Genomic DNA, 144,179 nt, shown 5'->3' with positions numbered 1-144,179 from the left:
CTCTCCTAAAAGAGTGTTCTGGGGATAAATTAGTAAGGAAATAACAGTAAGATACATGACAAGGTGTTGTTCATCCTGTAAGCTGACAAATGGCAACAGCAGAATATCTGTCTATTATAATAAAAAAATCCAGGGATGAGACATGACTTTTTCCGAGAGATACTTTCATGTCCCACAAGACAAGACTTTGTGCCAAGAGATTTAACCACGCAGAGGGCCGGAAATAAGACAAAGAGTAGATGATAAAGTAGAACGTTTTAAAGAATTCAAAAACGTTGGTGCAATACACATGCAGAGCAGGTTAGAGATAATGAAAGTAAAGTCTCAAAAAAATGATAGTAAACATCACATTTGCAAAAACAAATGGAAATTATTACTTGGTGAAATAACGGAACATCAGATTAAAACTTTAAGTCAGAGACTTGTAGATTGTCTAATTTGTGTTGCTATCAGGGAAACGTAGTGTTTCTTCCCACTGAAGAGGCGTATTTACGAGAATTAAAAGATTTGTTGTTTGGTGAAAGTGAAATCAACATACGCGCATGCCAGAGACACGAAGTGGCTGGCACATAGCACAGGCCGAAGGGGTTGGCGAGCAAAGTGAGCAGGGGCAAAGCCCCCTAGTAACATTTTATAATGAACATTGGGCCTGACTCTGGAGACCAGAGCTACAGGGACTCTGGAGGTCATCCTACTAGAACTCCTTTAACAGCCTTCACTGTCCATCTATTACCAGTTCATTCTCAGAACTATAATGTTCCATTATTGACATTCTGTGCAGGATTTTTTAGCCGTCACCTCAGCCCTGGCCACAGTTACCTTTACAAGCAATCCTAGGCAACCCAGTAACCCATACTTACTCAAACACAACTACACTGGCACAGGCAAGCTGAAGCCACCGTTCGACTTATTGTCTGTGGTAAGAACATAAGGAGAACTTCATCAACACATTCCAGTCAAGGGTAAAACCAGGGTCCAGACATCATGCAAAGGTGCAGTCCTTTTTAATATTTATCTTCCTCCCAAAAATGTAAAAAGATCCAGTCGTGGACCTCGAGAATTTTATCATCCACTTCCTTGCCTGGTGTGTCAACCTCCGTCGGTCGCTTTCTCCTCTCCCAAACCCTGGTCATGAAAATGAAACACTCAATCAATACAGGACCCCACACTTCTTCAACAGTCGTCGCCCTATCTCAGACCTTGGCTTGTGAAAATCCTCTTTTTTTAAAATGCTGGCTACAAACTTGGGTATGGGAACTAATCATAAAGCTCCCTCTTCAGATAGTAACAATCCATTTACATCGGGTTTCCAAATCAGAGGGAAATGTATAAAAATTAAGTTCCTTGTTGTACTTTGTGGATGCTTGACATAAAGGTTCACAACAATGTTTAGCTGTAGCTATCTGTATGCTGAAACTTAAACTTCTTTTTCTCAGACATTCTCGTCACTAAACAAAAATCATAACTGCAGTATGGAAACGGATGTGATTGAGCTAGCTGAGATTTCACCAGAAGTGCGTCAGCTCTACCGTGTGCATATAGTCTACTAGCCCACCCTCACTTTATCAAACACCCCTGAGGTTCTTTATGCTGTAGCAGTGCTACTTAAATAAACTGAAATTCCCAGTAATCCCAGGAATACTATGTCATTGGACAGCTTTAGATTTGCTACAGGGGTTGCTGGGTGGAGCAAGAAAAATAAGCCATAAGATACCAGGAGTGTTTATCGCGATCATCTGATGTCTGTTTGTAATCCAGTCGAGGGCTGAAGTGTTCCAACAAATTCTTTCTCCCATTGGATTACAGTTATTTGTTTTCTTTTTTTTATGTTCTTGTCAAGTGCCTGATTGCTCTGGTGATTTTGTCTCGGCTGGAATACGTCTTCATCTGGGGTGCGCTCCCAATCACTACAAATCTTCATGGCTGCTACAAGGCATATTGGCTGAAATCTCCAACTTTGCTAATCTCACTTTTCTCCTTCTCTTTCTCTTCAGCCCTGCCTGCAGTACTGGCCAGAGCCAGGCCTGCAACAGTATGGACCCATACAGATTGAGTTCCTGTCACGCTCAGCCGATGAGGATGTCATTACACGTCTCTTCCGGATTCAGAACACTACTAGGGTAGGTTCTCATTGTCACCTTCAGACGTAGCTAATTTTTGTGATATGACAGTAGTAGTTTAGCAATAATAATTAAAAGCTGCATACACGGTATATCTTAGAGGGACTGAGGAATGGAGCTAATGGCAGATGTGCCTATATAGTGGTGTTCATGAATTGCAAACATAAAGGCAAAGAAAGCAGGTTGGAACAATAAATGACAACAGCAATTCAAAGGGTTTCTCAGCAAAATTCTGCTGTTGTATTTAGATTTGGTTTACATATTTTATGCATACTGTGTATACTTCAACAAAGTAGGGATTATAAAACAGGGAAATAAAAAGAATATACAGTCTTATTATTTTCTAAATGTCATACAAAGACACTTTAACTAATTGAAATGTACTTTGGATTATATATTCCAATCCAGAGAAGTTCACAGCACATGAACTAGGTGTCCATTATATAATTTCCTCAGACTACTAGCCATGTGCGCCCAACTACGTTGCGCGTGTTAAAGTTGTCTGTGAAGGGCTCCCTGTTTAAAACGCGGCTGCCAGTCGTGAACTGGGCTCTTCGTCGCACAGCATTATGATTTTTTATAAGAGAACTAAATTACAAAAGAAAACCCTTAGATATTGATTCAATAGGAACGGCCTACTCAGAATCACTGTCCGAATAGTAATTATGTGGTGGTGTAGGAGCATTTCTGCTTCTGTCCGTTCACAGTCCGTCTCGTTTTCATGACGCTGTCGTTTCCTCTCACGATGTCTTCTCAACCTTTCTCCAGTCTCCAGGTTGCTTTGTTGCAATCCAAAGAGTAAGGCAATATACACGGAGCAATGATTATAAAAGGGGGACACATAGGTATCCAGGCTCTTTAAAGCATAAATAGAGATCACTTCACTGACATGTGAGCAAGCCACGGTACAACTGTGAGACGCGCAGCACTCGCCGGCTACAACGTAACAATAATAATTTCCGAACGTGTTACATTGTCATTCATTTTACCCACTGTCTTTCTTTCATTCATATGTTACGTAGGCACGTACCTTTTATCTTCGGCAATCTCATTCTCTAACCAGGCCTCAGGAGCTCACCAGCGTAACACTGTCCACCACCCCTTTCGTTATTCCGGCATATTGTTGACATCCGTGAGTAACAACAACGTACTAAACTGGAAGGTGGTCTACGCATGCGTGGAATTCGCGGACAAACAAAGATCAAGATCTAAATGAAGATCTCTTCAGTTAATTTAAAGCACAACAATGTTTAGTTTGAATGTCTGTGTTTTGAGGTGTGACTGGCATACTACAGTCTTCAGTAGTATAAGCCTGGAGGAGATTCTTAATGCAATGCCTATGTTTTAGCTGTCTCTCTACTGCCATCTAGTGCTGCTTCTTCTAATTCATTCGTGGACAAACAATGATCAAGATCCAAATGAAGATTATATATAGAGATTATATGAAAAACTAGCTGTGCTACCCGTCTAAAACAGGTTGAAATCTAAGTAATCAGCATAGACTTGGGCATTAACACTTGCAGCCCACCATTTATTAGAATGTATTTTGTAATGCATGTAGTTATGCATTTTTCATTCCAATACATGCCACAACACAAACACTAGCCCTGCTTTCACAAAACCCACAACAAGTGGCAAACAACAGACACATAGCAACTGGGAAGACACACAGATACTTGTCCTTTTATCAAGGTGATTAAGACAAACTGGAAGTCATAAAAAGCAAGCAAAAAATAATCAAGCTTGGGACAACTGCAATCTACTCCTGCAATGGGACATCAAAATATCCAATAGAACCGCATTCTTTTTTCATTAGTTTTTCTGCAATCTTCATATTTATTTATATCAGGTCAGGGAGCATGCACTGGTACAGCACTTTTCCACACTCACCACACAATGAAACAACTCAGGATCCTGGTTGGCAACCTCCCAGGAAGACAGACAGTCCAGTCCCACCCTCCAGTAATGCCCATCTATCTGCCGCAGCCAAGGGTGTCCCCTTGGTCTGGTCCAGTCGCTCTGGTCCTCAACCATGAATAACACCACAGTGCCGCAACTGACACACTTCCTCACAATGCAGGTAATGTGCCTTATTTGGGACTCCATGAGCAACCGCTCATTCGACACAAAGTCCAACCAGCGGTACCCAAGGAATCTCTGGAGAGACACAGTACGGAAGGAGTCCGGTCTTCGTCTCAGGTCACTGGATAGCATCCATGTCTCACAGCCATATAGCAAGACATGAAGCACCAGGACTCTAAAGACTGGGACCTTCGTCCTTTTGCAAAGATTTTGGGAGAGTCACACACCCCTTTCCAGTGACCTCATGGCCCCCATATTCTCCCAATCCATTTATTGACTTCATAGGAAGAGTCACCAGAGACATGAATGTCATTGCCGCGGTAAGTATACCTCTCGACAAGGTCGACTCTCTCCACAGACAGACACACTGCTGATGGCTGTGCCCAAGAGGTCATTAAAGGTCTGGATCATGGTTTTGATCCAGGATACTCACAAGCCCAGATACTCTGACTTGTCACTCAGTCTCTCAAGATCCACAATATCAGAGCCTCCATTGACTTCGCAAAGGTCACAGCATTGTCACCATTGGCAAAGTCAAGATCCGTGAATCTTTCTTCACCAACAGAAGCCCCACAGCCGCTGGATCCCACGACCTTGCCCAATGCCCAGTCCATTCAATCATTGAACAGAGCAGGATCAGAACACACCCCTGATGAACCCCAGGATCAATTGGTAAAAACACAGAGGTTCTGCTTCCACTCTGCACGACACTCACAGTACCAATGCACAGGCAGACCATGATATACAGCAACTTGGGGGGATCCCACAAAGTCTCAGGATGTCTCACAGAGCAGCTCAAACAACTGAGTCAAGCGCTTTATGAAAATCAACAAAGGCTGCAAAGAAACTCTGCCGATACTCACGTGTGCACTCAATGAGAACGATCAGTGCCAGGATGCAGTCGATGGTAGACCTCTTAGGTGTAAAACCAGACTGCTCCAGTCACTGGTAGGTGAGCAAGTGATCAGAGATCCTACTGATGATGACCCTAGCAAGGATCTCACTCAGCACTGAGAGCAGTGTTACTCCCCTGTAGTTGCTACACTCCAGGCGATCACCCTTCCCTTTCCAGATAGGGACGACAAGTCCCATTTTTCAGTCAGTTGGGATGATGCCCGTCTCCCAAATGCCAGGAGTACAGGCTTACCATCAGCCTGGAGAAGTTCACCCCGGATACCACAGATCCCTGCAGCCTTCCCCACCTTTCACTGGTTCACCACCTGTGCAATCTCAGTGAGACTGGGTGGTTCACAGCTAATTGGAGGATCAGCCTCAAGAACCGTGGAGCCAGAGATATCCAACATCCTAGCCAGAGGATCAGCTTTAAACAGCTGCTCAAAGTAGCCAGCCCAGCGGGTCACAACTGCAGTGTCATCCGTAAGGATTGTTCTCTGACCTGCCCTTTGTTCATATCATCCAGTGAAATTCTATAATACTGAACAAAATCAGAGCTGAATGTCTAAGAAATTGCATACTCTGGTAGATGCAGGCCTTTTAGTTATTTTACCTAAAGAATTTCTGTATTTCTTTTCCTCCCATACCCTACAGATATGTATGATATGCCAGTCCTGCAATGGATTGGCACCTCATCCAAGGCTGGCTCCTGGCTGGCAGTGTGACTCTGACATTGATCAAGTACATCAGACTAGACACCTGGTAGACTGACACATTTTAAGACAGAGTAGTGACTTACCTGCAGCACTGTTTTACTTTTCTGATACATTTTACTTTGTGGTGCCAACATTCCTTCTCTTTCTCTAAATGGGTTAGAAGATCTAGAAATTATTAAAACTTGCTGTGGTTTACTAATAGCTGCACCTGATATCCTAAATATTAACTCCTTATTTTATTTAGGACCTTTCACATCAAGTATTATTACAAGGCATAAATCAAAAAGAAAAACTGGTGCATTGCATAAACTTAAAAATATCCTAGCATCAGACACTTTCCATTTTATTGCACATTAGAATGTCATTTTGAAATCAGAAATACCCCGTAGTATCTGTCTGTGTAATAATTCATTAATAATCATCCATCCATCTACCGATTTGTAGGACTCACCTAATCCAACTTTTAGGTTCATGTGGAGATAGAGCCAGACCACCACAAGCCTCCCTCGTTCACACCAGGCCAATTTACAGTTACCATTTAACCTACCACATTTGTGGGATGTGATTTTAAAACCATATCTCAATAAAAATCCATGTGGACAGCAGGAGAACAAGCATAGATGGTGAACAGGCTAGGACTCTTAGAGCCATGAGCCATTTAACACATTTACTACTGCACCACTGCTTGGCCTAAAATCAGAATGAAAATCTAAACTATATATGTAGAAAATAAAAAGTTCCAAGCCTAGTCATGCTATAGTGCACTACACAGATCTTTTGTATGCAAATCACCTGTAGGAGCTGTAGAAACAGTTCAATATAAATTGAGGAATGTTAATCTTAGACTATATAAGCACTAGGGAGACTATATCTGGAGTATTAGGAGTAGCTCTGGCCACCAAACCACAAGAAAGACTGAGCAGCACTTGAAGCTGTGAAGAGGAGACCAACAAAGTGCATCCCAGGACTTAAACCTTAAATCTCGAAACTGCATGGGGACCTAATCCAGGTCTTCAAATTTCTCAAAGGTATCAATAAAGTAGATCCAGCAACATCCTTTCAGCTTAAGGGTAACTTGCATACTCAAGGACACCGGTGGAAATTAAACAAGACGACCCTTTAAGACTAACGCTGGGAAGCACTTCCTTACTCAATGGGTTGTGGGAATCTGAAACAAAGTGCTGAGACATGGAGTTGAAGCAGAGACCTTGACAACCTTACAGAAGAATGTGGATGCGATTTTTGAACAGTTTAGCTATTAGCTACTGTGACCACAAGGTGGAACCAGAGAGCCCCAAACCACAGACCCAGCAATACACCACACATAAATGAATAATAAATCACCAATTATTCCTCCTTCACTCTCCTCTGCTGAGTGTTGCCTGCTGCCTCCCAACTCTGACTCGTCCATGTGTGGCAGTGGCCTCCCTTTTATGTCGGAACAGGGAGTGTTTCCGGTGCCACGTCATAGCCTCTGGGAAACACTTCCGGGCCATACAAAAATTATGGTGGTCCTGCCCCGACAACACCCTCTATCAATATGTAGAAACCTTGATAAGGCTGCACTTCTGCACTCCAATTTCCAAGAATCCCTGCAGGTATCCCGAATGGATTCCCACACGAGAACAACTCACAATTCCCGGCTATTGCTGGTCCGTCTATTATTTCCTGTCGGCTGGACACAAAGTTATTCTTCCGTTCCGTCAGCCAATATGCTTTTGTTGTTGCTCTGGCCTCCTGTACGGGTAAGGCATATTTCCCTGTCTCTTCTGGGATGCTCATTCTCCACCTACATTAAACAAACAAGCGTCATGGACTGAATGATCTTCTCTTGTTTGTCAAATTTCTTATGTTCTTAAGAAAATGTGGTTGTGGCAAATTTTCTCCTACTTAATATTTTTTCTTTTCTTACAATTCAATTAAAATCTGTTTTTTGTGATTTTGAGTAAATCTGTTTATATTTGTTCTGATCTGTCTTCTTGTCCTGCTAGTTACAAGAAGGTCAACTGGTGGTGCGGCATTTCCAGTACCTGAGATGGTCAGCCTACCGAGAAATTCCAGATTCTAAGAAGTCCTTCCTGAATCTGCTGTCACAAACGGACAAGTGGCAGAGAGAGTGCAGCAATGGAAGGACCATTGTCCACTGTCTGTAAGTAGTTTTACCCCATTTCGATGGATTTTGCCCAAATTGGTTGAACTAAAGTGGGTTGTTGTGCACACTCATTTAAAAAGATTTTCTGCTCCGTCAGTGGCCAAGCAGACAAATAACAGCTGTAGAAGGCACTTCCTGTACACTATGCGGTAGTACATGGTGTGCCTTTTCTATTTAAATGTTATGCTCTATTTAAAGTAAACACAAATGTCGGCAGAGATGAAAATTTTACATGCTGTAGTAGAGCTGGGCAGTCAGACAGAGTGATTTGACTCTTCATCCTGACAGCATAATAGCGTCAGTAGAGATACACAATAAATTAGACTTTGTACTCTGGCTCATGTACTAGTATTAGGACTGGGAAACATATTGAATTTTTGATTTGATTTGATATTTAATTAAAAAAAAATATGCAAAGGCCAATATCGGGAGATTCTGCAATTCTATGTGATTGTCCACAACTATTTGCATCTTATATGGACCTGGCCACATTGCTTGGAGGTGATGAGGGTCAGGAGAGGAAATTATTAGGACAGGTAGCATTAGGTCTACTGTTTGCAAATAGTTTGGTTTTACGTGGAGTGACGGTGCATGCAGTACAACATCTAAAGGTAAAACACATTACTGCCCAGTCCTAACTACTATTGCCCAAAAATGAAGTAAACAGCTATTCATAATTACTGTATAGTGTCCAATGTCAAAATCATTTACAATGTACCGGACCAAAATGATGAAGCCTGAATTATAACCCCCAGCAGAAAGGACTTCTTACTGAGCATCACGCAGGTTTAACATCAGACGGTGATCATAGCATCACCAAAACAGGACTATGTGGTATTTGTTGAACAAATGTTTACTAAGACATAAAATATAATAGATTTAATTTGTCATCAAAAGGCATACAACCTAGACAAGCACACTCCCTGCTTCAGAGCCAAAGGAGACAGACCCGAGTTGTCTGCACTCCATCCTGCTACTGTTTTGTCAGTTTAGCTGTTATCGGAGAAGCTTAAGACATCAGAACACAGTAACGGCAGAATCCATTACTGTGATATTCATAACTGTTTATGTTTAAAACAGCTAGGGCATAACCCGACATGAGCCACAGTGTATGTTACTTTGGTTTGATATGTTGCCGACTGTTGTTTATGTAAATTCAGCTGAAAGCCAACTTGAGGAATCACAAACACCTGTGACACTAATTCTCCGAAACATTACGGTGCCCTGAAATGGGAGGACCGTGTAGACAAAGTGTTGTCATTTCTATATGGTGTGACCGAAATATGTGCAAATCCCCTTAAATGAAAGTCTGTAATGTGCACTTCAATCACATCTGAATTGTCTGACTTGTAATTTTAATCTGTGGAGCAGAGGGGGAAAAATCAAGGGAAAATGTGCCTTTGTCCCAAACGTTATGGACATCATCTATCATTACTTGCTTTAAGTGTGCTGCTTGAGGTTACAATAATTTAACTGGCACATTTACTGTGTCTTATTAAACATAAAAGCATAAGAAGGAGTAGCAAGGCAGCACTTTCAGGTTCACCTAGAGGACCAGTGGTACGTCTAGGTCCAGGAATGAAGAACAATACTTCTAAAAGCAGGCCCTGACGCAAAATTTACACATTTACATAAGAATTTGAATCACCGTACCCTTCAAGAGGCCTAATCAGGTGACCATTACTTACATTTCCACAGTTCTTAAAGGGACGATTGTATTAATGATGGTTTCTTTATTCTGTCAGCAATGGTGGAGGACGGAGTGGGACCTTCTGCGCTTGTACTATGATACTTGAAATGATTCAGTATCAAAATATGGTGGATGTCTTCTATGCTGTGAAAACATTACGGAATTCCAAACCCAACATGGTGGAGTCACTGGTAGGTCCTGCACTTTTATTTTTCTCTTTTTTTAATTAAATTACTTTCAAAGAATGTACTATCAAGGGAGCCCTCGTATAACCTAGATTTTTAATCTAAGAAATACAAAAAAATGTATAAGTCCTTGTAACTTGATTCGTTGAGTATAAGGCGCCTCCATGTTTTTGGCATACAAGTGTAATCACAGGTAGGCCTCCACATCCTATAAGAAGGATCCGTGCAGATGAATGACACAACTGGAAAGACAGGTGGCTCATGTGGCACACTATTACGGCGCCCAAGCCAGTGTGCTTTCCTCTTGTCTTTCTTGAAGAGAACAAAATATGGATCACTAAAAACCCTATAGCCCCAAAGAAGGGACAGTTGGTCCCAAAACACGTGGGCTGTTCCACTTTGTGGTTGCCATCTTCACTAGCTCCAAACAACTTTGAAATTCCAGAAGCCTCTCTTGTCCCTACCCACTCAGGATCGAATACCTCTGGATGTACAGCGCAATGAAGTTGATGTCTCCTCTCCACCTTTGGTTCTTTTCCTGGATATTATAAACCAATACATGGAACTGTTTATAAATCAAGTACATTGAAACAACATGACTGCCTCTTTAATTGTTGGGTGATATCATTTTGAATATAACTGTTGCACTGCTGAGCATTTTTTTTGTTTTTGCTTCAGTATTAAGTACTGAACCCATCTTCTCTCTTTGGCATCATCTCTGGGGAATGTCTGCCATTCTTCTCTGCAGATCCTCTCAAGCTTTGTCAGGTTAGATGGAGACCCTCAGTGGACAGCTATTTCCAAGTCTCTCCAGAGTTATCCGAGTGGGTTCAAGTTGGGGCTCCGGCCGGGCAGCTCAAGGACAATCGCAGAGATGTCCCTTGACCACGACTGTGTTGTCTTTGCTTTGTGCTTGGGGTAAATGGTCTTGTTGGAGTGCGAACATTGAACCAGCTCTGTGGTCCATAGTGCTCTGTAGTAGGTTTTCATGAAGGTTCTCTCTGTTTTTTGCTCTGCTAAGTTTCCACCCTAACCCTGACTAGTCTCCTAGTGCCCACCATGCTTCACTGTTGGAATGATATTGCGCAGGTGATGAGTGGTGTCTGGTTTCCTCCAGATGCGAAGCACAGAGCCGAAGCTACAAACAGTTCAATCTTGGGTCATCAGACCAGATAATCTTGTTTTTCATGTTATAAGAGTCCTTTGGGTGCCTTTGTGCAAACTCCAAGTGGGCTTTCGTGTAAGTAAGTAAAGTACTCTGAATCCTGTTTTGCTTATTGGGTCATTCAATCAAGATTCGCCCAATTTTTTTAAAAAGTCATTGCTGCATAAATTTCAGAAATTGTGAAACTTTTTCTATTTATTTGTATGGTTGAATGATGACCACATTTTTTTTCTCCCCCCTACCCAATTCAAAGACGGCTGCCGTCTCCATTTGTAGCACTTGGAATCCTTTACAAGAAGTCAAGTAACCTTAACTCAATAGAGATATTTAAATCATTCAAAAAGCAAACTGACGAGGATTGTTTTCACCTACAATTTACTCTGAAGTCAATCATATATTCCTTTCTTTACTTTCCTTTTCATTTCCTTTTCTTTACATATAGATGGCGAGATATTGATTTTTAGTAACTTTGTGAGTTTAAACAGCACAGAGAAGATACACAAAGGTCTTATCTGAAAGTGAACTGGCTATCGTAGATACACCAAGAAAATGGCAGTTGATTTTCTTGCAGTTGAATAACTGTGTGTGTGTGTGTGTGTCTTTGTCTTCTTTCAGGAGCAGTATCGGTTCTGCTATGACACTGCCCTGGAGTACCTGGAGTCTCTGGATACCAGATAGCAAACGGTATGAGCTGCCAACAAAGAAACCTAAATTAGCAGCTTTGTAAATTGTGATGGACAATTTCCAACCTAATTTCAGTGTCAGACATAACTGCAATTTAAGACAAAGAGTGACTTGGTGGGAGACATCAGTGAATGCAGATTGTTTCCCATCTGGCATTCTGCTGGTCTTCACTGGCCTTACGCTTATGTCTTACAAACGTTTCCCAAAGAAGGATCAATGGATGTTCATTGTGACCGAGTCCTGTTCACAAACAACTGGAACTTTACATCAAAAGATGCGACCAGGCAAATTCATTCCAATTTCTAAGAGGTTCATTTGCTAAGTGACCCATCAGCCATATTTGCTGCAAGAGCTGCTCTTTTGCATACAGTAGCTCTTTGGTTACATTATTTAATATCTCAGCCACAGGCCTACCTGTGATTTCTAAGCCATGTTTAATGAATAGTCACTGCTGAAAGAAATACATTTGTGCCCATCTGCAGCTGAGGGGCCTGCTTGAATAACATAGCTGGAAGTGGAGACCCCACAAAGAAAACATGGCATTGCCAAAATCAGACTTAGGACCCCATGGGCTCTAAGGCAGAAGATAACAAGAGCAGAGCACCTCTATAGTCAAGAGGGTGTGAAACTCATCACATTTGTGTTCTAGACCACTGTAGCTTGAAGCTTGTGTGTATCCTCATCAGGCTTTAGAGTTTTTATTATTTAGTTGTGCCTTCCCTTAGTTGCTTGAACCCCACCATTTGAGGGATGCCAGTGTGGGCAAATTAGACATACAGAAGTCAGTCGAGTGAACGATTAAAAAGAAACAGCACAGCAAATGAACTTTCACTGCCATCTTCTGCTCTTGTCACCATTTCTGTTTTTCTCTTATGTAAATGCATTGCATGGAACTAAGCTACAGAAATAAAGACGGGTGGTCCAGATGTTATAGAGGATTAACAACACAGGAGAAACTATAGCGGAGTCCGCCTTTTACAAACCAAAGCTCTTTAAAGGTTTTGTATGAACGCATCCTTGAGTCACTGCTCAGCGATGGATGGTCCAAATGTGTGAGGCACCTGACCAAGGAGAAGACCAGAAGTGTACAAAACAAAGGAAAGTTCCAAGGTCGGCGAGAGCTGAATGGCTGGCACTTCCAAGATTGTTTGTTTTTCAGCTGTGTAATTTTTAAATAAACTACTTGTTATGTGTACTGCAAGATTCATTATTTCAAAGAAAATTCACTATAACCTTACACACAATGGCAAAGTTCATGACAGTGACTCTAGAAAAATGTTGTGCAAAACATTTATTAAAAAAAAAAAACACAAAAAAAAAAACCAAAGGGTTTTCATTTTCTGTAAGTCTTTGTTAGTGTAAGACCCCAACTAACACTTGTGCTGCAGTTTCTCCTACATGATCTCATCCATCCCAAGGACTGCTTGGCCAGTTTGGTTTTCTGCTCCTCTGATGCTGGGCTGGATATTTTTTTTGTCTGTTTTTAAACTTCTAGTTAACATCTGGGCTGCAGGGACATGACGGAGTCCAGAACATGACAGGAACTGGCACCTGCGATCACTCATTTTCTACGTGCACTCCATGCTGAAAGGTTGTGCTGTTCTTTCTCGTGTTTCCTTTTGTTTTTCAAGGGAAGTACTGAACTCATCTTCTCTCTTTGGCATCATCTCTGGGGAATGTCTGCCATTCTTCAAGCTTTGTCAGGTTAGATGGAGATCCTCAGTGGACAGCTACTTCCAGGTCTCTCCAGAGTTATCCAAGTGGGTTCGAGTTGGGGCTCCGGCTGGGCAGCTCAAGGACATTCACAGAGATGTCCCTTAACCACGACTGTGTTGTCTTTGCTTTGTGCTCAGGGTAAATTGTCCCTAAGTGTATAGTGTACAGTGTGAATTGAACATTTCTCTCAAACAAAAACCCTACATTTACAGCCAAGCGAACGTCTACTTAAGACTGTGTAACACAGGAGATGACCATCACACCACACAAGCCTTGGTTGAAATGAGAATGTGTGCTGACCATCCAAGGCTATCAGGACGCTAACTGGTCCATCGACATGCGCAGAATGCCATCTCTCACTTCTAATATCCTGCTGACCTGTTTGAAAGCACCGATTTGATAGATGGTGTCGATTTAATGCAAACAGCCTGTTGAAATTGCTGAAATAAAAATGTGTCACACTGACATGATGTCTTTTTTTTTTTTTAAACCAACCTGACACACTGGCACTCATCCAAACTGAGACAGCAATTTTCTTCAATTGATGAAATGTGCCAAGGGGTGTCAGGCACACACTGGCTCGCTACACACATATATGGGCGAGCTCTTGAAGAAGCAGATATATTCAGATACGTAATTCACTGTAAGTCTGTCATAAAAACAGAATAGTGCACAACTCAAGCAGGTACTGAGAAACAGAAGTGGAAAACACAGAACAAAAGGCAGAATTCAAACTGGGCCAAAACCACTGAGCAATTCTGAAATCACAAAAACAAAGAGAAGGTGAAAATGGCAGCACGCTAAGTAAGATCACTGAAACAAGGGGAGCTCTAGAAAGCGGCTATAGCAAAGTGAAACTCTGAAATGCTTGAGGAACACTCCTTTTATATCTCCAAACCCTTAACCATGAGTGCTGCATAACAAACAAAGCCATGTAACGGACCCAGACAGGAGAACCTGCAGCAGAAGGCATGAGAAAGGAAGAGGGACGCCCCTCAAGAACAGCAACATCTCCATTTACTTCTATAGCACATTTTCATACATAGCATGTCACTTAAAGTGCTTTACAAGATCAAATCTAAATGCTAGGGCCTATCTTGACCAGCTTTTCTTTGTGGCGCCCACGTGCCCGCAGCTGCCCTCTTCCTATTATCCCAAATCATCCATCCATCCATCCCTTATCCAACATGCTATATTCTAACTACAGGGTCACGGGAATCTGCTGGAGCCAATCCCAGCCAACACAGGGTGCACACACACACACCAAGCACACACTAGGGACAATTTAGGATCGCCAGTGCACCTAACCTGCATGTCTTTGGACTGTGGGAGGAAACCGACGCAGACACGAGGAGAACATGCAAACTCCACGCAGGGAGGACCCAGGAACCGAACCTGGGTCTCCCAACTGCGAGGCTGCAGCGCTACCCACTGCGCCACTGTGCTGCCCTATCCCAAATCACTGACAGTCATTCCCAAGGATGAGCAGGGCAATGAGGACACATTAGAACAGGGGTGTCAAACTCCGGGCCTGGAGGGCCACAGTGGCTACAGGTTTTCATTCTAACCCTTGTCCTAATCAGTGACCAGTTTTCATTGCTAATTAACTTCTTTTCCTTCATTTTAATAGCCCTGTTTTTAAGGATACAGTCCTCTAAATTTATTCCTTTCTTCATTAAATGACAGCCAAAAAGAAATGAGATGTGAAACGAGACGACAGATGACCAGCTAAACTGGGATTTCAAACTCCAGCCAATCTCTTAATGACAAGCCGATTCTTGCTGTTAATTAAACTCGTTATTTAATTCCATGGCTTGTTTCTGCTCTCATTCTGCCACAGCAGACATTTACAAAACATTGATTTTTCTGTTTTTTCTAAGAACATTGTGAAAATGTTTTGGTAACCTGAGAGATCAACCTTACCGAGACCATCACCTTTCTTTATTTTCAGATATTGTGTGATGGGCACAGGTTAGCTGGTCATATGCCGGCTTGTTTTGTGTCTCCTTATTGTTTGGCTGCTAATTAAGAAAAAAGAGACAACTAGGGAGCCTGAGTCAAGTTAATTAAAATTAAGGCAAAAGAAATTAATTAGCAGCAAAAACTTGTTATTAATGAAAAAGATGGTTAGAATGAAAACCTGCAGCCACTGCGGCCCTCCAGGACTGGAGTTCGACACCCGTGCATTAGAACACTTAATTCTTCTAAAATAACATTGGGTCGAGTTTTAAAATTCCCGAAAGTCCTGCTGTCTACCACATTGCTTGGTATCTTATTCCATGCGTCTCGAATGTAGGATTCCTCTGTGTAAAGAAAAACTTTCTATTCCAGCTGTGTCCTCATGTGCGGTAAAATGAGGTCCACGGCTGATTACCATTTTAAATAAGTAACCTCCACACTCGCGGCTTTAAGGCGGGGGGCGTAGTAGCGTGGCGAGAGCAGTTCACGTGCACAACGTAGGTGGTCCTGCACTTAAGTGCACAGGTGCGGAATCACCAGTGGCCATAATTGATGCCAGGAGCTGCTAATCATCACACCTGTGCCACATGCCCTTTTTAAAAGGGAAAAGCGTGAGTGCCAGGGGGAAAAGAAATAAAAGAAAAAGAGTGAAGGGAGGTTAAAGGAAGGAGGCAGGAGGAGAAAAGAGCCGGTGCAGGAGTGAGTGAGCAGATGGGAGCGGGCCTGTGAGAGAGAAAGCAGGCACTGAAGGAGGAGTGTGTGGCCGACACTCAGTGTGGGGGGCAAGTTGGAAGAGGTTGTGCCAGCTGAGCAGGTCCGAGGAGCAGCAGCAACCTGGAAGGTGAATGGCTTACCATGTAAGATCAAGAAGGCAGTAGGGGGTCAAGGAAGCTTGGGAGGTGAGCCCCAGCGTGAGCACCCTGGCCGGTGGGGACTCAAGTCAAGGTCCAGTGTGGGAGCTGACAGGGCGACTCCTCTGCTGCGAGGCCTGTAAGCGATAAGCAGAGGAACCGCCAGATAAAAGAGAAGGACTGTTCCTGCCGGTATTTTAACCATCTTTTTAATGGATTTGTTTTTGAATTTTTTAAACCTCCACATTCACACATTTTAATGGTTTATTTATTTATTAATTTTGAGCACTGCACTGTGGACACAGCTTTTGGTTTTTGGATTGAATAAAAGCACTTAACACTTTTCCACCATCCCGTTGCCTAGCGTGTTTTGTCCCCATTTGCCAAACTCATTCAGTTACGAGGCTCCCAAAACAGAAGGGGCAGCATGGAGCAGGACCCGCACCATCACACATGTTCTTGATGAACTCATTTTAAAATAACAGGCTTGATCCACTGGACTACTTCCCTTCATAATTTTAAAAACTTCGGTCATGTTTCCTCTTAATCTTCTTTTGCTAAACTGAAAAGTCTCAGCTCTTTTAATCTTTCCTCATAGTTCATTCCCTGAAGCCATGGAATCAGCCCAGTTGCTCTTCTCTGGACTTTATTTAGCGCTGCTATATCCTGGAGACTAAAACTGCACACCATACTCCAGATGAGGCATCACCAGTGTGTTATAAAGCTCGAGCAGAACCTCCTTGGACTTGTACTCCATGCATCAGGGCGCTATATACCCTGACATGCCGTTAGCCTTTTTAATGGCTTCTGAAAACTGTCTCAAAGTTGAGAGTGTCCCCTATGACTCCTAAATCCTTCTCATAAGGTGTACTCTCAATTTTCAGACCTCCTATTGTGTATTCACATCTAACATTTTTACTTCCTACATGTAACACTTTACACTTAGTTAAATTAAATTTTATCTGCCACAAATCTGCCCAGGCGTCTATGTTGTCCAAGTCCCTCTGTACTGCTTCAGCGGATTTGAGATTATCTGACAATCCACTCACAGTCGGGTTCTTAAGTATTTGTGCAGTGACACAATTTTTATCATTTTGGCTCTGTACACCATCACAATGAATTGGGAAAAAAAGCAATCATTATGTGACTTAAGTGTAGACGTTCAGTATTAATTTAAGGAGTTTACCAAAAATATTATATAAGCCATTAAGGAATGACATCATTCTTCTGCATAGCTAAACCCCTTTCTGGTTTCTGATGAGGTTTCTCGCACCATGACCCTCTGTTTCTGGTGTCTGAGCCAATTCTGAACCCATCTACATACTCCACTCTGAACTCCCACTTCTTATAGTTTGATGACCAAACTCTCATGTGGCACCTTATTAAATGCTTTCTAAAAGTTAAGATAAATAATATCATATGTTCCATTTTGATCTTATCCTTTTGTTGCTTCCTCATAGAATTCCAGCATATCGATAAAAATGACCTCCCTCTTCTGAACCCATGCTGACTGTTGAATAAAACTCCTGGTTTTGCCATGTGTTGCACAAATTATTATTTCCATTAATTTTCCTGTGATGCATATTAAGCTTACTGTCACCTTAATATTTGTCATTTCCCAGTCCTTCAGAATTTCCTCAGTGTACAGTGCTTTCCTAAAAATATGTGCCAAGGGTTTATATAAGTACTCGCGAACCTCCTGAAGAACTTGAGGGTAAATATGATCCAGACCTGATCTGCTCGATTTCAGCCTCTTTAATCTGATCAGCACTTCTCCCTCTTCAATTTCTGCATCACTCACTTCAAGAGGTACAGTAGGTGTGCAAGTGCACAGTAATTTATATCTTAAGAGTGATGTTCCAGCCCAAACGTGCAGTGCAAGCATTTCCTCAATAAGCAATCTAACAAAAAAGAGTGATAAAAATGAAGGTTAAAGTACTAATAAAAAATAACCCAAACAGTTAAAAATCTAAGGTTAAAATCACAGTTGGGATTGATCCATTAAAATAAATAATCATGAGCCTCTTGTGTCTCCATCCAAAACAGGCATTTCCTCTGCTACACCTTTTTGGGCCCAGTCTACCTTTCAATTGGCTTCTGCCCGTCACTGCCATCCCTCAGCCTTCAGCAGCAGCCCACTCAGATCAGTTAGTTGCTCAGACTCCTTCGGTGCTCAGCAGGAGTGACTCTGTCCAGGATGTGCCATCTAAGCACTCCTCTCCAGGGCCATCCCAGACCACCTGTCTCCATAATACCGTGCTTTCCTTCTATTCAGCCTCCAGTCTTTCTCTCGTCCTTCACAGGACATGCCCAACACTCAGGTGAAAGGTTGACCACTTAGAATCATAGAAATCCAGCTCACAGGGTGCAAAGTGTGCATTTAATTTAACAAAAGTGTCCACCATGTAATATAGCCAATAAATAACTCAATAAAATACATAAAAACAGTCAAAAGGTTATTAGTCCCGGTCGTACAGCAGCAATATCACAACGCGTTTCCATGGACTCCATCCATCCACAGGCCCCATCACATACCTTGGAAGCTTCCTTGTGAATCTGTGCTCGCGCTGTCAATGCCATCATTATGTGCCACTTACTTGCATAAGACTGCAATCCCTCCTCCAAAGATCAACGTGTCCATCCTGCTCCCAATCAGCAACTACACCCATCTTTCAGGGCCTTGGAGACCCTTCAACTGTTCCTCTACCACCTCACCACGGGTCTGCAACATTAATCAGGTCTCTCCTGCCTCTCGCTGCAGCAGGACACGTTCAGCTCTGCTCTCTACTCCAACTCCCTCTTTGCCAAAGTTACCGCCCCACTACCAGCACCTTCTTCCTTCATTCTGTCTCCTCTCCATTCCATTCCTTTCCTCTTCACACACCATCTAGTCATCTCTCAGTATCTCCTTCAACCCGTGATTCCACCCTCTGGAGCTCATGATCGCTCCCTCCATCTCTTTCCCTCTCCAATTCAAAGCGGACCACACTGACCTCACTCTGCCTTTACAAATCTCCAGCCCTAACAAGTGAAGGTGTGCTGGATCACCAATTCAGACATCCTTAACTGCCTGCCAGTGGCCCCATTAGCGCCACACCCACTCGGCTTTCATGTTCACATCTGCTGTTAAAACAAAGCACCACTGATTTGAAACCAAAAATTAAACAGCCTATCTTTCTATTCTGCCCATGGACCCCCAAACATGCCATGTAACACATTTCTCCTTTCATTTCCTCCTCTTTGTCCCATTCAGACTCCTTATATACTTTAACAGGGATGGGTGCCCGATTACATACCCATGGGTGTTAATCAGGAAATCGGCGGAACTGCGTATGTCTGCACGTGAATGTGGACTCGTTCTTTCCCTCACCAATAACCCAGGCTGTTCATGCACACTAGAGCGCACCCCCCCCAAAGCCCACCTGGAGCCTGAGCGCTCTGTCTTCATTTAAAGCTGTGCACTGCCACAGACGTCTAAATGCATTTTAGCACATGTTGTCCAGTGAGATGTCTGCCTCACTAGTCTGTCATATAACACACTACTCCCACTCTTACGTTCACAGCTACTGATTCAATCCTTTGGCCCTCCCACCCACTTGGAGGTCCACACCCAGACTTTAGACTTGTGATTAAAGATGAGGCATCAAGAGTCAACCCAGAAGACCTTACAGCTGCTCTACAGTACCATCTTCAGGTATTCACCAGGCACTCTGCCCTATCAACGATGATCTCCTCTCACACTTCAGTTTTTCGTCTTGCCCTCACCTTCGCCCTCAAGGTGCAAGCTTCCCACAATTCAGCATCCTACAGCTTTTACATACTTCTTCATGGAGTTCATGCAGCAGAATTGTTCCCTGGAGATGTCATAGTACAGCTGACTGTGATTCAAGTATGTTTTTAAATTTTCAGGAAAGGAGAATTGTCTTGTGCTACTTGTAATGACAGCGGAGGCATAAAACAGCCAGTGGAACCAACTGAAAGCATTTGTCACCTGTTTGGGAAAAAAAGCCTCAAAAGCCTGACATTGAGTGGCACTGGCATAGAGCAGACCCTTTTATATTCAATTCACTTTCTGTTTGGTAGGCTCTGAGGTCTGCCCACGTTTGCAAATATGCACCATGGACTCAAAAAAGCCTGAAAAAATTACCAGGTGTACCCATGTTAGTCAGGAGACGCCCTGTAAAACGTTTTTGATGTAAGATACACTGACACTGACAGTTTAATGAGGGGATGTGGAGTCTACTTTATCTGGCCTCTTCCCCCATCACATTTCACAAGTCCATAGCTCAAGAACTGAACCACCAAGCAGAGTCAGACTTTGCAAGCTGGTACATTAATTATTACATTATGTGATGAAATAAAAATCCAGATGACCCTGTATGGCTGAAGCAGCCCCTTAATATTAAACACATTTTGAGCTTTTGGCTTAGCTATGTTTAGGCCTTAGAAACTATTTGGAAACAACACAGGCTTTTGATTTTTTTCCCCCTATAACTATATAGGCTTTCAGAAAAAGCAATAAAACAAAAAAAAGTTACTGTATCAGGGTTTGAACAGCAGACCTCTCAAATCCAAAAAAATCATTTTGGATTTCATTAGAGTACCCTAACAGCAAGTCAGAACATTCAGATAATTTAAGTATTTTTATTTATTCTACATTGTCACTTCTTACTTTTCTTATGTACTGTAAATCTTGTGTTTTTTTTCCCTTCCTAAACATAGGTTGACTGCACCATGTGTCAATAATGGTAATCATTAGGTTTTCAATCAGTAACTTATCATAAATATCAAAACTTTTTTTCATATCAAATGACCATATCCTGTCTCATGTTTCTGAACAGAGAACACAATTCTCCATGGACAGAGTACTTAGTACTTGAAAATATCACTGTCACATCCCTAGAGACTGTGGCAAACTCAAAGTCAGCCAGGTGTCTGATGAAGACAGTCAATTGACTTTCTGAATTTTCACCACTGAAGCAGCAGCTGAGATCCTGACTTCTCATAACAACACTGCTGATGGATTGGATGTGTCCATCTCATTAGACCATTGACCTACTGAAGGATATGTTGGATTGGTGTGATTAGTGAGAGAGTGAAGCGCAATCAGACATCCTGATATGTTTCATGCATCCAAACTATCCTGCATAGTCCTTCCACTGGCCACCTAAACATATTTGTTGGGTGTCATTAGTGTGTCACTGCACTGCTTAGTGCACCTACAACAGTGAATGGGAGGCAGTACCATCTTGATCTCAAAGACAAAGATGCCCTACCACTCTGCACTCTGAAACAAATAAAATGGGTCACATTCCTGCTGCTGCAATTCCAACATTTCAATGTAACTACTGTTGTATTTAATGATAAATCAAGCAGCTCTTGTTTATGTGTTGTGCTTAATGTGCCTTTGGTGATTTACTTTTTTTCATTAATCCTACACCCAAGTTAGTGATGAAGAACTTGATAATTATCATTACTGACAAATGGTGAATTTAACCCCCTGCTTATAATGGAAAATAAAAATGAAAGATTCACATAAGTTACGATTTTTTTTTGAGAAAGAAGGGACCGTGTAGAATACAGGTAAAACAATTTTTAAAATGTCTGGACATTCCCACATTGCATTAAGCGGGTCTGACAATTAGACCCAAAATGATTTTTTCACATTTGAGAGGTCTGCTGGTTAAACCCTGATGCAGTTCCTTCTTTGTTTATGACCTTTTGAAAAGCCTTTTGTGTACATATTGTCGGAGATGGCTGGGCTGACGACCCAGTCGGGACGCCCAGGAGGACCGGAGGAGGGCTTGCGCCTTCCCCAGACCATGTGGGGGCGACCACCCTGGTACCTTTGGGGGCCACGGGTACAGAGCTTTAAAGCTCAACCCTGTATGGGCCCGTGGTCACTGCCAGGGGGCATCCCTATGCCTTTGGAGCCCTGGACCTCAGCACTTCTGCCACACCCGGAAGTGCTTGGGGGGAAGAGGAGCAGGGACACCCAGAGTGCTTCCGGCACTTCCGCCACACTGGGGCGTGTCGGTGGAAGATTGCCAGGACATACCTGGAGCACATCCGGGGAGCATAAAAGGGGTCGCCTCCCTTCATACAATGGCTAGAGACGGGAGAGAAGAGAGCTTGGTGGAGAGGAGTGGAGGCGGCCTGAAGAAGTGAGGCATTGTGTTGTGGCCAGGACTTTGGGGTTTGTGCACTTCTGTAAATATGCTAAATAAACGTGTGCTAGGTGATATTGACGCGTCTGCCTGTCTGTGTCCGGGCCGGCTACCACAGTATCTAAACATGGATTTTAATTTTGTTACATACTATACCTAAAAAGGTACCAGTACAAAAAATGTGAGCCTGCTTGGTGGTTTACTTTAAGATATGGTCTTGTGAAATTGATGACAAAATAAAGATGTGTCCAATTTGACACCCCTCTCCCCTTACAAAATTGGCTGTATCTTGGAAAGTATCATCAAAATAATTTTACAGGGTGTCTCCTGTTATTGAGACCAAAGTGCATGGGATTTCTGGAAAATCGTTTGATTTGACTTGGAATGACCCTAAAATAAAAGCAGAATCTAACCCGTATATACAGAGGTTAGGGGCATGCACTAATACAGTGCGTCACCACACGACAAACCACCTAAGAATCGCAAATTAGGACCCAAATGCAGGCGGGCAGCGGGTGACACCTCAATGGTTTGTGGAAGGTGTTTTTTTACAATGTTAAATCCTGCCATAAACCCCCAAGTTTTCCCTGTAGGCTGGAGGACCTGCTTGCAGGGCTGGGTGCAGGTTAATGTTATACCCAGGATGGAGTACTTATAGGTTAAGGGCTTTGCTCAAGGGCCCAACAGAGTGGAATTACATCTGGCATTTACAAGATTTGAACCGGAAAACCTTCCGATCCCTAGCCTCGGAGCCACCACACTAAAGTGGTGAAGTAGAAAAGTCATGAAAACACACGCCGCGATCAGCCACAGCATTGAAACCACTGACAGGTGAAGTGAATGACATGGATTATCTCGTTACAATGGCCCCTGTCAAGGGTTGGAATGTGTCAGGAAGCAAGTGAGCAGTCGGTTTTTGAAGGTGATTTGCTGGAAGAAGAAAATGTGAACAAGCATAATGTGACTTTGAAAAGGGGCAAACTGTAACGGCTGGACGACTCGGTCTGAGCATCTCCAAAATAGCAGGTCTTATGGGACATTCCCAGTATACCAGAAGTGGTCCCACAAAGGACAACCGGGGTACAGATGATAGGGTCATGGGCGTCCAAGGCTCATTGATGAGGGTTGGGAGGAAAGACTTGGTCTGGCATCTGGTCTGCTCATACGTAAGAGCTACTGTAGCTCAATCAGCTGAAAAACGTAACACTGGCCATTAGAGAAAAATGTCAAAAGACACAGTGCATCACAGCTTGCTGTTTTTGGGGCTGCGTTACCACAGACCTGTCAGAGTGCCCATTCCATCCCCTGTCAACCACCAAAAGCACCTTCAAACGGCCTGTGAGCGTTCAGAACTGGACCACAGATCAATTGAAGAAGGTGGCCTAGTCTAATGCATGTGTGTCATTACCTGTGGAAGAAATGGTAGCAGGATGCACTATGAGAAGAAGGTAAGCTGGAGGAGGCAGTGTGATGCCCTACACAATGCTCTGCTGGGACACCTGTAGGTGTTACTTTGATATGTACAGCCTACCTAAAGATTGTTGCAGATAATATAACCCCTTCATGTCAATGGTATACTGGAACCTTGGATTGCGAGTAACTTGGTTTTCGAGTGTTTAACAAGACAAACTAAAATTTTTAATAAATTTTGACTTGATAAACGAGTGAAGACTTGCAATACGAGTAGTGCATATACGCTTTGTCGCCAAGCGTCACGTCATCACAGCTGAGCTGATGGTTCTTCTCTCTCTCTCGCTGCAGGATTATGGGTAATCGTCTCCCATTCTCGGGCTCAGTCGGCGTTCCTCACTCATATAGTCAACGTCCATACAAGCGTATATACTGTTTACTACAGCATTGTGACCACATGTGTGTGCTGTGACATGTAGGTCCCCGTCTTGCACCCCAAAACACGAAGCTGAGTCTCAGTACTTTAGCAACACCAGCTTTATTCAGCGTGAAACTGGAACAGCACGGTTATTTACTGTAGCGGGATCTACCGCTCTACTATACAGAGATACAGCAATCAGACAGGGCCGTGGCAAGATTAGTGGCTAAGTAATACTGGGCCCTGCGCATTTAGAATGTTCCTTGTATCACCCATCGACGGCAGGCGCTTACAGCATGGCCACAATCTTTTCGGATTCGCTTTTACAGTGAACTGCTTCAGCGCTGGGTGCCTGCGGTTGCTTTGGGACGCTCTTCCGCGTGTCGTCCCCTTGGGTGAAACTCACTCACACCAGCCTTGATTCTTTTCAAAGGTAATGTGCAGGTTAATTTGTTTTACTTATTTTTACTTTATAATTTGTATTAATCATTTTTATATGAATAGTTTTGGGTTTTGGAACGAATCATCTGATTTTTCTATTATTTCTTATGGGGAAATTTACTTTGATATACGAGTGCTTTGGATTACAAGCACGTTTCAAGAATGAATTATGCTAGCAATCCAAAGTTCCACTGTATTTCTTGATGGCAACAGCTTCTTTCAGCAGGATAATGTGCCTTCCATACTGCAAAAATTGTTCTGGAATGCTTTGGAGTTCAAGGTATTGACTTGGCCTTCAAATTCCCCAGATCTCAATTCAATCAAGCATCTCTTGGATTTACTGGAAAAACAAGTCCGATTTATTGAGGTCTTCTTCACAAATTACAGGGCCTAAAGGATCTGCTGCCAGATGCTAGATGACACATTCAGATGTCTTCTGGAGTCCATGGATCCGAGCCTTTTTGGAGACATGAGGGCAACTTACACAATATTAGGCAAGTTTTCTTAATGTTGTGGCTGATTGGTGTAGAAATCCCACCCTCATTTATTTGTAGATAAAGACACCCAAGAGTATCCACACAGAAACATTGCACTTTCAATCATTCAATCAAAAAAATGAAGTTTCCTTGGAAAGAAGGTAAAAGTGATGTCGCTTAATCATTGCCTAATCGATGGGGACACAAAGCGCTGTCCATCTTTCTATACAGTATATCAAATATACTGCCTTACACCTCTGTCTATCGATATTGAAGAACCCAGCTTTACACCACAACGAGGAACACAGCTAACTTGGTCTTACCATGAAGGCAAATGGTAAAGCAACATTTTAAGATCAAACCGCTTCTAGGGCTATTTCCAAGAAATTTAAATTCCATCGTTAATTAGTTTGAGGCCTTATCTTCAAAGGGGAACAACCCAGTAACAATCTACTAATAGTAGACCATCCATCTTACTGATTCTCAGAAGCAGCCAAAAAACCCCAGGTCAGCATCAAATGATCTTATGACAAAATAACAATTAACTTCATGGTGCAAAAGTCAACTGCTACAAGGAGACTGGTCTCCACCAGTGGTTTAGTTTGCCCATCCAAGGTCCCCCAGTGCACTACGAGAATGTGTCATGGCCCCGTACATGATATGTTACCCTCTTAAAGTTTTGCTGCAGTCCTGATAAAGCTGCTTGTTTTTGAACCTACATTTAATAACGAAACCATAAGTGTTGCTAGCACTGTTCCACTGCCGGTGATTTTTAAGACCTAGTATAAAATTAGGAAGCCATTTCAAAAACAGCCAGATGTGTTTTTATTAAATAAAAATATATTTTTCCTAGTGCTTGAACTTCTTAGCCATAACATAAAACAAGTAGGCATTTTAGGAATAAATAATAACCAGTAATTATCAAAATACATATATTGTTACTGCAGATATTTTTGACAACAACAAAAGCTGCTCACTACTTTCTTGACTTAAGTACTACTGGACTGGAGATTACGTATTTCTGAAAATAAAAAAGTAGTTTTTAAAACAGACATTTATTTCATAACCTAATTACAGAAGCTGCTTGTTAAGATGGCATGATTATATGATCCCAATCCCTTGAGCGGCAGCAAAAAGTAAAAAAAAGAATACGTTTTCCAGAGCCCAAGAGATGAGCACAATTTTCCTACTGGCCATAACAACAAGTGTAGAGTACACCAACCAAAGCAAATGTAAGCAAGGAAACAAAATTGTTCTTATAAACCCTGAGAAATACACACAACAAATCAATCAGCTAGTTACAAAATCTCACCCTCACGGATTACAATACAAATACAATACAGTTTGCAAATGAACGATTGATACACAGCTTTCCGAAGCTCAAGGATATTACAAAGAATTAACAGAGAATGGAAATAAAGTCCTTTAAATGTCCATCAGAATAACTATTGTTTTCTTAACATTCATTATCGCGAGGGATTCGCTGACCCATACCTCAAATTCAGGAAAACATCTATGAACCACCGCCGCCTCCCCAACGGCACATCAGATCCTCTCCCAAATTCAACATAAAAAAAAGAAGAGGATCTTCTGTGTCAACAAGTCCTCTTGCCTTCTACAAGAATGAACCCGGCTTCACCCGATGTCTTCTGTCCCTTCATATAAACAACTCTCTCTCTCTGGTGCTGACCTTCTTTCCCCACTACTGCACTTTTTCCCTTGTAAGTATGGTCAGACCCTGCCTTTTGGCTTCTTTCAGTCCACCATGCCTGGTGCTCCATCCCACACAGATCTCTGTATTGTACTGATATTCATCTCTTTGTATCCAGTGGACTTAGTCCTTTTAATTCATCCATCACTCCATCCCTACATGACATTCTCATATGCTCATTTCACTATTAGTGAAACCCAACAATGAGACACACACACACATCATATTTAATTTAAAGCTTCCAATCAGCCCAAGATGAAAGTCATAATGAATGAGACCCTAGTGGAAAAATATTTATAAATAAATAAATAAGCACATTAAACAGGAGGAATGTGGGGTTTTCACCACCACTGGCGTATTTTCAATAAATGACCATCACACGCTTTCACTGTGCATCCTTTAAAGACAGCAGACACTTATGGAAGCATGCAAGTCACTGCAGGTTTTTGTTCCAACCAGCTTCTGTTTTTAATTGGACTCCTAGGCTAATTAAGTGAACTGTTATTTCCCAAGTTCTGTGTTTTGGGAACAATATAGAAATTAGAAAACTAAGTTTGGTTTTATATATATATATATATATATATATATATATATATATATATATATATATATATATATATATATATATATACTAGCAAAATACCAGCTTGTAAGTACTGCCTTAAAATTTTTATTAAGAAGAAAATTAAACCTTTTTAAACTGAAGGAAAATATACCAATAATTATTTGTTAAGGATCTCTTTGTATGCTACGTTGTGAGTTCGGCCCTCCAGTTGTAATATGACCAAGCTGTAGCTGTGCGCTGAGCTTCCTCTTGAGCATGCAACATGCAGTTGGCCATGTGAACAGTAATCTTGTCTCAAATCTCACAGCTTGGATTGCTGCTGTCATAATCGGTTTGAGTTTCATGGTTTGTTTCAATTACGACAGTGTTTGTAGGACTTGTGTTGAAGAGACATTCGGCATCTGTCAAGCGTTGTACACTGAACAGGATCATCGCCAGACAAAGGAGCAGCTTCAGCGACAGACTGCTGTCACCGTCCTGCTCCACTGACAGACTGAGGAGATTGTTCCTCTCCCACACTATGCGACTCTTCAATTCCACCCGGGGTGGTAAATGTTAACATTATACAAAGTTATTGTCTGTTTTACCTGCATTTTTATTACTCTTTAATTTAATATTGTTTTTTATCAGTATGCTGCTGCTGGAGTACGTGAATTTCCCCTTGGGATTAATAAAGTATCTATCTATCTATCTATCCTGAGTGATATCATCCTTCATAGGTTCTAGAACAGTGCGATGCCCAGTGTGATTTAACATACAGCACTGCACCGCTTAACATCCATTCAGACAATGTCCAACTGCAGATACATCTGTGGAGTATCATAATACACAGTATAATGTAACTCAGAAATCCCAGGACATAAGAGAATGGGACACATCAGACATAACCGGCCAAAGCAAACACAACAACTTCTTGTACACAACATGCATCTCAGGTCTCTGGTATTTCTGGAGCGCTGCATTATTTTCTCTCTCTTCTTAGTCAAAACAGGTACACTACAATATCCCATATTGGTTACTGTTCTATATATAATGCGTTGTTAGCACAACATCCTAATGGCATAATGTCCTATTTCACAGTATGTACCATGAACATTAAGTGGGACATACAGTACCTGTACTGTAGTCTTGTGGACCGGTAACATCACTTCAAGAGAGGCCCACCAAATCAATAAGCTAATTAAGAAGTGAGGCCCTCTGGACCTGCTTGAGGTAACAGTGGAGAAGAGAATGAAGACAGAACTGATGGCCATTATGAACAATGCTGCAATTCAACCCTAATGGCGTCAAGAAATGCTGCTGAGCCTATCAGATGTGTGGAATGTCACATGTCCTGGAACCCACATATGATTTTAACATAAATAACGGCCTGTCTGAGGGACTAAGAGAGCAGCGATGAAAGGAAGAAACGTCAGAGACCGAGACAAGTGAGAAACAAAGACAGAGACAATTAAACCTGGACGTCGAAGAACATAACTTATACATCACATCAAAGCTGAATCAAAAAGCCATCAAGGACAACATCCACCTTTGTCACTGGTGGTTTTCAGAAGGCTTTGTAAGACTATACACATCCGGACTATGCTATCTATTTTATTTTCAAATATACGTTCTTCTATTAGTATTATTATACTTTAATAAATCCTGCACCTTTATTCTTTGTCTTTATGCCTCGATGTAATTGAAATAAGTAAATATTAGGTCACCTGGTGCATGGGGAGATTGTCTGTTTGCTCCGCTCTGCTGGATTATCAAGTCTGAGAGGGGCACCTCAACAGGAAAAAACAAGAGCAGTAGAAGCAAGACATTGTTGATTGGTAAGTGGCATAAAAGTAAAAGGTGTATGAGCCCTCATGTGTCTCAGGGACACCTGCACGTTGTTGGTGCTGAAGACAGCGAGCTCCTATGTGGATTACCAGCGAGTGACTGGCAGTGCAGAAATAATTCATACGGCACTTCTGTGGCTAGGATCTGTGTGTGTGTTAATCCTGAGTCTCACTCACCCCTCAATAATACATTGCTGCCGTGATAATAAAGTATAAAAACATACATACAAGCATATATGTAACAGCAAGAAATATTCATTATTTTTTAAAAATTCTAATTTTTTTTTTTTTTTAAATATTCAAAACTTATTTTTGGGCTAATTTGAGAGCTCCGATTATGATCATTATCATCATTGTGGTTGTTGTTTTAGTTTTATGAAGAACTAGCAAAATACCCGCGCTTCGCAGCGGAGAAGTAGTGTGTTATGAAAAAGAAAAGGAAACATTTTAAAAATAACGTAACATGATTGTCAATGTAATTGTTTTGTCACTGTTATGAGTGTTGCTGTCATCAAGGATTTGATTATCATTAATTCTTTCAATCAGGTTCATATTTGGAGGACATGTCGTGTTCAAGTTACATTCCGTGTTTGTCTAGTCCAAGGCAATTCAAATGGCGGCCCGCAGGCCACATGTGGCACAGAAGCAACCTCCAAGTGGCCCAGTCCGTGGTTCTGCCATGGCTTCAGACTACAACTAAAATGCAACCAAAAATAAGCTTTGGCGGTTAACATTTCTAATTAGTTCGTCAGTTGCGAATGAAATCATCGAAACTTTAAACTAATTACATTGTTAAGCGGATGTGCTGTTAACAATGTGTCAGTACAGGCCCCACCTTGCATATATCCGAACATTATAAAGGCTAGTTTATATCCTGCACTGGGTGCGAGGGAGTCCCGGCGAAAATGAAGTCAGACTTGGAGACGTGCACGAAAAAATATTTAAGTACATGGTGCTGCTGAGGGCCGGCTGTGAATTTCAGCGAAAGGCTGGTTACGCTTGTGCTGGAATAATAAATAAACGGATGAATATGATGCAACCGGTCATCAGAACAAAAGGTAGCCATGCAGAACATTTGAAATTCATCTGCCCATCACATAGGTCCCCTGTTATGAATATATCTGTGCTCTGTGGAATTCAGTTGTCGTTCTGATTTGGTGCAGCACAATAAGGTTTGATTGTCTCAATCACCTTGTGTTTGCACATCTTTGCATGCGGTTTCTCTTTTGATTAAACTTTACTCCATGCAAAATGCTGGCCTGTCTGTTAGTAAACACGTACGAGTAGTTGCCTGCCCGCTGTTTCGTCACACACAGATGTGATGAAGTCTGCATTTTAAGGTTGAAGGTGAATTAAAGTCGTTTTATCAGGATGCTCTGTGATTGATGGCGGACAGTAGACTTTGTTAAAATTCCACTTTTTTTAGTTACTTCAGTCATTTTGGCAATAAATTCTTCAACGGGAGCTCTTCAACAAAGAAACAGGGAAAATAAGATTTATTAAAAAAACAATACTACCAATAATTATAGTTAACCTGTAATGGCGCACTGCACGATAACATGCAGTGAATACACTTGACTTGACTTGCCCGCTGCCAAGAGTTGATTCTACAATAAAATAAAATAAAAATAAAGAGAGTAATAATTCCAAAACCCTTTGTTTTTAAAATAAAGCTATAGTGCAGAGTTTCAGAGTAGTATATGTGTGCCAGATTTCAGGCTACAGGTTATTTAATTTTGACCTTGACCTTCCTGGGTTGATCTTTGACATTGGAGGTCAATCATCACCCCGAAAGTGGGCAGCAGACATCACGTAGTATATGTGTACCAAATTTCACGTCAATACGTCAAATATTAAATAAATAATTTCACAACAGGTACAAATATAGAAAAACAAGTGCACTTTTACTCAAGAATATTACCGTAGAAAAAGAAATTGGTTTAGGGTACAAACTGACATAATAGCTTTGTTGACACAGTGGTAAGAACTGCTGACTGGCAATCAAAAGGTCGCCGGTTCGATTCAAAGTGCACCCGTTTTGAGTAGTGAGCTGCTCTTATTCTTACTGGTATACAATAAAAACATACATTTGATTTGTGACCAAATGTAAAAGGGAAACAATGAATAAACAATACTAGTTTTTAAATACATTCATGGGCGGCACGGTGGCGCAGTGGTAGCGCTGCTGCCTCGCAGTTAGGAGACCCGGGTTCGCTTCCCGGGTCCTCCCTGCGTGGAGTTTGCATGTTCTCCCGTGTCTGCGTGGGTTTCCTCCAGGCGCTCCGGTTTCCTCCCACAATCCAAAGACATGCAGGTTAGGTGGATTGGCGATTCTAAATTGGCCTTGGTGTGTGGGTGTGTTTGTGTGTGTCCTGTGGTGGGTTGGCACCCTGCCCAGAATTGGTTCCTGCCTTGTGCCCTGTGTTGGCTGGGATTGGCTCCAGCAGACCCCCGTGACCCTGTATTTGGATTCAGCGGGTTAGAAAATGGATGGATGGATGGATGGAAATACATTAATTTGTGTTGATTTAAAATTTGTCATTAACTGCTGCTGAAAATGTCCAGCCCAGCTAAATTTCTTGGTTTGAAAATCTGGCCCAATTTAAATTATAATTGAATAGTCTAGTCTATCCCTGACCGTCTCATCTTCGTTGTCAACCGTTGTAAAGATAACAGGTTTCATTCATCGAAGTGTTCACTACCCAAATCGATACTCGTGAATCTAAGATGTTTAACAGGCATTCCCGGTATTAAGTTGTGGATTTGCCTGCGAATATTTAGCGGCAGCGTGTCTATGAACGTAATTTAAACTTAAGCTTTACACCTTGCTTTCCTATTGATACGTCTACAAAGGCTTGTTCAGATTCAGACGGTTGTTCCTCTCCTACTGCATCAATAAACAGCTCGTCTTCCTCTTTATCTGAGACATCACACACTGAATGCACGGGTTTACCTTTCCCAGTCCTGCAAACTTTAGCGAAGTGATTCAATTTACCACATTTTTTACACTGTCTTCCTTTAGCTGAACATTGACTTTTTCCACCGTGTGCTTTGTTTCCGCAGTAGCTGAACTTATGAATATGCATATTCCTTTGCTACCGTCTCAATTGTGTAATTTGTTCAGCGCTCTTTGGAGCTCTTGCCTGCGTACTGCGTTCACAGTCAGTTCACGTGAGCCGCTCGGAGTACATGCTTTGAAGGTTCTCAGCTGTGCTTGTGCTATCTCGTGCGATCTTGCGATGTCCACGGCTTTATTTAATGTTAGCTCAGACCCAGCACTTAAAAGTTTCTGTCGCACTTTTGCTGAGTTTGTGCCAAACACTATTCTCTCCCTGACCATCTCATCTTCGTTTGCATAAGCACAGTCCTTCACCAGCAATTTTAACTCCGTTACAAAGTGATTGAAAGTCTCATGTATACCCTGCGTCTTCTCATTAAACTTGTATCTCGTGAATATCGTATTCGTCTTAGGCATGACAAACGCCAGCGGCAGCGTGTCTATGAACTTAATTTAAACTTAAGCTTTACACCTTGCTTTCCTATTCGTTTGCATAAGCACAGTCCTTCACCCGCGAATATTTAGCGGCAGCGTGTCTATTGGATTGCTGCTGACGGACGGCCTTATATGGGCAGGCACTCAATTACATGGGAGGCGTGATGATGGGGGACGCAACTCTGCCTCAAACGGCGAGCGAGCTGCAGGCTATGGCTGTATAAATGAACATAAGTAGGATTCAGTTATGACCGGTCCGCGTAGAATTTTGAAATGAAACCTGCTTAACTTTTGTAAGTAAGCTGTAACGAATGAGCCTGCCAAATTTCAGCCTTCTACCTACACGGGAAGTTAGAGAATTTGTGATGAGTCAGTCAGACAGGCAGTATAGATTAGGCACTATAAATACAAGTTTCAAGCAACACATTTACATTGTTCTTGTTTGTTATTACAAACAGCATGAATATTTGTAAATCGAAAATAGAAACAACTCCGAAGCAGCTTACCGAGTAGGCAAAACTCCCTCTCTGTTGTGCAGAGGACCACTCAAACTTGGGAGTTTTCACGCTTCAATGGAAAATTGTTGGACATGGTCAAATTAATTATATGGAAATCTTTCATTTTTTGCTGTTTATAAGTTGGAACCAATCATACTGTCATGAGTCGTACCCCTCTTACCCTACTACTGATGCCAAGTACCCATCTCTTGACACCAATTGGTTATTTGATTTCATTTAATTTTAGCAAAATTAACAGGTAGTCGCAGAAAGAAATGCAATATGCTTGTGCACATTTCTTTTTACTAATAACACAAAAAAATGCCAAAAAATTAAGCACTTTTCATCTATTTTCACTACTACTATTGCTCTCTGCAGCAGCATTCTCTGGACATGTTTCTGCTTTTCATGTAGGACATTTCTGCTAGTTGTATGATTTCACCAGGTGGTATACATTTTATTCCTCGCATTATGGATTACTGATACATTTTGTCTGTCATGATATGCTAGGATTCAGTTAATAAATCTAGCAGTAGGTAAACTTATGAAATGTCCAGCCACGTAACACTCTTCTCACCACCTAAAACAGCAGCATTCAACTTTTCCAATGCCATGTTTTAAAATTTAACGTCACTTATGGGAACTCCTAAATTTGAACTTATTTTGCATTTTTAATGTAAGAAGAAGAAGAAAAGTGATCAAATGCTTATACTGTGGATTTCTGATGCATGCATCTTCTTGAACAGAGTGTGCTGGAAAATTACAAATATTCTTGAGTATGGAAGCCATGTAGTGGTTAGCAGCTTACTGGTCCAGAGTGCCAGGCTGCAGTCACAATTCATTTTCCTGGCATTTCCTCATCACTTTCGGGTCCATTTCATTTAACAAATTCTCAGATGGCTCTTCACTTATGGGGCATATTGATAAAGGTGTAGCAGTGCTACTATGAGTTAAAACTGCATCTCCCAGCAGTGCTTTGAGGTCAAAGGTGGTCAGAGGGTTTAAAAGGAGGGCAGGTGTCCAAGGGAAGAAAAGGTGTTTTTTGTTGTTGTATTTTGTGTTTCTTTACCTGTCGGACTACCTTCTGTCAATTAAGCCATATTTAGTTGCGGTGTCCTGGATTGTATTCATTGTTGGGGTCTGGATCGTCTGTCTACCTGTGTGCTGAGGACCGATTGTGGATTCACAGCTTTCCCGCAAGTATAGGAGCGCTCCTGAACCATCCATCTGTCTTCACCGTTACAGTGTCTACTGGTAGGACTGTTTTTTCATTCCCTTACAACATACAGATCTCTGGACTTACTCTCGTCATCTCTCATTACATCCGGTGTGGTATTCCATGGACTTTGCTGTGTGGAGTTGTGTTTTTGTGTTTAATGTAATATCGCCGTAGGGGTACTGGGGTGGTATTATTTAATTTCATTATATTCTTTAATTGTTGTTAGTTCCCAGTGTGCTTTATTTTGTATCTGTTTGTGAGTGTGTGCGGGTCAGGCCAAGGCTAGGAGCATCCCTGGGATCCTCTATAAAAATAAATAAATCACTGTCATCTTGACGGTGTGAATCTTAGCGGCACTGGACCGCTACAAGGAGGGGTGAGACGGAATATAGGAGTCAGGTGAAGAACTTTGAGAATTGCCCAAGGAACTGGTTTTGAACTTTCACCACACCAAAAAGCCTCTACACCTGGTCACATTCAGGAATTGGATAAGGAAGTGGTGGTGCACTGCTATAAGTGGTGCTGTAGTCAAGACCATCTTTGGTAAGTCCAAGGCTACAACTAGTCAAGATCGAGTCTAAAGGGGTAATCAAGACCAAGTCCAAAACTCCAGCCCAAATTTGCTAATTCTCTGTTGAAACAATAGAGACTCCGCTCTACTGAACACCTGCAGATTCACTTTAGACAATGGATTTAAGCATGAAAAAAAGATTTCACCAGTCGTTGAGCAAGGATTACACAACAGGACACTGAATTGTGGTAGTGGATGTGTAGCTCTAATCCCAAACAAAAACTGTGATCATTACAGAAATTAACAAAAAACAAACAAGACGGTCTTTACATACATCACCTTCAGCAAGTCATTTGATCAATGCTACTTTGCTGTTAAAATAAATTAATCATTGGCTGACTGAGGCCACCGTGCCACGACGTCTGTCAGCCTCATCATGGCATCACAGATGACTTGTACATTAATGGAATGTAACTTCTTACAGTTAACAACAGCAGTGTAATTCTTTCTAGGTGCCCTTATTGCAAAATGAGTGCTGTCAACTGGCACAATTAGGTTTGGAAAACTGGACACTGCTGCAGATTTCCTTTTAGCTTGCCGGACATATTTCTGACCTGTCCACCAGTTCCAGAAAGCCAACTGTTGTTAAAACCTGCATCTGAATGGGGAGACAGGATTTCAGACAGTCTAACGCTGGAGCCATACTTCCAACAGAATGGCTCTTGAAAGTCTAATTTTGCTCATAAGCCAATCATCATCATACTTGGCAAAACAAAAATGTGACCGTGCCCTAAAAGCGTGTTTTCTTTGTATGCAAACATTTGTATCATCTTCAAGTGGTGACTAGCAAGTAGGGTTGTGCCAAACCTTTAGGATATGAGTAGGCTGTACAGCTTTCTGTACACAGGGAGAGAAAGAATCACATGTGTATTCCTACTGCTCTTTGGATTGTGCTTCTTAGAAGTGACAACAGATAGCGCATATAAACTGCCGAAAAAACTAAAAAGTCATTCAGCGTACATACACAGCTTTCCCAGTGTCTCCAAAATGTTGCGTACAGATGGGTCAGAGTTTCCTGTAAACATGCACACGTTCTCCCATCAGGTCTTCTTTTATAAATCATGACTTTGGCATTGGAAAGCTGTGCATTCACATTATCAAACCCTTTATCTACGCTTTATAAATCTGATCCCTGGAGATTTTTGTACAGTTTTGGTTTCCATATCACAAAGATGACTGGCAGCACTGGAGAAAGTCCAGTGAAAACTGACTAGGCCGATTCCAGGACCGTGAGGTACAGTATGAGATGTGAGCAGAGACTAAAGGAGTTTTCAGTCTAAGCAAACAGAGATTAAGAGGGCTCATGATTAAAATGTTTCAAATTATGAAAGGAATTAGTACAGTGGATCCAGGCTGTCACTTTAAGATTAATTCTGAAACAAGAACACTGGGGCACTGCTGGAAAACTTAAGGACAGATCTTACACAAATGTTAGGATGGTTCTTTTCATGCAAAAAACTGTAGGACACTTGGAATAAATAACCAAGTAGTGTGATGGATAGCAGGACTTTGGGGATTTCCAAATTTAAACTTGATGTATTTTGAAACTGTTGCAGATGCCTGGGTTGGACGACCCGGCCGGGATGCCTTGGAGGACCGGAAGAGGGCGTGCGTCCATCTCAGACCACGTGGGGGCAGCCACCCTGGTTGCTATGGGGACCACGGGTACAGAGCTTTGAAGCTCAACCCTGTAGGGGCCCGTGGTCACCGCCAGGGGGCGCCCTGAACCTCAGCACTTCCGCCACACCAGGAAGTGCTGGGGGAAAGAGGAGCAGGGACACCCGGAGTGCTTCCGGGGATGCAGCCGGCGCTTCCGCCACACGGGTGTGTCCGTGAAAGATTGCCGGAACCCACCTGGAGCACACCCGGGTGATTATAAAAGGGGCCGCCTCCCTTCATTCAGGGCTGGAGTCGGGTGAGGAGAGGACTAAGCAGGAGAAGAGAGTGGAGGCAGTCTGAAGGAGAAAAGGCAGTGTGAGAAGGGCCTGGACTTTGGGGGAAGTCTTGGGGTTTGTGTGGCACTTATTGGACTTGTAAATATTAGTATTGTAAATAAACGTGTGGTGGTGAATTTACCATGTCTTCCTGTCTGTGTCCGGGGCTTAGTCCAAAAACATTCTAGATGTAATAGGATGGGTGAGCTTTTTGGGATGAATGGCCTTTTCTCATCACAACTCTTCGAATGTCCAATACCTTCAGCTGTCTTTCTTAACTCTGACATAAAAAAAAGCATAAAAGTCAGCAGCTGGTTCTTTTAGGCAAGCGTGGAGGAATCCACTGAAGAGTTTCGTTCAGGCCAGTTTCACAAATCGATGGGAGATCTTATTGTTTGATTAACTAGGTTTATTTCTTTCCTTATTTAACATCCAGAAAAATGTGCTAGTATGATATTTATAACCAAAAAAAAAAAACAGATTTAAACTTTTTTTTGTTTTTTGGCAAAGCTTTAAATGTGAGCCTTCTTTTACCGTACTCTTTGTAATTTTCTGTGGGGGTTGCTCCCTTAATTGTATCCAAATACTGACAATTACTGATGAGCCACGCAAAACACAGGTACAAATGACACTGAATGTCTTCTAAATGTAAATATCACACTTTTCTGAATCCCAACTAACCAAAGAAAAATATCCAACTCATTTAACAATAACATCAGTAAGACAGAAGAGTGGCTTATCTATTTGTGAAACTAGTTGGAATCAAAACCTGCGGCCACAGTGGCAGGCCATGGCTGGACCTGAGAATTACTGCTTTATAAGATTATCTCATTGACACCCTCTGCTGGTGGACTTGGGTACTTCTCTCATTCCCACATAGGAATAGCACAGTCTGTCTTCATTTTCCCACAACACAAGACAGGTCTGTTAAACAAGGCTTGTGTGATTATAAACCTGATGACTCATAATGCTGACCCAAAGCTTCCCAAAATGGAAAAATAAAACTCCCCAGGGGAATATTGTGCTGCCTTTTTCTACTACTGAGCCACAGCAGACTTAACTGCTTTGCTGAGGTTCAAGCTGGCTACAGTCTCTGTGGTTTCTGGTCACTTTCATTTTCCATCATTCTGATAGTGAAAACCAGATGAGGGTCATTATAAGAAAGATGTTATATTGGTGGGAAAAGACATACATTCATTTTCTGAAGCCTACTGTACCTAATGAAAGTCTCACAGGAGATAAACCTCGTCTTAATTACATTTATATTTATATATCTCTTCTCTATCTACTCAAAGTGCTTTGCATAAACAGTGGGATGCCACCTCAACCACTACCATTCTGTTGCACCCACTTGGATGATGCAACAACAGCCATTCTTGCTCATTACACATTAGCTATTAGGTGGTGAAGGTGTGACACAGAATGAGTCAATAAGGACAGAGGATGATTAGGAGGCCGTGGCGGACAATTTAGCCAGGACATCAGGAAACACCCTACTCTTTACGAATGATGACCAGAGATCTTTTATGACCGCAGAGAGTCAGGACCTTGGTTTTACATCTCATCCAAAGGATGGCATCCATTTTTTACAGCTTAGTGTCCCAGTCACCACACTTGGACATTGGGGTCCATATACAAACCAGAGGGTAAGCCCCAACCAATAGCCTCACCAGCACCTCATTCAGCAGCAACCCAAGCTTCTCCTAGATGGTCTCCCTTCCAAGTACTGGCGGAGCCTGAACATGCTTAGCTTCAGGTAACACACATGCCAGGCCCACTCCCTTCATGCCGGTCACAAATTAATTTAACATTTACAGCTTTGGACGTGGAAAGAATCCAGAGCACCCAAAAGAAAAGGCCACATCAATATGCAGGGAGATCACGTGAAGTTCAGAAAATGGCCACGACAGGATATCAATCCAGTGTGCTTGAGCTATAAGGCAGCTGTGCTAACCACTGCCCTGGCCGAGAGGCTAACAATAAAACAACAATTAGATTTGCCAATAATGTGGCACAAACATGTGTAGCTCTTCTGTTCAGATAAAATCACAACACACTCCTGCTCTTCTGCTACTTCACTAAAAACTCTGCTGTCTGACAACATTTACCAGCAAAATGTTGAACAATATTCCAGACAAAAACAAACAAACAACAATTTAAATAAATTAATGCATTGAGAAATGTGGCACTAAATAAGTAATAACATTATACAGCATGTGATAACAAATTAATTAAATGTGTCATGAAACATGCAAACAGTACTTGCTAGAGCCCAACTCTGACAGGTACAAATGGTACAGGTTTCATTTCCTGGCATGTTTCATATTGTGTGCAGTGCCACTGAAATAAATTAAATAATAAAGCAAATGTAATCACATACAGTAGTGCACTGCACTAAACAGGCGACTCTGAGGAATCCCTCCTCATCTCATCCGAACAGAACTATAACTGGACTAAGCTTTCCATACTACTGATGCTTAGCTGGGCTTCACGACTTGAGTGACTGTCTGCCTCACAGGAGCATCACCGAGGTGGTCAGGTGGCCCCTTCTCTCAGTTGGCCTTTCGTTAGATTTAAGGGGTTTAACAGTGTGTGTAAATAATAAATGAATGAAGAAAAATAAATTAATTAATGAAGAATTAAATAATTACATACATTTAAAAAAAAATTATTTGAAACATATATTTACTTAGCTTATTATGTACAAAATATTCCTCCATTGCAAACACAGAAGTGACAAAAGTGATTCATGATTATGTCTCAGAAATGTTCATTCCCAGCCTGGACACTTCTGGAATGACTGCAGATATGTGGATGGTCTAAAATAGTCATCTTTTAATCAGTCCATAAAACAAATCGGAAACTGGGCTGCTACAATATTTGCTGATGATTCAAAAAGGTCAAGAAGCTCAGCTACATCTAACACTCTTGCTTTGTACAACACCAGCAAGCAGACCATCATTGGAGTCATAGGATTATATCTGATGAGCTGAACAGTAAGGGGATCATCAAGAGAAGGTCAGCCAGCACATTCTGTGAGCTGAGCAGAGGCCACCCTAAAAATCTAGCTGCTACCCAAGGGGCACGAGGCTCTGGGTGGCTCTGTCACTTCTAGACAGCTTGGAAATTAAATCACATTAAGTCACTAAATATGGTCATTCTACGTAAGGGGAGAAAGAGGTCTGCTGACACTAAAGTTATTCTTTTCACAATTTAGGACTAGAAAAGCATTTCAAATGTTGCTTCAAACAATGCAGCAGCAGCATTGAAAAAAAGAAATAAAACACATTTCAATGGCGTAGAGGTGGCTAAAAAGCATGAACCGAGTATTGTTACTTAGAGAGAGAGGCAGCGCAGAGGTCCTTTATCAAAACTAACAAAGTGCACTGCCCTCTTGTGGCCATTTGCCTCAAAGCACTCAGCTTGTCTCTCTTTTCTAAAGGGTAAAATATGTAGCTGTCAATTTTTAAATTTTAAAGACCGAAATGCAAAAAACAAAATACAACTTAAACAAAAGATCACAGCAAGTCCAATACTACGTTAGGAATTCAATCTATTACTAGATTACTAGATACTAAAAAGGTTCTGACCCACGTTGAGTTGCAGTTATTGCTGCAAAAGGGGGGTCACACCAGATACTGAAAGCAAAGGTTCACATACTTTTGCCACTCACAAATATGTAATACTCGATAATTTTCCTCAATAAATAAATGACCAAGTATAATATTTTTGTCTCATTTGTTTAACTGGTTTCTCTTCCTCTACTTTTAGGACATGAGTGAAAATCTGATGATGTTTTAGGTCATATTTATATAGAAATATAGAAAATTCTAAAGGGTTCACAAACTTTCAAGCACAACTGTAGCTTTTGTGCCTTCTTGGGAAAGTCCCTACAAGCTTTGCACAGCTGGATTTGGGGCATTATTGCCAATTCTTCCTGGCAGATCCTCTCAAATTTAGTTTAGTAGGATTGCCGTCATCAGGTCTTTCCAAAGATGTTTAATGGAGTTTAAGTCTGGGCTATGTGCAGGTCACTCAAGGACAATCAGACACTTGGCCCAAAGCCACTCCAGCATTGTCCTGGCTGTACGCTTTGGGTCACTGTTATGATGAAAGGAGAGCCGTCACCCTAATCTGAAGTCATGTGTACTCTGGAGTAGGTTCTCTTTGAGGACCTCTCTGTATTTGGATTTGTTTAGTCCTACGTCAATTCTGACCTGTCTCCCTGTGCCTGCCACTGAGAAGCACCATGCTTCATGGTTTGGATGGTACAGTATTAGGCAGATGGTGAGCAGTGTCTGGTCTTTAATAGGTAAAGTGCTTGAAGTTTAATTTTAATTTTTTAATTTAATCTTTTTCCTCATTTGCTCAATGTCCTTTAAACTGTCATTCACTCAAGAGTGGCATCTGTTTAGCTACTCTACCATAGACACGTGATTGATGGAGTGCTGTTGAGTTGGTCATCCTCCCTCAGGTTCTCTTAACCGCCTTGACCAAGTCCTGGTGGTTCCAGACTTCTTCAGTTCACTACTATTGAGGCCACTGTGCTCTTGTGAACACTCCAACTTTAGAAATGGTTTCATAGCCTTGCCTCAACGCAGTTTGATCGTGGAGGTCTACACTGAGTCATTGGACTTCCTGGCTTGGTTTCGGTCCTGATGTGCAGTGTGGATTGCGGGACATTCTGTACACAAGTGTGTGCCTTTCTAAATGATGTCCAATCAATTTAATGGACTCCAATCAAGTTCTAGAAATATCTCAAGGAGAATTAAAGCAAACAACATGCACCAGACAACATTCTGGCGTGCCAGTGCAAAGGGTCTGAATACTAAATATAGGACAGATTTTAGTTTTTAATTTTTAATAAATTTGCTAACATTTCACTTTGTGATTATGGGTTATTGAGTGTAGACTGATGGGCTGAAATAGCAAATGTATCCATTTAAAATCAAATCTACAACGCAGAGAAGTGTGCAGAAGGTGAAGGGGTCTGAATACTTTGTGAGTCCACTTTAGAATAAGACAACAAATAAAATGTTGAGCACAGCACTGATATGCTTAATTTAGAAATTAATTTAATTACAGATCCCAAAAAATAGTGAACAGATCTTTACAAAAAGAATTTGATTTTTTTTTTCACCAAATTAAGATAATAAAGAAGTATTCCAAAGTTGTCAAAGTTATCTGTGCTTCTTCTAGTTGAACAAAATGATCTTTGTGGATCCCCAGTGTGGGACAGGCTAGGACAAGCTTTAGGAATGATTTGAGATCTTAGGCTATCCAAGACAAATCCAGAAATGTCTACCAGTCCTGGGGTGCCACTGTTTGCAGATTTGCATTCCAACCAGTTTCAGAAATCAATGAGTCAGGCTTCCTGTATTTTGTAACTGATCTCACTGTTTAATCAGCTGGGCTTTTTTTCTTCTCCCAAGAAAAATGTGTTAACATGATATTGCATTCAGAAATGTGATTTTTTGCCACCGCTTTAAATGTTAATTTTCTTTCACCGTATTCTTTTTAATTCATTTTTCTATGGAGGTTCCTCCTTTAATTGTATCCAGATACTGACTATTAGCAAAGAGCGTAACAGGAGGGAACACCCAAGACAGACATGGTTCCAGTCAGCACAGGCAAGATAAGATGGTACGAGCCTCCCTGCTAGTTTGAGAAGCTGCTCACAAGACAGATCAATGGCCCTCGCTTCCAATTCATGTGAGAGTCTACATTGATGAAGGGCAATAACTACATTGTACACAAATACAGTAAAGAAGGTGTGTGACTAGACCAGGCTACTGAATTATTGACTGGAGAATTTCTCATAAAAATAAGCAGAGGAAAAAAAAACGTAAAAAAACACTAATCAAAAGGGTAAAGCAGATTGGTTTTTTTCCAGCCTGTCAGTAACACAGATGACACATGCGTATGTAATGTATGTGTAGCTGTGATGTCATCATTCATGGCTTTTTTATATATATATATATATTTATTTTTCTTTTAAATAGGTTTGTTATAGTCACAGACAAGACCGGGGGAAAACAAAAACAAAAGAAAAAGGAAGAAAGTGGGGAAAGAGTCAGATGGTGGACAATGGAAGAAAAGATAAAAAGGAGGATAGAGAGAGAGGAGACAAAAAACACCGACAATCTGCTTCAATACCTGTTGAGAAAAAGGGAAAAAAAACCACAAACAACAGCAGACAAAACCACAGCAACCAACATCTGTATCAATCACAGTGATTAATAAATATTAAATGCTATTGAACAGCACATAGTACTAATATTACAAGATAGGATTAGAGGGAGCCGCTAGGCAAGACAGTGTGTGTCTGTGATTATACACACGTGTTCACCTGTGTGCACACCCGTACAGTATATGTGAGCGCACTTGTATTCATAAGGTTCTTCCATGTAAATGTCTAATAGTGTAATAGTGTGTGTGGGGAACTGCAGCCCCGCTCCCCAGGACCTGAAGCAGATATGTAGGAGACCCGTGCCCCAGACATCCAGAGAAACCCCCGGACACAGGAGTCCTAGGTGGATCCACGCAGGGATGACTGCAGCCCCACTCAGAAAAGAGCAGAGGAGAGCCCCGGAGGAAGGTCATCCAGCAGCCACTGTGCCAAAGCCCTGGGGGGCCATGGTGGCGAGCCCACGGGCCCCGTCGGCAGTCGGCCGCACCAGGGAGGACCGGGCCCTGGGCCTAGGGATCCAAGAGCCCCCCACCCAACAGCAAGGGCCTGACACAGCTGTGAGGTCCAAGTCCCGCCAAGCAATCAGCGAGAGTGAGCCAGCACCCACCCGAGTATCCAGCCCCGGACATCGAGAACCGCCAACAGAACAGCGGTTGGGGGGATCATCCACCGGCAGGGAGTGGGGGGGCGGGGAGAATAAGGCCCCCTTCCCTGAGGAAGCTTGCGATGTTTTGAGTGAGGTGGAGTCTAAGATCTGACCTGACACAAAGACATAGACATACAGGCACACGTATACACAAGCATACGTCCCCACCTTCATGTGCACATATACAAACGCTCACACACTCACCCAACATTGAGACATACAAAAATGAACACTGTACACACATTCACACTCCCCATGTATACTTTACCTCTGGGGTGTAGACCAGGAGGACCGCCCCAGCTCCCGCAGTAGCCCAGAGGCCCACCAGCCCAGAACCTGACTCGACGGCCAGCTCCTCCTCTCAGCCCCCAGCCGGCGAACAGAAAGAGTGGGGCCCTGCCTCTCCCGCTCTAATGCAGATTTTTTTAATGATTAAATATTTAGTAAACAATGTTCCAAAGGGACAGTCAAAAAATAAAATATAAACCTAAAAGTAACCAAATCTAAGAAGGCACAATCCACATACAGCACCTTAAGCCAGAGCAAGGATTAAAATTCAGGAAATCCAAATCACAACTCAAACTACTGGAATCCAAAAAGACCAACGCCAAAGCTGGAGAGCTTTGTTTTGCTACAGAACGCTGAACGCTGCTGGGGTCAGTAACCAGACTGCAAGATCAGATGGCCCCGACTCTTTAGGCTCCACACACCAGAGGCAAGGCAGACTAGTGGAGGATTGGTATTAAACTTTTGACTTCGGTAACGATAGCAGCTTTTGGACCTTAGTACCAGTATCAAAGCAGTACTGAATAACAAATAAGTACAAAGCCCTGTCTAACTCGAGTCACTGATGCACTGTACAATTGCACCACTCCATCACGCCACACTACACTGAGCTTCCCTCTTGAAACCATGAAGTTCCAATCATGTCAAAGCAATTATTCCTCCATGAAGTTTCAATCGGATCAAATGCAGTACTAGGGTGTTATACCATGTTAGCCATTACGAAAGTAGACAAAAGTCAAGCAAAATGACACCTTTTATTGGCTAACTAAAAAGATTACAATATGCAAGCTTTCGAGGCAACTCAGGCCCCTTCTTCATCTTGCCTGAAGAAGGGGCCTGAGTTGCCTCGAAAGCTTGCATATTGTAATCTTTTTAGTTAATCGTATCAAAAGCGTGTAGTTTCATTTCCTAAAGTTTACAAAATGAATGTTTTTCCACAACTGCATTGGAATTAAGAGGAAAGCTGACATTTACTTCCGTTACCAAAACCTCAAACTACTAGTACCACACCATTATAAAATTTGCATTTTAGTATACCGCACAACCCTAGGGCAGGTACCAAAAAAAACATGGTGTTTAAACATAACAAGATTAACACAAAACACAATGATAAAACACAGTTTTTCATAAAAACAAAGACAAGATAAAACTAAGAACAGAATTAATAACCAGAAATCGTAACATGTAAATCAACAAAAATATTAAATAAACAATAAACCTAACCAAGGGCAATAACCATGTATGAACTGCAACACCCAAAATATGTGAATAGGTGGACTAGGGCAGTTATGGACACAGTTAACAAGCAAAGACAAGAGTCAGGGAGAAGGCAGGAGATAAAGTAAAGTGGGGCAGTGGGGTAAACCTGTACTGCATTTCTAATTATTTTAAACACGTTTCAAATTATGGAGTTTAATAAACAATTTTATTCTCCACTACACACTGCAGATCCACCCACAGACACAGAATTTGTGATTCATTTTAAGGGGGCAGTCTCCTAATTTCATAAATGAATGTAAAGCTTTGGTTAATGTACAGTACATAGTAAGTCACAACACACAGAACATGGCTGGAGTGCACATCAAAAGTTCAACATGTGTCTCACAACAACCGTGGGATTTCATTCGTACGTACAGCATCCATAGCATTGGGCTCAGCACACATTGCTGAAATTACACGTCTTCCTTTCAAAAAGAACAATTTTCTAATTTAGAAACTATGAGTGTTATGTGTAAAATATGATTTTTCCAGACGTCTTCCATGAAAAATATTTTTCTAATTTAGAAGCTATAAATATTATGTTTAAAATATGATTTTTCCAGATGCCTAATAAGCAACAAACACTTGATCTGCCACATCTGTACATTTGGCAGCTTCCCAGTACGTTATATATTACAATATATACAGGGCCAGTGTGAAGAGGAAGCCATTAAAAAATGTCCTGATATTAAATGTTCATCTGCTGACCTGCATAAAGGCCGTACAAATTCCCTAAGAGTTAATCCTCTGATTACAAAAACAGACAGTACTTTACTTCAACCACATAATAAGTACTGTATGATAGCCCCTTTTTTCTCTGTGGTCTTATTGGGCAGCAGTCAGTGGCAATGTTGCTAGTTCCATGTTAACACCATACTGGAAAAGTGCAGTCTGCTCTAAGTGATATTAAATGAGATGTCACACTGTCACCCTAAACACAATTCCAGGTATCAAACGCAGACACTGCAGCACTGATAAAGTATAACAGTATAAAACATAAGACAGGAATAATAACTAGATCAGAAAAAAATAACTCTGATAAGTGAGAAAGTGAGTGAGATGACATTTCGAGTCTGGCATGTTCATTAATGGCTGCACAGCAATGGATCAAAGCGTCATTGTTTGATTCCTAGATCAGTTTGTATGGAGTTTCCACGTCATCCATATGTTTAAAATTCCCACATGTATGCAAGTTATTTCCCCTCAGAAAGACATGCAGATTGAGGTGATGGATTACTCTAAATGGTCCCAGTTTGATTAGATGCCATTTTGTGTACATGCGGATCCTCTGATAGACTGAAACTCCATCTAGGGGTTGATTTAGCCTTCAAAACATTCTGCTAGGAGTGGTTTGTCATCTAGCTTCCCTGCATAAGATTACTGGCAGTAGATAGACAGATGACAAATAACAACAACAACTACCACCACCACCACCAGCCCCCTCAAGCACACTAAAGAATTACAATAAAAGAAGAAAACTTCTGACTTGGCCAATGAGAAGAAACAAATCAGACACTATAAAGAAATAGGTATGAAGGTGTATGCAGTAACATTTCCAACACACTTCTGTTGAATAACTTGTTGGCTATAAGTCCTCAATGGTAGTGTGTTATAGACAGGATGTGTAGCATTGTTCACAATGGCCATAAGTTTTGTCTTCATTATCCTCCCCATTATTTCTTTAATGCAATAGGGACTTCATGGGGTACCCCTCCTTTAATTGCTTTCAGGAGAGAGGGAAGTGATGCATAAAGCAGGAATGCTGAAGTAAGACACTGAGTTTTACAGTTACCTGTTATTTTCTTTGAAACCATTTTGTAGTGCTGAGGTCTGAAAGAAGGTACCAAAACTTGACACCAAAGTCAAAGGTTTAGTACCGATCCAACACTAGTCTGGGGATGTCCCATAAATGAGCCTGCCTTCTTGATCAGCTTGATGATTCGGTGGGCCCCTTATGAAGTGATGTTACTGGCCCAGCACACTACAGATTAGACAATCAGATGGATCATCACAGACTTATAGAATATGTAAAGGATGTCACTTCCAACATTAAAGGTATACTATTAAGAAAATGAAGAGTCTGCTCTTCCTATCAGTCCAACACCTCACCTGCGATCAGTGTACACCTCCAAATGCAATACCAGAGTAATGAATGTGTGTAGGGGCTCTTTAGTGTGGTAAAAAGTCAACAACTAAATCCTTAAATTTGCTGATGTTCAGTTGTGGATGATTCTCAAAGTTCTCAACCTGACTCCTATGCTGTGTCTCATCTCCCTTATCAATACACCCCATAAGTGCAGAATTACCTGAGAATATTACATTACATATACATATATATATATATATATATATATATATATATATATATATATATATATATATATATATATATATATATATATATATATATATATATATATATATATATATATATATATATATATATACACACTGCTCACAAAAATTAAAGGAACACTTTAAAGAAACACATTAGATACATCAGATCTCAATATGAAGTTGGATATCTATACAAATAACGACAGGGCAATGTCTTAGGAACAAAAGGATGCCAAGTCTTTTAATGGAAATAAAAGTTTTCTGCCTACAGAGGGCTCAATTGTGTAGACACCCTAAAATCAGAGTGAAATGAAGATGTGGCAGGCTAGTCCATTTTTCAAAAACTTAATTTCTGCTACTCAAAATGCTTTTCAGTATCTTGTGTGGCCCCTACGAGCTTGTATGCATGCTTGACAACGTCGAGACGACGGATGGTGTCTTGTGGCATTTCCTCCCAGATCTGTATGAGGGCATCCCTGAGCTGTTGTACAGTCTGAGGAGCAACCTGGCGGCGACTAATGGACCGAAAAATAATGTCCAACAGATGTTCTATTGGGTTTAAGTGAGGGGATCGTGTAGGCCATTCAATTGTTTCAATTCCTTCATCCTCCAGGTACTGCCTGCATACTCTTGCCACATGAGGCCGGGCATTGTCATGCATTAGGAGGAAACCAGGACCTAATGCACCAGTGTAGGGTCTGACAATGGGTTCAAGGATTTCATCTCGATACCTTATGGCAGTCAGAGCACCATTTCCTACGCAGTAGATGTCTGTGCGTCCCTCCATGGATATGCCTCCCCAGACCATCACTGACCCACCACCAAACCTGTCATGTTGAACGACGTTGCAGGCAGCATATCGTTCTCCTTGTCTTTCACGTCTATCACAGCTGCTCAGGGTGAACCTGCTCTCGTCTGTAAAAAGTACAGGGCGCCAGTGGCGGATTTGCCAATTCTGGTGTTCTTGAGCAAATGACAGTCGAGCTCCACGGTGCTGGGCAGTGAGCACAGGGCCCACTACAGGACGGCGGGCCCTCAGGCCATCTTCATGAAGTCTGTTTCTGATTGTTTGGGTAGAGACATTCACACCAGTGGCCCTCTGGAGGTCATTCTGTAGGGCACGAGCAGTGCTCAGCCTGTTCCGCCTTGCACAAAGGAGCAGGTATCGGTCCTGCTGATGGGTTGAGGACCTTCTACGGCCCTGTCCAGCTCTCCTAGAGTAACTGCTTGTCTCCTAGAATCTCTTCCATGCCCTTGAGACTGTGCAGGGAGACACAGCAAACCTTCTGGCAATGACACGTATTGATGTGCCATCCTGGAGAAGTTGGACTACCTGTGCAACCTCTGTAGGGTTCAGGTATCGCCTCATGCTACCAGTAGTGACACTGACTGTAGCCAAATGCAAAACTAGTGAAGAAACAGTCAGAAAAGATGAGGAGGGAAAAATGTCAGTGGCCTCCACCTGTTAAACCATTCCTGTTTTGGGGGTCATCTCATTGTTGCCCCTCTAGTGCATCTGTTGTTAATTTCATTAACACCACAGCAGCTGAAACTGATTAACAACCCCCTCTGCTACTTCACTGACCAGATTAATATCCCATAAGTTTCATTGACTTTATGCTATACTCTGATTAAAAAGTGTTCCTTTAATTCTTTTGAGCAGTATATATAATAAATTCACCAAAAACAAAATACTTCACACAAAAGCCAAATCTGAGATAAGTTGATATATTAAGTATTTTATTTGTCTTTGCCTATTTGTTTTTATGTCAGTGCATAAGGCCTAAAAAATTAATTTCACTGTTGATATTTTCTTTTAAATTATAAATCTGAAGGATAATGAAAAATCCTTTTTATTATTGAAGTCAGTCTTGCAAAGAGGACTTGCTTAAAAAACTGAGCAGAAAATAGATAAATTAAACAATATTGGGGATTAATAAAGAATATTTCAAATAATATACTGTAAAAGGAAGAGACTTGACACACGTAAAAAAGGTTTGTGGCAGCCACCCATATAATATTCCTAGCTGCAAAGGTATTGAATTTTTAAGCAACAATGAAGTTGACTGTAGAGAGTCCAAGACAGAACTGTTGAAGGTTGGAAAAGATCAGACAGGAAGTGATGTCTGTTAACTGGAAGTGATGTAGGTTGACCGAAAGTGATGTTTCTCTGACATCAGCCTGGGAGCCGGGACCGGAACTGACAGTCTTCTAGGCGCCGGAACTGGAAGTGATGTTCTTGATTCAGATAGGTTTTCCCGCGGCTGGTCTGTAGAGATAGCAGGAGGTTTAATGCACCCCGCCCTTCCCTGGCCTGGCGTGGAATTGCCTTTACTTGGTCCACACAACGTCCCCCTATTCGCACGTGTGTGACATGCCCCCCCCCCTTCAGCTCAGACCCATCGGGTCGGGCGTACCGGTCCAAGAAGTCATGGCATCTAGAAAGGGCATCGGCATTGGCTTGCAGAACACCCGGGCGATAAACGACCGAATACTTATACGGCTGTAGATTCAAAAACCACCTCGTACCACAAAGTACAGGCTTTCCTAGGTCTAGCGAGTTACTACCGCTGGTTTGTGCCTCATTTTTCCGAGAGAAACACGCGATTGACAAATCTGACAAAGAAAAAGGCCACTTTCAATGTGGTGTGGGATGAACTAATGGAACAAGCATTCCGTAAATTAAAGATTGCCCTTAAAACAGCACCTATTTTGAAGACTCACGATATCTCTTCCCTTTTATTCTCCAGACCGATGCTTCGGACGCAGGTTTGGGTGCCGAGCTGAGCCAGAGCATCAATGGTATTGAACACCCCGTGATGTACCTGAGCTGGAAACTGTTGGACCAGGAGACAAGGTATGCAGCAGTAGAACAGGAGGCACTGGCGATAAAATGGGTGGTGACCCAACTGCGGTACTACCTGTTGGGTTGAGAGTTCACCCTTGTGATGGACCATGCTGCCCTCCAGTGGAAGGCTGTTCATAGGAAGTCAAACCCCCGGGTTACCAGGTGGTTTTTGGACCAGTAACCATATAGGTTTACAGTCATTTATCATAAGGGTGCCTGCCAAGATAACACCGATGCTCTCTCTTGCGTTTACCACCTCTCGGTTTGGGTCGCCCGATCCAGTGGGCCTGGACTGAGTGGGGGGGGTCATGTCATCCATGAGCATTTAGGGAGCAGCATAAAATCGCACATCGGGGACGACGGCAGTATACTAACCACTCTCTCTTTGTTCCGATAGGAAAGACGAGAAGACGCTGCCTTAAATTCACTCAAAAACCCTAGCCAGCAGAACAAGCCACTTCCGGGTTCCTTCTTTGCCTCCAGTCCCCCAATGATGACTTTACCACATCCCATCTACCTCATCAGCTCCTTTCCCAGCATTCCCTTTCCATTTCTGTCCCCACAGCATAAAATGTCCGCCGATCATTATACCCGTTGTCTATATTGAATTTTCAAGACTGTCCAGATGTCTGCAAAACATCTAGTATACGGGGACGGATTCCCCAGTTCTTAAAGATCGTGTTTGTGCTTTCTTTTACAATATATACATATACAGTATATACACACACATGTTGGCAAAATGAAACCTCAGAAGAAAGACATTCACTTAGCTGCTAATACACAAGCGATGCAAGCATGTCAGCAAAACGAAACCTCCTAGGAGAGATATACCCAGAGTAGTTCCTTTTAATTACCTACCATCTCTACATTTCAAATTTTTTTCTGATGATTTCAGTAGTTTCTAGGACCCAGGGCTCACACAGCTAGTTATACATATTGTATAAAAAAAATCCTTCAACACGACAAAACTTTTTGGAGACAAGACATTTTGGAAGAGAGACAAGACTTCTGCCTTGAGATTTTTACAAGTCACGCCCTCCTCTTAAACAAGACCATGGTCCTCTCAACTCTCATTCATGTGAATGCTTGTCAGACACATTTCCTGTGCTCCCAGCGCTTATACACTTTAAAGTTTTCCTCACTTTAAGTTCCCAATTAAAAAAGACATATTATTATGTCCAAATCTTATTCAGGAATTTCATCATGAAGTGTTATAAACATAAAAAAATGAGTACATGCACAATCCTAGAACCGAGAAACAAGGAAGTCAAACGAATTAACGGCAAAAATGTTCAACGGTTACACTGCAAATTGGTTAAATGCGTATCAATAGACTATGCTAAAACAGTTAGTGGTGATCAAAAACAGCAACTTACATTATCACAAAGAATATCTACAACCTTTAACAACGTCCGGTCTTCTACAGCATGAATTACTGTAGAAGGAAGGATGTATCCAAGAAAGGTAATGTAGTACAGTGATCCCCCGCTATACTGCAGTTCAGCTATCATGCTCCCACTACATTGTGGATTTATTATTATTATTACTAGGGGGCTCCGCCTATACTGCATCAAGCACACGCTGCCATAGCCACAGCAAAACGTTTCAAAGCCTTTACTGCACGGACCTCGCGGTTCAGAAACAGTTTCATCCCAAGAACTATAAACACACTCAATCAATTGCTCCTTGTAGAACGGTTTGTACTTATAAGTACAATCACCTCACTGTAAACTTGCACTACAGTTATAATATCACACAACCTGAGCCACTTTATAAAGCGTGTATTTACATATGATAATATCATTTTTAAGATGAAACTTAGCAAAATATGTTGATTATATTATACAGATAAAACTTTAACTTCATTTAAATAATCTGTATCATTAATAATTAAAAATGTGAGGACACGGTGCCACAGCGCTAGCAAGTTCACATATTGTTCCTGCGTCGCGCTGTATATTTGCTGAGCATGGCACGACACTGGAAGGATAGATGGATAGAATGATTAAACACACGTACTATGAAGATATTTCAATGTTTTTTAAAAGTTCTGAAGAATCGTCGTTGTAAGCTTACAGATGGCTTAACGTCTATTACAGAGCCGATTGTGTGGCGATTGGGTATTTAGAGAAAGAAAATGACGGACAGGAATTGGAGGTTAGTACGTTTGAAAGAGACAGTACTGCTACAATACATTAATTTCATCGAAGGTCGCACATGGCGCAGTAGCATCTTGTGTAAGACATGAACAATCACTGCGCCACCGTGTTCCCATGTTTAATAACATGCTTTCATTCCAATCATCATGAAAATATCACGTATACATCTCAATATTTTAATTATTCAAAGAGCTGTGATATCACGAATGTAATGGATTCTGTGTCCTGTCGAAGGAAGAGAAAGAACGGAAGCACGTAGTGATTCACAAACAGACCACATTGAAGATCAAATACAAAACAAAGCATTTAACGTGCTACTTTAGTTACGATGGGATTTGAGAAACTAGTATATTAAATGATTTTATAATGAAGTTTATGATGCTCTACTTTAAATGACAAAATAAACTACGTGGTTAAAGTGGAAATTTCGAGATTAAAGTTGACATTTCCTGCTTTTTTCCCCACTGTGTGCCTATTTTTTTTTCTCTGTACCCTAATAAGCTTTCATATGATACTCAGACGGTGGGCTACAACTCGCCTTTTCACAGCGACTTTGTTATGTGACTTCTTTTTTATTTCGGGCACTGTGTGACTTTGTAAACTTGAGCTTTCAAGTTTCTCCAAGACGATATGTCACTCGATCAACTTCCTTTTCTTGTTTATACCACTGTTTCTACCAACAAATAGTATGTTTTTCCTTTGCCCCCACTTGGTATTCGCTGAAATTCTTATACAGTAATCCCTCGCTATATCGCGCTTCGACTTTCGCGGCTTCACTCTATCACGGATGAAATGTAAGCATATCTAAATATATATCACTGATTTTTCGCTGGTTCACGGATTTCTGCGGACAATGGGTCTTTTAGATTTATGGTACATGCTTCCTCAGTTTGTTTGCCCAGTTGATTTCATACAAAGGACACTATTGGCGGATGGCTTAGAAGCTACCCTATCAGAGCATGTATTACATACTAGCAAAATACCCGTGCTTTGCAGCGGAGAAGTAGTGTGTTAAAGAAGTAATGAAAAAGAAAAGGAAACATTTTGAAAATAACGTAACATGATTGTCAATGTAATTGTTTTGTCACTGTTGTGAGTGATGAGTGTTGCTGTCATACATACATACGTACATACATACACACACACACACACACATATACATACATATATACATACATATATACATATCTACATATACACACACACACATATAAACATATATATATACATACATATCTACACACATACACACATATAAACATATATATATACATACATATCTACACACACACATATTATATATATATATATATATATATATATATATATATATATATATATATATATATATACACACACAGTCTTTGGGGTGTGAGCAACTGTTGCTAGGGGTGCCAGAATCCATGAAGGAAGAAAAATGAAAAACATTATTTGTACAAAATCTTAATTTATTTATCCATTCCTAAATAATTAAATGGGCAGGCTATTTCAGTATCAGTGCAATACGCTGCTTGTTAAAACGGATGACTCCCGCTCTTACGTGCAAGTCTGCGTGGATATTATGATTATTACGTTTCTGTTCAAGTTCTATTTAAATTTTAAATAGAAGGAATTTTTATTTAATCGACAGAATATTATTCCGGAATAAATCAACTCAAACCTTAAATAACTTATAATATTTTTCTCTCCATAAAATATATCCTGTCTAAATTATACAAGTTAGAAATAAAGTAACCGTTAAAAGAACAAACATTCAAATTTCTTTACTCTTATGTAATTTTATATAAAAAATAAACTTAAATTTTAAATATCCCAAAAGATTTTGCTCTCCATAAAAATATATCCTGTCAAAATTAGACAAATTCAAATATAAACATGGTGCATAACAAAACCTGGAAATATAAATAAAATTTGTTCTTTTCAGCAATAACAAATCACATCAAATCATTCAGTTGTCTTTGCTCATATGTCATTTTATCAGAGCTGGATGCCTAGCATCTTTTTTTGGCCACAGGTTCGTTTCTGTTTGGTGTGAGGTTCTGTGTTGTGGAGATTCTCAGGATGGACTGCAGGTGCTCATCAGTGAGGCGACTCCTGTTTGCTGTTTTGTTAGTCTTTATCACTGAGAAGAGCTTCTCACACAGATATGTGCTACCAAACATGCACAAGGTTCGAGCCGCATGTAGACGGAGCTGGAGCATTTCTGCGGGAATGGAGTGAATAAACTATGCAGGCCATGCAGTATCGTACTTTGCCTTCAGTGTGCCATTACACTGCAGCTCAATCACCTCCATCTGAATCTGCACAGGTGCAGTTTCCACATCGACGGCAAATGGGTTGCGAAACAACTCAAAATTCTTTTTTTGTTCTTCAAAGTCACCAAAGTGCCGTGCGAACTCAGTCCGCAGTGCGCTCAGTTTATCAGCAAAATGCGTATTTGGGAACACCGTAGTGCCGACTTGTGGAAAGTGGGGCAAGTTGCACTGGTGCATTTGTGTCTCCCATAAAAGCAGCTTCACTTGAAATCACTTTGTGATTGTGCACGGGTAAAAACATCTGCTGAAGTGTCAGATTCTTCTTTAACTCTTCTGCTTTCAGTATCTTGTGCATTGCATTCAGGTCTTTCAGGTTATCCTGATGTTTTGTTTCATAGTGCCGTCTTAGATTAAATTCTGTAATTACAGCCACATTAGCTCCACAAATGAGACACACGGGTTCAGTAAACATATACTCAGCCTCCCATCGGTTTTTAAAGGCTCTATTTTCAGAATCAACTTTTCTCTTCAGCATCGTGTGAGCTAGCTTCGCAATAACTTGCAGCATCATAAGCTAGACTTGATTAACGCGGTAAGTGTTCGGCAAGGCAGCTGAAGCGCTGCATTATGGGATCTGTAGTTTATCGTGTTACCAGCGCTTCATATCCCTGGGCCATTAATAACAATAATACAGTATATAAAATGATCTTGCGGGCCAGATATAATTACACAACGGGCCGGATGTGGCGCGTGGGCCTTGAGTTTGACACATATGGACTAAACAGACTTGAAAAGAAATATTTTTTCGAATGTGATCGCGCAATTCAGGTCGAGTTGACGCGCACTACAGTACATCGAGCCCGTGCTATTGTGGTTTTGCCTGCGTGCCTCAATAAGTTACCCTCCTCTCGCTCTTACTTTTTTACCGTTCATCTAATGAATACACTGAGTATGGCTTTACCAAAACAATCATTGATCGCGAATAAAGTATCCATTATTCATAAAGCTTCAATCGGTGATCTGTCTTTCTGCGTTAACCGCATATTTTTTCATACGTCTCAAACCAAGGGGATGCGAGGCTAAAATGAATCGCGAAGTGCTCGTACAAACTCAGTGCATCACCACTCGGGAATCAAACCTCGGACGCCGGCGGAAGCCTCTACTATTGCGCCACGGCATGCGGTTTGTCTATTTGAGCGTAGTAGTGTAATTCTAGTGTAACACTGCGTCAGTTCACGTGAGCCGCTGAATATGGTTTTATATGTCACTCGCTCGCTTCTAATTGTTTCGCTGCCTTCTTAATTATATAATGTATGTTTTCTTCAGCGCTTTTTGTAGCTCTTCCTGGTTTTCTACGTACTGCGTGATTACGTGGGAGGCGTGATGATGTCACACAAAACTCCGCCCCCCACAGCTTTTTACATTAAATGGAGAAAAATAGCTTCTACTTATGACCATTATGCGTAGAATTTCGAAATGAAACCTGCTTAACTTTTGTAAGTAAGCTGTAAGAAATAAGCCTGCCAAATTTCAGCCTTCTACCTAGCTAGGTGACGAAGCGGAGCTAGGTGACGAAGTGGAAGCGGAAGTAGAAGCAGACAATTGCCGACAATGAGATGAATCGCGTTGCCATCGTTGTCGAGGAACTCCAGGCACTCGACAAACAGATTTAGAAACTCCTGTCCAGACGAAGGTACCTCAGAGACTTGAAGACTCGGCTGCTGGACAAACCACACCAAACAACTGAAGTCGGCGTAACATCAACCCCACCTCGTGCCGCTCAAGTCCAAGGGCAAGTAAGCTTCACCCCCGCGCCTCGTAGGAACAACGACAACGCTGATGAAGTCCTCGACGGGTTTCAGCTTTGCAGGCGGGGGTTCAAGGCTAGAACACCACCATCGGCATAGGCGAGCATTCAAATTCAGAACCGATTCGACCCTCTCCGCGTCCCCAGTCTGCCTTCAACCCCGGGTGATGTAATCGTGGTAGGTGATTCGATTGTACGAAACCTAAATATCATGTGCCCTAATCGAAAATCCTTTGTTTCTTGTTTTCCCGGTGCTCGAGTTCAAGATGTGATGAGGCGGCCGACCTTCTACCAGAAGCACAAGAGGGCAATTGGATCCATCATTCTACATGCCGCGTAAGCGACATAAGGCACCGAGAGTCAGAGGTTCTCAAGGCTGACTTCGCAGCACTAGTTGAAGACATGAAGGAGAGGACCCCATCCGCAAAAATCTTCATCTCGGGTCCACTACCTCTCGTCAGACGATCGAATGAATACTACAGTCGTCTGCTGGGTTTAAACAACTGGCTGAGAGGCTTCTGCGAGAATCAAGACATCGGGTTTATAGACAACTGGGATCTTTTTTGGGAAAGGCCGCGCTTCTTCAAGCGGGATGGACTGCATCCGAAAACATCGCTAAGGTAATTCGTCTATCTTGACTGTCTACTTCTACTGTTAACCCCTTACGTAATGCTACTGCTTTGATAGGACATAATGGCTTAACAGAGTCTTCCGTTAAAGTGCACATCATTAATAATCTAATAACAAATCTTAATGCACGTAAAAAATCTAGGCAGTGCGGCATAAACACCAATAATTTAATTGAAATTACTACTTCAGATCAACACTGCATTAAGACTATAAAAACGGATTGTAGATTACATAAAAAGTACACACAGAGCGTTAACAAAAATAACTTAATTTTTGTTCCGATTACCAATAACACGCATAAAATTCAGCTCTGCCCTTCAGAAACATTAAATATGGCACTATTAAATGTTAGAGCTTTAACTAACAAGACATTTTTTATAAACGATCTTATTAGTGATAGAAACATTGATTTTATTGCACTAAATGAAACATGGCTTAATTCAAATGGGGCGGCAGTTTTAATCGAATCTGCACCTCCGGATTACAGTTTTACTCGTGCAGACCGCCAGGGGAAAAAGGGGGGCGGATTGGCAAACATTTACTCGAGCCGATTAAAATGTAAAGATGTTAGTTTTGGTAAATTTAAGTCCTTTGAGTATCTCGCCGTTGTTATTCATGGAGATTCTCACGTTCTAGTATTATCCGTGTATAGACCTCCTAAATATAACGCGTCTTTCCTTGAGGAATTCTCTGACTTAATGTCAATTTTAGTTACAAACTATGACACTCTTAATAGTCGGCGACTTTAACTTTCATGTCGACAATCAGTGTGACCAAAAGGTAAAGGAATTCATGAACCTCCTGGACTCTTTTGATTTGAGGCAGCTCGTAATCAGCCTACACATAAAGCAGGTCATACGTTAGACTTAGTGATTACTAAAGGACTTAAAGTTGATATAAAGCAGGTCATTGATATGGTCTATCAGACCATTTCCTTCTACTATTTAATATAGAAATAAAGATAGAAAACGCTCATGAGAAGCATTTTGTTAAAAAACGCTTCTTTGACTCATCAGCAGCTTTAAAGCTTACAACTATTCTAAGCAATCAGTCCGTTTATAATGCCAACTATAATAGCGAGGATAATGTAAATAGTAAAGTGGAAAACTTTAATTCTAAAGTAAGAACTGCTGTTGACATAGTTGCACCTGAAAAGACCGTTAAAAAATTCTCTAGTATTGTTATTCCATGGAAGACCCAAAGAGTGTCTGATTTAAAAAGAACATGTCGTAGAGCTGAGCGTAAATGGAGGAAAACTAAACTAACTATCCATTATGAGATATTGAAGGTTAAAATAACAGAATACAATAACACAGTCCGTCTTGAGAGGCTGCTATTTCTCTAATATTATAAATAACAATGCTAGTAATCCCAGAGTCTTATTTTCAACAATTGATCGTCTGTTAAACCCAGGTAACACAAAGGAATGCCCCAGAATACTTCCAGTGAAACCTGTGAGAACATTGCTGTATTTTTCAATCAAAAAATTAATGATATTAGAGATAACATAGTATATCTCCCCAACACTGCAGAACCTCCAAAGCCCCGGTACTCCATTATAAACAAATTAAATGCTTTCACCAGGATAGATTTACCTGAATTACATAGTATAATCTCTCAACTGAAACCCTCCACCTGCGTCCTTGACCCAATACCAACCAGGTTTTTCAAAGAAATATCAGGCGTGCTAATTGACAATATTCTGGACATAGTAATTCGTCATTAGATACGGGGTCTTTCCAGACTGTCTTAAGACTGCTGTAGTTAAACCCCTGCTCAAGAAAATAATCTTGACCCCTCTGCCTTTGAAAATTTTAGACCCATTTCTAACCTGCCCTTCTTAAGTAAAATTCTAGAGAAGGCAGTCATTATGCAGTTAAATGACCACCTAAATAAACATGCTATTCTTGATAAATTTCAGTCAGGCTTCAGAACAAATCACAGCACAGAAACTGCACTTGTTAAAGTAGTAAATGACTTGGGTAAATGCAGACAGAGGCCATTTATCTGTTCTCATCCTCTTAGATCTGAGTGCTGCATTTGACACCATTGATCATAATATTCTTAGAAATCGCCTTAGTCAATGGGTGGGCCTCTCTGGCAGTGTCTTAAATTGGTTTGAATCCTACCTGGCAGGGAGAAAATTCTTTGTGAGTTGTGGTAATCAAATCTCAAAGACACATGATATCCGATATGGTGTTCCACAAGGCTCTATCCTGGGTCCGCTGTTATTCTCAATCTACATGCTTCCGTTAGGTCAGATTATCTCAGGTTACAACGTGAGCTACCACAGCTATGCTGATGACACACAGCTGTACTTATCAATAGCACCTGATGACTCCGACTCTTTGATACACTAACACAATGTCTTACTGGTATTTCTGAATGGATGAATAGTAATTTTCTCAAACTAAATAAAGAGAAAACTGAAATTTTAGTAATTGGCAATAATGGATTCATGAGGTTATCAGAAATAAACTTGATGCACTAGGATTAAGGGTTAAGACGGAAGTAAAAAATTTAGGGGTAACCGTTGACTGTAATCTGAATTTTAAATCGCATATTCATCAGACCACTAGGACAGCATTTTTCACTTAAGAAACATAGCAAAGTTAGACCTCTTATATCATTGAAAGATGCTGAGAAATTAATTCACGCTTTTGTTTTCAGTAGACTAGATTACTGTAACGCACTCCTCTCAGGACTACCCAAAAAGACATAAATCATTTGCAACGAGTGCAGAATGCAGCTGCTAGAATCCTAACTGGGAAAAGAAAATCCAACACATTTCTCCAGTTTTGATGTCACTACACTGGTTGCCTGTGTCATTCAGGATTGACTTTAAAATACTGCTTATGGTTTATAAAGCCTTAAATAATCTCGCTCCATCTTATATATCGGAATGCCTGACACCTTATATTCCAAATCGTAACCTTAGATCTTCAAATGAGTGTCTCCTTATAATTCCAAAAGCTTAAAAGAAGTGGTGAGGCGGCCTTCTGCTGTTATGCACCTAAAATCTGGAATAGCCTGCCAATAGGAATTCGCCAGGCAAATACAGTAGAGCACTTTAAAACACTGCTGAAAACACATTACTTTAACATGGCCTTTTATAACTTCACTTTAACTTAATACTGATACTCTGTATGTTCAATTCTTCATAATAACTATTCATGTGGCTCTAAAATCCATACTGACCCCTACTCTCTCTTTTGTTTCTTTTTCCGGTTTCTTTGTGGTGGCGGCCTGTGCCACCACCACCTACTCAAAGCATCATGATGCACCAACATTGATGGACTGAAAGCCAGAAGTCTACATGACCATCATCATCAGGTCCTTCCATGAAAACCCTAAATACAAAGAGGACTGTTTCATTTATGTTAGGTAGATTGCCCAGAAGGGACTGGGCGGTCTCTTGGTCTGGAACCCCTACAGATTTTATTTTTTTCTCCAGCCTTTGGAGTTTTTTGTTTTTCTGTCCACCCTGGCCATCGGACCTTACTTATTCTATGTTAATTAATGTTGACTTATGTTTATTTTTTATTGTGTCTTCTATTTCTCTATTCATTTTGTAAAGCACTTTGAGCTACATTTTTTTGTATGAATATGTGCTATATAAATAAATGTTGATTGATTGATTGACCTACACAGGAAGTTGGAGAATTAGTGATGAGTCAGTCAGTCAGTCAGTGAGGGCTTTGCCTTTTATTAGTATAGATAACTGTGCGGGAAATGTTTATAAGAGTGTGGTAGAGTTTACAAGGGCTTAAAATATACAAAAATAACCATACAAACATATGGTTTCTACTTCGCGGATTTTCACCTATCGCGGGGGGGTCTGGAATGCAACCCCCACGATCGAGGAAGGATTACTGTATTCTCCCCAGTGCTTTTCCCATTGTCTTTTCGCAGAACACTGAGCTTAAGGGCTATTTGTATTAATTTGCATATTCAAAGAGGCGTAATTCTGGGAGGAGACGGGGCGGGACAGCACGCGCATGCACAAACATTATTTTTCATGCTGACCGGGATTTATGTAGTGAAAGAACGTGGAAGTTGGAGTACGCACAGATTCCTGCATCTGGATTTTTCTGTGTGTAAGCACATTTCGGCTTTTGTGCTTACGTCATGTTATAGTGCGAATTCTACGCACGGTGTTATGCATGAGTCCCCTGGTCTTGATTGCTTTGCTTAACCCCCCCGCGGGCGCGCTACGCTCCTGCCACTTTGCATCTCTCCCGCTCGCGTTATGAAGGGGGGAGCTGAATGCATGCTAAGCAGAAGTGGACAGATCAGCTACTGGCTTTGTGCTGCTTCTTCCAAGATGCCTGTTCTGCTTGTCGTCGATCATTTAAAAGCCTGTACAGCAGCTGTCCTTCTGTCTCACTTGCTTGTCTCGCAGGATGACAAATTGTCTTCAGAGATAATCACGTCTTTTCTCGCTCGTCCCTCCCTCCCTTGTTTTTCACCTTGGTGCATAGATTATGTGAAAGATTGAAAGTTAGCTCCCCCACCTTCACAACGTGAGCAGCAGAGACAGTGGGTGAACGAAGTGAACGAGACGTGATCATCTCTGAGAGACACTATGACGTCACGCGAGACTAAACATTACAACTTTAGGACGGCGACTTACAAACAATTTAAAACAAGTTTACGGATATCTAACCTAGCAGTTGTTGGAATGCTTTTGGCACACACACTTCATGAGCTCCCAGCTCTTAAAACAATGACAAGCAACAAGCAGAATGCAGAGCTCGCCAGCAGATGATCCGACCTAATCTCCTTAGTGGGCGTTCAGCAATAAAACCCTGTCACAACGCGAGGGCAGAGACACGAAGTGGCAAAATGACAGCTGCTGTACAGGCTTTTAAATGATCGACGCACAGCGTGACAAACACAACACGCAGCTCGCCAGCAGCAGCAAGACAGCAGCTGTTCCAACCGCATCTCCTTAGCGTGCTGTGACGATGTGGGTTCTGCTCCATGCTCCCATCTGCTGTTCAGGAGCCCTTGAGCCCTACACCGTCGGTAATGTTACCAATGAGCTAGACAGTGAGGCAACAACATAGCAAGGGGATGGTACAAAGTGCAAAAGTGCTTTTATTAAAACAGTCAACAAAACAAGTGTTCAAAGTAAAGTGTAGTGTCTTATCAAAAGAGTCATTAAATAAATAAATAAATAATCCATCATAAAATGAAAGTGTCACATGGAGGTTAAAATAGAAAAACACAATCCTTTAAAAATGAAGTTAAAACATTGCTGGAAGCAGTCCTTTAAAACAATGATAAGCCCAGTGCTTCTTTTACACTAGTGTCTCACCTGCTTCTCCCATTTGAGCCCTGCAGCAGGCGAGACGCTCTCTCTGCAGCTGACCTTCTTTCACTTCCAAACAGGTTTGGAGGCCTCCCGATCCTGGCTTTGGTCGTGCACTCATCCCAGGCCTGAGACTTGGTTTTCACCCAATGGCCAGGACGCACACGCTGGGGAATCCACCACCAAACCTCCCGACTCCCGCTGCCAGTCGCCCTTCACTGGTCACTCCCACTACTCGATCACTCAGCGGGAGTGACCACTACTACAACTTCCGGGTGTCGGCCTAACAGCCAGGTTCCGTACAGCTGCCTGCGAGCATTCACTCGCTCACCCGCACCGGCTCTCTCTCTCTCTTTCCTGCGTCCTGCTTTCTCCAGCCACCGCCGTCTTTCTTTCTTTCCTTATTCTACTTCCCTTTCCTAGAGGGCATAGCAGCTGTGACACATTATCAGCCCCAGGAACAATCACGGATGTGAGCAGTCTCTCACCTGTGCACTTAGGTGAGAATCGCCCACACAGCAGATCACCCTGAGAACTGCTTCAGCCACACCTACCATGCCCCCTCGCTAAGCCGTGAGCGCGATGATTATTTATGTAAAATGGGGCCTGTGCTGAGAGAGCTGTGGACCCGATATACCACACGTGCATTCAGCCCCCCCTTTACAACACGAGTAGCGTTATACGTCTTGCGAGAGAGAGATTTAACCATGCCCGGGGCCGAAAATTAAGGACAAGTATTGTTTTGCAAAAGTTTTAACGTAAAAGTGAAAATGATGCATATGTAAAATTTCCCATGAAAATAACAGTCTCTTTAAACTGTATATCCGGTAAACCAAACCTGGGGGTAGGCGAGTGAAGCGAACAGGGGGCAGAGCCCCCTAGTACACTTTAAAAAAATAACTATTCAGTTCTTATGCTTTATAGTGGAGCTAAGGGATACTGGGGTCCCAACACAATTTCACGTGGAAAATTAATATATACCATTATTGAGAAGAAATAACTTTGATTTGAAACAAACTGAACTTATCATTTAAGTAAATCTCTATACACACACACACAAAGAGACAATAAAACCAAAATTATCAGTACCACAATCTACCAAGATTCTGCATTAGGTCAACCTGTAAATGTAATGCACTAGTTTTCTTATAATTCATAAAAGCCTGGCTGTGAATAATTTACTGAGTGCCTGAATATTATACTTTTAACCTCGACTGTACAGAGCAAGGGGTCAAGGAGCAGGTGACTGTGGGAATGTAGGCACGACTCACTCACTCACCTCTTCCTCTCTTGGATATTGTCAGAGTGTCGCGTGCATTGACCACGTACACATGCTGACGCTATACTGTTTCGTCCACTTAGGATCACAAAGAGCTTTAGGCAGCTGCAAACTCACCTTCTGTGGCTTGGCGGCGAGCGCTTTACGCCATGAGCTAAATGGAGATCCATCGGTCGCCCAGTCCTGTCTCAGGCCCACTGTTGGCAGTACACTTTCCTGGTGACGTAGGCGGATCTCTCTCGCCGTGCATCAGCCCTCACATTCTCTGCACAGTGTCACCACTACAGGGGACCATCTGTTTTATCTGAATTTTCCCAATTCGAGGTACCAATCAGTCCACAATACCTCAGATTATCGGGGTTCTACTCTCTATATTTATATACAGTACACACATATACACACAGAATACTAATTACATTGTATATATTTTTTGTTTGGAGGATCATTATGTAATTAAACACCAGAATGTAAGAAAGAAACTTTCAACCTAAATGCATTTTGTCCAATTGCAACTTTGATTTGTAAACATATACCTTACTAATATTTCTTCATATAAATTAAATAAAGCACAGCTCTTTACCATAACTTCTTAAGAGAAGAGGAGGTAAAACAGCCTTTAGCGCTTAATGGAAGACTATAAATATCCATTGCGGACAGCAGTATTCATAAAGTTTCATATCACACACGTATATTTAGTACTTACTGGCATGCAGTCTGGTAGCACAAAATAAAACATGTCAGCTTGTCACCAATTGCACATACAGTATATGCGGTTTATCTTAAGATACTCCGCTGCTGTGTTGGGAACAATAGGATGGAACAAATGAAAAACCGTCAACCAGACAATCCACAAAACGTATCACATTGACACTGTGGACGAAGGTTTCAGACCAGACAGCAGGTGCGGTTATAAAGCAGCTTTATTTTCAGAGTCACGGTGAGAAGAGTTTCAGAAAAGCAGACAATCAAATATACATGACAGCGTCAGGGCTCTTCTGAACCCCGTCTGTTGGGTGGGGTCCAGTTTTATACCCCTAGAGTGCGTGATTTAATATCATTATAAAATGTAACAGTCAACACATTTATTATACACAAACCTTGAGCCCCTTTAACGTCCCTTGTGCAACTTGATTTCTTGGCTCCTTTTGTTATGGCGTTCAGATGTAAGCTAAGGGACAACGTGATGAGGCAGACTCATGTGTGGAATGCTCAGACCTTGAGTCCTTTGCACAAACATTTTTCTGTTTGCTAAAACAAAGCATGCTGTTACTTGGTTTCGTAAAGCTTACTTCTCACGACATGAATTAGTACAAGGGAACGAAGAGAACATTCGTCTTCCACAACACTCAGCAAGCAAGATAATAACAAACATGCATAGTGTTCAGTTAGTCCATGGCAAAGAAAGCTACAGATGAACACCACAGGCTCGAAACTAACCTTGCGTATATAAATGCTCCCAATCACAATGCCTTGCTGTGCCCAAACCAAAAGAAACCCCAAACTTAAAAGCAGGATATACAAGAACAGTATGACCTCCACATTGTACGGCATGAACTTTCCCACGCATAGACACATGAAGAAGATTCACAAATCAACAGGATTATCAAACAAGCAATCCAATCCAGCAATCAAGCAAAGTACTGTTAATTAAAAAAAGAAAGATTTCTCACTACCCAAAACTAAAAAAAACTCCTGTCAAAAAGCTACAATTGTTAAATTACCATTGATTTAAATGAGCCTTTTAAATGTACTGAAACAATTTTAACCTTTTGAACACTTTAAACTCCATACAATACACCTTGTCATAAAATTAAAAATCTACTATATACAATAATAATTGAATAGCCAAAAAGAGCTTAAATACAAAAATATGACAAAAGTATTATGCATTATACACAAATTGATTTTAGACTGCATAAAAATCTTTTCAAAAGCCTCATCTGCCTAAAACTAAAAACACAAAATCCAGCATTTCAGTTGAAACAAATTTCTTTGTGCCATCTTTAACTCACAGCTCACTCCAAAAAGTAACTTCAATAAACGATGGCTAGCCATTACAGTATCGTACTCCGATTCACACACTAAGAAAAATAAACTTCTTTTCATTTTTCTGTATGTCTCTCAGACCTTTAAACCAAGTACCACCTTAAACCAAAAGTGCCAAAGTACCTCCAACAAATTAATATTTCACACAAGTCACAGAAAATGTCAGTGAGCGACACAAGAATAGACACACACACACTGACATCTCTCGCCATAACAGATCAAAAGGACACATGGAATCATAATACGGTCATATTAAAAATAACACCACCACTGGGTTCTTACCTTCTCAGAGATCCTGCTTAGCTCCATATAACCTTGCAATGTTAAGGATGGTCCAATTTCTGCTTCGGCATCCATTTAGCTGCGGTACTTAGTCTTGATTGCAGTGGTAGTGAAGAAGCCTTTCTCACTAAGGTAGGCATCAAAACCTGTACAGCCTTTAATAAGAGGTCTGGATATTCCACTGCCTTTGGATCCAGATGTCCATCAGCGAGTCATTTCAGTTCAGCCATCAAATTCTCAACCGATGACCGCTACCACACAACATTTCCTGCTCATCTGGTATTTGTTTGACATCAGATATCAACTGTAAAGGGCTTCCTAATCTGATATGGCATCCACTAGTATTAGTATATTTTGAAAAGCAGCATCAAGTGTCACATAATGTGTGCTGATGGCTCTTCAAACTAGGAAGAACAGAGATTTCCTTTATAGAAGTGACCTTGATCAAAATGACCAAAAAGAAAGCCCATATTTAGCTCATCCAACTGTGAGAATATATTAGCCAAATAAGAAGGCAATACTGGATCATCAAAAAGACTTGCAAAGGGGAGATCATTTCCTGATTTCCATCGCACTTCGGCATCTCTCTCTCTTCGGAGACCCATTTCTTTATAAAGCACACTGTGCCATAGTTGAGTTGAGAACAGAACAGATTTGAGCCCCTCTCGCCCATTTCATATCTGGATGACATCTCAGACCTGTGGAAGTCCACCGCGACGTCGGCCCCTCATTGTCCAGGATGGGTCTGTACAAACTTAGACGCTTCTTTCCCGATCGGTGCAATTCACATCGATGAACACATTCAGAATCGAAAAATGTATGCTGTCCTGCAGTTCTTGTGCACTGAGGAACCTCATGGGCCGAGCTTTCAGATTCATAACATCCACAAACAAATTCTTCAAAGTGGCGACGTCTGTGATCTCATAACTGCAACGAAAAGCCTCTGACCTTGTAAAGCTCTAAATTCTGCCATGTCATTTATTTTGCGAGTTGTTGTGTCGTTCGACAGGGACACCAGGTCTTGCTGTTCAGCAGCTTTGGAAAGCGGAGTAGCCATGCCCTTTATTCCTGCTTCAAATCTTGCACTTTCTTTACAGCAAAATCCACAAGGCCCATCCTTCAGAAAAGCATCTTCTTAGTGCCCACTCTGATGTTCTGGCTTCCCGTTTCCATTGCTGAGAACGTTCCAGCACACGCCACACTCTCTGGCTGGCCTCGTCCTCTTTCCCTTTGTAAATAAATCAATCTTAAATGGTTATCATTTGGGTCATATCGGTTTGTCGCTGTTCTCCGTCACTTCCTAGCACACCACTTTGGCCTGAGTCAAGTAACCTGCTGAATACGGCTCAGCTGCGAAGAAGCAGCAAACTTCAGCCTCGTAGCCTCGTAGCCTCTGCTAGTCCCAGTGACCGACGCATCGCCCGCCTCCCTCATTATCCACAGGTGTGCCGGAGCGGCTAGTAGACTCAGAATTTCTAACTATGACGATCTGCGCGCCCAGCATTGACGTCAGAAACGTACGCGAGCTGACGCACAACCTGCTTTTACTTTTTACTATTACTTTTTAATTATGAACAATGCAGCTACATAATGTAGATCCTCATGTTGATATACATTCGAATTTTTATCCAAAGATTAGTTTCATTTGTGCATACAGTATCAAGTTCACGACAGTTTGAAGCGCGCTGGAGTACCGCAATGAGATCCCAGGTCCATTCAGTCGGACTCGATTTGATACGCAACTGCTAACAGTAACGGATGATATGAACGATCAGTTTAGAGCACCAGAATCAGATCGCAACTACCAACGACTTGAAAACGTAACTTTTTTTTCTATTTTGCAACTAGCAATTGTGTCACAGAGTAGCATAGCCATAGAGATAGCAATGTTTTGGGCTAAAGGAGATGCTGACGTGCTGTTATGAAAATATGCGGAGGCGGCCACGGGTTGGACATTTGTGTCAGACAACTAATCCTAAAATGAAGACAATATAATAAGTAATAAAAGCTTCACAACCCTAAATCATTTCTTTTCTTTTAAACAACAGCCACACAATATTGCGATGTAACAATATATGATCAATTAACTTGTTCCCGTTTACATCTATGTCCATTATACAATCTTCTTCTTCTTCTTCTAATTTTACACCGGGTGCCCTTCCTGACGTAACCCTCCCTGTTTATCCGGGCTTGGGACCGGCACGAAGAAACACACTGGCTTGTGCATCTCCTGTGCCTGAATTTATGTCCATTATACAATAAACGTTTCAATAAAATTTGTGAAAAGATAAAAACAAAACCAGAAATGTCAAACTGCTCTGGCCTATAAAACACGCTGATGGTTCTCTTAGTAAAAAGAAGAGTTTTTGAAATGGTTAGTTTGGCGGAATTACGACACTAAGAAACTAAAATAAAAAGGGGTTTAATTAACCTTGAGGACTGCCTTTTATTAAAATAAAAAAAAACTAGTTGGAGCAAAAATTGTATGATTGTAATCTCATATCTTTGACCACTTTTAAAAAGTAAGGCATAGAAATATTGTGAATTGGCCTTTTGTTTTTATCCACCTAAAATTGGTTTATTAATGAGTTACGTGAGGCAGGTAATGTTGAACATTTTAAAAAACTGCTTTAAATATATTTTCTTAATTTATTCATTATGTACCTGGTGTAAACATTAAAATTAATAAACCATGATCACATACAGCACGGGTGTGGAACTCCAGGCCTGGAGGACTGCAGTGACAGCAGGTTTTCATTCTAACCCTTTCCCTAATCAGTGACCAGTTTTTACCGCTAATTAACTTGTTTCCCCTTCATTTTAATAGCCCTGTTTTTAAAGATTCAGTGCTCTGAATTGATTCTTTTCTTCATTAAATGGCAGCCAAACAGAAATGAGATGTGAAACGAGCCAACAGATGACCAGCTAAACTGGGGCTTCAAACAACAACAACAACATTTATTTCTATAGCACATTTTCATACAAAAAGTAGCTCAAAGTGCTTTACATAATAAAGAAAAGGAAAATAAAAGACAAAATAAGAAATTAAAATACGACAACATTAGTTAACATAGAAAAGGAGTAAGGTCCGATGGCCAGGGTGGGCAGAAAAAACAGAAAAAAACTCCAGACGGCTGGAGAAAAAAAAAATAAAAATAAAAACTCCTGCCAATTTCACTCCAACCAGTTCCTTAATGAGAAGCCAATTCTTGCTGTTAATTAAACCAATTACTTAATTCCATGGTTTGTTGCTGCTCTCATTCTGCCACAGCAGACATTTCCAAAACTGTTGAGTTCCCTTTTTTTCTAAGAAAACCTTCAAGATGTTTTGGTGACTTGAGAGATCAGCCTTACTGAGGCCCTCACCTTTCTTTATGTTCAGATCACGTGGTTAGCTGGTGATGTGGCAGCTTGTTTTGTGTCTCATTATTGTTTGGCTCCTCATTATGGAAAAAGAAAGAACTAAGGGGTCTGAGTCAAGTTAATTAAAACAAAGGCAAAAGAAGTTAATTAGCAGCAAAAACGGGTCACTAATGAAGAAAATGGTTAGAATGAAAACCTGCAGCCACTGTGGCCCTCCAGGACTGGAGTTCGACACCCCTGACATACAGCTTTGTTTTTGTATGCAGCAGACAAAAATGCAACTATTTGCATTTATTTATACAGTATATATCTTATATATAAAAGTCTACGCGTGGAAGTGTGTTTGTCTGTCTTTCCAGCCCGGAAGTGTGAGACTACACTCAAAGAAAACAAAACGAAACCTCCGAGGAGGGAGAAACTTGCTTAGCTGCTGATAGACAACAGAGGTGAGCACATCGGCAAAACGAGGCCGCCAAGGAAAGTGAACCTCGCTTAGGCACTAATGCACAACTGATGCGACTGATTGATTGAAGTGCCGGAATCCATGGTTTCTAGGAGCCCAGGCTTTTTACAGCACGGCTAGCATATTGTAACACTTGAGGGCGCTGTTGCTCCTCTAACCCAACACACAAACATTGACAACACCTGTTAAAAACACCAAGAAGTTGTTTTAATTTCTTCCTTTTAAATAAATAGTGCCCAAAGTATCTCCACCACAATAAACAAATAAACACAATAATACTCAGTTCTCAAAATCTCTCCTTCACACCTCCCAGCAAGCTCTGTCTTCTGTCTCTTAACTCCGACTCACTTGCTGGGTTCCCATCAGTCCTTTCAATAGTCCTTGACCCAGAAGTGCTTCTGACCACGAGACTGGCTAGCGCTTCCAGGTCTAATGAAGAACTGCCTTTTTTCTTCAGCCCGGAAGTACTTCAGGGCTTCCATCCTCGTGACTACCTCATACTTCCAGGTTATTTGGAAAAGATGAGTCCCCAGGTTCTTCGACAGCTCCCCCTGGCGGCACCCACGGTATCCAACAGGTCTGAGAAACCAAACTCCAAGTCCCAGGATGCCCTGCAGTGTTGGCAAGTAACTGCCTTCCCCCATCCTTCCATTCCAGGGTTTTTGGGTGCCGGGTTGAGCTGCTGGCCATCCATCACAATATATATGTATGTACACAGGGTGAGTGAAAATTATGTTAACACTAATGGTACTGCTATGTATATACAGTACTTATATACAATTGTTTTGGACAATTTATGTGCCACATATGGTACATGTGTTGAACATGATGGTGAACAGGTTGAGATAGTCCTGTTAATCATCTTGCACATATGAAGAATGTTTTGTGAATAAATTGTTTCCACATATCCATCCATCCATTATCCAAATCGCTATATCCTAACTACAGGGCCACAGGGGTATGCTGGAGCCAATCCCAGCCAACACAGGGCGCAAGACAGGAAACAAACCCCGGGCAGAGCGCCACCCCACTGCAAAGGGCACACACACACACACCAAGCACACACTAGGGAGAATTTAGAATCACCAATGCACTTAACCAGAATGTTTTTGGACTGTGGGAGAAAACCGGAGCACCAGAAGGAAACCCATGCAGGCACGGGGAGAACATGCAAACTCCACGCAGGGAGGACCCGAGAAGCAAACCCAGGTCTCCTCACAGGAGGCAGCAGCGCTACTCACTGCGCCACTGTGCCACCCTATATATATATATATATATATATATGTGGTACCTCTGGTCATGATCATAATTCGTTCCAAAACTCTGGACGTACCCGATTTGGTTGCGACCCAAACATAATTTCCCCAGAAGATTGTATGTAAATACAATTAATCCATTCTAGCCCATACGAACTATATGTAAATTTATTTTTTTTTTTTTTAAGCACAAAAATAGTTAATCATACCAAAGAACGCACAGTGTTTTAGTAAACTAAATGTAAAAACCTTAAACAACAGAGAATACTAACATTGCAAGAGTTCGTGCTACACCCTTACAAACTGCTCACTGTAAACAAGCATAAGGGAAAAAAATGAAAGTTTGGAAAATCCTTAATTTATACAAAAACTAACCATAAACAACCAAGAAAACTAACCTTGCATGAGTCGAGTTCTGGCGTGGAGGAAGTGAGGAGGAAGCTGGGTGGAGAGGAGATTACAGTTTTGAGGGAGAGTCCGGCTCCGTGAAGGAAGATTTCGATTTAGAAATCGATAGATTTCTTGTACTCGGCGGCAAGATCGGTAACATGAAAGCCACGCTCATACTTTTCAATGATTTCTTTATTTAATTGGATTTCAATTTTCTTTGAACCTTTCTTCTCACCAACACTACCACTCTTCACTTGCTTAGAGGCCATGGCTAATTGCAAAATTAATGCAAAAGCATACGAAATAGAACACAAAGAGTTCAAAGCAAATGCACGCATGTCTGACCAAGAACGATGTACAGGGAGAGACTGAACACGTGCGGAAATCATTGGCGCGTACAAACCGGAAGGGAAACTGGCCTTTAGAGAACTTTGGAGAACTTTTTGATTGTAACCCGATTTGTACATGTTTGGAAGCATTTGTGACCAGAGGTTCAACTGTACTGTAAGTGCCATGCTGGGTGGTCCCTCATCCCAACTGGGCAGGAGCAGGGCAGGAGGTTGTAATGGAAAAACAAAGACTGCTATACCAATTGGGATGGGCACTGGTTCCTTGCCAGAAGAGGAGGCCAACTCATGCACACGATGGCAACATCCAAACTGGTGAAAGTCTTTTATGGATACCATGGCAGGCTGGGAATGATAGTCCCATAAAACAGCCTTGTTGGGGTTCTTGGGTGCCACCAGGGGGAGCTGCAGGGTAACATTATACACCCCCGGTGGTCACAGTACTTTAGCTTGTCCTATCCTATCTCATGCTGCTTACAGGAAGACTTGTTTTGTTCAGCTGGATAAATCACAGTTCAGCTTCTATAACTCTGGAAATGTAAGATTCTTTATTATCTCAAATTGTGAAAAAATCAAATCCCCTTTGCAAGGATCTATTCAGAATATTTTTAGGATCTGGCAAGAATTAATTTATGTACTTTTAAAGTAAGCTGAATATTTTATTTGTTGTTTTATTCTACAGTGGATTCAGAAAGTATTCTGACCCCTTCACTTTCTGCACACTTTATTGTGTTGTAGATTTCATTTTAAATGGATACATTTGCTATTGTTGCCCATAAATCTACACTCCATAACCCATTATGACAAAATGAAAACCTATTTTCGGAAAGGTTTGTAGATTTATTGCAAAATCAAAAACTGAAATCTCTCATTAAAATAAGTTTTAAAATCCTTACCTCAGAACTTTGTAGAAGCCGCTTTAGGAGAAATTCTTCTTGCGTAAGTCTTCACAAGCTTTGCATATCTGAATTTGGACAGATCATCCCATACTTGCGGGCAAATCCTCTCAAGGCCTATGATATTGGATGGGAGGTGTCTGTAAACTGCCATCTTCAGGTCTACCCATAGATGTTCTGTGGGGTTCAAGTCTGGGCTTTGGCTGAGCCACTCAAGGGCAGTCAGACATTTGTCCAGATGTCACTCCATCATTGTCTTGGCTGTATGCTTTGGTTATTGTTGTACTGAAAGGTGAACCTTCACCCCAGCCCCAGGTGTACCCTGAAACAGTTTTTTTCCAAGGACCCCTCTGTATTTGACTGCATTCTTCCTTACCTCAATTCTGACCAGGCTCTCTGTCCCTGCTGCTGAGAAGCGGCCCCATAGCATGATCCTGCCATCACAACACTTCACTGTAGGAATGGAATTAGGCAGTGGGTGAGCAGGGCCTGGTCTTCACTAGACATGGTGCTTGGAGTTGTGTCCAAAGAGTCAAATTATTCTCTCATTAGACCAGATACTCTTTCTCTTCATGCTACCAGAGTCCTCTAAATCCAGTCATATTTCTTTTACTCAAGAGTGGCCTCCATAAATGCCTGATTGATGGAGTGCTGCAGAGATGGTAATCCTTCTGAAAAGTTCTGCCATCTCAGCAAAGGACTTCAAAAGCTCCGTTAGAGAGACCTCCCTGACCAAAACCTCTCTTGCCTAGTAACTCATGGTTCCAAACCTCTTTCATTTCACACTCAAAGCTTTAGAAGTGTTGTTATACACTTACCTTAGTGGTGCACAGTACACTAGTAGAAACAAGACACTGGTAGAGATCTGTTAACTAGTACACATTTTCATGTGTATCATTAATTTATTCTGCAATTAACACAATAAGAAGCTGCCTTTGTTTCTTGACGTAAAATGTATGTGTTGTAGAGGCGTTGTGGGGATTGAGCATTGATGCAACACAGTATGAGGTGATACAACTGTGGAAATGGAAAAAGAAGGCAAAGAATGAACAGTTGGCTTGCTTTGTGAAAATAGGAGTGTGGTACTTAGCCAGAAATGAGATGCCTTTCAGAAAAAAACAGCTATATTGAAATGTTGGCACATGTACTGAATCACATACACACTCACATTTAATGAATCACATACACACACTCACACATGTTGTATGTTGCTATCCAAATATGAATTGTTGTCTCATTCTCTGTGCAATAATCTTAGAAATAAATGTCAGTTGCTATCACTCCAATTTGTTCAGTACATGTAATAAAAAAAATCATATGCTAACCTGGAGACTATCAGTACTCCAATTATTTCAGTTAGCTTAAGAATAAGTACATACATTCACCTGAAATTGCATTGCAATGTTTTTGAACACTTGGAATACAAAGTACACAGCCAGCATCAATTTCACTTGGAAAAAGGAGAACATGCGAGGTGGCACATTGTGGACTGAGTGAGCTGCCTGTAAAAAATGCAAAGGTGGCCTACTTGCAATGCTTTTATAGATCTGACAAAGTATGCAAATGTAACAAAGAATTGTTGCCTTTCTTTGTGAACATGGAAGGACAGATGGAATGTGGTACCTGGCCACAAATGAGGTACCTTTAAGAAAAAAAGAAAAATATGACTTGAGTACAGCTACATAGGAATGCTGGTACATGTATGCAATCACAGGCACACTCACGTACTGAATCACATCCATACACTTGCATGTATTGAATCACACACATGTGGTTTTACAGCAGCTGCTTACCCTGGCAAAGAAAAACTGCTGTTTATTCTTGCTTCTGGTATATTGTCTGTGCATTGGAAAGTTTTCACACACCTTAGATTACAAAGTACATATCCAGTATCAATATGACATGTGCTGTGCTCTGTCCACAATGCACCTCTTGTGTTCTCCTTTTCTCACGTCAAACTGTTTCTGGCGTTGTGTACTTTTTATACTTACAGCTTTGTTGCTCTCAGACACTTGGCACACTTTGATGCTGGCTTTTCATTTAAGAGATTTTTACTGAGGTTTCATTCTAAAACAGTATTATTTGGTACATCTGATCTGTTTCATTTGTTTGTTTGCAGCTTACATGAGTGTTCAAATATAATAAAAATAAATCATGTTTGAGTTCAAGTTTAACAAAAGACTCCAGTAATCATTTTAATATAAATTAAGTCAGGACATTTTAAATATTTTTAGATTTTTATATCTATACCATGATATATACCAATATATATATATGGTATATGATTGTATTTATATTGCCCAGCCCCACCTTGCCCTGATCTGTGCCTCACCACAATTTGATCTTGGGGTCTACACAGTTTTCCTTAGGCTTCATGTTTGGAATTTGTCCTGTAATAAAATGTGAATTTTCAGACCTTACATACATAGGTGTGTGCCATTCTAAACAATGTCCAATCAATTAACTTTGCCACAGGTGGACGCTACTTAAGTTCTAGAAACATCTCAGGGTGAATTAAAGCAAACAGGTTGCACCTGAGCGTAATTTGGAGTGCCACAGCTTAGAATGCTTATATAAATGAGACATTTTAGCATTTGATTTTGTAATAAATTTGCAAACATTTATGAAAACATATTTTCAGGTTTTCATTATGGGTTACGTTTGATGAAAAATGGCAAAAATATTCACTCTAATTAAATCTACAACACACTAAAGTATTGCAGAAAATAAAGGGGTTTGAATGCTGTTTATGATGCTGTGCGGATGTCCTGTTTAAGCAACGATGTATCATTCTGTACATGTTATGTTTGTGCTATGGTGCTGAGGTACAATGAATTTGGGGAGTGTAGATTATAATGTGTTGGAAGTATAACATTCACAGAACTCAGGGAAACCTTCTCCAATACCATCCTAATTCAGAGACAGAGAAATGCTTTATTTTCATAACACTCATCCTCTTAATATATAATTCAGTTTCATATATCATTTCTATCCTAGTTTATTAATTCTTCTGAGTTGTAATAAAAAGTTCATTTTATTGTTCTTATATTTTAGCATCACTTTATCTTGCTTATTTTAAGGGTCCCACTATTTTGTGAACTTTGTTGCTAGGACACTGCTCTAAATTGTCACAAGGCAGGGTACATAAGACATGATGTGTGACGTAAATATTTACTCTGACGGGATGCATTATTCAGTATCCATGATTTGGATTCAGAATTTAAAAAGCTCCATTGTAGGCAGGTACTGTATTTCTATTAGTGTTTTGGTTCCAATCCCTTGCTGTTCTTTTCAAGTATGATTTCTGGATAGGGTTTTGACTTCTGATTTCTGACTTTATGATTTTAACCTCATTGTGTTTTCTGACAACATACAAGTTTGATTTCCCGGCCCCAGGTATCATAATATTTCTCTTTGCTCAGTTCCCTGGTAGAACACGTGTTCTATAATCGAACATATGAACCCAAAACTCCTTGAGCCACTGTTTCGCCTACTGTTCTGCCACAAGTCTATGAAATATACAAATTGGAAAAGGTAAAACAAAAAAAATTCCAGAAAAATAAATAATTTAACATGTTTAGCTTGTCATGGAAAAGGGATTTCGGCCTATGGGGAAAACTTCAGCCCTCATGTCTTTCCATATTAAATACTATATCTAAAAATAAAACAATTGTAAATAATAACAATGTTCTGTGGGTGCGGCAGTGCGCTGTATCAGAGCATGCTCCTAACTTCTCTCTCTCTCTCTCTCTCAAAATATCTATAAGCTCAAATGTTAGTACTTCTCCTCTGTAAAGACTCTCAGATTTTTGTCACTCTGAGACATAGTCCTCACGGAGAAAAATCACAAAACAAAACTTCAAACTCTTTTTAGCAGGGCTTTATTTTTCTTTGTTGTTTGTTCCAGTAAAATTCACTTTAACAGTAAATAATGAACAGCAAGAGAAGGATGCTACATTTTCATAGCATGTACACTTTCATTTTTGGCGAGCATATGAACACAAATAAAACAAATCTGAAAGACAGGAAGGCAACTATAAAAACACTATAAAATAAAAAGAAAAAATTGAATCACCGATGCTGTGTGTTGATCTGTTTTGTGTTGATGTATACAAGCAAGTCACTATAAAATGTAACTTCATGGTGCTGCCAAATTAAAACTATATCATAAAATATTTATACACAAGTATGCGACTTAAAAAAACATTGCTGAATCTGTACATGATTTATTGCCAATCATTTCAAGAAGAAGAAGAAGATTGATAAGAAAAACAAACCTTTTTTCCCCACAAAATACAACTAAAACAGTATTGTCAATTTTTGGCTGACTGAACAGAGGCAAATGGGATGTTGAAACTTAAAAATACAACTTATGATAAAGACCTCAGAGTAGCAGTATATTCATCAATATTTACAATCAGACAGTGTACAAAAACAATGAAGAAAGACTAATAGGATGTTGGATCGTATACTGTAGCACAGTGTGGAGTACAAGTCAAGGGAGGAAAGCGAAATCCCGTGTGCTCAAAGTATTCAGACTCCTTCACTTTTTTCATATTTTGTTATGTTGCAGCCTTATGCTAACATTTTTTCAAATATTTTTCCCCGCAGTAAACAATACTAAGAATGACAAAGTGAAAACAGGATTTTAGAATTTTTTGCAAATTCATTAAAATTAGAAAACACTTAAATATCATACGGACATAAGTATTCAACATAACAAAATGTGAAAAGGGGAAGGGATCTGAATATTTTCTCAATGCATTGTAAGTCACTGGTGAGGTCTCACCTGGAGTGTTGTGTGCAGTTTGGCCTCCAGGTACATTTAGAAACTTGTTAAGGGGAAATTTTGAATCCATAGAAATTTTTTCTTCACAGAGAGCTACAGTATAGACATATGGAATGAACTAGCAAGTGGTGTGCTGGAGAACAGGACTTTATGGACCTTCAAATCTTGACTTGATCTTATTTTGGACAATCTAGATGAATAGAATGGACAAGCAAAAACAAGGACATGTCTGAGAGATTATATGCATATCAAAGAATGTGGTGGGATGTACTGCTGAGGGAATGTATGTGTTTACAGTATGCAAATTTGACTCGTAATATTTAATTAGTGGTTTTATTTTAGAATCATTAAGATAGTGCCTCTGAACTTCTGTGTTCAGAGCTCATGTGGCAAATGTTCTAAAACTCAAAACAGCAATCAGGTACAATTTACCTCATTAGATTATAAATATTCACAAATTAGTTTTCCAAATTTGGGAATTAGCTAAACTTCTGGGGTGTAAACAAAATAGGGATAGACAGGAAATCTGGGAGAGTAATTATAAAATTATTAAAGGAGTGGCATTGTTTATTAGAATGTACTGTATCTGTTTAAGCTTAGATAAAGTGAGCAGTTTGTATGTGCTTGTAAAACATGTGAAATGGAGGCTTGGGACTTTAAGATTGACATGTTTCATGTCTAAACAAAAGCAACTTAATTAATAATCACCCAGAGCATGGGAACTTATCAGGTGTCTGAAATTTTTGACTGATGCCATATGCTACTTAAGGCAATCAAATGACTCAATAGATTCAAAGGATTTTAAAATAAACATTAGGAGGAGAGAAAGAAACAACTGCCAAATAGAAGACAACTTGGTCAGGGTTTGCCACCTACAGACTGTCCCTTCGTTCCCAAACATCATACCTGGTTCAAGAAAACAAAGGCTGCAACAACCAAAGCTACAGCCACCTATATGAAGCTTGCTGTGTGACCCTGATTTGAATCATTCAGGTTGTATGATCTCATGTATAACAGTTACACCTGGTTTCTCCTTCAAATAAACATAACTAATGATTGAAATAGCTTGAGTATTGCTTTGTGAAGTTGTCCTGTTGTTTACTGGCATTTAGCAATGATCACTGATTATTAATGAAACACTGTTGGAGCCCGGCCGGGATGCCCAGGTGGACCGGAGGAGGGCTTGTGCCTTCTCCAGACCGCAAGGGGGCAATCGCCCTGGTTGTATCGGGGGCCACGGGTAGGGGGCTTGGAAGCCCAACCCTGTAGGGGCCCGTGGCCACCGCCAGGCGGCGCCCTGGTGCCTGAGGAACCCTGGAGCCCAGCACTTCTGCCACACCAGGAAGTGCTGGGGGGAAGACGACAGGGGACACCCGGACGGCTTCAGGGTGCGCAGCCGGCACTTCCGCCACACTGGGGTGTGGCCAGGACTGATTGCTGGGAAGCAGCTGGAGCCCATCCGGGTTCCCATTTATAGCCGCCTCCCTCCAGTCAGCAGGGGATGTCGGGTGGAAGAGGACAGAACTGGAGAGAGGACGGGAGGCGGTCGAGAGAAAGGCAGAGAAACTGTGTGGCCTGGATATTGGGGGAATCGGTGCAAGAGGCACTGGGGTTTGTGTGCACGTTAAATTTGCATATAATAGTTGTAAATAAATAGTGTGTGGTGGAATTATGTTGTCTGTCTGCCTGTGTCCGGGTCCCAGTCCACAATGTATATATATGTAGATGTGTATATATATATATATATAGATATGTGTATATGTAGATATGTGTATGTGTAGATATGTATATATGTTTATATGTGTGTGTGTCTGTGTGTGTGTGTGTGGGTGTATATATATATTCATAACAACAATAAAAACAATTACATTGACAATCATGTTACGTTATTTTTAAAATGTTTCCTTTTATTTTTCATATCTTCTTTAACACACTACTTCTCCGCTGCAAAGCGCGGGTATTTTGCTAGTCTGTATATATAATTCACCAAGGGCACGCAAGACAGTGAGCGGAAGCAAGACAGAAAGCCACGCCCACAAACTCTAAGACCATGGAATATGCTCGACAGAGCCCCGCCCACCAACTCTAACCCTCCTCCCACGTCATGGGATACGCATGACAGAGCCCCGCCCGCCAACTGCACCCCTCCTCCTGCGTCCACCATCGCTCTTGAGGCATGTGCACTGACTGCTCATGTGCCCGCACGCAACAACTAACCAAACACAGCCTCATTTGCTTTCGTCTGTGCTACAGTCCACACGAGAGAGACACACACACAGGCGCACGAGAGAGAGACACACACACACAGTATGCCTAAATATGTAAATTAAAATACATTAAGTTAAATAACACATTTGAAGATTAAAAAGCTCTGTTCATCAGCAATGCTGCTAGTTGACAGGCTGAACTGGGACAAGGGCAGCACTGTTATTGCAAAAGGATGGATCAAAACAAAAAAGAGGTTCTCCCAACTCAAATTTAGTCTTTTTCAGATTAGTAATTAACCTTTTCTTTCTTTCATGCATTAACAAGTCAAAAAATGTTCTAAACAGGATTATTGAGGAACATGGTATATTTGCACAAAACCTGGAGTCACTAGGTATTGCCACTCTCATATCAAGGCTCCTGTCAGCATTTAGCAGTTTACTTACAGATTCACATTCAGCACAGTTTCCATGCTCCCATTTTGGAGGATGATTATCTTCCATTCTTGTTGGATTAAATGTGATATTAGGAAATATTTCAAGACATCTGTTGCAAGGAGGCATTGGCAAATAGCCCTCCATTGGTCTCAACTTCAAATCTGCCTGTTCAGAGGAACTTGTTTCCAATGACCGCACTACCTCATTTCCATTTCTCCACAAAGGGTTGTTTTTCATGCGATATGCAGTAGAATGGACATTTGGAGGCAACAGCAGGGGCTTGTTTCCCTTAATGGTAGCAGTAGTTACACCAATAGCCACCTTCTGATTCCATGTCCTCATACATGCCACATCAATGAGGATCTCTCTTTGAACTTTACCTTTGCAGGCAATTGAAGCTCCAAAATACTTTTTGGTTCTGTTATTCGTAATCACATCTTCAAAATAACAATAACTGATGACGCGAGAGGCAAAAGCAAAGTCATTTCCACACATCTGCTCTTCATTTTTCACCCTTGGTATAAGCATTTTCTCATTTAGTCCCCAAAGGCAGTCAAGAATGTCCATTTCTTCATCATGGTTGAAGCTTTCAACAACCTTAATAAAGAATAAAATACATATGTGAATTTGAGTCTAGTTTTTGCTAAACTGTAAGAAAAAAAAGTGTACATTTTTATTTACATTTTTTCAACACCACTGTTCTTAATTACTTTTATTTTGAATACCGTTATAATAAGTACGGTTAAAACCATATTCCAGGAGCGATTATGTTTATTTGCAGTGCACCGGAGGCAGCAGTCTGATATACAAGACAATCAGAAGATCATCCTCACTTTGAACTCCAAATACACTGAACAACTGAATAAAATCTAAAATAGGATTAGCCATGTTGTGAACGGACATGCTGGAAGCTACTACACATGGATAACTGCTTGTTTACTGAGACACACTGGAAAACAGGGGTCTTGTGGTCTCATTTAAATGAGAACTTTTGAAGGGCAGTACATTTTCTTCTAACATCTACATATCATTAAAAATAGAAATAAAAGAGTCATTAATATTAAAAGAAGACTTGTTAGGTACAGTGTTGCATTGGTGTATATACTGCTCTGTGTAATCTAACGTGTTTCAGGGGTCATGGCCGAATTTACACATTTCTATGCCCCAGGCCAAAACACATAATTCTGCTCCCCTAAAAAAGTTGATTTATAATTTTAAATTTATTATGTAATACTTTATTTTTGAAATATATAAGCACTTAATACAATCTTTATAATCTTTGAACTACATTATATTTTAATTCAAAACTACACTACTACACTAATTATGAAATTGTATAACATTAACACCTACAAAAAACTTTCCATCGAATTTCATCAAGTTGTCTGAAATACCTACTAGAATTTCTTCTTTCGCACTTTTGTCCATGAAAAGTCTTTAATTGTTTTATTGAGGTCGACAGATCTTGTTAAATCTGCTTCAATGTAAAGAAGTGCAAGGGCATTCAGCTTATATTGCTGCATTGTAGATCTTAAATGATCCTTGATTCTTTTCAGAGAAGAAAAAGATCTTTCAGCCGAGGAAATTGGCTCTGGCGCGAGGACAAACATTCTTAATAAAATGTCAATGTTTGGATAAACTGTTTGTAGTTCTTTTTCTTGTAGCCACTTGCAAAGTGCTAAAGGGTTTTTAGTCCCAATGTTGCAATCAGTTATGTGAGATTTCATCTTTGAAAATCAAAAGCAGGTTTCTTCCCTCTTCTTCAAATTCAGGAGAAGTCAGCAACCAGAATTTTGTATTAGCACCAAATCTTTCGTCAAACTCTTTGTAAGCAACTGACCTTTTCTCAGGTTCTACTTTAAGGTTGTCAGCTATATGGATGTACATTTAAAACAGCATTTTATATGGCCTTTTCAAAATAATACTGAAAAATTTGTAAATATTTTTTCTGTATATAAGCCCCACCTGACTGCTGCACCCTAGGCCATGGCCTAGGTTTGCCTTATGGGAAATCCAGCCCTGTCAGGGGTTATTCATAGGCTTTAGCACTGCAAAAATATGAATTCATCAGATTAGAAAGAGAATATTTGTTAACATTATTTTTAGTTTTTAAGTATTGTTTAGCCAATAGTAGAATAAGAAGTAGAATATCTGGAGTCTAAATTTTTCTTTAATTGAGGAAGACAAAGATATTAGGAAACACTGTCTGTTGCAAGTAAGGAACAAAGAAATACAGATTTTAAGAAACATAGTAACAAAAGATAACAGTAAACATATTAGATTTACATCATCAAGTTGTACAGGAACGTATGTGTCATTGCCAGTTGTTTGACTATTACATTCAAAATGCCTAATTTTCAAGGAAATTCTCAGTACATGCATTTGACATATGTATGGATCGGTTTATACTTTACACTCAGAACAGGTACATGCACACATTATGGCTGTCACACGTTCTTAGCATTCATTTGATGCATTCTCAGAGCAAGTCCTCAGAAATTAACATGACACGTGCAAGAGTTGTAACAGTACCAGCAAAAAATTGGGGGGCACAGCATGTTCAAGTTTTAACATGATGTCAGAGTCTCTGTTTACTAACAACATGTAACAGCAAGCCGCTTTACAGATCCTACTGGATCAATGTGCGTGCTTCAATGTTTGATGAATGGTTCGATGTGGTGAAGCAAAGTGCTGGCATATAAATGCATTCGTGGTGCTTTTATATTCAAGCGTTGCATATTCCCCATCGTAATGACAGTATACATTTTAAAGGTCTTACATATCATCTTCTATGCCATCATTTTTTTTTTTTGGGGATTTTCACAACATCCTCAGAATGTACAGAAGTATATTTGGGTCACAGGGAAAAAAAAATTAGGGACACAGTGAAAAGGTCTATTTTGTGATTAAAGTAGAAATTTCAGCTTTAATCTCGAAATTTCCACTTTAATCTCGTAGTTTATTTTGTCAATAAAGAGGATCGTCGTAAACGTCATCTTAAAACCGACCCAGTTGTTATCGCTACGTACTTTTGGGGCTTCCTCCTGAACTGACTACAGCAGCTACTATCAACTGCCACACAGAACACTTTAAATGTATGATATTTCAGCTCTCTGTACATTTAGAATCCTTAGTTATACTTTATATCACTTTCATGATGAAATGTGTTAAAGTATGTATATTACATTTTACAGATAAATCGTTAATTTCATTTAAATAATGAATTCTGTTAATAATTACACATGTGGGGGCAGAGCGGAAGCAGAGTGATAGCGCTGCTGCCTCTCAGGGAGTTACGTCTCTGATGCTTCCTGCCTGGAGTTTGTATGTTTTCCTGGTCGCTTTCCAAAGTGTGCTCCGGTTTTCTTCCCAGGACATGCAGGTTTGTGGATTTGGTAATGCTAAAATGATGCTAGTGTATGTGTGTGCTTGTATTCACCTTGCAATGAGCTGATGCCTTGTGCTGGGTACGCCCGATGCGTGCTGGAATGGGCACATCCATCCTTTTCAGAGATATTGTGGCAAGGTGTCCTCAGAATTTAATGGATATTTCAGGCAATTCACAACACAGGGAAGCTAAACGTTTTCTCACCGTGATGATATCTTGCACTGCCATCTGGTGGAATCTTCCAGATTTACGTAAGATTCATGCACAAGTATCAACAGTACACTGCTTGCATAGCAAAAGTTTCTGCAGGAGCACGCATCATGTTGCGTGAAGTATAAACCCAGCCTAAGTCTGAAAAATGAGGCACTATCTATGTCTTTCATGTATTATACTTTTTGTAATGGCTCACATTACAAGTCTTGTGTTGGCACAGTGCATCCCAGCCACAGGGGATGCACAAACCAGTATGTTTCTGGTTGGGAAGGGTTACATCAGGAAGGGCATCTGATGTAAAATTTTGCCAAATCAATATGCGGACAACAATACAAATTTCCATACCAGATCGGTCGGGCCCCGGGTTAACAACAACCACTACCAGTACTGTTAGCCAACAGGAAATTGGGCTATTGTTGGCCGAAGAAGGAGAAGAAGAGGGGGGAGACGTGTCCGGAGGCAGGACGAGAGGAGTAAAGTAAAGAGAGCTGAACTAAGGGTAGGAACTTTGAATGTTGGCAGTATGACTGGTAAGGGGAGAGAGTTAGCAGATATGATTGAGAGAAGGAAGGTTGATATATTGTGTGTGCAAGAGACTAAATGGAAGGGGAGTAAGGCCAGGTGGATCGGAGGTGGATTCAAATTGTTCTATCATGGTGTGAATGGGAGGAGAAATGGAGTAGGAGTTATTCTGAAGGAACAGTATGTCAAGAGTGTTTTGGAGGTGAAAAGAGTGTCAGACAGAGTGATGATTATGAAGCTGGAAATTGGAGGCGTGATGATGAATGTTGTTAGTGCATATGCACCACAAGTTGGGTGTGCAATGGGTGAGAAAGAAGATTTTTGGAGTGAATAGGATGAAATGATGAACAGTGTACCCAAGGGACAGAAAGTGGTGATTGGAGCAGATTTCAATGGATATGATGGTGAAGGTAACAGTGGAAACAAGGAGGTGACGGGTAGGTATGGTGTCAAGGAGAGGAATGAAGAAGGTCAGTGGATAGTGGATTTTGCCAAAAGGATGGACATGGCTGTGGTGAATACATATTTTAAGAAGAGGGAGGAACATAAGGTTATGTACAGGAGTGGAGGAAGATGCCCACAGGTAGATTACATCCTATGCAGAAGAGTTGATCTGAAGGAGATTGAAGACTGCAAAGTGGTGGCAGGGGAAATTGTAGTTAAGCAGCATAGGATGGTTGTCTGTAGGATGACGTTGGAGATCAAGAAGAGGAAGAGAGTGAGGGCAGAGCCAATGATCAAATGGTGGAAGTTGAAAAGGAAGACTGCAAGGTTGAGTTTAGGGAGGAGGTGAGACAGGCACTGGGTGGCAGTTAAGAGTTACCAGACAGTTGGGAAACTACAGCAGATGTAGTAAGGGTGACAACAATAAGGGTGCTTGACATGGCATCTGGAAAGAGGAAGGAGGAAAAGGAAACCTGGTGGTGGAATGAGGAAATACAGGAGAGTATACAGAGGAAGACAATGGCAAAGAAGAAGTGGGATGATCAGAGAGCTGCAGAAAGTAGACAAGAGTACAAGGAGATAAGGCGCAAGGTGAAGAGAGAGGTGGCGAAGGCTAAAGAAAAGGCTTATGATGAGTTGTATGACAGGTTGGACACTAAGGAGGGAGAAAAGGACCTGTAGCGATTGGCTAAACAGAGGGACTGAGCTGGGAAAGATGTGCAGCAGGTTAGGGTGATAAAGGATAAAGATGGAAACATACTCACAAGCAAGGAGAATGTGTTGAGCAGATGGAAAGAGTACTTTGAGAGGCTGATGAATGAAAAGAACGAGAGAGAGAAGAGGTTGGATGATTTGGAGATAGTGAATCAGGAAGTGCAACGGATTAGCAAGGAGGAAGTAATGACAGCTATGGAGAGGATGAAAAATGGAAAGGCCGTTGGTCCAGATGACATACCTATGGAAGCATGGAGGTGTTTAGGAGAGATGGCAGTGGCGTTTTTAACCAGATTGTTTAATGGAATCTTGGAAAGTGAAAGGATGCCTGAGGAGTGGAGAAGAAGTGTACTGGTGCCGATATTTAAGAATAAGGGGGATGTGCAGGACTGCAGTAACTACAGGGGAATAAAATTGATGAGCCACAGCATGAAGTTATGGGAAAGAGTAGTGGAAGCTAGGTTAAGAAGTGAGGTGATGATTAGTGAGCAGCAGTATGGTTTCATGCCAAGAAAGAGCACCACAGATGCAATGTTTGCTCTGAGGATGTTGATGGAGAAGTTTAGAGAAGGCCAGAAGGAGTTGCATTGTGTCTTTGTGGACTTGGAGAAAGCATATGACAGGGTGCCTCGAGAGGAGCTGTGCTGTTGTATGAGGAAATCGGGAGTGGGAGAGAAGTACGTAACAGTTGTACAGGATATGTATGAGGTGAAGTGTGACAGTGGTGAGGTCTGTGGTAGGAGTGACGGATGCATTCAAGTTGGAGGTGAGATTACATCAGGGATTGGCTCTGAGCCCTTTCTTATTTGCAATGGTGATGGACAGGTTGACAGACGAGATTAGACAGGACTCCCCGTGGACTATGATGTTTGCTGATGACATTGTGATCTGTAGTTACAGCAGGGAGCAGGTTGAGGAGACCCTGGAGAGGTGGAGATATGCTCTAAAGAGGAAAGGAATGAAGGTCAGTAGGAACAAGACAGAATACATGTGTGTAAATAAGAGAGAGGTCAGTGGAATGGTGAGGATGCAGGGAATAGAGTTGACGAAGGTGGATGAGTTTAAATACTTGGGATCAACAGTACAGAGTAATGGGGGTTGTGGAAGAGAGGTGAAAAAGAGAGTGCAGGCAGGGTGTAATGGGTGGAGAAGAGTGTCAGGAGTAATTTGTGACAAGACAGGTATCAGCAAGAGTGAAAGGGAAGGTCTACAGGACAGTACTGAGTTAATGTTAATGCTATGTTATATGGGTTGGAGATGGTGGCACTGATCAGAAAGCAGGAGACAGAGCTGGAGGTGGCAGAGTTAAAGATGCTAAGATTTGCACTGGGTGTGACGAGGATGGATAGGATTAGAAATGAGTACATTAGAGGATCAGCTCAAGTTGGACGGTTGGGAGACAAAGTCAGAGAGGCGAGATTGTGTTGGTTTGGACATGTGCAGAGGAGAGATGCTGAGTATATTTGGAGAAGGATAGAGCTGCCAGGGAAGAGGAAAAGAGGAAGGCCTAAGCAAAGGTTTATAGATGTGGTGGGAGAGGACATGCAGGTGATGGGTGTAACAGAGCAAGATGCAGAGGACAGAAAGATATGGAAAAAGATGATCCGCTGTGGCAACCCCTAACGGGAGCAGCCAAAAGAAGAAGAAGTGTTGGCACAGTGCAAAAAATCTTGCCATGGATGGGTGGTAATGTTAGCAGTGATATATGATCATTGGAAGGACTCCCTGGCAAGTGGTGGCTGCCCTTGTTTCCAATACGGCATTCCCCAGCCACCTGCACTCTGCATCCGTCTCAGCTTGTGTTGCACTTTTGGGTGGAGGATTCCTTTCATTCAAAACATTGTACAGAAACTGCACATAACAAGGATTGCCTGTAATAAAGTCAGCAACTACTTTCACAGTTTGGCCAGGGCTCTATCCTTGGCTTTAGGTTCTTTTTTATGTTTGTGTTTTGTTATTTTGTCCTTTTTTATGGATTTTATGCTATATGTTTCTAAATATACTTGTTTGTCTTAAATGTCTTTTGTATCATTAATCATTTTGTGTTTTTCTTTTTGTTACCTTATGGTTATCATGCTCATTATGTTCTTTGCGCTTTGTATAATTGAGCCCAGGGGTGGCCTATATAAGGACTGAAATGCCTTAGCCTTATACTGGGGCATTATCTTTGTGTTGTTCAGTTCTATTTTTACATTTTGCAGGTTCTCAATTTGATCCTTTGCTTTATGGATGTGGATTGTTAATTTTGGAGGCAACATTATTCTCATTTTTAACTTCTTGTTTAGATTGTTGATTATTATTAAACTAGCAACTTGCCGCGCACTACGCTGCACGTTGGATGACCACAGTTGAAGGACTCAATCGTAAGGACCTCTCGTCGGGTGTCCAAGTTTCCATCCAGTTTTTTGCGACTTTTTGTTATCGACAAACAGAATATACATAAAAAAAATTTGCGAAATTTGCTGTCTCCAGCCTGTTTCCATCCAACTGGCTTTGTATCGATAAAATGGTGTGCATGATGACGTCATGCCCTCCAAAACGAACTGTCATATAAGTTTTGTTGTATCGCGAAAAAAAAATCTGCCCTTGAGCCGTTTCCATAAATAATTTTGTGTATGTCGTAAATTATCTACCTTTTGTTTTCCACGTTACACCCCCTCCACTAAAGAAAGAAACAAAAAAATGAAGAGATTATTCAGACAGTTTTTTGAAATTTGCCAGCTTACTGTTATTTCAGTATCACAAATAATTGGAATTGTACATAATATCCAAAGACAACAGCAGAATGAAGCAGTTGCTTGTCTGATAGCCCTAGAGCTCGAAGAAAGTACCCCAGTGTGACGAAACCCAAGGGTATGGGAGAGACAACAGAATAAGACCTTCTGGGAGGAGGTGGTGGGGAGACACTTCACAGAAAATCTCTGGCTGCAACATTTTAGAATGACACGGACGACGTGTGAGATGTTGTGTGGATTCATCAGTCCTGATGTTGCGCCCATCACAGGTTGTCACTGACCACCGGTTCCAACCCCAAAGCGGATTGCCATTGCCCTTTACAAGCTGGCAACCTGCGCCGAGTATAGAGTAGTTGGAGAATCTTTCGGGGTTAGTAAAACTACCGTCCATCGATGTGTATATGCTGTGTGCACCGCTATTAAAGAAAAATAAATGCGGCGTTATATCAGACTTCCGACTGTAGCGGAGGCCAATGAAATTGCATACCGCAATTCCTTGGTGCATCTTGTGCCACAGATTTACGGTGCGCTGGATGGCACGCATGTGCCTATTCTTCCCCCGACGGAAGGCTACCACGATTACATTAATCGCAAAGGGTGGCCATCTATTGTTCTCCAGGCCCTTGTTGATGACAGGTGCATGAAACGAGACATTTGAGTTGGCACTCTTGGATGTGCCCATGATGCAGCTGTGTTTGCAGCATCGGATCTGTACAGGTGAGCCTACCTTTCAACATCCCTTCTCAGTGCGATAACAACTGAATTAGTACTGTAACCTGCTTCCCTTATGGGTTTTAATTAAAACTGAAATTTGAATTAATACCAAATAATGATGTTTAATCAAAAAAAACTAAAGTTAATATTAATGAGAGAATTTGTCATATATGCTAAAACATCTGCCATTTAATAATAAGAAAAAAAAGTTTAGATAATGAAACACACGGTTTATTAAATATTTTGACTGGCACAGTAAATTACCTTTGCGGTTTTTGTAGTATTTAGACATCCTGAGAGACACCCCCAGGCTACAGTTGATGTGGAGGGAGTTCAGGTACCCCTTTTAGTAGCAGGAGACCCAGCCTATCCGCTACTGCATTGGCTCATCACGAGAAATAACGAGTCTCTTCATCAGACCATGCGAACCGCTCCGCTATTCTCGTTTTGATTGCACGTGATGAAAATGTATCATGTGACACATTTATTTGCGTTAAAGCCCTTTTACACAAAAAGTGTTTCCAATGTAGTTTTTGCGACATCTGAAGTATCGATATGGAATTTATGCGCTAAAGTTAAACGGAAAAATATTATGTCGACATGTACAACATTTTATCGATAATTAGCATTTCCATCAGCTAAAATTTGAAGCGCTAAATATTTTTTCGCAAAAACTCCATTGGAAACCTGGTTGGCACGCTTTTGCCTCTTTCTTTCGCGATCACGGCGTAATCTGTCTTCTCTCTCTGGAAGGGTTTCAGTTGCCTTTCGTTGTGCGGCAGAAACGCATCGTTGAGCTAATCTGTGTGAATGTGAGTGTCTGTTTTTTGCGAACGACTGTCATGCCTTTGCCTCTTTGCTTGGTGATCACGCTGTAATGTGTCCTCTCTCGCAGCAGCAGGTTTAGTTGTGTTTCGTTTCGGCATTGTTCGGTAAGGTCTCCTCCATATAAATGCACATGGGTAGGTGAAGACAGAAAGGCATAAAGGCCATAGTGAAACACACAAATTGGTGACCAGGGGAACCATCCAACTCGGATGCAGGGCTCGAAATACTCAAGTGCACATGTTATTTATAATGTAATTTTTTTCTATGAACTTCCCCAAAAGAGTTGATCCCTGTAAATAGTTAATAGTATATGAACAATATAATCTGTTGTAGTACGGGCATTAATTAGCGTCACACCACATAACCTGTATACACCACGTGTTTGGCTGTAATGCCAGAAGCGCGGTGGACCCTGTAAGGGTAGGTTGTGGTTTCTGTTTCTTTCGTGATTTTTTAATTTCATTTTATTGAATTTTTAATAGGCAGAGGGGAGAAGACGTTAATGTGACGCTCTGTCTATTGCTTTACTTTTGTTTTGAAAAGATTTTCCGGAACAGGAAAAATAAAAGCAAAGGGGAAAGAACGTAAGCAGGAATTCTGAGAGGGGACGGACTGGGGCTTTTCTACGAGGCGGCTATACATCCAAAAGGAATGCGGTCCCGGACACAGACACGGAAACCGCACTGGGCTTTTATTATATAGACTAGCAATTTGCAGCGCACTACGCTGCGCGTTGGATGACCACAGTTGAAGGACTCCCTGTTTAAACGTGGCTGCCAGTCGTGAACTGGGTCCTTCATCGCACCACATTTATGTCTGTGAGTGGTGAGTGTTAGTTTGAGAGCGTTCACTCGGAGTTTCTTGCGAGACAGTATGTTTCTGTATATTACGGTTGTTTTGCAATCGTTAGGACCTGTCGTCGGGTGTCTCATTGGCATGCTTTTGCCTCTTTCTTTCGCGATCACGGCATAATCTGTCTTCTCTCTCTGGAAGGGTTTCAGTTGCCTTTCGCTGCGGCAGAAACGCGTCGTTGAGCTAATCTGTGTGAATGCTGAGTGTCTGTTTTTTGCGAGCGACTGTCACGCCTTTGCCTCTTTGCTTCGTGATCACATTGTAATGTGTCCTTACTCGCAGCAGCAGGTTCAGTTGCGTTTCGTTTCGGCATTGTTCCGTAAGGTCTCCTCCGTACAAGTGCACATGGGTAGCTGAAGACGGAAAGGCATAATGGGTATAGTGAAACACACGAATTGGTGACCAGGGGAAACATCCGACTCAGACGTGGGGCTCGAAATACTCAAGTTCACATGTTATTTATAATTTAATTTTGCCCAAAAGAGTTGATCCCTGTAAATAGCTAATAGTATATGAATCACATAATCTGTTGTAGTACGGGCGTTAATTAGCGTCACACCTCATAACCTGCATACACCACGTGTTCGGCTATAACGCCAGAAGCGCGGTGGACGCTGTAAGGGTAGTTTGTGGTTTCTGTTTCTTTCGTGATTTTTTTATTTCATTTTATTGATTATTTAATCGACAGAGGGGAGAAAACGTTAATTTGACGCTCTGTCTATTTTATTACTTCTGTTTTGAAAAGATTTTGGGGAACAGGAAAAATAAAAGCAAAAGGGAAAGAACGGAGCGGGGTAAGCAGGAATTCTGAGAGGGGACGGACTGGGGCTTTTCTACGGGCGGCTATACAGCCAAAAGGAACGCGGACCCGGACCCGGACACCGCTGGGCTTTTATTATATAGATAATCTTATTATTATAATAGGGAATATTTTGTTTTTTGAGCTTGGTGTTTTTATAGTTCACCACTAACTTTTACATTGTGTACACTTGGGTGTAGTACTGTGTATATTTTCTAACTCATTCGTAAGCACCCATAAATGTCTGATTATGGAGTTTCACACATAAGTTACAGAATGGTTCAAGAGGAAATCGTGATGCATCTAAGAATTGATTTTACCCCTCAACTCCTAATACACAAGTAGCCTTTTAGCCATTATGTAAGATATACCTGGAATTTACATTATATTCTAAATGTGCCTCTCTCTCTTTCTCTCTCTCTCTATATATATATATACAGGTATATATATATATATATATATATATTGTCACACACGAGCAATTAGGGGGCAGCTAAAGGACCCGACAAGCCGCGTGAAACCACAAGACTAAGACATGTTAACACCGCTCTCTTTATTTTAACAGGAAAGACAAACAACAAAAACCCAAGGCACCTTGAATTTTTGTCAAAAGCCTCGTCCAGATTCCGAGCCTCTTCCCTATTAAAACCCCCTGATGATGTCACCTCCAGTCACTTACAGATAACGTCACCACCATCCCAAGATCCTCCACATCATTCTCCCAGCATTCCTACTTACGTTCTCCATCACAAAAATTCTTCCATGTTACTACCATTCTCTGTCAATTGTATGTTGCAAAACTGATTGTTACAGAGAACTCTCAAGTTCTTACTGTGGTTTACAGTATATGGGAACAAAATCCCCAACCCTTAAACTGTGTTTCTGTGTTTTCTTCAAAATATATATATATATATATTGTGAAGGGTGGCCGGGCCCCAAGCCAGTCCGGGATGCCTCTTCAACACTAGATCCAGAGGAGCAGCCATGGGATGCACTCTATGTCCCCCGGAACGCATGTTGGCAGCCCTCCTGGGTTACATCGGGGTCACAGGTGTGGGACTTCAGGGCACGCGGCAGGGGCCACAGGCAAGCTCCTGAAGACACTGCGTTAAACAGAAGTCAGCCGCCAAACGCTGCCACGCTAACCAGCACCACGGGTTGCAGCTGGAGGTAGGTGATGGGCCCAAGGGTGAAGGGCCTTGGGAAGGGTTTTCCACGTTCCTCCCTGAAGAAGGTAAAGGGGGAGAGGGTGTGTGTCAGTTGCCCGCTGAGGAAGGTTGGCTGGCAGGGGCGACGAACCTTCTCCCCAAACCTCGGGATTACCCGTAGGGGCCTGCGGAGATCGTATTAACTTTTCTTGGGCCGCACTTGAGGATGAACTTTTCCTCCTGCCCTGGCAGTCCTTGGTTAAGGTTTTTCAGGTCCTGCAGGAGACGAAGGAGGGATTGGACAAGAAACTCGGCGCCTTGTTAGGAGCCATCACCGAGTGGCTTCACACACATGGTGCATCATCCTCCAGCCTGCAGGACACAGCGGTACAGGTGAGACCTGTACCGTATAGGAAAAGGGGTGGGGGAGGGGGCGGTAGCGCAGCGGCCACGGTGATGATCAGTACTGCTTGCCAGGCTGCTCCGCCCACTACAAAAGACGCTTCCTGTGATAACCGACAGGGTGGCAGCGGAGTGTATGGGGAGACAGCTGGTGGACGTCAGCTGTCAAACAACCTCACCACGACTGCCAGTGCCGGTCTCGCGGCCTGTCTAAAGAGGTGCAGATGGCACAGGGTCTCCCTTCTTCCCATAAGGGGACCCAGACCATTAGTGCACCGCAAAGGAAGAGGAGGTCCTAGAGAAAGAAACAGGATCCTCCTGACAGCATGCAGCGTAAGTCCGTCAGCGTGAGGGCATGGGAGGGCTACGCTGCTGAGGGGCGGAGACGCCATGAACCCTCAGCAAAGGGCAAAGGGGCAGGGATTTCCTGCCTGCTTCCGTTCCCACAACGGTCGAGCTGGAGGGGGTCGGCCGTGCTACAACTGTCTGGAGGTGTTGACCAGAGAGGACGTCTGAGTGACAGAGACGTCGGGGCAGCACCCCCAGACCTGTTAATTATATTTCCACAGGACAGAGCCATGGATACAAGAAAGCTGACTCCCTTTCCTGGAGAGGACCAGCCCTCGCAGGACGTGCTGATTAGCCGAGAGGGACAGTGTAACGGGTGGCTGGGTCCCATGCCCGGCCGGGACACCCCTTCAAAACTAGATCTGGGGGAGCAACCATGGGATACACTCTACGTCCCCCGGAATGCTTGGTGGCAACCCTTCTGGGTTACATCGGGGCCACAGGTGTGGGACTTCAGGATCTGTTAGGCTCCAAGGCCACCACCCGGAGGAGCTGCATGGCTTAACAAGACTCTGTGGGCTGGAATGCAGCCACACCCAGAAGTGCAGCCTAATTAGGTCAATTACCACCTGGAGCACTTCCTAGAGGGCTACAAAAAGAGCCTGCAGCCACTATTCAGGAGCCAGAATCGGGAGGAAGAGGATGAGGTTGCCTGGGAGGAGTGGTGCCGCCAGAAGGGCATACTTGTGGTGATTAGTTGTGCTTTATTTCAAGTGCTTTTGGAACTGTGTTGTGGCTGGAGGGATTACGGGGAAGACGTGCCCTCCAGCTGAAGAAAATAAAGCCTGTGTTGTTATTTGTACACGTGCCTTTGGGTCAGTCTGTGCCGGGTCAGGCGCAACATAGTGCCTTTATCACTATATATATAAACTGTATATATATATATATATATATATATCTATACTAATAAAAGGCAAAACCCTCACTGACTGACTCACTCACTCACTGACTCACTCATCACTGTAGGTAGAAAGGTGAAATTTGGCAGGCTCATTCCTTACAGCTTACTTACAAAAATTAGGCAGGTTTCATTTCGAAATTCTACGCATAACAGTCATAACTGGAACCTACTTATGTACATATATACCGGCCATAGCGGGCAGCTCGGTCGCCGTGTGAGGCAGTGTTGCGTCCCTCATCGTCACGCCTCCCACGTAATTGAGTGCTTACCCATATAAGGCCGTCCGCCAGCAGCAATCCAATAGAAACACTCTGCCGCTAAATATCGCATGAGATAGCACAAGCACAGCCGAGAACCTTCGATGCATGTACTCCGAGCGGCTCACGTGAACTGACTGTGAACGCAGTACGCAGACAAAAAGCAAAAGCTCCAAAGAGCGCTGAACAAAAAAACGCATGACACAATTGAGAAGGCAGCAAAAGAATATGAAGCATGTGACACATACAAGCATATGCATAAGCACAGCTACCGCGGAAAAAGTCAATGTCCAGCTAAAGGAAGACATTGTATAAAAAACCCGTGCATGCAGTGTGTGATGTCTCAAATAAAGAGGAATATGAGCTGTTTATTGATGCAGTAAGAAAGGAATCGATGAATGAAACCTGTTATCTTTACAACGGTTGACAAACACGGAGTGTAACTTGAACACAACACATCCTCCTAATACAAACCTGATTGAAAGAAATAATGATAATCAAATCCTTGATGACAGCAACACTCATAACAGTCACAAAACAATTACATTGACAATCATGTTAAGTTATTTTTAAAATGTTCCCTTTTCTTTTTCATAACTTAATACACTACTTCTCCGCTGCGAAGCGTGGGTATTTTGCTATATCTATATATACGAGGGGAAGTCAAAAAGTAAAAGGACATTTGAGAAAAGGGGCATTTATTCTAATGATAGAAATGTGAAACATACCTTATTTTTCTACATAACCTCTCTGGACTCCAATGCACTTTTCCCAACGTTTTACAAGTTTTTTGATTCCGTCGGAAAAGTTTTTCGGTTGCATCTGCAACCAATTTTGCACCACATCAATGACATCTTCATCACTTGCAAATTTTCTTCCCCTTAGCGCTTCCTTTAGTTTCCAAACCTTGCTTGCAGCCTTACTTTCCGGTTCGTGATGATGAACCCAAGTTTCATCTACAGTAACGATTTGCTGTAAAAATCCATTTCCCTCACCACGATAACGGGCCAAACGAGGCAAACAAAAAGCGAATCACTGCCCTCATTTCCTCCTTGATGCAGATCGACAATGGAGCTGTCAAGTTTATCGGTCTGTTACACTCCAACGAATAACGCGGGAATAAGAGTTACACGTTGTATAGAAGTATATATATATATAAACACAGTGGGTACGGAAAGTATTCCGACCCCCTTCAATTTTTCACTCTTTGTTATATTGCAGCCATTTGCTAAAACATTTAAATTAATTTTTCCCTCATTAATGTACACACAGCACCCCATATTGACAGACAAAAAAAGAATTTTTGAAATTGTTGCAGATTTATTAAAAAGTAAAACTGAAATATCACATGGTCCTAAGTATTCAGACCCTTTGCTCAGTATTTAGTAGAAGCACCCTTTTGAGCTAATACAGCCATGAGTCTTCTTGGGAAAGATGCAACAAGTTTTTCACACCTGGATTTGGGGATCCTCTGCCATTCCTCCTTGCAGATCCTCTCCAGTTCTGTCAAGTTGGATGGTAAACGTTGGTGGATAGCCATTTTTAGGTCTCTCCAGAGATGCTCAATCGGGTTTAAGTCAGGCCTCTGGCTGGGCCATTCAATAACAGTCACAGAGTTGTTGTGAAGCCACTCCTTCGTTATTTTAGCTGTGTGCTTAGGGTCATTGTCTTGTTGGAAGGTAAACCTTCTGAGGTCCTTAGCACTCTGGAGAAGGTTTTTGTCCAGGATATCCCTGTACTTGGCCGCATTCATCTTTCCCTTGATTGCAACCAGTCGTCCTGTCCCTGCAGCTGAAAAACACCCCACAGCATGATGCTGCCACCGCCATGCTTCACTGTGGGGACTGTATTGGACAAGTGATGAGCAGTGCCTGGTTGTCTCCACACATACCGTTTAGAATTAAGGGCAAAAAGCTGAAATTCAGCAGAATTGAACATCTAGGGCAGTAGGTATCCACTATGAAAAGACACTTTGATATATCAATATTTAGGGGTAAAAATCCTATACAATAGAAAAACTATTTACCCCAAAAGCTCAAAAATACTTTTATTGGTTTGGTTAAAATATGGTGACATTGTACAAAAATGAAAATAAGCCAACAAGTCTTTTTATTATTTTTTTTACCTATTTATATTTCTTGTTAATAACGCACCTGAAAATGAGGCATGTTGGTTTATGCAAATGAAGACCATCTGCAGAAGCAAAGTGAAAGGAGGAAAGTTGGGTGAAGTTCAAGGAACATATGTTTAGCAAATGTTTGCCAGGCACTGTTTCTATGAGCATAGTCAATTTTACACAACTGATCTAGTAAGACAGCTATTAAATATATACTGTATCACCCTCCCTTTATCTTTCCTGCAAACCTTGTTAAAATGCTGACATGGCAACTACAATTTTCATCAGCCAGTTCACTGTTCCAGAAGATTTCATCAGCACTCACAAAGTTTAAATATGAGCATCACTAAAACCAGCATGTCATCAAAGTTTTTTTTCCTTAACCACTTTATGATAACGATTTAATTGTCTCACTTGGCACCCAGTTTTACCTATTTAAGTTCCTTGACGAGCCACAAACAGCATCTGAAAAGCAGGGTGGTTTCTCCCTTTGTGAATCAAGTACAACTATAAGACTACAGTATAACGAGGGAGGTCCCCATAGTAAAATGAGCGCATTAGAAACAGGGAAGAAAAAAACTTCAGTGTGTCACAACAACTCTGTACCTGAAACATTTTTTTTTTCCCTCCAAGTGTGTTTGCAACCCAAAGCCAGATATTTGTGACGCACCGGTGGGAACCTATCCAATCCAGTGGTTGAGAAACACTGTCCTAGAGTACTTCATTTTACCTCATCTTGAATTGTTTTTAGACATATTGCATTTACAAAAGATACTTTTTCCTGTTTATCTGGACCCTGTGTTGTGTTTGTTTCTACACCCCCTCCCAAAAAAACTTAAACTCCCAAACCCAAATACCATTTAGTAAGTTTCATTATTGCAAACTTGCATGTGAAGCATAACATATTCAAAATGAATCTAAACTGTGTTGCTTATCATTATTGATTATTGTTATATTTAATAATCTACAAAGCGAGATTTGGCCAACTGGACAACGGTGGCATGATGCTCTTGGACAAGCACACACTTTATTGTACTATGTCTATCATATGTGACAATAATCTGAGATAAACTGAGTACTGTATACCACATTTTTTTTATCAGTGCATACATAGCCTTGTGTTTCAGAAAAAGTCAACACTGTTGCCCATCTGCATATTAATATCATAATACCAATATATGATCAGCATTAAGCACTTTTTGAAGATTAAAAAAGAAGGAAATAAAAAATGAAAAACATAAAACACAGCAAATTAACGGATGGAGCCAAGCCATGACTGAACAGAATGAAGCACGATTTCTTTTGATGGAGAATCTGTTTTTAAGCATGGGTTAAGAAGAGAACAGGGCAGTGCATTTAAGTGAGTAAAAGAAAGTAGTAACTTTTTTTTCCTTTTTTTTGTTGGTCAACATTTATTCTAACCCACTGCATGCTAATGCAGAACTAATTTTAGGTTGTAATGACTAAGAAGAGTTGTGATTTTGAGCAGTTTTGAGCTTTAAATGAATCACCTTTAAATTACATTAGTAGCATACCACTATTGGTGATGTTCTTAAACAAATAGTTTTGTTGCAGTCTCTTTCACACCAACACCACCAAGGACTGTAGCATGTTCTACAAAGAGTATCTCAAGTGAACTAAAAATATTAGCCCCGGTTTAAAAAAAAAAATGTAGTTGGCCCTCTGTATCTGCAGGTTCCGCATTTGCAAATTCAACCAATTGTGAATCAATAAAAAAAGAAAAATCCAGAAAGCACTCTGGTGCTACTCTGTAAATCAATCAATTCCATTCTCTGGCAATCGCTGACTTTATATAAGAAAAGCTCTTTCTCAGTTAAAGACATTGTCTGAAAACAGCTTGGACATACACATACTGCCTATAGGTAATCAGTATAATGTAAATTAAATAGTAATATTTCAACCAACAAAACTGTTATTATTGACAGAAATACACATGCTCATAGCCGCAAGTGCTGCCCTACGTTTCTTTAAACAAAAGCCATTCAGTCGACAATCCCAACTGTAAGGCTCTACAAGGCCCTTGGCCTCACATTGTGTGCACCCTTTATTTCTTTGAAAAAATGGCTCCTAAAAAAGCAATTATATCGTCAAAGGAAATTCTCAAAGGCTAAGAAGGAGCATAAAGGCTATAAAATAAAAATCTTTTTTCAAAAGTGGCAAGTTGCATGCCAAGTCTTTATTCCCTAAAAAGTACAGAATAACAAATATGTACATACCAATTACTGTTATATTAAGCATTATAAGTAATCCAGCGATGATAAAGTATACAGGAAGATATGTGTATGCTATATGTAAATACTACATCATTTTATATAAGAGACATGAGCATCCATAGACTTTTGGAACTTTTGGAACCAATCACCTGGATATGGAGGGCCAATTGTATTGTATACATAAAAGTACATAATCACACAGTACCTCTGATATATCTGATTAACCAAAGGCACTATAATTATGCCTACTGACTTTTCTCAGGTGAAACTGGGTAATACAGCTGGTAAAGAAATAAAACTTTAATTTATTTTCTAATCCTGTTTTATTCTGAGCAGGGTCTCACGGAAGCTGCACCCGATACCAGCAAGTACAGGGTGCAAAGCAGTAACAATCGCTGGACAGGGCACCAGCCCATCACAGGCTGAATACATACACATACACACACACGCACACACACACGGATTGGGGGCAGTTTGGCAAAGCCAGTCCACCTAGCCTGCATATCTTTGGACAGTGGAAGGAAACCAGAGCAAACTGAGGAAACCCACGCGTACATGGCAAGAACATGTAAAACTCCTTGTAGGGAGGATCCAGGACCAGAACCCTGGCTTCCTTCTTGTGAGGCAGAAGCTACCACTGCACCACCGTGCCACCCCCAAAATAAATAAGCCATTTTGTTCTGTGTTATTAACCATCTATTAAATTATTTTTTAAACTATATTTATCAGTTTCAGGCTGATTATTTGGTTCGAATTCCCATCACTGCCAAAAGAGATCCTACTCTACTGGGCCCTTGAGCAAGGCCCTTAACTTTCAATTCCTCCGGGGGCTCTGTACAATGGCTGAACCTGCACCCTGACCCCAAGGGGTATGCAAAAACTAACAAATTCCCAATACGAGAAATTGTATAAGGCAAAATAAAGAACAAAAAAAAGAAAAAAAAATTCTGAGAACCAGATGCTGACTAGAAACTGATCCTAGTGCCATACTATGCCCTGGAGCTGCTTAAACTATGCAACAGAAAAGAAGAAAAACTTACCAAATCCAGCAGGACTGAATATGGTGACCTCAAAGGAAGATGAGTCTTATACATGTAAAACACATCATGGTAAAGTTTGGTCAAAGTCTCCAGCATTTTCTCTGGCATGACTTCATTGGGCTGAATGGATGGCATGTTGATATGTAATAAAAACAAAACTGCATGCATCATCTGTAGGTAAAAAACAAAAATGACATTATAAAAAATACAATAGGCTAGGATTTGCATATTTATACACAATTACTGTTTTACACCTACATAGCATCTTCTAATTAAGGTTGCAACTGTACTTATTTACATTACTATATTTAGGACACAAATTCAGATGTTCTGATCGATCAGCCACCGATCTAAATCACTAAAAACAGCTTGATCAGTGATTGGTAAATTGGTTGATCACAAAAAATGATCTTTTCAGCACCTGCTTTTTTAAGCTTTACTCCAAATTAGCTGTAGTGCTTCTTTACACAAGGTATTACAGTAGTTTTTTTATATTTTTTTTCTGCGGATATATTTTCAGCTTTTTTAATCATTTGTACTGTGTTTATTGTTTATTGCTGTGTGTCATACAGCATATTTTTGGAAAGAAACAAGTACCTGTACTACATAATTAAAATGATAATCCATATTTGTAATTACAGCTCAAGAATTACCAATACATGAAGACAAAAAAACACACTTGTATAAATATAGTAAATGTATATTTTAACAGCAAAAATCTGTAGAGCAATTAATAGTTTAAATTGATTAAATCCTATAATTGCAGGTATACTTACAATTAAGCAGTGTTTAATTACCAATATCAATTAATTAATTGTGTGAGAATATATCTATCCATCCATCCATCCATCCATCCATCCATCCTCTTCCGCTTATCCAAGGTCGGGTCACGGGGGCAGCAGCTTAAGCAGAGATACCCAGACTTCCCTCTTCCCGGCCACTTCTTCTAGCTTTTCCGGGGGAATCCTGAGGCATTCCCAGGCCCACCGGGAGACATAGTCCCTCCAACGTGTCCTGGGTCTTTCCTGGGGCCTCCTCCCGGTTGGATCCTCCCTGATTAGATGCCCATGTCTCCTCATCTGACTCCTCCCAACGTGTATGTATATATATATATATATATATATATATTTGTTAGAGAAATTGTGAAAACTACTTTTTTTTAATTAAGCCTTGTTTCAGATAGGTACTTTACAGAAAAAATTAAACAATATGACAGTTTGTAATTATGAGAAACATTTTATTTTCTTTTAAGCCATATGTATTATGGAAACATATTTGTGTATGTATTTTATTAGTATTTTGATGGTTACTGAACAATAAACCTGCAGAATTTAATTTTGTTAGTAAAATGAACAGTTATACCTGTAGTCTATAGTTTAATTATAAAAATGCACTTTAATATAGAACATAAGGCTTCTATGCATCTGGTTATACAGGAGCTTAGGGTAATTTTTTTTTAAAGGGATAAAGGAAAAAAAATCAAAATCAAAATCAGCCAATCAAGTAAAATGAAATTGGTGATTGGTATTGGCCTTAAAAACCTGATCAGACCATCCCTAGACACAAACTGCTGAGTTTTGTCTTCTGGACTTTTATTATATATTTCATTCTGCCTCTATTCCAACAAACTGTTCTGCCAATTTTGAGTAATTTTCAAGTGGCAATAGGTTTTTAAAGGTTGATGGGGCATGGAAATTGTAACCAACAACAGGCTCAGTGGGGTCTGTATTTTAAAAGATGAGCCCATATTGGTGAATGGAGAGCTAATCCAAGTGCCATTGTGAAAAATGAGAATATACTGTATGTTCAAACTTAACCAATATAACACCTTATCCAGCACCTCCAACACCAACAACAAGAAAAACAACTATCAACAGAATAAAGGTAAAATAGCAAAATGGCAACTTTTATTGGCAAACTGAACAGATTACAATGTGCAAACTTTCGTAGCAGCTCAGGCCCATTCTTCAGGCAAGCTGTAGTCTACCTACTATTACCATACTATTACAGAATAAAAGTAGAAAATAAGGAATATATTAAATTAAGCAAAGGATGAGGTAATAAACAATGCACAAAACAAACTGTATTCCCCACCAAAACCCGATCACCCACACACACATAAAACAAATAAATCACAAAGACAAAGTCCACAACTGACATACAAGAAAGACAGTACAGTTTGTAAAACATTTAATGAAAGAAGGACAGTAGAGTTGATATGTTGTAAAGACAGAATAAACCTGTCTTTAACTAAACTGGTGGTAACTGTTTAAAAATGGATGGCAGACAGCATAATATTCATGAATAGTATCTGGAATGATCTTGTTGTGCAGATGTGGGAAACAATAATTCAGGAGGCCACCTTCCTGGCTGCTTGAGATGAATGAGCAGCAATGACAAGATAAACAAGAGTTGATTCACGGACTGTTGTTGTTCTGATGAGTGGATATAACAAGGGTCATCATACTTTGCTGGAAGACATTTTAAATCCTAATAACCAGAACAGATGTAAGAAGCAAAACAGAAGTTTCACAAAGCAGGGAAAAATGCTGTGAGTATTGTCGTCCCATTCCATCTCCTCTTAATGGGCAACAACCTTTATACATACAATAACATTTATATAAATGCCAAAGGGCAGCCACAAACAATTTATAAACTGGACATAAACAGACAGTTATATTTAATTAGCAGTGCTACAACACTGCAAAGCAATTTACTCCCATGAAGTGAACAACTCCATTAATTTGACATATTTAACCTTTGTTTCTGTTTTTTTGAAACTTAAATATGCATCGTAAAGGCGCATATGTGTAGCTGCCAGACAGGAACAAGAAAAACAGTAATGAATAGTGTGACCTGGAATAAAATACTGAAGAGATGTATTTGTAGATGAAGAGTAATTACAATGTTTGGCCACTAGATGACACACTTAATCAAGAAAAGGACTTTTAGATGCCATAATATACTTCCAAAAGGTTTTTAAAAAAAATCTAAAATATAAATAATCACTTTCTGACACTGAACACAAACATATATTACTAAGATGTGCAAGGAATTACTTAATACTGTGCTCTGACATCTTTAATGATTTCTGTCTAGTTTTGTTTTGGAAAAACAGGCAAAAACACTTCTATTTTTTTCTGGAAATTAGACTATTTGAGCTTGCAGTGAAAATGATCTAAATTTTACTACAGTAAAAAGTTAATTTCTAATACTTGACATTAATTTCTAATACTTGACTAATCAGTGAAATTGCATTCATTTACTTTATGTAATTTTAGTGCAGATCTTAAATTATTTGTTTCATTTACTCCATCCTTCCTTTTTTCTCTTCCCATCATCAATTGTAATCCCCTATTGAGTACATTTTCATTTCCCATACTCTTGTTCTGTTGGTTTTAGATGCATCATTAGTGTCATATGTGTTATCAGTCTGAAAAATTTAACCACTTGCAATTGCAGGTGTCATCACTTACAGTGGTGTGAAAAACTATTTGCCCCCTTCCTGATTTCTTATTCTTTTGCACGTTTGTCACACAAAATGTTTCTGATCATCAAACACATGTAACCATTAGTCAAATATAACACAAGTAAACACAAAATGCAGCTTTTAAATGATGGTTTTTATTATTTAGGGAGAAAACAAATCCAAACCTACATGCCCTGTGTGAAAAAGTAATTGCCCCCTTGTTAAAAATAACCTAACTGTGGTGTATAACACCTGAGTTCAATTTCCGTAGCCACCCCCAGGCCTGATTACTGCCACACCTGTTTCAATCAAGAAATCACTTAAATAGGAGCTGCCTGACACAGAGAAGTAGACCAAAAGCACCTCAAAAGCTAGACATCATGCCAAGATCCAAAGAAATTCAGGAACAAATGAGAACAGAAGTCATTGAGATCTATCAGTCTGGTAAAGGTTATAAAGCCATTTCTAAAGCGTTGGGACTCCAGCAAACCACAGTGAGAGCCATTATCCACAAATGGCAAAAACATGGAACAGTGGTGAACCTTCCCAGGAGTGGCCGGCCGACCAAAATTACCCCAAAAGCGCAGAGACGACTCATCCGAGAGGTCACAAAAGACCCCAGGACAACGTCTAAAGAACTGTAGGCCTCACTTGCCTCAATTAAGGTCAGTGTTCACAACTCCACCATAAAAAAGAGACTGGGCAAAAACGGCCTGCATGGCAGATTTCCAAGACGCAAACCACTGTTAAGCAAAAAGAACATTAGGGCTCGTCTCAATTTTGCTAAGACACATCTCAATGATTGCCAAGACTTTTGGGAAAATACCTTGTGGACTGATGAGACAAAAGTTGAACTTTTTGGAAGGCAAATGTCCCGTTACATCTGGCGTAAAATGAACACAGCATTTCAGAACATCATACCAACAGTAAAATATGGTGGTGGTAGTGTGATGGTCTGGGGTTGTTTTGCTGCTTCAGGACCTGAAAGGCTTGCTGTGATAGATGGAACCATGAATTCTACTGTCTACCAAAAAATCCTGAAGAAGAATGTCCGGCCATCTGTTCGTCAACTCTAGCTGAAGCGATCTTGGGTGCTGCAACAGGACAATGACCCAAAACACACCAGCAAATCCACCTCTGAATGGCTGAAGAAAAACAAAATGAAGACTTTGGAGTGGCCTAGTCAAAGTCCTGACCTGAATCCAATTGAGATGCTATGGCATGACCTTAAAAAGGCGGTTCATGCTAGAAAACCCTCAAATAAAGCTGAATTACAACAATTCTGCAAAGATGAGTTGGCCAAAATTCCTCCAGAGCGCTGTAAAAGACTCACTGCAAGTTATCGCAAACGCTTGATTGCAGTTATTGCTGCTAAGGGTGGCCCAACCAGTTATTAGGTTCAGGGGGCAATTGCTTTTTCACACAGGGCCATGTAGGTTTGATTTTTTCTCCCTAAATAATAAAAACCATCATTTAAAAACTGTATTTTGTGTTTACTTGTGTTATATTTGACTAATGATTAAATGTGTTTGATGATCAGAAACATTTTGTGTGACAAACATGCAAAAGAATAAGAAATCAGGAAGGGGGCAAATAGTTTTTCACACCACTGTACATCCCACACACACAAACTAGATGAATCTCTGGTGTTTAACTGTGTCTGAAATTAATGCCAGTGATACTTGCAAGGCAGTGAAAGGCTTTAGTTCAGTTTTTCCTTCCAATTGGCACACTCATCTCACATCCTTGGAAAGGGAATGCCTGTTGTTAATACAGTTTACAAAATTTGAATTGCCAGCACTAGAACTGCTCTTAAAAGCTTTTTAGTTTAAAGAGCAGAGTTCTTAATTCAACATACTAGCCAAATAAGCTACTTGTTTTCAGAATTAAAAATGCCTCTTTTGCCTTCATACCATCTGTCTATGTTAAATCTCTCTCTATTTCATATGATCTTCGGATAACCAATTACTTTTTTGATTACTATTCCAAACTACAGTATTTACTGATACCTCCAGTACCTCTCCCTGAAATATCACATTATTACAGGTAAAATTCCTTTACAACGAACTGCCAGGTACCTAAAAGTATAAAGAAAGCACTGTAGTGACAAATACAGAATCTCTACAGTGCTTTCTTTACCCCTCCTCGAACTGCCACCTTATCGTGGTGGAGGGGTTTGCGTGTCCCAATGATCCTAGGAGCTCTGTTGTCCGGGGCTTTATGCCCCTGGTAGGGTCACCCAAGGCAAACTGGTCCTAGGTGAGGGATGAGACAAACAGCGGTTCAATAGACCTCCTATGACGAAGAAACAATTTGGACAGCGTTTTCCCTCGCCAGGACGCAGGTCACCGGGGCCCCCCTCCGGAGCCAGGCCTGGAGGTGGGGCTCGATGGCAAGTGCCTGGTGGCTGGGCCTGCACCCATGGGGCTTGGCCGGGCACAGCCTGAAAAGGCAACGTGGGTCCCCCTTCTCATGGGCTCACCACCTATGAGAGGGGCCAAGGAGGTCGGGTGCAGTGTGAGTTGGGTGTGGGCCGAAGGCGGGGACCTTGGCGGTCCGATCCTCGGCTACAGAAGCTGGCTCTTGGGACGTGGAATGTCACCTCTCTGAAGGGAAAGGAGCCTGAGCTAGTGCGTGAGGTCAAGAGTTTCCGGCTAGATATAGTCGGGCTCACCTCAATGCACAGCTTGGACTCTGGAACTAATCTCCTTGAGAGGGGCTGGACTCTCTACCACTCTGGAGTTGCCACTGGTGAGAGGCGCCGAGCAGGTGTGAGCATACTTATTGCCCCCAAACTTGGAGCCTGTACATTGGGGTTTACCCCAGTGGACAAAAGGGTAGCCTCCCTCCACCTTCGGGTGGGGGGACGGGTCCTGACTGTTGTTTGTGCGTATGCGCCAAACAGCAGTTTGGAGTACCCACCCTTTGGCAACATATAAACATTCTTCCACAGACTTGGTGATCGCACTTCGGGATGCTCTTCGGCGTTTGTCCAGTAGGGAGAGGTCCCAAGAGAGTTTAGAAACCTCACATTTTCTTGAATGAGCACCACATTAATAGGAATGTTGCTTGAACGAGCATCACTGAACCACATAAAAACGGCTTTTTCTACGTCTTCAAATGCAGCAGTTCACATACATTTGCAACCCGAGATTTTTCTTCTTTTTTTGCTTGGTCTTTCAAGAAAGTTGACAGTGTCAATGACGAAATTCCGAATTTGCTGGCAACATCTTTTTTCTTTTGCCACAATCGAGAGCTGCAAAAATTAAACGTTATTTTTCTAATATGAACTGTTTTTCAAATGTTGATGAGCAATAAGCAAAAGGTATCACTGAAAACCACCGAAAACAAAAACAGCAAAAAAACCAGTATGAGGAAAGTTTGAAGAAAGAAATTTTTTTTACAATGTTTCTGTTTGGGGATCGTTGTGCAGATGTGCACAACTGAGCTGTGACCACAGAAATAACTGCTCTGTAGATGATTTATTCAAGCATTTCAAGGTCACTTTGTTGTAATGAAAGCACATTGCATTGCATCTGCTGAATGTACTTCGTAGTAACGAGATTTCTATAGACTAATGTCATATGTGGAAACTGTCGGGAGCATAAAAATACTTCATTGTAGTGCTGGGCCATATGACCAAAATTCTATATCATGATATTGTTCAAAATTATACTGGTTTCACGGTATTCTACAATATTTTTTTCCCCATGCATGAGTGGATGTTAACCACATTTTCCACTGCAATTACTGCAGAAGACTGGCTAAGAATAACCTATTCCACTGTCAAGCGCATTGTACAAAAAAACATTTTAATGTGCACACAAGTATTAATACAAGTTTGCATGGCCCCATAAAGTGATAGTTTTCAAGGGGGTGGCACTAATGAAGAGAAGGAATCACATTGCATGGCAGTTGCAGTCAAAATATAGAACTTTTTTATTGAACAAATTTTGCAAACAACTTTAGCTAAAATTTTGACAACATATTGTCAATCATCCAAAGAAGCATTTAGACTTAGTAAACTATCCAGAGGTGCTTGTCAAAAGTTGTATTGCGCTGAACATGTCTTAGAAAAGGAATAAATAGTGAATATTTTTTGTAAACCAACTACATTTTCTGTTAATGTTAACAATCTCTGTCCACTGACACGTTAAAGTGACTTTTTAAACAACTTTACCATCATTAAACTGCATAATATTTAAACTAATGAATAATAACAATAAAATAAATAATATTGCAACTTCCAGTAATAATACTATGCACGACTTTAAGCCCAGGTGCATTACAGAGTATTCACCAAATAAAAATAAAATAAAATAAAACAAGCACAACTTGGTGAGACATCTTTACCAACTGAACCATCATTAAGGCAAACTGCATTACTATGAACCTTGCCTCAAACTAAGCTATATACAGTACATAAGTAATAAAACTGCATCTTGCATTTATAATGCTATTTATGGTATAGCCCTATGGATGCGTATTAGGGCCACAGTGAAGAAAAAAAAACTATATGTCGAGAATAAAGTCGGCATATTGACTTTATTCTCGTCATTTCCACTTTAATCTTGATGTTTATGCCGAGATTAAAGTCGACATTTCCACTTTATTCTCGCCGTTTATGTCGAGATTAAAATCGACATTTCCACTTTATGTCATGAAATCACATCATGAAAATAATATCAAGTTCTTATCTTAGCATCCTAAATGTTCAGGGAGCAGGAATATCATGAAATTAATGTATTCTGTGTGCTGCCTATGCTTCCTCTTAGTGCAAGAGGAAGTCAGTTTAAGAGGCACGTAGTGATTAACATGGCTAGGGAACACTTAACACAAAGATTTAAGGTGCTACATAACTTACGACGGGGTTAAAGAAAATCTAGTAAATTAAATATTCATTTTAAGATGAAGTTTAGTATACGATGTTCTACTTTAATGACAAATTACGAGAATAAAGTCAACATGTCGACTTTAATGTCAACATAAAATGGCGAGAATAAAATAGAAATGTCAAGAATAAAGTCAACATGTCAACTTTACTCCCCACATAAATGGCGAGAATAAAGTAGAAATGTTGAGAATAAAGTCAACATGTCGTCACACTATTACACAGTACCCAGATACATTACACAGTATTGAAAAAGATAAAACAAGTACAACTTTGCTTTTAGTATTATCCAGTAGTATAGAAACAGTATTCACATATTTGAACACAATGGTCCAAATCTGACCTTTTAAATCCAAAGTATCTCCTGACAACAAGACGTGACTCATTTTTCCAGCAAAATTTCTTCTGTGTCGTCATGTTCAACTTTGTCGTCTGCTACAGCTTCAGTTTCGGAATGTTCTCAGTCCATTTTAATCACGCAATACTTCCACATGTACTCCCCTGCATGCCTGTTTAGCGGTGTAGCAGTGAAAAAGAGCCCCCGCACAACTCCTTCACTAACGCATGTACTCCGTTGTATGTGTTTAGCGGTGTAGCAGTGAAAAAGGCCCCCCTTAAACAGTTTCATGCTGCAGCACATTCCTGAACGTTGTTTAGGCAATTTAAACAGGTGTTGCAGTATAAGAAAAATCCATATGATAACAAAAATAAAAAACGGTTTTCGGTATGAACCGGTATACCGCCCAGCAACCTGTACTTGATAACCTTCCTAATTTCAGAGAGAAAGAGGATTTACTTTCAGATACTTACAATTCTTTGCCCAAATTTAAATAGTCTTTGGACTCTATGAGTGCTGGAAAAAGTTCCTAGAATGGATGGGTTCCCATCTGAGCTAATTTTCCTTATTTTGGAAATAGTTATCCATTCTATTTTTTCACATAATCAAAGAAGCCAAATCTTCTGCCTATTCAAACTCTATGCTGTAATTAACATTGCAGTTATCTATTTATTTTAAAAACACAGACACAAAATTATTACGTAAATTTCAAGTACTGGCCCATCACTTACGGAAAGCCATTAGAAAGTTAATCAATGCCGATTACCCTGTCTTCATACACTTATAGTTAGTTTCTGATGTGTAGACTTATGTACATCATTGATTCTGTTCTTTCTCTTTCAAGGGTTGCAACTCATCCTTTCCATGATGCTGAAAAGGCATTTAACCACATGAGCTTCCATTTGTTTATGGAAAGTAATGGACAGAATGGCTTTGGTGTGTGTTTTGTAAATTTAAGAATCTTTACTCTTCCCCCTCATCCATCCTTCGGTCCAATTTAAATATATCACATCCTTTCACCATTAGTTGATAAGCCAGGAATATGTGTTATCTGTCTCCCCTGCTCTTAAATGTATCTCTTAAACAACTTGGAATTTCCAGACATATATAACAAAACAATCTTGAAAGAAAAGGTGTACACTACATAATAAAGAATGAAAATGACCAAGGAATGAAAAACAAAAGCAGTAGTTCTAATCATGGTCAGAAAAACAAGCTGGTAGGTCCACTACCAGAAAGCTAAAAAGACTAACATCAAAGAAAAAATTAGTATCAAAAAGTAAAGTCAGAATATGTTACAAAAAGTCAATACCAATACAGAAACAAATTGTCCTTAACAAAGATTTATTTTGAAATATTTAAAAGTTAGGGTTCTGACCCTAATGTGTCAAATCTGTTATAAGTCAGCCTGATAACATAATTTTTTCACATGACCGCTGATCCTTTGTACTGGATGAAGTTCTTTTTCCCGTATAAATTAAAAAATAAGTTTCCCAGTATTCTAAAAATTAGTGGAAAACTTGGAACACGTTTAAACATAAAAAACAAAACAAGCAAATCTGTGCAGGAAACTGTAAATGTGCTTTCCACTTGGTATGTTTATGTCTTAAAAAGGTAATGTCTTTGAGTAAAAACTTGAAAAACACATTTCCAAAAGCCTTCAGAAATTTCTACAGTAGTACAGACCATGAATGCAACACTCCGTGTAACCAAGCAACTGTGTGTCTAGAAGTGGTGGCAGTAGTCTATGTCATGATACTCTGATTCTTTTTTTTCTTTAGTTACAATACGCACTGGTATGTTGTACTGGCACCTAGGCCATGACAGCTGGTTATGGCATTGACTACATATTAAATGATTTTATAGACAATTGTGTGCCAAGTCTTAGTTGGATTTCAGTTTCATCATCTGTGTGTAAACATGGGTTTTTGCAAATGAATCTAATTGTTACTGCAATGAGAGCCTCGTTACTGTCAAGCACCATTTCTGCACTTCTGTTAATACGATTGGTTGGCCCTCCACTCACATGTTTTAATTATGCGGATTCATGGCTGTTACGAGGATGACAACCAGCCATGGACACTCAAAGCAAAGACCAAATTATAAAGAAAGACATGCGTTTGATGAAAATATGCAAAAAAGCTTGGAAGTTTTCTTAAAACTCAATCAAACTAAGCACTGATTGCTTTGCGGGACTACATAACTTTTTTATAGAATGCAGAGCTTGTTATTAACCTCCTGCTAATAATCTTCAAATTTCCTTATTTGCCTGCGTACAATGACTTTAGTTCCAACTGAATTATTAATTTCTAAGATGATACTCTGAACTTCCTTCTGACTAGCATCGTATTAGCCTCTTCCCCATGTTCAACCTAAAAATGAAGTGATAGCTGCTCTGTTTGTATAACCAGTCCTTATCATGAAATCCAAGAGGGGAGATTCTGCATTGATTTTGAAATATCACTGATCAGTTCTGCTGCTTTTGTGGGTTTGTATTTTATTTTTGTGTGAAACGTAAAAGATTATTTGTCTCCTCAAATAAGTCTTTTCCAGAGGGCCACAGCAAAAGTCTCTATAGACACAGTATTTTCCATAAAAATATCACCTTGTCTACAGTTATTTAATAAAATCTTCATCTGCTAGTAATAATGGGCAAAGTCAATGACTGCAGATTACTTGTGCTTAATATTCTAAGTTCCAGGGTAAGTGGAGCTTGATCAGGAATAGCAATCACATCTTAATTGAAAAGCTAGAGCTGTCATTAAAAAAACAGTCAATCCATGATTAACTATGACACATTGATGAGAAAAAGGAATACTGTCTTCATGAGAGGACAAACCTCCAAGGGTCCAATAATTTACTATCCTTCATGCAACAATAAATTGTTGAGGCAATTGTAAATAAGACAGCAGCATTTTAATTCAATCTTATTCTCTATATCAAGCAACAGAATTATCAGCATCTGTTACCAGCTTCACTGATCTCTTGGTTGACCCGAAGGCTTCAGATTCTATGATTCAAGTTTGCTATCAAAGACTATGACTGAGCTCACAAGCAACTATGTAATCTCCCTTGCTGTGCACCAATTACTAACAGATCCATTCTTTAAAGCACTCTGTTTTTGTTATTTATCCCAGTACACCTTTGCTCCAATCTTTCAAATCAAGACTGAAGACATTCTGAAAGTGACATTTTAGTCTATTTCAATTTCCTGTCAGATCTGTTTTCACTTTGACAGTAAAGAGTCATTCTCTGTTTATCAGCGTTAAAAAAGCCTAATTATAACCACTGTGATTCAAAGTTGTATACTGTAATGATAAAATGTGAAAATGGAATAAATACATTTATAGACACTGTATATTCTTTATTACTCTAGTTTTCCCAGCGGTATAGGTTAGTGTAACAACATTTCTCATTCTTTTGTAATGCAGGATACAATTTTCAGTTATTTAGATTGTAGCATTGATTTGATATCAGTCATCTTCTGATACTTTATTTTGAAAGACAACAAAATAATTGTATAACACAGTTTGTAAATGTTAAGACATGGTTAAAGTCTGCATCGCTTCATTTCCTTCTGGCCCCAAACTTCCCACCTCCCACATCCAGAAACACATAACACGTTTCTCACATGCTCACAAGAACTCTCATTGAAACATTTGAAATGTAACAATGCTGAATTTAAAAAAATGCAAAGCTACACTTGTTTAAATGAAAAGGTTCACTTACATTACAGCTCTTACACTTAGATTAACTGATGATTTTAAATTAGCCCTGCATGAATGTATATGTGGGTAGCCCCTGTAATAGACTGATGCCCTGTCTAGGTCTGATTCCTTTCTTGCACTCAATGCTGCTGGCTCCTGTGAAGTTGAATTGGATTTAGGGAGTTCTAGAATGTAGTTATAACATTACTTGCATTGTAACATGCTTTTATAGTGGCCACTGTGTAAAATGCTATATGAAGTAAAGATTCATTCAGCTGTGCAAAAATATAATCAGGCAAAAAAAATAATTTAAAAATGCCTTACCTCTTTTATATACATTTTTGCTCTTTCAGAACTGAGCTTCCCATCTTTGACAACAGAACGAACAAATATCAAAGTCTCAGTAATGAACTGAGATGCACTTCTCACCAACTTCTGTGTCGCAATGTGGTTTGTTTTTGAAAATTCTGTTTTACCCCACTGGCTAAAAACAAGAACAAAAACATAATCAGCACCAGCAAATACTATTTAAATTGATTGATCAATTTAATTTTCCTTTGCATATGTATCATAATTTTAAATGATTATAAATTAGTATACAGCAACTAAGATAAAGACTAAAATAAATTATAAGAAAACAATTATTAATGCTAGCATTTTGGAGATATTTCATTTCCTTAACTTAAAATTTATTTTCCTTACCTTTTAGCTTTTCTTGGAACTAAATTGTAAAAAAAGAACAGAGATAAGTTAATTAAAATAAGCAAATACTATAAAATATTTCTTTAATTATGAATGTTTTTTTTTTTTGCAAAATCTTTTAAGGATGGGCAAGTAATAATGTAACTGGAAAATTAATTTTTTATTATTCTAGCATGTGTAAACAGTTTGGGTGAGGAACAGAAGAAGAAATAAAAACTGTAAGTGCATAATCTAAATTGCGACTTTGGCATATTTAATTGCATATACCTATTATATGAATAATATGAGTTCTTTACTTTCAAAGAAAATGACTTTGACTCAGCTGTACAGTACCTAGAATCTACATCATATTTGCTGTATAAAGTAAAACAAATGACTAGTAGTAGGTAGGGTGCCAATTTAACCTGTATTTTCACAATGAGAACCATATAATCCTGCTGTTAACCTTTCTAATTGAAAAGAATTGTTTAGTTGAGATCTGACGTCTAATTTAGGAATCTTTATTTACTTACATTATCATTGAAAAATTCAGAATCATCCAGAAACTTTCATGTTTTTAAAAAAACAATTGATAACGTTTTTACCAAATACCTGTCTAATCTGCAACAGTGAAAAGGTGTCTTCAGAATGCTGGCCTTACAAACACGGAAAGACAGTTTACTTGCTATGTTGAACAGAAAAAATGTTTTTCAGCTCTGCTAACACGATTACAAAGATTTCTCTAATAACAAGTTAGCATTTAAACATCATTAATTAAGGATCAGCTATGTGACTTTACCACAAGGATGCTGGAGAAATGGCTGCTGAAAAAAAGGCTTTGCAGTCGTATATGAAAAATAAATTGTAAATCAGTCATTTTAAGCAGTACTGGACATTTGCCACATTACTAATGACTTGGGTATCTTTTTAAATCAATTTATTGGTATGTTGATGAAAAAGTATCAATTCCTAAGAAAAACATGAACATTTCTGTATGATTCCAAACTCCTGAACACAAGTGTAATGGTACTGTATCAGAGATACAAATAATTTGTTTGGTAAGCCAGGACTTGATCAAAATTCATCGTAGACTGTAGACTGGAAAATCATGCTAAATGCCAGTGTGGGAAAATAAGAGGTTATTAGATCCTGTAAGTTTAGAGAGGAATCAATTAGAATTTTTCTGTACCACTAAATATGTAGTCAGCATTTGGTTTTCCCATACCAAAAGATGACAAAAAGAAAGCCCAACAACATAAAAAAAACATCCATGTGTGCCACTTGGAATTTGACCAATGTGTCACACTGACAAAGCTAAAATGAAACTCAGAAAATTGGTAAGAACTAAAGTGACCTATTAACACCGTGAAGGTTACTCTGGATTTTAAAATTAATGATGAAAATGATCCACCCACCTGGGTTTGGAGGTAAAGTAAAACTTAAAGCACCATCATCATAAATGGTACGATGCTTTTCATGATATTGTAGACAGCTTTCATTTTTACACTCCCCAATTATCTTCTCCAATTGACACGGGAAAAATCTTCTTAAGGCCTACAAAAACATGTTAGATTTTTGCCAGTCAGAATAGACTGGTAAACTGGTATATTCAAGACTGAATAATAAAAAGCAAAGATACAATAGTTTTGTAACACTTGAAGTATACTAAAATTACAGCAGACTATAGAAAACCCTATTCACTGGTGGAATAAGCAATAGATTACAATCCATGAAAACTAAACTAAAACAGAGGTGCTCAATGGTAAATATAAAACATTAAAAATGTATATATTTTTGTGTATATGTTATTTGCCCTATGTGGTTTGTAGTGATAACCAGGAAAACATTTTAATCCCATGTTTCCATCATGGTGACCAATGCTGGACAACAGCAAACAGTATCAAACGTCCATGAAAAAAACTCATGTTACTCATACAATATAATCCAGAATACACAATTTGCAATATCCAAAACATAAACATTTTTACTAAAATGTTTGTTAAATTATAAAAATAAAAATTTTGCAATAATAAATGTTACAAACTTAACAGAGTTGGTCTCTGACAAACCATTAGAATATTAGAACAATGTGGACGAGAACAGGCCATTCAGACCAACAAAGCTATCCACCTAATTCTTCCAAAAGAACACTTAGTCACATTTTGAAAGTCCCTAAAGTACTCCTGTCTACTATACACATTGGAAACTTATTCTACAGTATTTGTCTATGGTTCTCTGTATGAAGGAAAACTTCCTTCTGTTTGTGTGAAATTTACCTTTAACAAGTTTCCAACTCAGTCCCCCTGATCTTATTGAGCTCATTTTAAAGTAACAGTCTCGATCCCCTTTATAATTTTAAATACTTCAATCATGCCTCCTCTTAATATCATTTAGCTTAAACTGAAAAGGCTCGGGCTGCAGTGCTGGAATTAGCCTAGTCGCTCTTCTCTGGACTTTTTCTAGTGCTTTTATGTCAGTACTCCACGTGAGGCCTTACCAGTGCGTTAGAAAGCTTTAGCATAAACTCTTTGGACTTGTGCTCCACACATTGTGCTATATAACATAACATTCTGTTAGCCTTCTTAATGGCTTTTGAACATTCTCTGAAGTTGATAGTGATGGGTCAACTATAAGTCCTGAGTACTTCTCATTAGCAATTCTTTCAAGTGTCAGTCCTCTTACTGTGTATTCAAATCTCACATTTTTACCTCCTACATGTAATATGTTACATTCAGTTTCATCCACCACAAATCTGCCCAAGCCTGTATTCTGCACAGGCCCCTCTGTAATGATTCAACGGATTCTACATTATCTAACAATCCACCTACTGTAGCTTGGTATCACCTACAAACTTAAGCAGGTTGTTATTTATATTTCTATACAAACCATTAATATATAAAAAAAATTCAGTGGCCCTAGCACTGACCCCTGTGGGATACCATTTTTAACATTAGCCAATTTTAGATAAGTTTCCTGTGTTTTAGCCAATTCTGAACTCATCTACACACTACACCCTGAACTCCCACTTCTTTTTGTTTGATGCCCAACCTCTAATGTGGCACCTTATCAGATGTGTTTTGAAAGTCAAGATAAATAACATCATATGCACCACTTTGATTATATCCTTTTGTTGCTTCCTCTTAAAATATGACCTCTGAACCCTTGCTGACTGTTCAGTAAATCTCCTCTTCTTACCACATGTTGTTCAATCTTTTCCTTAATAATTCCTTCTATTAATTTACCTCTTGTACACGTTAAGTGTACTGACCTATAACTGCTTGGATCTGATCGATCACCTTTATATATAACAAGATAATATTTCCCATTTTTCAGTCATTTACAATTGCCCCAGTCCGTAGTAACTTCCTAAAAATATGCATCAAGGGTTTATATATGTACTAACCTCTTTAAACAATCAATGATAAATATTATCCGGTCCAGGTGGTTTATTTGATTTCAGTTTATTTAATCTGAGTAGTACTTCTCCTTCTACAATTTCCAAATCACCCAGTACCTCCTTACTAGTCCCTGTTACAGCTGGAAGGTTACCTACTTCCTCACATGTGAAGATGTCAGAAAAGGTTTAGAGCATAAGATCAGCATTGGAGTTGTTAGTCTTAAAAGTCTTATACGCTGTTTTTTCCTTTGCAGCTTCTTTTTCAAACCCTTATTTTCCCACTGCTCAGTACTTTTCAATTTCCTACTAATTGTAAATTTTGGGACTCACCTGTCCTGTATTATATATAAAACCTGGTTTTAAACCTGTTCAATTGTTTCTTAACTGTCTCCACACTTAAAAGCTTATTCCAGTGTATCCCTTTTATAATTTGCTGCATCTGTTCAAAATTTGCCCTACCAAAGTCAAACTTAACAGTTTTGGTCTTTGCAATTGTGCTCTTCCAAAATAATGAGAATTGTATTGCAGTATATTATGGTCACTTGACCCTAAAGGTTCAATCACCACTACACCTAAATTATATCCTATTTATTACAAAAAACAAAATCTAGACAGGCCTCCCCCCGCATTGGTGCTTTAACATACTGTGTTAAAAAGCAGTCGCTGATATATTTAAAAACTCCTGCACTTGTACTCCACTATTTGCAAAGTTAGCCCAGTTAATATTGAAGTATTCAATGTCCCCATGACTAAGATATCCCTCTAAAAACCTGCCTTTTTAATATTAAAAAAAACATGCATATTGAAATTACTGCCTGCATTGGGGGGTCTACAGTATATTGTATATAAGGCATCTTTTATTATTGCTTTCCAGACAAATCCAGACATCCTCACTAAGATGTGGCTTATCATCCAAATGAAGAAGACTTGCATTTAAATTCTGCTTGTCATGAACGGCAACCCCTCCTTCTTTTCTGTTATGTCCATCTTTCCTAAAAATTTTCCTAAAAACTCATAGCCACCTTTGTTATTTAGCCGGGTTTCAGTTATTCCTGTAATATCATAATTATGCTCAGCTACATACAACTCCAATTCCCTTGTTTTATTTTTAATACTTCTAGCATTATTGCAAGTGCTTTTTTAAAGTGTTAACTTCTTTATTTTTGCACTTAAATGTTTGGTTAGAATTTACATTACTATGCATATTTATTTTTACACTCTTGTTTGCCACTTTATGTTCAATTGCAAACCTGGCCTGTCTTAAATTCTCTGCCCACCATTTCCTAGTTTAAACAATCCTTTATTAACATAGTTATATGCCTCCCCAATACATTGGTGCCCCTCTGATTCAAATGTACTATAACTTGTCACAGCGGAACAGGTCCCATTTGTTCCAAAAGCAGTCCCTGTGCCCCATACACCTATACCCTTATACCCTACATGAAGATTTGAACCACACATTAAGCCTTCTAATCTCCTCAGTTTAACCTGTCTGGCATGTGGCACAGACAGAACTTCAGAGAAGAACACCTAAATGTTTAAATTTGGATTGCAGGACTGATAGCCTGCCTGTATGCATCTCATTTTTTCCAACACGGACAATGACAACTGGATCCCCCACCCCTCTGGTCATGAGTCTATCAACCCTTCCAGGGAGGTCTCCAACCGTTGTACCCATACGTCAAGACATTGCATGAGATTCTCAATTGTGATCCCTGCCTTTTCAAAGACTACAATTTTTGTAAACTTTTTTATTTCTTTGATCTATTTTTCAGTTTCTTTTGCTCTCTGTCTCATCTGAACACAACTATTTGAAAGGTACAATGGACCAAAACAGAATGAAGAATAACATAAAATATTAAAAAGTCAAAAAGATAAAATTTTTAGTTTTCTACCTTAAGTAATTAATGTGGAAATACAAGAACGTAATAGAGACATTTTTCACTCTAACTATGGGAAGATGAAAATTTTGATTCATAAAACTATTAAGACAACATCAGCCACTGAAGGGCATTACAATAATGGCGTCCAGGAAAATTAATGAACAAACTATTTTTGGCTAAAATATATTCACTAAAAAACGTTTGGTCAGTCCTCACTCTCTTCAAATCCCAATAGGTGCTCTCATTGAGGCATTGGGAGGGATTCTAAAATCGATATACACAAAAAAGTATAGGTTGTATGAATGAATGTGTCCTTGAAATGTATTTTTATTTTGACCGATGCCATAAATCTCTAGTAAGGATAACAAAAGTGTAACAAAAATACTATTTTGTGTATGTGTGTCTTTTGGTTGTTACTGTATGAATGTCAATATTCTGAGGAGACATGCAAGTTAAAATTCCATTAGACAATGCATACATGACAATAAACTTGAACTTGAACTTTAATTTTGAAAAAGCTACCAAGAAAATATTTTAAAATGACAATTATCATTGTTCTAATGTACAACAGATTACTGTACAACAAAACACAAAAAAAGGTATCCTTAAGCACACTTACCAAAAAGACTGCATGTAATGTGGATGCATTGGTCAAAAATATATAATGGTCAAAAGACAGAAAATCACTGAAGGAAGTGGATCTAAATGAAAATACTGTACTACTTATTTGTTAATCCTTTATTCACCATATACAATTCCTTGTATTTGGAATTTCTCATTTTATGCATACCCCAACTTAGTCTCCAGAGATACACACTGCGTTTTTTTTTTGGCATCAGAGGGCAGGGTCAGCTATTTGTACAGTGCCCCTGGGGCAACTGCAGATTAAGGGCCTTTCTCAAGAGCCCAATGGAGTAGCATTCCTTCTGTCACTGCTGGGATTCAAACAGGCAACCTTTATGTTACCAGCCATTATCCTTTAGCCAGCGATTATTACACTGTTATGTAAGAACAAGAAAAGCATCCTAGAAACACCCATTAATTTTCTGAATTTGCTTTTTTTGTTGCACCACTATTATGTGCTGAATCACAGACAGTGTAGTCCAGAAGCAGTGAGTTCAAAGCAGAAACGTCATCTCTGCAAAGGACGTACTTATGTTTATTATATAGTTTACAATGAAACATCTATCACATTGTTAGAAACTTTAAGCCTAAACCCCAATGTGACATCCAGCTAATTATACACAAAATAACCAGACAACAGCAAACAACATCAAAACAATTTTTCACTGTTATCCTAAGAACATTCATGTTTTCAGCATCTGCTTCATTGAATCATCATACCTCCTGGTCGATATGTCTGTCAGTGCACTGTTTATTCCGGCAATTCTTTGTTCGCCTCCAGGTTTCACAAATTTCATCTGTATTCAAAGCGAGATCACGGTGCTGAAAACTGCACCTTTTCTGAAATAATAAACATAAGAGTAACTGAAACTGAAAGGTACATTCTCATGTTCTAAAAACATTTGTTATTCATTACACTCTTTTGTAACATTATCTTCTCAACTTTACTTGAAGATGTTATTCAAAAGCATTACCCTTTCATAAAATTACATTACAGTAAATTCAATGATTCTGTCTCATCACAGAAAATAATGCATGAATATCACAAAACAATACATATCTTGCTTTTGGATCCACAACATTGTATGTTTTTAACATGACCACTAATAATAATAATAATAATAATAATAATAATAATAATAATAATAATAATAATAATAATAATAACTGAAATAATTTAAATTATGAAGCACTTAATTAATAATGGAGTTATCTTTATGTGCTTAACAAAAGATAGTAAAAAAACAGCAACACAATATGGAAGCGTATTAGGGCCAAGGAGAAGAAAAAACATGGAGACATTTTTAATACATGCTTTAATGCATTTCATCATTAAAATGATATCAAGTATTTATCTTAGCATTCTAAATGTTCAGAGAGCAGGAATATCATGAAATGAATGTATGCTGTGTGGCGATCGCTGCCTGCGCCACCTCAGTGCAAGAGGAAGTCAGTTTAAAAAGCACATACCGATTAACATTGGTCGGGGAACACTTAACACAAAGCATTTAATGTGCTACATTAACTCATGACGGGGTTTGAGAAAATCTAGTAAATTAAAATATTCATTTTAAGATGAAGTTTACGATGTTCTACTTTAATAGCAAAATAAACTACGAGAATAAAGTCAACATGTCGACTTTAATCTCGACATAAGCGTCAAGATTAAAGTGTAAATGTCGAAACAATAAAAAAAAATCTCTACATTTCTCTTAAAACCAGCTACTGTTGTGGATGCCGGGATAGACTCTGGAGGTTTGGTCCAAAGGTTTGGGCCAATAGAACTGAAAGCACTATTACATATAGTCCACTGCCTTGTCTGCAGGCCAGCCAAAAGATTCCTCTCAATTCAGGTGGATATATATGTTGTCAGAGGTGGCTGGGGTGGCGACCCGGCCAGGACGCCCAGGAGGACCGGAGAAGGGCTTGCGCCATCCCCAGACCATCTGGGGGCGACTGCCCTGGTTCCTTTGGGGGCCACAGGTACAGAGCTTTGAAGCTCCACCCTGTAGGAGCCCGTGGTCGCCACCAGGAGGCGCCCCCCATGCCTTTGGAGCCCTGGACCTCAGCACTTCCGCCACACCAGGAAGTGCTGAGGGGAAGAAGAGCAGGGACACCCGAAGAGCTTCCGGGGATGCAGCCGGCACTTCCGCCACACAGGGGCGTGTCGGCGTGTGATTGCCAGAACCCATCTGGAGCACATCCGGGTGATAATAAAAGGGGCCACCTCCCTTTATTCGAGGCTGGAGTCGGGTGGAAGCAGGATGAAGCAGAAGAAGAGAGTGTGGAGGCGGCCCGAAGAAGAAGGCATTGTGTGGCCAGGACTTTGTGGGGTTTGTGTGTGCACTGATTCTTGTAAAGAGACATTGTAAATAAACGTGTGGTGGTGGAAAAACAACATGTCTGCCTGCCTGTGCCCGGGTAACGTTCACAATGCGTATATATATATGTGTGTGTGTGTGTATATATATATACATATATATATATATATATATATATATATATACTAGCAGAATACCGTGCTTCATGGCGAGAAGTAGTGTGTTAAAGAAGTTCTGAAAAAGAAAAGGAAAACTTTTAAAAATAACGTAACATGATTGTTAATGTAATTGTTTTGTCATTGATATGAGTGTTGTTCTCATATCTATATATATATATATCTATATATATATATATACATCTATACTAATAAAAGGCAAAGCCCTCATTCACTCACTCACTCACTCACTCACTCACTCACTCACTCACTCATCACTAATTCTCCAACTTCCCGTGTGGGTGGAAGGCTGAAATTTGGCAGGTTCATTCCTTACAGCTTCCTTACAAAAGTTGGGCAGGTTTTATATCGAAATTCTACGTAATGGTCATAACTGGAAGCAGTTTTCTCCATTTACTGTAATGGAGATGAGCTTCAATGCCGTGGGGGGAGTTTCGTGTGACATCATCACGCCTCCCGTAATCCGCAGTACATAGAAAACCAGGAAGACCTCAAAAAAGCGCTGAAGAAAACATGTATTATATAATTGAGAAGGCAGCGAAACAATAAGAAGCGAGCGAGTGACATATACAACCATATTCATGAGTTCTGCTACTTGAAACAAAGCACGATGTAAACCTACACTTTAAATTAAGTTCATAGACAGGCTGCGCTGGCGTTTGTAATTTAGTGCCTGCCCATATAAGGCCGTCCGTCAGCAATCCAATAGCAAACTGCCACGGGTAAATATTCACGGGTGAAGGACTGTGCTTATGGAGAGGAAGATGAGATGGTCAGGGTGGTGTTTGACACAAACTCAGCGAAACTGCGAGAGAAAGTTTTAAGTGCCAGGACTAAGGTAACATTAAATACAGCCATGGACATAGCACGAGATGGCACCAGCACAGCTGGGAACCTTGATGCATGTACACCGAGTGGCTCACGTGAACTGGCGCAGTGCACAGATAAAAGCAACAGTTCCAAAGAGCTGAACAAAACCGAATTACACAATTGAAAAGGCAGCAAAAATATGAAGCGTCTGATACATACAAGCATATTCATAAATCCAACTACTGCGGAAACAAAGCACACGTTGGAAAAGTCAATGTCCGCTAAAGGAAGACAGTGTAAAAAACCCGTGCATGCAGTGTGTCAGGTCTCAGATAAAGAAGAAGGCGAGCTGTTTATTGATGCAGTAAGAAACGAATCGATGAATGAAACCTGTCATCTTTACAGCGATTGACAAACACGGAATGTAACTTGAACACAACACATCCTACAAATACGAACCTGATTGAAAGAAATAATGATAATCAAATCCTTGATGACAGCAACACTCAGTAACACTCACAAAACAAATACTGTATATTGACAGTCATGTTACGTTATTTTTAAAATGTTCCCTTTTCTTTTCTAGCTTTTTAACACACTACTTCTCGCTGCGATCGCGGGTATATATATATGTATATATATATATATATCCCGATCTACATACTCGAATAATGGATACTTTATTAGCCATCAATGATTGTTTTGGTAAAGCCATACTCAGTGTATTCATTAGATGAGCGGTAAAAAGTAAGAGCGAGGGAGGATGACTTATTGAGGCATGCAGGCTGTAGTCTTGCGTCAACTCTATCTGAATTGCGCGATCACATTTGAAAAATATATCTTTTCAAGTTCTATTTAGTCCATATGTGTCAAACTCAAGGGCAGCGGGCCACATCCGCCCGGCGTGTAATTATATCCGCCCCGAGATCATTTTATATACTGTATTATTGTTATTAAAGCCGGGTATATGAAGCGCTGGTAACACAATAAACTACAGATCCCATAATGCAGCGCTTCAGCTGCCTTGCCGAACAGTTACTGCGTTAATCAAGTCTACCTTATGATGCTGCAAGTTATTGCGAAGCTAGCTCACACGATGCTGAAGAGAAAAGTTGATTCTGAAAATAGAGCCTTTAAAACCGATGGGAGGCTGAGTATATGTTTACTGAACCCGTGTGTCTCATTTGTGGAGCTAATGTGGCTGTAATTACAGAATTTAATCTAAGACGGCACTATGAGACAAAACATCAGGGTAACCTGAATGCAATGCAGAAGATACAGAAAGCAGCATAATTAAATAAGAATCTGACACTTCAGCGGACGTTTTAACCCGTGCACAATCACAAAGTGATTTCAAGTGAAGCTGCTTTTATGGGAGACACAAATGCACCAGTGCACCTTGCCCCACTTTCCCTGTTGCCAAGTAATGTTGAACCAAGTCGTCACTACGGTGTTCCCAAATCGCACTTTGCTGATAAACTGGCGCACTGAGTTTGCACGGCGCTTTGGTGACTTTGAAGAACAAAAAGTCCGTCTACATGCGGCTCAACCTTGTGCATGTTTGGTAGCACATATCTGTGTGAGAAGCTCTTCTCAGTGATAAAGACTAACAAAACAGCACACAGGAGTCGCCTCACTGATGAGCACCTGCAATCCATCCTGAGAATCTCCACAACACAGAACCTCACACCAAACAGAAACGAATCTGTGGCCAAAAAAAGATGCCAGGCGTCCAGCTCTAAAATGACATATGAGCAAAGACAACTGAATGATTTGATTTGTTATTGCTGAAAGGAACACATTTTATTTATATTTCCAGGTTTTGTTATGCAGCATGTTCATATTTGAATTTGTATAATTTTGACAGGATATATTTTTATGGAGAGCAAAATCTTTTGGGATATTTAAAATCTAAGTTTATTTTTATATAAAATTACATAAGAGTAAAGAAATTTGAATGTTTGTTCTTTTAACGTTTACTTTATTTCTAACTTGTATAATTTAGACAGGATATATTTTTATGGAGAGCAAAATATTATAAGTTGTTTAAGGTTTGAGTTGATTTATTCAGAATAATATTCCTGTCTGTTTTACCATTCCTACCAAAGATATTTCTGTCGACTAAATAAAAATTCCTTCTATTTAAAATTTAAATAGAACTTGAACAAATATGATAGTTCATAATATCCACGCAGACTTGTACGTAAGAGCGGGAGTCATCCGTTTTAACAAGCAGCGTATTGCACTGATACGAAATAGCTGTGTGTGTATATATGTAGATATGTATGTATATGTATATATATGTTTATATATGTGTGTGTGTGTATGTATATATATATATGTATTTGTGTGTATATATGTGTGTGTATGTATATATGTATGTGTGTATATGTATGTGTATATATGTAGATATATATATATGTATGTATATATGTGTATATGTATAGATATGTATATATATATATGTTTATGTGTGTGTGTGTAAATATATATATATATATATATATATATATGACAACAACACTCATCACTCACAACAGTGACAAAACAATTACATTGACAATCATGTTACGTTATTTTCAAAATGTTTCCTTTTCTTTTCATTGCTTCTTTAACACACTACTTCTCGCTCGAGCGGATATTTTGCTAGTATATATATATATACCCGCGCTTGGCAGCGGAGAAGTAAAAAGAAAAGATTTTAATAATAATGTAACATGATTGACAATGTAATTGTTTTGTCATTGTCATGAGTGTTGCTGGCATATATATATATATATATATATATATATATATATATATATATATACTGTATATATATATATATATACATACTATATATATATATATATCTCCATCCATCTATTTTCTAATCCGCTGAATCCGAATACAGGGTCACGGGGTCTGCTGGAGCCAATCCCAGCCAACACAGCGCACAAGGCAGGAACCAATCCTGGGCAGGGTGCCAACCCACCGCAGGACACACACAAACACACCCACACACCAAGCACACACTAGGGCCAATTTAGAATCGCCAATCCACCTAACCTACATGTCTTTGGATTGTGGGAGGAAACCGAGCCAGACGAAACCCACGCAGACACGGGGAGAACATGCAAACTCCACGCAGGGAGGACCCGGGAAGCGAACCCAGGTCTCCTAACTGCGAGGCAGCAGCACTACCACTGCGCCACCGTGCCGCCCTATATATATATACACACACATATATACTATGGGGTGCCAAACAGGCAAATATTTGTGAATATATAAACTCGGCATCAGAATATATAAAGTCAAAACTTGAATATATAAAGTCAGCGTCGGAATTTATAAAGTCATTCCTGATTATATAAAGTCAACATCGGAGTATATAAACTCATTCCTGAATATATAAAGTCAAAGTCAAAATCTATTGATTGAAATGACTCTGAACTGAACTAAGTGAACAAAAACGTATTCAGAAAAATAAATTAAAAAAACACTGTTCGGTTAATGTTTTGAAAATGATGCATGTGCCCCGCCCAGGATTGGTTCCTGCCTTGCCCAGTGTTGGCTGGGATTGGCTCCAGCAGATCCCCGTGACCCTGTGGTCGGATTCAACGGGTTGGGAAATGGATGGATATTCCAGCGCTGACTTTGTATATTCCGACGCTGACTTTATATATTCAAGTTTTGACTTTATATATACCGACGCTGACTTTATATATTCAAATTTTGACTATTTATTCCGACAGTGACTTTATATAATCAAGTTTTGACTTTATATAGTTAAATATAGTCATCATTGCATAACTTTTTCTTTACCATAGAAATTTAAAGACTAAATTCAACTTCCATTCCTAACAAAGCTATTTCTGGCGACCTAAATAGAACCTACTTATATCCAAATTCGAGCTATTGAGCTGTCGCCTGCCTGCCTGAATAAGTCACCCTCGCTTCGCTCTTACTTTTTTACCGTTCATTTAATCATGACTAGTGGCGGAAAAATTATAAAATGGAAGGAGGATTACACTGAGTATGGCTTCACCAAAACAATTATTGGTGGCGAATTGATTATTCATAAAGCTTCAATTGGTGATCTGTTTTTCTGTGTTAACCTCATATTTTTTCATACTTCTTCTCAAACCAAGGGGGTGCGAGGGTAAAATGAATCGGGAAGCTCTGATCAATGTAATCAGTGTACCAGAAAATCATGCATTGACAGAAGTTCCCCTTTGCTTGTAATGCAAAGTGTGATTAAATGCGTAATTTTTAACACGTTATGGAGCACATGCATCGAAGCTTCTCAGCTGTGCTTGTGCTAAGAAAAGGAAACATTTTAAAAATAACGTAACAATGTCAATGTAACCTTTTGTAAGTAGTGCCTGGAGGATTCAGTGTGGAGAAACTGTAGAGACAGCGTGTGTATTAACTTGTGGATTTTTCTGTATTTGGTGGCAGCATCACAAAGTCGCTTCCGTAACACTGCGTTAGCTGCGGAGCTCAGCTCAGAGCGAAATGAGGTGAATGGGAAGGGAGATGATGACGTGACTCCCCCACCCGCCTTAACTGTCAATCCCCCACAAACACAGTCTCTCGGAATTTGCATTAGCACAGCTCTTCACCTGCAATTTTAACTTAGTTACAAAGTGATCAAAACTCTCGTTTACATCCTGCGTCCTCTCATTAAACTTGTATCCCGCATTATCCGTGGGCATGACAAACGCCAGCGGCAGCCTGTCTATGAACTTAATTTAAACTTTAGGTTTACACCGTGCTTTGTTTCTGAAGTAGCAGCACTTATGAATATGGTTGTATATGTCACTCGCTCGCTTCTTATTGTTTCGCTGCCTTCTCAATTATATAATGCATGTCTTCAGTTCTTTTTGGAGCTCTTCCTGGTTTTCTACGTACTGCGTTGACAGTCAGTTCACGTGATTACGTGGGAGGCGTGATGATGTCACACGAAACTCCGCCCCCCACGGCTTTCGAGCTCAACTCCATTACAGTATATGGAGAAAAATAGCTTCCAGTTATGACCATTATGCATAGAATTTCGAAATGAAACCTGCCCAACTTTTGTAAGGAAGCTGTAAGGAATGAGCCTGCCAAATTTCAGCCTTCCACCCACATGGGAGGTTGGAGAATTAGTGATGAGTCAGTAAATGAGTCAGTCAGTGAGTCAGTGAGGGCTTTGCCTTTTATCAGTATAGACTAGCAAAATACCCGCACTTCGCAGCGGAGAAGTAGTGTGTTAAAGAAGTAATGAAAAAGAAAAGGAAACATTTTAATAATAACGTAACATGATTGACAATGTAATTGTGTTGTCATTGTCATGAGTGTTGCTGGCATATATATATATATATATATATATATATATATATATATACACACACACACACACACATATATACATATATATACATATATACAGATATATATACACATATATATACATACATATATATATATACACATACATATATATACACATATACATATATATATTGTGAACTTGAACCCGGACACAGACAGACGGACATCTTATGTTCACCCAACACACGTTTATTACACTACTATTTACAATTATTACTTCAGTGCACTTCCCAGTGCCTCCAGCACCGTTCCCCCAAATGTCCAGGCCTCACAGTCCTTGTGCCTCTCTCTTGGCCACCTCCCGTCCTCTCTCTAGCTCCGTCCTCTTCCACCCGACTTCCACCATCGACTGAAGGGAGGCGGCCCCTTAAATAGGAACCCGGATGGGCTCCAGCTGCTTCCCGGCAGTCCAGGTGTCCCCTGTTGTCTTCCTCCCAGCACTTCCTGGTGTGGCGGAAGTGCTGGGCTCCAGGGATATTCAGGAATCCGGGGCGCCGCCTGGCGGTGGCCACGGGTCCCTACAGGGCTGGGCTTCCAAGCCCTTTACCCGAGGCTAGGGTTACCACCCGTCCTTTAAAATATGGAATCGTCCCGTATTTGAGAATGAAATTGCGCTTGGCCCCCAAGGAATGTGGCCCCCGCTGCAGTATGCGTCTCTTATTTTTTTGTATTAAAAGTGGTAACCCTACCTGAGTCCCCCAACATAACCAGGGCGGACCTCGCGGTATGGAGGAGGCACATATATATATATGTATACACATATACTGTATGTACATATATATACACACATATATACACACAAACACATATATATATATATATATATACATATACATATCTACACATATACTGTATATACACATATATATATAAAAATCTGCATATATATATCTACATATATACAGTATATTAGGGATGGGACTCGATAAAAAAAAATTATCTAATTAATTAGAGGCTGTGTAATAATTAATCTTGATTAATCGTATGTAATCACACATGAAAATTTGCCCCAAATCGCAAATGTTTTTTTAATTTAAAAGGGTTTTAGTGGGTGACAGAATCAAATAATAGACATGTACATGAATATTGTAAACTCAAGTTCTTTTAATTTCTGAAAAAAAAAATGCTTTTAAACTGCATTTAAATTCAAAACAGAAACAAAAATATCATCCCTGGCTAAAATTGGGCAGACTTAAAAATAAAGTGGTATTTTAAGTACTTTAAGTACATTTTCAGAATGGTATTGTCTTTAAATAATAATAACCAAAATGTCAACATAAAGTGCAGTTTTTCTTCTTAAAAAATAAGGCAGAAACATAAAAGGTAATTTCACCAACTTCACCTTTAAACTCTGAGTAACCTTAGCCAAAATTATTTTGTACATTAGGCTAAAACAGTGTGATCATTGAACATTTTGTAATTAGATGTAATTAGAATTACTAACGGTCACGGAAGTCCAATGATCCCCAGTAAGAGCCACAAAGTCCACTTTCTGTAGTGCATCTAATTTTGCTTGCTTTTCAGTGTGCACATAACCATGCTTTTATCAAGGCTTCCGTCAGGTAGTTTTTGAAATGAAATTTTCCTCCGATCAGTCGTAGGAACGCGCTTTATTCCGACTCTAACATTTTTGTAGCTCTGATGTGTGCATCAATGTAATCGATGTACTGTACCAGGAAATCATGCATTGACAAAAGTTCCCCTTGGCTTGGAATTGAAAGTGTGATTAAATGCGTTGTTTTTTTTAACGCGTTATGGAGTACATGCATCGATTGCCAATATACAGTAATTGTTTTGTGAGTGTTATGAGTGTTGCTGTCATCAAGAATTTGATTATCATTATTTCTTTCAATCAGGTTCGTATTTGTAGAATGTGTTGTGTTCAAGTTACATTCCTTGTTTGTCAATCGTTGTAAAGATAACAGGTTTCATTCATCGATTCGTTTCTTACTACATCAATAAGCAGCTCGTCTTCCTCTTTATCTGAGACGTGACACACTGCATGCACGAGTTTTTTTTTTACACTGTCTTCCTTTAGCGGGACATTGACTTTTTTCACTGTGTGCTTTGTTTCTGCAGTAGCTGCACTTATGAATATGCTTGTATGTATCACACGCTTCATATTTTTTTGCTGCCTTCTCAATTGTGTAATTCGGTTTTTGTTCAGCCCTCTTTGGAACTGTTGCTTTTTGTCTGTGCACTGCGTCATTTCATGTGAGCCGCTCGGTGTACATGCATCGAAGGTTCACAGCTGTGCTGGTGCCATCTCGTGCAATGTCCATGGCTGTATTTCATGTTAGCTAAGACCCGGCACTTAAAGGTTTCTCTCGCAGTTTCGATGAGTTTGTGCCAAACACCACTCTGACCATCTCCTCTTCCTCTGCATAAGCACAGTCCTTCACCCATGAATATTTAGTGGCAGTGTTTCTATTGGACAGCCTTATATGGGCAGGCACTAAATTACGTGGGAGGTGTAACTGCTGAAATTTGGCAGGCTTATTCCTTACAGCTTACTTACAAAAGTTTAGCAGGTTTCATTTCGAAATTCTACACATTACGGTCATAACGGTCGATAACGGTCGACAATGTCCGCCATGTTGAACTTTCTTTTTCATGGCCCCATCTTCACGAAATTTGGTAGGCTTCCCTGCTAACGAAACCAATGTACATACTTATTTCGGTGGTATGCTGCCACTGTCGGCCGCCATATTGAACTTTTCAACAGTCTTTGTTACTTATGGGCCCATCTTCAAGAAATTTGGTACGCAGGTTCCCAACGCTAACTGAATCCTACTTACGTATATAAGTAGTGTGGCAGTAGTGTAGTGTAAGTAAGTGTAAGTGTAAGTAGTGTGGCAGAAAAGTAATGAGACTGATTTTTTATTTACCAAAAGTTTTTATTTTTTTCAAACATCAATGTTATCCCCTTCAAAGTAGTTACCTTGGGCAGCTACACACCGATGGAGACGTTGTTCCCACTGTTGGTAGCAGCGCTGGAAGTCTTCAACCGGTATGGTCTTCAGCATGTCCGTTACACTCTTTTGGATGTTTTCTAAAGTCCCGAAATGACGTCCTTTGAGGACATTTTTCAGTTTAGGAAAAAGGAAAAAGTCACACGGACTGAGGTCAGGTGAATAAGGGGGCTGGGGAGCCACAGGAATGCCTTTTGAGGTCAAAAATTCTGTTATGGAGAGGGCAGTGTGACATGGGGCGTTGTCATGATGGAGCATCCATTTGTCTGCAATGTCTGGTCTCACGCAAATGACCCTTTTTCTCAGCCTTTCAAGGACATCTTTATAAAAAACTTGGTTGACAGTTTGTCCCGGAGGAACAAATTCTTTGTGGACGATTCACCTTTTGTCAAAAAAACAAATAAGCATTGATTTGTTCTTCGATTTGCTCATTCGAGCTTTCTTTGGTCGAGGAGAGTTTGCAGTGTGCCACTCCTGACTTTGCCTCTTGGTCTCAGGATCGTATTCAAAAATCCATGATTCATCACCTGTGATTACACGACTAAAGAAATCTTGCTCATTAGCGATTCTGTCAAGAAGATCAAGACACTTGTTTTTTCGATTGTCCTTCTGCTCAATTTTTCGACACCATTTTGGCACAGACCTTTCGCATGTGTAAATGTTCAGTCAAAATTTGATGAACGGTAAATCTGTTCAAATTTAATTGTTCACTCAACATTCTTAATGTTAAATGACGGTCTGATCTCACGAGAGTGTTCACACGTTCGATGTTTTCATTGGTTTTGAAGTTGAAGGCCTCCCTGAATGGTGCTCATCTTCAACGTGTTTTCTGCCTTCCAAAAATGATTTGTGCCAGCGAAAAACTTGAGCTCGGGATAAAGAATGTTCCCCATAGGCCTGTTTTAACTTTTCAAACGTCACACTTGCCGATTCTCCAAGCTTAACATAAAATTTAATGGCACAACGTTGCTCCAAATTCCACTGCTCCATTTTGCGTGACGCACAACCAAAAACACAATTTCGCTAATAGCAGTCACAAAAATCACGTAGTTAACGGAAGGAGTTGAAACTCGCACTGAGCTATGGGAGGGTACTGATACACGTGCTCTATCAAGGACAACAGCGCAGCATTGCCAGATCGCTTGCAGTGTTGCCAGTCTCATTACTTTTCTGCCACACCTCGTCCATATATACGTCCATAGCCTGCAGCTCTGTCACCGTGTGAAGCGTTGGGTCCCCCATCCCAACGCCTCCCACGTTGTTGGCTGCCTGCCTATATAAGGCTGTCCGTCGCTCCAGTCTCTACATTCCCTTCCTTGCTTCACCACGGGATTCATGTCTCCCTGTTGATAACTACAGCCTATTTACTTAATCCATGGCTTCTCCGCTGTTTTATTGTTCATTTATTACGATTGTAGTTATTGTGTAAGTAGTTTAGACTTACTTTACATTGTTCAGGTACCCATTTCCTTTATCATTTCAACCGTACCCCCATTAACATGTCTATCTAGGTGATCACCATCGATCAAAGAACTATCACTTACTGAGTGGTTTCCATGCCCGGAGATGGCACCTACCTTTTCCATTCTCTTTGTTACATATTGCATTGCCATATCAGGCTCACTCTTGATATCCGAAGGAACATTGTGTCTTATGTATTGAATGACTGGGACAGGTTCAAGGTGTGGACTGATGACGGTACAGGAGATAATTATTCTACACAGGAACACTAGAAGAGTGAAATGCTTAAGCCCTTCACCTATGCATCTGCATGTGAGTTGATGGCTGCCGGTGAATTGTTCGGTTGTCGCTTTCAAGTGTACCAAAATGGCCAAATATTTTACACCTTTTGACAACCGCCAATGCCTCTTAAACATCTTAGATTGACAGGTGACGATTTCAGTAGTGGACACTTTGATGTTTATGAATGTTTAAACTCTCAAAAGCTGGATGTGAAGTTATCGATGAAATCGGTTGTATACTTACAACGATTGACAGATGCTGAATGTCTCTTCAACACAAGTCCTACAAATACTGTCATAATTGAAACAAACCATGAAACTCAAATCAATTATGACAGCAGCAATCCAAGCTGTGAGATCTGAAACAAGATTACTGTTCACATGGCCAACTGTACGTTGCATGCTCAAGAGTAAACTCAGCGCACAGCTTGGTCGTATTACAACCGGAGGTGCGAACTCACAATGTGGTATACAAAGAGATCCTTAACAAATAATTATTGGTATATTTTCCCTCAGTTTAAAAAGGTTTAATTTTCTTCTTTATAAAATTTTAAGGCAGTACTTCGCCGCTGCGAAGCACGGGTATTTTGCTAGTATATATATATATGTGTGTGTGTATATATATATATATATGTGTGTGTATGTATATTGTGGAGGACTGCCAGCTTCTCATGCCGGTCCTCACCTCCAGGCCGCCAGGAGGAGCCCTCCCGACAGCAGGATAGTGCCCCGAGGTCCAGCAGGGCCTCATGGACTTTGTAGTATTTATACACAGCCCTGCTGGATACCTTGGGGGCCACCAGGAGTCGCTGTGGGGGGGGTGGGCTTATGGGCTCTTTTGTGCCTTATGACCGGGGGTGCGTCCGCGGTCACGTGGCGGGAAGGAACGACGTGCTCCCGGGTTAAAATAAAAGACTGATTGCCCTGACCCGGAAGGAATAAGGAACTGACTGCTGGGACAGGAACACCTCCGGGTCAGGGGCTATAAGAGAACTGTGGCTCAGTCCAGACACTGAGCTGTGCTGGGTGGGAGAGGAGCAAAGTGTCTGGGCGAGGAGGAGTGGTTATTGTGTTGATTTATTATATGAGTAGTGTGGAAGGTGCTTGGTGCACTGTGAGTCAAAATAAAAAGCATTGGACTTTTACCTGCTGTTTGGAGTCATCCCTGAGGGTTCAAGGGAGCACTAGTGCCCCCTACTGCCACAATATATATATGTGTATATACTGTATATGTATGTATGTATTTGTGCATGTATGTGTATATATATATATATATATATATATATATATATAAATATATATATATAGTGACAGATAGGGGGCGCTATCGCTCCCTTGAACCTTCCGATCAAACGTCAGACACCAAATAAAAGTCCAATGGTTGACTTTATTTTCACAGTACAGTCCACAAAGCACCCTCTCCTCCACAATACTTATACAATACAATAATCACAATAATAAACTCTCCACCAGCTCCCAGACGTGTTGCCCTCCTACCACCCAGCTCAGCTCAACGCTCCGGTGTCTCTTTCAGTCTTTTATAGTCTTTTCCCCGGAAGTGTTTTGCCCTCTCTGTCTGTGTGACTAGGAACACTTCCGGGTCAGATAAAAAACGTTCTTCTTTACCCTGGAAGCACGTCATTCCCCTTGTCCATGTGTACTTCCGGGGCATAGGGAAAATAGTCACTGTTCCTCCCTGCAGTGCCTTCTATTGGCCCCCATGGTATCCAGCAGGGCTGTAAAGGAAAACTCCAACGTCCATAATTCCCTGCTGGCATTCGGGGCACCTCCATGCTGCAGGGAGGGCTCCACCTGGCGGTGTGGGGGTATTGGCCGGGATGAACGACCGGCCCATCCTTCACAATATATATATATTGTGGAACTGGCCCCGGACACAGACAGACGGACATTGTTAGTTCACCCAACACACGTTTATTATATACAATATTTACAATTGTTTTAGTGCACGTCCCAGTGCCTATATATATACTGTATATATATATATATATATATATATATATATAGGTTTGTTGGGACTGGCCATCCTTTCCAACGAAAAGTGGGAATGTGGTGTGTTTTAAGGGAGTGTCTATATCATGGTATGTACATTTCCTTGAGAGACAGTTAAAGGAGACTTTATTTTGTTTTTGCTGTTGTAGTAATACTGTATATCTATGTATTGTTCTATAAATATATGCTTCCTTTTGTTTGTGTCTTTACTAAGCTTTGAGGTGAGAAGTAGCAGAACCGCCAAGTCCAATGTGTTAATAAGAACTTAACAAGTTTATCGTTAATGTAGCATTACCCTCTTTAAGCCTAGGGTAATCATTACAAAATAATTAAAATTAAATGATGAATAGTACAGACGAGAGTGCAGAAATTATAAAAAAAAAAGTTTGCTAAATTTTTATTGGAATGCAGCAAACAATTGTGTGTTATATTGCCTTGAATTATATTTTTCTTTCATGCTTTTTAAGATTTTCCTCTTTTTTAATGTACTGGTTATTTCATCCTTTTTCTTACTAATAAGCATGCATGTGAATATGACTTTAAAGTTGTTATGCTGCTTAGAATTCTGTGTCATTTGCTACTTGGGGGTATTTTCTGTATGTCGCTTAAATCATCCGAGATCATCTTGGGTGAGTTAAAGCCGGTGAAACTCATCCGGGATAAGTCGGTTTTTCAAACGCAGCTGTGTAGTAGATTAGTGTAGCTGGATCCAATCATCCAAGATGAATGTGCGCTCCCGTGCTGATTGAAAAGCCCATATACAGTATATTGAGTCTAGAAAACATGATCAGCAAGTCTTTGATATGCTGCAACAAAATGACAAAAGAACGGGTGCATTTTTTCCACACAAGCGGAGCAGGACCTTTTACTCGAAGGATATGAAGAATTTCAAGAGTTAATATGCACAAGGGGTAAAACTGCAAAAGCAGCCCAAACCAGAAAAGATGGCTGGCAAAAAGTGGCCGACAAATTAAACGCATAAGTAGTGTGCATTGTACTTACTGAATGCAGCGTTTCATTTCCTTTGTGTCAGATTAATTATTATTTAATATGTCATAATTCCAGATCAAATGTGAGCACAAGGAGAACATGGGAACAGGTTAAAATGAAGTATAAAAATTTACTTCAAATTGGTAAATATTGATATATAACTATTTAAAGAATTGTTGACATACAGAATCATGTTTAATATAAAAACATTCACTTTAAAGCTAATAAGAAGGCAGACAAGCAAAAAACACGAGGAGGTCCACGCGGTCCAGACCTAACCCCTACAGAAGAGTTGGCTCTCCAGAAAAATGCCCATCGCCCTGTTTCTGAGGGCATTCCAGGGGGAAGCTCCTCCTCAGAACCAGTGCAAGGATGCAGTGGTCACTTCATTTCAGGTAAAGGGTGATCATTGCATATATTTGTCCTCAATGTGTGCCATAGGTATGTCCCATATAGCCCGCTTTTTTTTGTTGGGTCTGTTGCAGGGAATGTCATATCCCTAGAACCTGTGTCTGACCAATGAGATATTGATGAAGGTCAAATATTTGATGAAGACACTGTGTCTGATTATTCATCAGGAGGACAGGTAAATTTTCCAAATGTTGGAACAAACTCCACTCTGATCAGTCCCATGTGCTAATCGTGATATAACTGTTTTGCAGGAGCCTGTAGCCAGCACACATGTCCCTTTTGGAACAAAGTCCACATCAAAAAGAGATGGCGAGGGAGGTTGAACCATTTGTTGTACTTTATACAAAATGATTCAAAATGATGTACTGTGTATACAATATAGTGGAAAAATGGCATTTGTAATTGTGTATTTATTTGCAGAAAAATGTGAGCGTTCTATACAAGAGATATCTTCAACAGAAAATTGCATACAGAAAACTAAAAATGAGAAAAATACAGCAGGACATGGAACTTCATGAACTGAGGACAACCAAAATGAAGTTGCAGATACAAATACTAGAAAAACAATTGGTAACAAAATTCTCTTATCTCTTTCCCATATGTATACAGTATGTGTATGTGTGAGTGTATCCTTAATTATGTTCTCCTCCTTACAGGCTGAAGGGCCGTAATATACAATAAATAACTTTTGTGTGAAACCACTGTTGTCTTTTCATTGAAAACATTGGGCCACAATTCTGTCTCTGGCAGCTCTGCCACTGGTTTGCTCAAGGTGCACTGGGTCAAGGTCATCAGGCTGCACCAAAACCTCATGGACTTTTCTGATGGTCGCTATGTTGTGTAAGACAGAGCATGCAACAATTATGTCAGATGCTCTGTCATGTGCAACCCTCAGCCTTTTCAGACATTGAAATCTCCCCTTCAGGTGGCCAAAGGTCATTTCAATTTGTGCCTTTGTCCTAGACAGAGCTGCATTATATCGAGTTTGTGGCCCAGGGTTCGGCTTAGGAAAAGGGGTCATTAGAAAATGCCTACAGGCATATCCCCTGTCCCCAAGCAGGATTCCATCATGATGACATGTGGAATATGTAAAAATTGTGAATACAATACACGCATCACCATGATTTATAATTAGATTATTACCTTATTCAAATATCCGATGCAGGTGTGACTCCTTAAAAATTCTTGAGTCATGAACAGAACCTGGCCACTTATCCTCCACATTTGATACAAGGTAGGATGCATCACAGATCATCTGAGAATTTATAGCATGTAGGTCAAACAATTTTACTGTATGTCTACATGCCTATTGTCTATTTTCAACCCTTACCTGCACGTTAATACTGTGGAAGCCTTTTCTGTAGATGTAATCTGGCTCATTTGGACTTGATGGGGACTTTATTTAGATCTGCATACAATCCAGTGCCCCAATCACATTTGGAAATCCTGGGTAATGAGAATGTTAGGCTGATTGTGACATTCTTTATGGAACTGTGGGAGTTTTTGCCTGTGTACCTGCAATGGCATGAAACGCCTCTCTTAATGTCTGCACACGCAGGTGTACAGGAAACACTAAGAAAACCCGAAGGAAATATTTCAGAGCCAAACAGACTTTACGAATTGCCGGCAAACTGCACTTTTAGACAGATTTTCCGCATCACCTACAGTATATAAAAAGAAAGTGCCAAAACCTCAAAGCAATGCATACTGTCTGTGTGGTTGTGAGAGCCCGACTTCGCCTAGTTTGACTTTGAATATAAGGTGATAATAAATCTTTGAGGTACAATATTCCCCCTCGGCTAAAGCGGTATCTTTCGAAAAGAATTTCCTCTGGGAGCAATAAAGGATCTTGCCGATCGCTCAAAACCCTTTCTATATGTAATTCTCTTATTTGCGCACCAATATCATTTGGTAGCTCGTTCATGAACGGCAAAGCCATGACTGAATGAATTCCATGCATGGACACTGATTAAGTGTGTGAGCTAATCCTTGTTTACATAGAACAGACCTGCTCCGAGCAGGTTTGAGGATTTGGATGTGCTGCTATGACAACACATCCAGCAAGAGTTTCGAAAAACCAAAAGATCCAGGATCATGCCAAATCGTCAGCAATTACATCCGGCTAAACGAGTAATCCACGTACGCAAAATACACCCCACTGTGTCTGCACTGTTTGTCACTAATTGTCAGTTTGTATACAATTAAGAGAGCAAATTCATCAGAATAAGGTGAATTAAAACAATCATGGTACTGTAAATGAAAGTTAAGCATTTAAATCTACAGCAAAAATACACATTTCTGAATTTACAAGTTTTACATATAAATATCATTCTAGCACATTTTGCTCAATGTAAAATAAGAGAAAAAGAGCTAGCTAATTAAACAATCAGATCAATTAGAAGTTAGACTGAACCATTGATACAGATAATTCGCTGAAGTGAAAACCTGCAGCCACAGTGGTAGCCCCGGACTGAGCCTGAGAACCCCTGGTCTAGACATTTATAGTATTTATGCACAGGATATCCGAAAAAGAAAGAAATTCAGAATTTATACTTTTCATATTCTTGAGTATCAGTTAGCAATTATGAGTTCATTTGGAACAATCTATAACGCTGCATAAGTCACATTTGCAGGACTGCAAGGTATCCATATGGGCCTGAACTTAGTAAAACACATACCTGCTTACATTGTCCTTGGAGAAAGTAGAAACAGTCAACATTCTGTGGCTGTAAAAATGCATTAATTAAAAAGTTATGTCAAACAAATAAATGCTTCAAATAAAAAACTTGCAAGTATAAAACTGTATTTATGTTAGTCACACACTTAATTGTTTAAAGAGGAAAATTGACATGTTAAAGAAAAAGTACTATGTAGGTGTGTATCTGTCCTGAGTTGACACCCATTGGTCGTAATGTACCTTGTTTTATTGCAGTTTATTTGAGATTTACCTTCTGCCTCCAATCATCTTAAAGGGATCCCAGTAACCCTGAACTCTAATAAGCTGGTTTGAGATTTCTGTGCTATATGTTACATAATTTGAGAATGTCTCACATTGTGTTTTTTTCATATTATATCCATTTTCTGCCTTTAAAATGTATTCTACGCTACATTTTTTTCCTGGCTTAATGAACACTATTATAAATAAAATAGTTGCTTACGTATACATCATTTCTGTATATTTTCAGCACATATGAAACTAAAATAATTGTCTTTCCCCTTGACTTTGTTGTATATTACTGCTTTACTTAGGCATTTAATAATTTAAAAATCTCATTGCCACAAGTTTATTTTAACTTTCTCCACCCAGTTGTCATTTATCAACACCAAGAGACTACTGCACAGTAGTAAGCTTTGTGAGGACTGTCGCTTTCCCTTGTCAAAGGTGCTATACTAACAAATAAATGTCGGACAGTAGGAGAAAACGGCCAGTCAAGCAATATGTTCAACTCCCCATCTCTGTACAGCTTGGCTCACTGTCACAAACAGCTGCCATGTCAAATACAACCTTGCAGTGGTGACTGATGAGCAGCTATCTTTTTCTGTCCGCATTTCTTCTGTTTCTCATTCATCATGCAGGTTCACTCTGTACAAAACCTGAAAGATCAGAGCTTATCTGACAGAGGATGCAGCACAATTTCTGGTCCAGATGTACCCGCGTGTGCTATCAAGCTGCTGCAGATGGTCCAGAATGCAGCAGCCCTTATTTAACCACCCGAGCTGGGCACAGGTTACTCCTCTCTTCAGGTTGCTACACTGGCTCATCTTAACAGAACGCATTAAGTTCAAATCCCTGATGTTTGCCTACAGAGTAGTCAGTTGATCAGCACCTGCGTATATAGAGACACTGGTGAGATGCTATACTCCTTGTACCACTCAGGTCTGTCAGGGAACAGTGTCTATTGATGGTACAAAGTCTCAATCCAGACTCTTTTCCTGTGTAGTTCCTAGTTGATAAAATGAGCAGCCCACCTCCATCTATACTGCTGAATCCCTCAATGTATTTAAGAAGCAATTGAAAAGCCGTTTGTTCTGTGAAAATTTGTCTACTTGAATGAAGAAGAAACATACGCTCTGTGATCTTTTATATTGTTCGTTATTTGTTGTTTAACTGCCGTATCGATTGTTAATCTATGATTGTAAATTATTAGTTGTTACATCTTTTCACTTGTGACAATCAACTTCTGCTACCTTTCCTTTACACTTGCTGAACAAACAGGCTCTAATCTGATGTTACTGGATTTTGTTTACCTCTGTTGTGTATGCCAAGCAAATAAATGTAAATGTAAAACAGAATAACTTACCTGGGCCATCCTGCAGAGTTTTACTTTGACTGAAAGTAAAAGAAATCAACAAAAAAAAAACGGTCAGCTTCCAGTTTCTTACAGATTTATTATCGCGGCAGGAGAAGATGCCTACAAAAATATACAGGAATCAGCGATGTCTTTTCTGGTATTAAACGTCTCACTACAGTGTCGCCGTAATATGAAATGACGAGAATGTATTGTTTGCTCGCTGTCGCTTGGTGCTCAAATTCAAAAAGATTACCTTAAATCTAATTAAACTTAAAAATAAAAAACATGTTTTTCAAGCGGAGAAAGAAAACCTCCTCTTAGGAGCGGAACTTCCTACACTGTAACAGTATAGCCCCGCCCATAAGGTCAGGCGCGAACTGAACACGAACAAAAACCGGAAAACGAAACTGAAAGTTAAACGTTACGGGGCGGCTAGTGATGGAAGGAACAGGCACAATCAAAGCTGACCAAATTCTCAAATTCCGAGCCTATTTCGCAGAGTAACAGCCCGATGCCAGCAGTTGCTTAGTTTGGAATTCGTTACTTTTTGCAACGTGTCTCCCTACTCTTCAGGTAGTTTAAGAGACTTCAGCCCTCCCTTGTTAACCTTTTAATTTTTTTAATCTGTTGCTACACTCGATTTGTTTCAATAGACAGACGCAACTTTTCTTCATTGTTAAGTGAATTAAAATCGTTGGCTATGTGAAATGTGCCACAAAATCAACAGCTTTCCGCCCAGTGGCGGACGGCGCCGTCTGAGTCTTCCGTGATGGCGCGCCTGGCTGACTGAGTGTGCACCTCGCATCCCGTCCAGGGCTGATTCCTGCCGTACGTCAGCTGCAATTCTCATGTACCGTGATTCGCTGTTTAAAAGGTGATCATTAATAATAGTAATGATTATTCAGCCAATTTTTATCGTAAGTTGTTTCTCAATCATCTATGTAGTTATTGCCTTGTACCGTACAAGGATTCTGTACACCAGTGCTGCTCAGGTTCAGTCCTGGGGCCCTCTGTGGCTGTAAGTTTTTGCCTCAGCCTGTTTCTCAGTCAATTTGACTTTTTTAATTTTAATTGATCTCATAGTTCAATTACCTGACCATTTAGTTCTTTTTCTTACCTACAAAACAAGCTGATATTGGGCCAGCATGCGCAAAACATATTGGCTCTCTGTAAGCAGGCAAGGATGGCCAATCAAGAAAACATTGGCCCCGAAGCAGTGATCCAGAGTAGGAGCCCAAATTTGGACATGAACTTGAAAAAAGTCCATACTTTATTAGTCCATCCATCTATTTTCTATACCCACTTTTCCAGGGTAGGGTTGCCAGGCACACAGAACCAGTGCCAGAGCGCCACGGGCGAAGCTTATTAGTGCACAAGCCAACTGTTCAGTAGCTAACCTGTGTGGCTGTGTTTTTCCCCACCCTTATGATCTGCACCCTAGGCAAATACCTAATTTGCCTTAATGGTGGTGCCAGCCTTGCCCAGAGCCTATCCAGACAAGCAGTGGGCACGGGCAGGAACAACCCATACACAGAACACCAGACCATCACTGCACAGGGCCAGTTTAGCAACACATAACCTGCATGATTTTAACCAGAAGACCCAGAGGAAAGTAATATGGACACAGGGAAAACATGCAAACTCCACGCATGAAGGACCGACAATGTGAACCCCAGTCTCCTTTGTATGAGACAGCATTGCTACCACTGCACTGCTCTTTACCTGTCTATTTCATGAAACTTTTTTATAGTATTGGTATTTTCTTATCAATTACATTGTAGGTGATTATGAAGATTTTTATTGTATTAATTAATAAGAAAAGGAAAAAAAAAACAGGATTAATGTGGCTTTAAACTATTTATTCTTACAAAACACAAATAGCCCTTTACATTTATTGGTATTAGCCATGCTTTTTCTTTTTTCTGTGATGTTACAACCCTCAAAACAAAAACATTACCAACAATATATAAAAATTGTACAATGATGCTTTTTGCAGTAGTTCAAACTATTATTTATGGTACTACAATCAAAATTTAAAACCCACTGAAAATACAGATTCACTGGGTTACTCCCACTGCGACAACATTAAACAATAGGAAACTAATGGAGTAGTGATTGCAATGGCCAGTGTTACCAAACTATCACTGGGACGACGAGGGACTTTCTGAACTTGTATTGTCAGCCATTTGGGGCCACTTGGGGAATTTTCCTGAAGGGTTCCTTGTAGCAGCCCCCACATTGGGCCAGTGCAGTGCTTAATTGTTTTTTTTCCTGAGCTCACATTGCCCATGGTCTGCCCACAGGAGGCTTCTGTGTGTATTTTACATTTAGAAAAGTGCAGTGGTGTGAAATGCACCTTTATGAAAATTTACAAAATATTGGTAAGTTTTGCAATATCTTTAAATGCTTAACATCTTTTGTATTTTGTTATTTTACTTTTTCTGTGATTAATGATAAGCAGAGCTGACACCAGTGCACAATGACAGTGATGCCAAAGGAAAGTTATTTTTGTAAGTTTAATGTTCACTCTCCACAATCTTTTAATGTGATTGAACAGTATCATTGTACTTGTATATACATATATATATATATATATATATATATATATATATATATATATATATATACGAGGTGTGGCAGAAAAGTAATGAGACTGGCAACACTGCAAGCGATCTGGCAACGCTGCGCTGTTGTCCTTGATAGAGCACGTGTATCAGTACCCTCCCATAGCTCAGTGCGAGTTTCAACTCCTTCCGTTAACTACGTGATTTTTGTGACTGCTATTAGCGAAGTTGTGTTTTTGGTTGTGCGTCACGCAAAATGGAACAGCGGAATTTGGAGCAACATTGTGCCATTAAACGGCAAGTGTGACATTTGAAAAGTTAAAACAGGCATATAGGGAACATTCTTTATTCCGAGCTCAAGTTTTTCGCTGGCACAAATCATTTTTAGAAGGCAGAAAACATGTTGAAGATGAACACCGTTCAGGGAGGACTTCAACTTCGAAAACCAATGAAAACATCGAACGTGTGAACACTCTTGTGAGATCAGACCGTCGTTTAACATTAAGAATGTTGAGTGAACAATTAAATTTGAACAGATTTACCGTTCATCAAATTTTGACTGAACATTTGCACATGCGAAAGGTCTGTGCCAAAATGGTGCCGAAAAACTGCCCTCCCCATAACAGAATTTTTGACCTCAAAAGGCATTCCTGTCGTTCCCCAGCCCCCTTATTCACCTGACCGCAGTCCGTGTGACTTTTTCCTTTTTCCTAAACTGAAAAATGTCCTCAAAGAACGTCATTTCGGGACTTTAGAAAACATCCAAAAGAGTGTAACGGACATGCTGAAGACCATACCGGTTGAAGACTTCCAGCGCTGCTACCAACAGTGGGAACAACGTCTCCATCAGTGTGTAGCTGCCCAAGGAACTACTTTGAAGGGGATAACATTGATGTTTGAAAAAAATAAAAACTTTGGCAAATAAAAAATCAGTCTCATTACTTTTCTGCCACACCTTGTATATATATATATATATATATATGTGTGTGTAGTAGAAAACACTCATGTGCCCAGTCTTTGAAGAAATATGGTTCAAGCGCTTTTTTCTCTTGCTTATTCTCACTGAGTTGTTCTGAAAGATACTCTTTAAATTCATGCCATGCACTGTGAAGTGTGGAGGCTGTCTGGCGAGGCGATGGGCCACAGTGTTAGTGAGCTGCTCAACACCTCTATATTCAGGCTGACGTCTCGCTTTGGTAGTGTCCTACAGTGTCATCGCATGTTGTTCTTCGTCAGTAAAACTGCTCCTGCTTTTGGATTGATGCTGAGGTGAGCAAGTGAATCTTGTTGTTTTTTCATGGCATAACAATGTGCAGAACTGTGTTTTGCAATCAGAGTGTATGACAACCAGACTGCTGTAAAGACCTGAAGAGGTGTCAGTGTGCAGAGGCCTGTGCAATATGCTTCACACTCAGCAGATGTCACATCTGTTCTTTTCATGTCAGCTATATGTCATAACTGTGCCA

At 40.2% G+C, this 144,179-nt stretch overlaps 2 protein-coding genes across 5 annotated transcripts in view; one reads left to right on the top strand and one right to left on the bottom strand.

Annotated features, from left to right (window-relative positions):
* The window catches only part of LOC120517926 (receptor-type tyrosine-protein phosphatase U-like), a 1,019,277-nt gene extending 1,006,394 nt beyond the window's left edge, over positions 1-12,883 (top strand). For all 4 annotated transcript variants that reach the window (XM_039740445.1, XM_039740444.1, XM_039740443.1 and 1 more), the window contains 4 exons: positions 1,995-2,120; positions 7,804-7,961; positions 9,710-9,845; positions 11,620-12,883. In XM_039740445.1, coding sequence (XP_039596379.1) covers positions 1,995-2,120; positions 7,804-7,961; positions 9,710-9,845; positions 11,620-11,682 — 483 coding nt within the window. In that variant the 3' untranslated portion in view covers positions 11,683-12,883. The remainder of the gene's footprint in view (positions 1-1,994; positions 2,121-7,803; positions 7,962-9,709; positions 9,846-11,619) is intronic.
* Positions 12,884-80,056: 67,173 nt separating this feature from the next.
* On the bottom strand, positions 80,057-140,487 carry LOC120517826. Its single transcript, XM_039740324.1, has 8 exons — positions 140,159-140,487; positions 138,536-138,583; positions 119,791-119,910; positions 114,582-114,720; positions 113,188-113,206; positions 112,810-112,969; positions 100,082-100,252; positions 80,057-81,023 (listed from the first exon to the last, which is right to left on the bottom strand). Exons 1-8 carry the CDS (start codon positions 140,165-140,167, stop codon positions 80,175-80,177), a joined length of 1,515 nt encoding a protein of 504 aa, XP_039596258.1. The 5' UTR covers positions 140,168-140,487; the 3' UTR covers positions 80,057-80,174.
* Positions 140,488-144,179: the final 3,692 nt, after the last annotated feature.

Source organism: Polypterus senegalus, chromosome 17, assembly GCF_016835505.1.
Source record: "Polypterus senegalus isolate Bchr_013 chromosome 17, ASM1683550v1, whole genome shotgun sequence".
In the NCBI taxonomy this organism is placed as follows: domain Eukaryota; kingdom Metazoa; phylum Chordata; class Cladistia; order Polypteriformes; family Polypteridae; genus Polypterus; species Polypterus senegalus.
This window is presented reverse-complemented; position numbering and strand designations above follow the sequence as displayed.

Bases quoted from the DNA above. Each gene is read 5' to 3' on its own strand.
- LOC120517826 (XM_039740324.1), bottom strand. The intron at 119,911-138,535 runs GTATGTGTTTTA...TTATTATTTCAG, and splicing joins TCCAAGGACAATGTAAGCAG to AAAAGGTGCAGTTTTCAGCA. The intron at 100,253-112,809 runs GTAAGGCATTTT...TTTTACCTACAG, and splicing joins CAAAAATGTATATAAAAGAG to ATGATGCATGCAGTTTTGTT.